The sequence below is a fragment of the Tympanuchus pallidicinctus genome, unplaced genomic scaffold (assembly GCF_026119805.1).
Source record: "Tympanuchus pallidicinctus isolate F22 unplaced genomic scaffold, pur_lepc_1.0 scaffold25, whole genome shotgun sequence".
NCBI classification, from domain to species: domain Eukaryota; kingdom Metazoa; phylum Chordata; class Aves; order Galliformes; family Phasianidae; genus Tympanuchus; species Tympanuchus pallidicinctus.
The window spans coordinates 6037185-6167639 of NW_026294742.1; the positions used below are offsets into that span (position 1 = coordinate 6037185).

The 130455-nt window shown below is 45.4% G+C and overlaps 5 protein-coding genes and 3 long non-coding RNA genes across 25 annotated transcripts; 5 read left to right on the forward strand and 3 right to left on the reverse strand.

Moving 5' to 3' along the window:
* Nucleotides 1–54629: 54629 nt before the first annotated feature.
* On the reverse strand, nt 54630–78967 carry HNRNPAB (heterogeneous nuclear ribonucleoprotein A/B). Of its 8 annotated transcripts, none has more exons than XM_052689973.1 (9): nt 78844–78967; nt 78419–78725; nt 75194–75362; nt 74945–75103; nt 74406–74537; nt 72740–72848; nt 72494–72646; nt 72333–72417; nt 54630–55062 (listed from the first exon to the last, which is right to left on the reverse strand). In XM_052689973.1, the coding sequence occupies exons 2-8, from the start codon at nt 78685–78687 to the stop codon at nt 72347–72349; spliced, it is 1062 nt and encodes a 353-aa protein (XP_052545933.1). In that variant the 5' UTR covers nt 78688–78725; nt 78844–78967; the 3' UTR covers nt 54630–55062; nt 72333–72346. The 8 variants fall into 8 exon arrangements, with proteins under 8 accessions (XP_052545933.1, XP_052545931.1, XP_052545937.1 ...); XM_052689971.1 differs by having other exon boundaries at nt 54630–55329; XM_052689974.1 differs by lacking the exon at nt 54630–55062 and adding an exon at nt 69216–70267.
* On the forward strand, nt 61369–77674 carry PHYKPL (5-phosphohydroxy-L-lysine phospho-lyase). 8 transcript variants are annotated; one of them, XR_008208345.1, is made up of 13 exons: nt 61369–61481; nt 62938–63056; nt 63898–64057; nt 64637–64711; nt 65481–65568; nt 65657–65988; nt 66276–66501; nt 66761–66915; nt 67431–67520; nt 67728–67858; nt 68239–68295; nt 72978–73565; nt 77503–77674. XR_008208345.1 is itself a non-coding variant. In XM_052689969.1 (13 exons), the coding sequence occupies exons 1-12, from the start codon at nt 61423–61425 to the stop codon at nt 68289–68291; spliced, it is 1356 nt and encodes a 451-aa protein (XP_052545929.1). In that variant the 5' UTR covers nt 61369–61422; the 3' UTR covers nt 68292–68295; nt 69524–70971. The 8 variants fall into 8 exon arrangements, 6 of the variants coding, with proteins under 6 accessions (XP_052545929.1, XP_052545924.1, XP_052545925.1 ...); XR_008208344.1 differs by lacking the exon at nt 77503–77674 and adding an exon at nt 74346–74439; XM_052689969.1 differs by lacking the exons at nt 72978–73565; nt 77503–77674 and adding an exon at nt 69524–70971 and having other exon boundaries at nt 65657–65773; nt 65906–65988.
* On the forward strand, nt 78949–84901 carry LOC128084133 (uncharacterized). Its single transcript, XR_008208353.1, has 2 exons — nt 78949–79392; nt 81157–84901. It is a non-coding gene; the product is annotated as an uncharacterized LOC128084133 (long non-coding RNA).
* Nucleotides 84902–84957: 56 nt separating this feature from the next.
* On the forward strand, nt 84958–93817 carry NME5 (NME/NM23 family member 5). Of its 2 annotated transcripts, XM_052689980.1 has the most exons (6): nt 85671–85811; nt 86238–86403; nt 88317–88522; nt 88880–88980; nt 89962–90080; nt 92439–93817. In XM_052689980.1, exons 2-6 carry the CDS (start codon nt 86275–86277, stop codon nt 92523–92525), a joined length of 642 nt encoding a protein of 213 aa, XP_052545940.1. In that variant the 5' UTR covers nt 85671–85811; nt 86238–86274; the 3' UTR covers nt 92526–93817. The 2 variants fall into 2 exon arrangements, with proteins under 2 accessions (XP_052545939.1, XP_052545940.1); XM_052689979.1 differs by lacking the exons at nt 86238–86403; nt 89962–90080; nt 92439–93817 and adding an exon at nt 89620–89955 and having other exon boundaries at nt 84958–85811.
* Nucleotides 93818–99372: 5555 nt separating this feature from the next.
* On the forward strand, nt 99373–110780 carry LOC128083948 (uncharacterized). Of its 2 annotated transcripts, none has more exons than XR_008208272.1 (3): nt 99373–99495; nt 109097–109231; nt 110643–110780. It is a non-coding gene; the product is annotated as an uncharacterized LOC128083948 (long non-coding RNA). The 2 variants fall into 2 exon arrangements; XR_008208273.1 differs by lacking the exon at nt 99373–99495 and adding an exon at nt 102764–102974.
* Nucleotides 107551–110819, reverse strand: WNT8A (Wnt family member 8A). The gene is made up of 6 exons (XM_052689603.1): nt 110749–110819; nt 110638–110671; nt 110299–110437; nt 109356–109481; nt 109070–109212; nt 107551–108111 (listed from the first exon to the last, which is right to left on the reverse strand). Exons 1-6 carry the CDS (start codon nt 110817–110819, stop codon nt 107551–107553), a joined length of 1074 nt encoding a protein of 357 aa, XP_052545563.1.
* An 8079-nt stretch (nt 110820–118898) lies between these two features.
* LOC128084071 (uncharacterized) lies at nt 118899–123879 on the forward strand. Of its 2 annotated transcripts, XR_008208325.1 has the most exons (5): nt 118899–119213; nt 120083–120240; nt 120557–120804; nt 121916–121983; nt 123708–123879. It is a non-coding gene; the product is annotated as an uncharacterized LOC128084071 (long non-coding RNA). The 2 variants fall into 2 exon arrangements; XR_008208324.1 differs by having other exon boundaries at nt 121916–123879.
* Nucleotides 120772–123303, reverse strand: LOC128084070 (thymosin beta-12-like). The gene is made up of 3 exons (XM_052689857.1): nt 123224–123303; nt 122223–122330; nt 120772–121366 (listed from the first exon to the last, which is right to left on the reverse strand). Exons 2-3 carry the CDS (start codon nt 122320–122322, stop codon nt 121329–121331), a joined length of 138 nt encoding a protein of 45 aa, XP_052545817.1. The 5' UTR covers nt 122323–122330; nt 123224–123303; the 3' UTR covers nt 120772–121328.
* Nucleotides 123880–130455: the final 6576 nt, after the last annotated feature.

The following is a 130455-nucleotide window of genomic DNA, read 5'->3' on the forward strand; positions in this document are numbered from 1 at the left end:
CAGAACACCTCTCGTCTTGGAAAGCTGGGAGCTTGGAAGCAGCTTGATGCAGTGTGCTGGCCCAGGAGAAGACTTCAGTCTACAATGAAGTTGTTACCAAAACGTTCCCCAGATGTGTGAGCAATAGATCATCCCCTCCTCGCCCCGAAATAAAAACAACCACTGTCACTGAATCTGGGCCAGACCAGACCCCAGGCACGGTAAAAATGGGTTCTAACAGAGTTGGCCTTGGCACAAGCCAACAACAACAGAAGTTGCTGTGTCTTTCATTGTGCCTGCTCCCACCTGGTGCCAACCACCAAGGCATGGCACGTGCCAAAGAAATGTCAGCACGCTTTCTGGTATCTCAGCTATGTTTCTGTGCATGCCGATGCACCTATTTGTCTTCAGGCCTTCCTACAGCTGTTTTGTGCTCAGTCTCATTGCTGGCTGCTCAGTGCCCGTATTTAGCCTTCAGCAAGCTGTCAGCCCCACTGCCATCTCAGCAGTGAGCATCGTGGCTCTACAGCTGCTCACCTTTGTTACCTTTCCTGCTGATGGCAATTGCAGTTAATTGTAAATCAATTCTTCAGGTGCAAGTAGCAGCTGGCACGAGTGCTGCTCTTCAGTTAGTCAGAAATTGCTTTGATAGACCAGAATTCCAGCATGTGGCTGCTGAGACCCCAGCGTGTTCCTGCTGGAAGCTGTGCAGCACAGGTCGGATACAGCAGTAAAAGGGCTCACACTGTTTGATGGTTCGCACTTGCTACCATTCTTCCTAAGAAGTGAATATGGCTGTAGCACGTGTTGGTTGTGTCTGTATAATGGAAACTGTATTATCCATAAAAGTTCATCTGTTCTTTGGTTGGAAGGATCTCGGGTGGGTGGGAAAGCTGTTTGCTGTCAGTGAAGCCAGCGCCTGCCCAGGGCCGTCAGAGAAGGCGGTTGTACCTTTAATTACATCCTCCAAAGAGGAGAAGCTTGGTGATAAAAATGGAGCGTGGTGAAAACTCGTGGTCTAAGTATTGCATTTCAACAGAACAAATGCAGCGTCTCTACAAAGAAATACCTTTTCTCCCCCTTTACATCTCTCTAAAAATTTTTCGTCACTGATTTCATTGCATTATCAGGACTAAAATGAGAAACATTGCTTACGAGCAAATATAGCATTTGAATATGGGCCAGAAATTCCTTTTACAGTATAAGCTTTTGTGTGAAATAAAAGCCAAACAGCTGCTCACAGCTGAAGTCTGAGTAAGTGATCTAATGCTATTGCTCTGGTCTCAAATTTGAGAGTAAATTGTTTCTTTGCCAAAGACATTGTGCCAACCTACCTGGTCCCAATTTGTGAGAACAAAGTACGTTGTTTCTGCTGCTCTGGGGGTGAAATCATTTTTATTTGACATTTTTTCCATCGTAATTTCAACCCTGATGTAGGAAGGCTCCATAAGGCTGAGACTCTTCTCCCCTCTAGTTCTCCAAGTTATGCTTGAGTAGGATAATGCCTCTATGACAGGCCAGTCTAGCATGATGTATGGGTGTATTTAATATATCTGGAGAATCTTCTTTGGCCATTCATGCAATTGGCTTTTGATATTTTGCTGTTGTTTTCTTAAATCTTCTTTTCTCAAGTCTTCTGTCCTTACTTCGTCTCCTGCTTCTTTTGCAGTGCTCTTCCTTAGCTGTTCTCCATGCTTTCCCATGTAAATCTCTTCCCAAGAGCTGACCATGAGACCACCACGGCCTGAACCTTGAGGTTGTTGACATCAAGGTTCTTCCCCTTAGGGAAGAGCTTAACTGGGGACAAGGTAGATATTAAGATACCCAAGTGGCTTCACTAAAAGTATCTGTGAACTTTGAAAGCTCCTTAGTAGGGAAGATAACCAGGAGCTAATTGATGCAGGACAGTTGTTTTCCAGTTGTCTAATTCTCCTCCATGCAACCACCACACCTGTATGTTACTGGGAGGCTGGAGGGAATGTTTAAAATAAAGGTACTGTGCCTCAGAGGTGCTTTAACTTTAACCAGTGCCTTACAGGCTTTAGGAAAAAGGTGGAATTTACTAAGAAGGGAACTTTCCTATCAGTAGAAGGGACAGAATATTTTGCTACATGCCTGTTAGACATGGGTTCTATCTGTCAAATCTACCGCTGTGTGCCTGCCTGCTCACAAAAGGTTTTAATTTCCAAAGAATCTAAAGAAATTGCTTCATGCTCACTGAACTGTGCTGTGAGTGTATTGTTAGGGCTTAAGTTCCTGTAAGGTTTATTGCAAATGTATGGACAAGAAGGGAAGGAAAAGCCCCGTGGTGAAGACGTGGTGACATCCTCTCCTGTGATGGCAGCTGCCTTAGCTGGTAGCCAGTGGTACAGGTGGATCTCAGAGCAACTCCAGACTTGTCATAGGGCAGAACAGAGGATTTACTAAAAACAAAAGCTTGAGGCATGTACTGTATTTAGAAGTTTGTGTTATTTATTGAGCGTTTTTCTATTTAAAGAAAAAAAAATGCATCTTTTAAGAGTTTAGATGTGTTGTTGTGATATGCACAGTTATAAAAATAAAAGAAATATGATGGTCAGAGAAAACAGGTTAAAAACCCCTGAGGCCACCTAGTCTGTTTCCTGCATGCGTTAAGTGGTCTGCCCAATTTGCATGGTGCTTTTATACCTGCATTTCAGCTGGCTCCCCTTCCATCCCACCAGCTGCTGGGTACATGCTTTCCTGATAGCGAGCAGCATCATTTTGCATCTGTTGCCACCATCATCAGACAAATCTCCAGCTCTCCAAGGTCGCAATAGTGTTAATAATAGCCCTTTCCTGCGTGCTGAGTGGCATTTTAATAGCGTTACTCTGAGTACCTCTCCGGGCGTTGTTCCAGGAGAGCAGAGTTCCTGACAGCTGAATCATGTTTCCTTTAAATTACATTGTCAAAAAGATTGTTGTTCTTGTGTGTTGTGACTGGCACCAGCAGTAAATTGGGTAACGTGCCGTTGGATACCACCTCCTGCCCTATTCTGTGCTGCAGCATCATTTATCTGGCAAAATCCTCTCCCAGAACAGTGTTGTGGTTTTCTGGCTTCAGAGGTTTGCTGGTGGCAAACTTGAATGTAAGGTTTTTCCAAGGAAATGTTAGCAGGTGGATGTATCCCAATGTGCTTTTGTTTGTAACTGCATTTATTTGTGCCTTGGGATCAGATACTCTACACTGGACAAAATTATTCTGAAGCAGCTAACATAATGTCCACAGTTTAGGGGTTTATTTATGTAATGCTGCTATCGTTGTGATAAAATCTGATTAATTTCTTTCCTGCTTAGTGCAGCTTTGGGGTTTTACTTAAATTTCACAAAGGCTTCATCAACATCAGCATGTTGCTCATCACCTCATTGCGTCATTGGAGACGACAGGATTTTGGGAAGCTAAACTGATGTAATACAATTAGGTTTTCAAAATCAGTCATTGAAATCAGTCAACAGTGTTTGCTTCTGGCCAAGTTCAGCTTAAAAATAGAAACTCCAAATGGCGCCGGTAGTCACTTCAGAGCAAAACTTGAATACTCAGTTGTTCTTTCTTTAGTTTCCCTTGGTCTGCAGTGTTTGCTGGAATATGTGTGTGTTGGTGATTGCTTACTTGCACAACCACGCAAGAGAAGGTACTTTTTCTTGTATTTATTCCACATGGAAGGACATGGTTACGTGGGTTTTGTTTGGCTTTTTCTTCCATTAAGGTGAACTTTTGCTCTGTCACTTGAAGGTGCAACAGCGTGGAATCTTGGTCTGAAGATGATGCAAGCAATGAAAATAGGAAGAGTTCCGAGATGGCTTACATTTCTTTGATGTGTTACTCTTGTCGTTGTGACTTGTCATAGTGCAGTGCTGGATCAGTTTTGAGCAGGAAAGCTTCACTTTTTATGTTAACGTTGATTGGTCACATGGAAGCTAAATCTGTTGGCATTGTTAGAGTGATTGCTGTAGGGTTGATCTTGTGATCAGCTGGGCCCAATCACTCACTTGCTTTGTGGTTTGCATGTGGCAAATTGCATGCTTGCTTTTAGGAAGCTGAGAAAGAAGGTGTGGAAAATCCTGCTGAAATGAGGCACTGACCACAGACTACATCTTCAGAGGTGCTCACATTCATCTTTTCCAGCCTTGGTGATTCTACGGGAAGTGGTTTATTGGGAAATATTGGTGATAGGTGGATGGTTGGACTGGATGATCTTTGAAGGTCTTTTCCAACCTCGGTGATTCTATTCTACAACTTTTAAATACAAAGAATATGATTGTTTGCTTAAAATCTACATGGTATGTATTTCTTTGTGTAGTTACAAGGATCTTTTCCACGGATGAAAAATTGTTACTCAGCTGTTCTCAAATTCTTGCCTTGCCATTTTCACTTTTCCTGTAGTTACTGCATGTTGAGTAATATGGGAAATGACAAAGAACACTTTAGTTTTTGCTATGGGATCCTGGATCTGGAACAGCTAATTCCAACTGCAGATAATACTCATTAGCTTTGAGTACTTCCGTGCTCTAAAAATGCAATTCGTCAAAACCCAAGTACTTTGTGTCAGATCTGAATGTTGCACTAGAGATTTTGTAATCCAACATGTCAAACTTGTTTAAATGTGAGATTGTAACTGAAAACCAAAGGAAGCAATAAGTGCTTCATTATCTTGCTTACCTTAAGGAAGTGTCTTGCAGTTCTTGGGGGAAAAAAGAGAATAGGTGCCTTATTGCAAGAAATGCACAGCCATTCCCTATGCTGTAGGGGTATTCCCAACATCTGTATGCATTTCTTATTATCGCAGGCAGGCTGGTACTTTGGACAGATTTATTGATGCAAGCAAAGCAGTACTGTACATCGTAGATAATTGAGCATCCTGGTCACCAGGGACTGCTTCAGTACTGGTGACTTGCTTCTTCGAGGAGGTGGCTTTGTGTTTGCAAATGTTTTAGCAGAAAAAAGCCAAGGTGCAAATGCGTCCTGAAAAAGCAGTCTTTGAGGGTATGTTTGCTCATCTGTTGTGGGTAACAGATGGGTGAGTGATGCTTTAATTTGCCTGAAGATGCTATAGTAAGGCTGATGAATTTCTACCAAATGCTATTGGAGGGCTCCAGTGTGGGTTTCACTTTGCTCCTCTCCCTCAGCTCTACCACCGAATGGTTTTCTAGTTTGCATCCATTGCAGATAAAGGAGTCTGTTTATTTGCTAGATTCATGTTGATAAAACTGCCTGACTTGACTGAACACATACCTCGAGAAGCCTGATTTGTTCAACTTTTCTCAGAGGTTGGAGTGTGTAGGAGCACATGGGTGCAGTGAACAGAGACAGCCACCGTTCTCATAAAGCAACGCAAAGCCCTGCATGTGTGCACAAACATTCGTGCTTACACTCTGAAAGCTTTTCAAAGCTACCATCTCTGTCCAGGATTTGCACCAGTGCAGATGTGGGTAGCTGAAATCTGCCGTGTAAACCTTCCTACCTTGCATATGGCAGCCTACACAGCTGCCAAAACATGCATCTTCTTGTTTTAAAAATAAAGTGGGGTGTTCTCCATACATCTGCTCCTGCCCTGTGTTTTGCTGCAGCTTTGCCAGGGTATTATCAGAAAATGGCCTGAGTAAGCCCAGCCATAACAAAGGGAAAAAAATTCCATGTTTGATGTAAGTGCAGTTGTGGCTGTATTCCAGTCACTTCTTAATTTATATCTCAAATTCAGTTTATCTTCATGCCCTGGTGACTAAACAAAAGAGCTGTATGCACTTGACTGTTTGAAGAAGCTGTCTCTGGGTGTGAGGAAAAAGGGAAAAATGATTTAGGAGTGGGGGTGGATTCAGAATGCTCAGCATATGGCACAGTCTCGGTTGCTGTAAATGAAGCACAGTCGGCATTTCAATTTGTTTCTATGTTTATTTTATATATATATATGTATATATATATATATATAATTTTACTCTTTGAATGGTCTTGAATATTATTTTTCCTTCTGCAACAAGGATCCAACCATGGGAAGGGAAACCTTTGTTGGCTACAATTAACAAAAACACTTAAGACCAAAGGCAAATTTGGGATATTTAAAGAGCTGTGCCAAACCAAATTGAATGTGCCTCATGTGCTGGCATCACTGGTGTCATTGGTGTTGGTGGTCATTAAATTTGGGATGTAGACTCTCTGCCATATCTTCTTGGAGTGGTTTATCTGTTTTTCCCCCCCCAGCTCCATGCCCCATCTCATCCTCCTCACTGGTATCCCCTCATTTTAGCTCAGCTGTTGTTAAAGAGAAGTTTGTGCCTGTAAATTTCTGGTGTAAAGGTTCTGGACTGCTCCAGGCAAAGCATAGTCGCAGATGTGCTGCCCAGCTGCTCCAGTTTGGTTCGTGGAGCTCTTTTCTTCTCTGAGATTGAGCACAGCTCCCCAGCATGCAGCATCCTCCTCCTTGCATCCTCGTTCAGGAAGGTCTGCATGAAGGTATGAGGAAAAAAAATAATCCTTTGCTTTTTTCTGTATCTTGAAAGCAACTGGCTTGCATATTGAACTGTGAGGAGATTTTTCCACTGTAATAACCAGACGTTGCTTTCTGGGTGGCTTTTCTACTAACATAGAGCATAGCCAAAGATTTCAGAGTTCTTGGGGTCCCTGGACCAAATTTGAAATGAATCTGATTGGATTTTTTTGTTTTGTTTTGTTTTTATTTGGAAAACTGTGGGTGTTTCTAATCTTTGTCTGGTATTTGCTTGAGTCTTTGGGTCCATTGGAATCCAAAGCCAAGAGGGTTCATGCAATATGTTGTGACCCAAAACTGTTTAATCTCAGTTTCGCGGTCTCAGAGTCTGCAGCCCAACCTGAGTACCTGATGAGTATCAGCTGAGCAAGCATTGCAGGGGCTGACTTCTGTCCATGAACCATAAAGCCTTTCCCCAGGGAATAAGAAAGTAAATTGGCCTTTGTGCAGGAACAGCTCGAGTAGGGCTGCAGTCTCAGTGCTCTACACCAGTCCCTGCGGTACGCTGCAAAGGTCTCCTGCCTTCTAAGTAAAGCCATATGGGAAAAAAATACCAAAAAAAAAAAAAAAAAAAAGAAAATTGCTTTTCTGAGAGTGGCCGAACCAACCAATTTGTTCAAGCTATTCTTCTGGTTGACTCATTTTCAATGGGAGCTTAGGGGGGAAGTAATTTCATTGAAGACAACTTGAAAACTGCCACAAGGAGAAGGGGAAACAACCTAAATGACTTCGAGCTCATGAAAATTAAACATTTTAAGAGTGCCAAGCATGTGAGTGGGTGAGCCCTCCAAAACTGTATAAAGCTTAATCCCGTGTTAGAACACAGTGGGTCAGAGGCAATGGCATCTGGAGAAAGAATCTCTGAATGTACCTTGGTGCTTCTGGCTGAGATCACAGTGTGGTGTGGCTTTGCTGGGCTGTGATGTTGGGTACTTTTTCATGCTGGCATTTAAAGCTCACCTTCATTTTGGTGAATACCAACTTACTAATGTCTGACTGTGACATAGGCAGCAATTTGCTTATAAAGTTGAGGTGATAGCTGGTTATCCCCCTAAGTCTGACTACGTCCAAATTGTTTTAATTTTGACGACAGGCAACACACGTGATGCATTTTACATATTAGACCTGTTTTTCTGGTATTGATAGATTACAGAGTTAGTAGAGCAGCCCAATTGACGTTGGGTAAATTAGTTCAAACAGGATTAATTTACAGCTGAGTCAGTGCAGTCTGTTTACCAGGAACCTTTAACCTTTTTGAGCATCTATTCCTTAGGTGCACCTATCAGCTCTTCCTCATGATGCTTCCTAATAGCAATGCATTTCATGCTTTTCCTTTGTGTTACTACATCTGTCATCTCAGTGGAAAGCTCACGGTGTTGTCAGAAGTGGCATGCTGTGCTCTGGATTAGGGCTGTTTAGCTTGAACGTGACAAGTTGTTTAAAAGCAGACTGCTTTATGCTTCGGATCCATTCTCCTCTCCAAAACTGTCTCTCGTAAAAATGTAAATAAAGAACTCCCAGTGCTGATACAGAGGAGCTTGGTATGGTCAGAAGAAAGGCTCAGCGATTACCCAATTGACGCTAATGCAACATAAATCTTAATTATATTGAACAAGCATCAAACTGCGAGATCTTAGGAGATGGAGTCATTAGGTAACGGCTTACAGCTACCATTTATCTTCAAACAAATTCCCTGGCCTCCTTAATGCCCTTTGTAGTCTCCTGAAGGGGTCTGAAAGGAGATGTTCTGTGTGCTCTGCCCAGTGCTCTGAAGTTGGCCCTGCAGGACGTGCTCTTCTGTCTCCTGTGCTGAGAGGAGGTCAGGATGATGCTCAGGCAGGCTGCACACCTGATGGCACCCGCACACAACGGAGCTGTGAGCTGCTGCCAGCAGTGCTCTGGATACGGCATTCTCTCATTCAGCCTCCACTGAAGTTCTCTCTCTTATCAGAGACTGTTTTGTAGTCAGATGTCCGTTGGCAGCTGGATCCTAGCCCTGGTTTTCAAAATACGTTTTTCCTGCCTTTCCAAATCCACTTTTTTTTAACTTTTAAGATAAAGTCTGCAAATGGAATGGAAGGCAAATCTGTCTTTGTTCTCAGCTTTCATTTCTCTCAGTGGGTGCTGTACTCATAGTTCCAAGCTTTACTTATTATTACAGATCTCCTTCTGGAAAGGAAAGGTCACAGAGAATATATTGCACTATGTAGAGGTGTGAAGGAGTAAGAAATCCCTTTACATTTAAAACAGGTTTATTTTTTTAAAAGGCAGTCTTTGCTTTCTCACAGGTTTCTCACATTTGCCATCCTGAGAGCCTGAGCTCCACACGTTCACTCTTCAGTACTACACTTGCTTTTAGTTAGCTGCAAGCACCACTACCAATATACCAGGTGCTTGCTTCAAAACTCAGCCTCTTCCTCCCAGGGCTCTGTGAGGACATCCCCTGCCCCCTGGGTGCTCATAGGGGAGGCTGCTGCTGTGGAGTTTTTTTCACCTTTTCATAATGATAGGAGAAAACAGAGAGAAAGGGTAATTTCCATCAGCAGGCTGTTACGTGGGAATTCCTGACTCAGATTAGCAAGAAAAGGTTCCCATTCCTCACTTGGATCATTGCTGTCGTGTGTGAAACTGCAGCAGCCACTTGTGTGGTGCACGGATTGCCCAGAACTGCAGCTGCACCGCAGAGCACAAATCTGTATGTAGTTTCTACAACTTTCTTCTGAGTTTTTGGAGCCCAGATCTCTCTACCACATTTCACGATGACTTCAAAAATTCCTTCCTACCTTGCCTAGGTGCATCTCTCTCCCCTTTTTCACTGTACCGATGTACTTTGTGCAGGAGGCTGGCAGCCTGTGTCTGTGGGAGGCGAAAAGAAGGGGGCAGGCGGTGCTTTGGGTGCATGGGGCAGAGCTCAGTTTGCCCATCTCTAACCCTCAGCTCTCTTTCTACAGGCCCTCCAGGGAGGCGAGGGAAGCCCGGACGGCGTGGAGAGCCTGGTAAGCACTGCAGTCACCCCCTGGTACCGATGCTGTTATGTGTCTTGTGGGCTGGCTCCTGCTCAAACCCAAGCCTGCCCAGTGGGAACCTGTATCTTTCCTAAGTGTTTTGGTTCTGCATCCCTGTCGTTTTGCTTTCTGGTGGATTTTCTTTTGTGTTGTGAATTGGGAAAGCACTGATCTTGTGTCAGCAGTAGAGCAGGGCTCTTCATGTTTTGCTCTTAGGTTTGAATGTGGTTGGAAAGGGGAGAGATGTGGATTGTGTTGCTCTTTTAAGGGGAACGTTTGCACCTTGTTGAAGGAAAGTACCCAGAAAGGCATGTCGGAGACCAGCAGATGAAGTTTTATACTCCTCATCTTTTAATAGCCGTTGAATCTGAGTGAATGAATGGGGACCAGGCAGGTTTTTTCTTATCCAGGAGGTTGCTCTCTGCTGCTGTTGACTACAGTAGATAAACTACTGTGTTTTCTAAAAGCATAACTTTATGGCCAGCCATTTCTAATGTTTGTTTTTTTTTTCTTTGTTTTAACTATGGGGAGAGGGAATCAGGCTGCTAGTGCTGCGGGCCAGGAGCTGGTCTCTGCGGAGGGCAGGCAGGCATTTCCATTCCTTTCATTGGTGCCATCTCACTGTGTGTTTCTGAGGCATCTTTGCTCACAAAGCATCAGGGATTCCTTGCAGCCAGGGCAGGGATACTGCTCTCATTGGTGACAATGGCAGATCGCAGTCCATTTCACCAAAACCCATTTTCCCAGCAGTTGGGCTGTAGGAACAGCCACCAGCTGACTTTGATTTTCATGTTTGTTTTTAAGCATCAGAGCACTCTTGAAAGCCCTTAAAGGATACAGCATTCAACCAAGGGCAGCTGGCAAGGACTGCCGTGAATTTGGTACATTTATACACATACTCATGCAAGCATTTCCAAGGTGCCTCTAGCCCTTATCAAAATTTAACAGCACCGAATGTGAGTATGCCTTCATGTTTCATTTGTCGTCTTGCTTCAGATGAGAGCTTCTGAAGGCTGCTCTGGTTATGCCACAGCACATCCACAAGTGCTCTGTGAGCAGATTGGCACAAGGGTGGAGTCCCTGAGTCCTGCTTGTCCCAGTGCCCTCAGGACAGTTGTGAGGATAACTCCTTGATGAACTCCAAGCAAATGTGGAAAGCAGATTGATTTGTGTCATCAACACTGCTGTTGGGTTGTGGTTTCTGAAGGTTTTAACATCATGTTGCAGCTGTCCATGCATCCCATTGGAGAAGCAGAAAGCTGCTGGTGAATCAACACAGGACAAACAGGAAAGTTATAAGAAGTTATAACATATTAAAAAAACCAATAGTTACTAATAACATGCATCTTTTCTCAAGTTCTATGCAACTGAGAAGAAAATCAAGAGGAGTGAGGTGTTGGAGAAGGAAGAGCCACAGAGCACATGCTGGCAACAGGCCTTGGAGCTGATTTCCTCTGCAGCACTAGGCTGGCAGCAGCAAACGCCTGTGTGCACCAACACACACACACACACACACACACACACACACACACACACACACACACTTGATGGGGCAAAGCAGTTAAATCTGTGTAATGCAGGGCAGCCCCGAGGCCTGCTCTGCTCTGCTGCAGATAGAAACATGGAGAGCAGACTTCCCTCCATATGTTGCTTTTGGCTGAGCTGCCAGATGTTTGTTTTCATAGATAGCTTGAATATATATTTCTATATTTGAGAACCTGACCACACATAAACCAGGTTCTTGTTCCTTCACTGAAGCTGATAAATGTGAATAAAAAACTGTTTGCCTAGCATGATAGCATCCATCCCCAGGGGCCAGATGTGGTTATGGTCTTACAGCCTGCAGACACTGTTGTCAAGCCAGGAGGTGCAGTGCTGGTTCCAGCCCTGCCAAAGGGAGAGCTTTTCCTGGCAGTTCTTAAAATGGTAACATTGAAAAAACCTTTCTGATTCATGTTGAAACTTTCAATCTGTATCTCTTATAAACAAGCAGAGAAACCTTGAAGAGATCGTCCTGTCCCTTTTCAATCGCACTCTTCTGTTGATTTAAACCAAGACTCAATTTTACTTTTTTCTTTGGCTCTGATGGATTCGGATCATAAAGAAAATTAACCTAACAGCTCTCCGTTTCTCAAAGAATTCATCATCTTGAAAGCACGCTGAGGCAACTGCTGTGCCACAGGAAGGCGCTGTAAGAGATGAGCTTTAAACCAACTCTGAAAAAAAGTGAACCGTTTGGATTTCAAAACGGGGCAGACGTGTCACACGCTCTTCAAGAAGGGTGTGAAAACACTGGGGTAAACCACTGGCGGTGGCTTGAGCATCGTGATCCCTTCACCTCCTCGCCGACCATAAATGTGAAGCTCAGATATTTGGGGAGCGATCCTGCGGCTGTCAGCCCTGCTAAACAAACTCAGAGTTATGGAGGCGAGCGGTGCTGTCTGACCCGCGGCATTTACGCGAGCGGCCATCTGGCCCTGGGAATCTCCACTGCAGCTCCCGCAGGGACCGGCTGATGCCACGGGGCGCGTGTGCATCTTGGAGCAGCACAACATGGTCCTGGCTGTCCTTGTTCTGCTACAGCACAGCCCCAGATCCACGCAATGGGGCTGATTGCTGCACGCCAGCTGCTGCTTGTCCATTGGAAATAAAGCGTGGCATGGAAGGCCTTTGTGCATCTGTCCTCAGGAAGTGTTGGTGCATGAAAAGAAAGATGCATTTTAATTAATGCAACCTTATGTGCAGTTTGCAGCCTTTTACAAGAAAAATGTGGAAGACTTTGAACCTTTTGCTGCTGTGGTTATTCCAGACAGCAAGCCTGCACATCTGAGATACAGTTTTCTTCCCATGCTAAACTCACCTTCAGTGATGTCTTCATTTGAAGTAAGAGCTGGATCTGGACGTTTTCTGGATGCAAGCCTCTGATTCTGACAGCAGTAGCGTGGCTGCTTTGGGCACAGGAATTGCCCATGTGGGTGTGCCTGGAGAGGGGCTGTTATTTGACAAAGTGCTATTTCATTGAGAAGCGTGGATAAAAGCTGCTGTCTCTGGCTGCAAGTTTTGTTTACAGGAATTTTGTGCTTCAAAAACACTTCTAGGGAAAAGGTTTTGAAATTTTGAAATGAGATAAAACAGCCTTCACCCCACCCTCCCTTGTTTCCAAATTTACATTTCACTGCAGTTGTTTCTTTAGCTTGAACTTCTACCAAAGTTTTGGTTCAAAGTTTTGTTGTTTTTTTTTAATATTTTGTTACATCCCTTCTGCTTACAGAAATATCCCAGTTTGGAATAGGGAAGAATCTAAGGCTCTTTTTAATGAAGAGTAAAGCAATTTCTGCACAGAGAAGCATTCTTCCTCTCTCAGCCCTACACATACTTACAGCCCATGTTTTACCCATTAAGGCACTTCCAAGCCCCTTGGCCTTACATGTGCACACATACAGCCCTACGTGTGCAGTTATTCAAGCAGTGTATGCATGAATCATGCAGAGCTTGGGTTTTATTTGGGAATCTTCAGTGCTCCCTGTGTTTTACCATCATCAGTTTGTGCACAGCCCATTGTAGGTGAGGACTGTGTTGGTATCTACTGAGCTTTAGGAGAAGCAACATCAGTCCTACTTATTTATGCTCCAGGACATCTTCCCACTGTAGCTTTTATCCCTGGTTTGGTTTCCCTGCTGTCATGGCAGGAAGGACTCCATGATAAATGATTAAACAGAAATAGTTGCTTATCCCCAAATTCCCAAGCTGCAAAAATATGCGGAAGCAATTGTCTGTGACCTGTCACTTCCCTTATGTCTGTGTGCTGCCATGAATGAGACCGTGCTGGGTCTTAGACTGACATGAACGTTATTTTGTATCCCAATCAGGAAATTTGGGTCACTTACCTGTAATGGGCTTCTCCACCTCCCTCGAGTGCAACTGTTGAGCTTCCTAAGGAATCTCATGGTGTATCTGAGTATCTCCATGCCCTCGCAGACTCAGATACCAGCTGGTCCCTCACCCATCGCAGTGATGTTTGCTGCCGATCGCAGAAACCGATGGTAGACAAATTCTGTGCACACGCGGGTTATTCTGTCTTCCTCCTTCTGAAGTGAGCTCCCAAGTTAATTTGTTATCCTGTTTGAAAGTCACAAAGTCTGTTTCCAGCTCTTTGTTCGTTACAAGAATTTCCAGTTTGTTCTTCAATGTGCCCAAATCTCGAGGGTGGCTGGGGAGGAGGCAGCCCCTCGGCACAGGCTGAGCTCCTGCTTATTGCTGCCTTGCAGGATACTTGACTTGCTTCTATAGGAGACAAGGATCTTGTGGCCAGACTCTTAAAGAACATGTTCCGTAAGCCAGAGCATCATGCTGTTCTGAGGGAGGAAAGATTGGTTCTATAGGTTTAAATGTATGCCTTAATGAGTATTTATTGGCCGAAAGTGCCAATAAACTCCATGGGTGTCAGTTGTGAGCATTCTATGTGGCACATAGAGGAGGCCCCTAGCTTTAATTCTGGTAGCTGAGAAGAACCTTTAAAGAGCACTTCCCTTTACGTGTGGGGAGAAAACAGTAGCTGGAAAAGGCAATGGATCCCAAGGAGATTATAATTGGTAGGTGATTGAAATCCCATATTAAAATAATTTCCTGGCTGATTCTGATTCAAGACTTAGATTCTACTTTTCTACATGAGCCTTTTGTGGGTAAGTTGGTATATGAGTTAATAAATCAGGTTTACGATTCTCAGTTCATACATTGGCTTAGATCCACTGACTTCTGTGTACAGAGGAAACTAAACCAACACTAATAGCCTGAGTGAATTTTAGCACGAAGAAAAATTGAATTCTAGGTGGGGGGAAGATTTGGAGCTGGCACTTGGCAGTGGCTGTGTGTGGGGCTGGCCACGTTCAGCTGACCAGCACAGGTTAATGGGCTGAGTTTTGGCAGCAGGCACTTTGGTCTCAGCTCTTATTCTTCAGCTTTTGGGGGTTTTGTTATTAAACTTTTCAACATAAGATTTTTTAAACAAACTTTAAAAACCTCGAAGATACGTTAGCTTGAAATATGCTTCTCATTGTATTTCATAGAATAATACACAATGAGGAAAGCTAATTATTTTTTTTTCTCTGTTTTAATTTTTCCCACATTATTATTTTTTCTTTTTTTCTTTTTTAATTGTGATTTGTTTCTGGTTTGGATCAGCCAGGAAATGGAGCATGAAGGAGCCCAAACCAGCAAGCTTTGGGACGCCTCGCAAGTGGAAGTGAACATGGATTGCATTAGAGCAGGGGCTCAGGGTTCACCTCCGGGTAGCACCAACCAGGGCAAATGCTGGGAAATCAGCAGAAATCAGCAGGGCACGTGGCAGAGACCCTGCCCTGCAGGGGAGCACCGTTCTCTGTGATTATTTATTACTGTTTATTAACTACCGTTAAACACAGCTTCAGCCAGTGATACTGCTATCCAAAACCTATTGTAGATTTGTGGGATCGCTGCATCCCTCTGGCCTTGAGGGCAGCCATATCGCTGTGCTGCTACTGTGGCAAAGATGACTTTTGAAATTTCTTCTCCAGTTTCTCTTCCATTGTAACATGGAGCTCCATGGTGAAGATACCCTTCCTATTCTGGAGCTCCAGCTGTGCTGAGGGGCTCTGCTGGCCATGCTCCATGGTTGCATGGGATGCCCAGGCAGTGAATGTGGGTGATGCCTTGTGCTGTACTTGGGGTCTTGTGCAGAGAGAGAGGATGGAGTCACACTGGGAACAAAGGTGTAAAAAATGTGATTTTACGCCCGCCATGAATGCTGGCAGGGCAACAACATGCGTGACGTGGGAGAACAAGGGTAGCATCAAGTTTATCTGGGAAGTCATCGTGCTGGAATTGAACTGAGAAGTAATGTAACTCTGATTTTATTTTTTTTTGGGTTATGCTTCATCTTCGTGATTAAGTGACTTTTTTCTTTGTTTTTCTTTTGTTTTCCAGGACCTGCAGTAAGTATCGTGGATTTTACTGTTGGATCGACAAAGTTAAGGCTTTCTCCTTCCCCCTCCCCTTCTTTCTGTGTCATTGCAAAAGCACAGCATTTTTTGGTAGAGGTGTGTCTGGAAGGAAAATTGGTACCAGATGCTGCTGTATTTTTTTCACAATTGTAGACAAATGGTGTGGGGGGAGTTCTAAAACGTTTAACTTGCTGCCCTCGGGGACTTCCAGTAATTTTAAACCCAGCAAATATTCAGAAGGAAGAAAAAAAGAAAGATTTCCCTTTAGAGTTTCTTTACTCAGCTTCTACTGAGCCCAAAGAGCGCTATACTAATATTTTAATGTTTTGGTGGGATTTTTAGTTCCAAAGCTCTGCCTTGCTTTTCTTATCTGTTGTGTTTCCATCACTTAACATGGGTTTGGTAGCCTTGCAACGGGGACTGGAGGGAAAGATGCAGCTTGCTTGCTTCTCTTTGAAGTCCTGGGGAGAATAATGAGCATTCCTCCCAGTGTAACCAGAAAATTTATGGGGAATTTGTTGTTTGAAGGGGTAATAGTTGAAAATGTGTCAACTCCTCTTTCCAAATGTTAGATGTGCCTTTCGCTGTGCCACCGCCACTTTCAAATCTGAGGTTACCCTGCTGCTTTTGGAGCAAGAAAAGAACATTCCATTGGGCCCTCCTCGCTGCCGAGAGGTTTTTAAAAAGGATTTATGGGTGTTAGGTGCTTCTGTTTTCTTTCTTTCTTCCCCCAGTGCAGGAGGAGAGGCACAAGCTGTTGGCAGCCATGTGTTTCCCTGTCCATGGTTGCATTAACAGAGACGTTTCTTCACATTGCTCTCATCTCACAGGGCCTCACAGGGTTGGAAAGGGGTCATTTCAGGGAAAATAGCTTGGCTAGCAATTCTTGGGCTAATTAATTTCCAGTTCTGTCCATCTACCTGAAGACCAAAAGGTGACGAGGAGTTGCACGTGGAGCGTGGGAGCTGTCGCAGCGCTGTGGCTTTGGTTCTTCTGGGATGGACCACGCTGCTGATGGCTTTGGTTAATGGCATTCAGCCGTTGGAAATTTCACTTCTATTTCAAGTTTGTTTTTTAGCCCGAAGAGGGATTGGGTAAAGTTATTATTGGGCCACGTTTCGAAGGAGCACATTAGGAAAATTTAAGGCTTAATGGCTTTGACTTGACTGTTCTCAGAGGAGATCTGAACACATTGACTCTAAGTGTCGTGCCAAACATTAGCCGTAAATCCCAGATACTGGCTGGCTCGAGAAAGGCAAACAGATGAATTTTCCTTGTCAGTTTGTGTTCAGAAATTTAGTCTGACCATGAAATCATTTTCCTGTAAATATTCTGTAATTGAAAACCGCAACACGGCCTCTCTGCCCACACCACAAAAACGATGGGTTTTGGAGATGTTTATGATGGTGTGAAAGGGGCAAGTGCCATCTGAAGGGATCGGCAGAGCCCAGCGTGGATGCACAGTGCTCAAGGTGCTGGAGCTGAACTCCACTGATATGTCTTTAAGGGACTTTTCTCTTAATCCAAGTACTTTGGCTTTTAAAGGGGTTGATTTAACCGTTTCTGCACCTGCCGTCAGCCCACACGCAGCCAGCCGCGTTGCGCTGCCTCACGTGTGCTGCATGGCGCGCCGTTCGGCAGAGGCAACATATGGAGCACTCTGAGTTTTGCTTTGTTTCTCCTTGCTTTCATTTCCTGGTTCCCACGGCACTACTGAAGTGCAGGCGGAGCGCAGGGGAGATGGAACACAAACAAGGCGTTTTTCTCTCCCTTTGCTCTTCCAGAGACGACTCCTGGTTTAGTTCGTTTCAAAAGTAATAATCTTGCAATTTTTAGCTCAAGTAGCATTTTTTCAGAGATTTCTTTAAACATTGTAATAAAAATCCTAGAACCCACAGAACCACAATATTATTTTATTTCAGCAGCACTGCATTTAGTTCTATTGGTTTCTTCTGTTTCTTGATTTTGGCCATAAGGAATCGATTACATCTTACATGTACAGCATCGCACTGCTGAGGCTGTATCCTCAGTTCTGTTGTTCCCTAGTAGCAGTTGTTCTGGCATTTCATTTTTTGGCTGTCATAAGCTAGTTGTGTGTACAAAATTATTAGAATTTGTGGTGCAGGATTTGTGGCTGTTGGATGATTGATTGTCCTGTCTTGTGAGTGAGGGGGATTCTGCTCTGCTGTGCTGTAAAACCTCCGTTTCAGAGGGTATTAAAATCACATGCTGGGTAGGATATTTCTGCCATTGAAGGATAGACTTGCCACATGCATAATTAAACATTTACAGTCTCAGATATTAGCAGACGCTTTATGTATTAGCATGCTGACTGGGGAGCTCACCAGCAAGCGAGTTTACAAGTGTTTCCTATTTGTGCGTGTGCTCCAGTGCCATACATCTCTATAAAGACCTCACTGTATGCTTTATCCCAAGGCTGCAATTTGTTAAATAGGTGGTTGTGGAAGCCAGTGTTGTTTCTGGATGAACCAAGAGTGCTGCAGGAGGCATTTGGAGCTGCAGGAGCACTTAGCAAGAAGTGAAAACCATTGTAATAGATAGGAATGGGCTGCCAGAGCTGCTCGTGCTGTAGGAAACGTGTGGAGCTCGCTGCATATCTGAGGCATGCTGACATAATCTATGTTTATAGTAGCATATGACACTGCTGTAGCAGACACATGCCTTACTGCCTGCCTGTGTACCAGCTAATGCTTAACAGCTCCTTCCTGGGAATCTTCCTGGTGTCTGGCTTACAGCAGTCCCTCACTGTGCCACTGGCTCAGCTGGAGCTGTAAATGCCTTTAGGAAAGCAGAAAGGGTGAAGTCCTCTGGTTGAGTTGGGGTTTTCTCTGCTGATCCTACAGGTATTGTTAATGACTTAAGGTCTTTCCCCATAGCATCCACTGCTTTCCATTTCACTGCAAACAGAAGCGAGGTGTAGAGGTGAGCTGGGGGAATCTCAACCTCAAGGAGAGTAATGGATTTGGAAGGGGAAACCTGCACAGGATCAGGTGCCAGGGTAGTTCAGTGCTCAGCAGTCACCAACAAAACCTCTCTCTGGTTTTGGGATGGGGCTATGGGTATGTGGCTGGGACTCTATTGTGTGCTTCATGGGCAGCAGGGATGGGAGCAAGCTGGCCAAGCCTTCGGTAAGTAGCTCAAGTGAGGCACGAGGTCAAACTCTGGGGAAAATTGGCTCTAGGCATGACGTTCTTGGGGAAGAAAATTACCCCAAGAGGTTTCTATGGAGGAGTTTGGTCCTAGGGCCAGTGGGGGAGCTGACAGCCCCTGCCCTGCCTGCTGCTATGAGCATTGACTGACCTGATATCTCGCTTGTTCCCCACCACAGGGGCAGTCAGGACGCGATGGTTACCCGGTAACTCCGCTATTCCTTTTGTTTTAATTCTCTTTTAATCTGCACCCTGTCATTCTTTCTGTCTTTGCCATGACACTTGATTTTCTTTGCGTGTCTTGATTTTTATTTTTTTTTTTTTTTTTTTTTTTTTTCCCTCCTTTTTTCTGCACTCTTTGTCAGTGATGGCCTTTAGAGAGATTTGGCTCGAAATCTCAGGAGCCTTTGCAGTGTTCTCTGTTGTTTACAGAGCAAAAGGCTTGAAGTCTTTCATGGTATTACAGAACACTCTTGTGGTATTTGTTATTGCACTCCTGCCTGTTTGCTTTTTTCTCAAGAAGACTGCTAGGAAAACTTGTTCCTTGTTACTGCCACCTCATGCCCTGTCCTGATACTCCTGAGCAGCTGTTAAACGAAACCAACATCTGTTGGATTTTGTGCGTGTGATGGATGGAGAGCTTGAGGAAGGAGGGCTGGATGGAAAACAAAGCTGATTTCAGTTTCCATTTTCCCCTCCTCGAGGAAGACAGGAACCTTTCTCCAGCAGGCCCAGAGGAGGAGAGGTACACACAGGTGTGTTAATTTTGCAGAATGAGCAGGAGGACTTTGCAGTAGGCTGGGGCACTGTTGCTTCGGATGGCTCCATCTTCCCCTGGCAGCCATGTTGGAGGCTTGTCATGTCTGTGGGGCCTCAGCAGAGCAAGGAGGGCACAGAAACACACGAGTGGTGGTTCAGAGCTGAGCTCGAGATGGGAGACTTTGCTTTAGTTGACCTATGCAATTGTAGTTTTACGGTGGCTTCCTGCTCTTGCAGGATGTGGCTAACCACTGATGAACAAGCAGTACCCTTGGCTGTGGGCAGGTTTGTCCTCATCTTTATGTTGTTGATATTCCGGCAAAGCGTGTGCCTGCAGTTAGTCGTGGAGTCGTGAACATCAGAAATGCTGAGATGAAATAGCAGATTTTCCCTAGCACAGAGCATGCCCCCCAGCCTGCCTGGCAGCCAGCCAGTGTTGACTCCAGGTCCCAGTGAGGGATTCTGCTGCTGCCCCAGGGCTGGCAGCCACTTCCAGCTCTGCTATTACATTTGCACTGGGAGAGCAGCATTATATCCCTGGAAGGTATTTGCTCCTGTCTCCTTGCTCCCTGGGACCTGCTGTTGCTGCACTACTGGTTTTATTATGGGCCTTGCAAAATATGGGCCGAACGCAGTGAACAGTGAACTGCTGGCCTGTGGCTATGCTAAGTAGCTTTATCTAATAAGGAGGTGATAATAATTGTATTTTCAAGGTGTATATGTGGAGGACAAAACAGCATAAATCAGAATTGAGAGTAATTCAGTAGAAGCATGTGGAGAGACTTTATTACATCCAGGTGCTTGGGCAAACTGATGTAATTATTTAGTTTCCTTCTGGCTGATGAAATGAACTCTGAGCAGGTAAAATTTGAAGGTATACGTAGGCCTCGTCTGGCTGTGGTTGCACCTGTACAACAGTGCAGGGCTGGTGGTGGAGGTGAACTGTGTCACAGTGGAGGGTGCACAGGGCTCAATGGATGTCCTTGTTGGGAGAGCACCATGCTGGGGGCACTGCTGGGGATGGGGCTGGTGAGGAGGGCTGGGCTCTGGCATGGCCAGAGATGGCTCTAACGTAGGAAACCTCAGTTAAGCCTTGAGCCCAGTGAGTAGATGCTTCCATAGAATCATGTGGGAATATTGTGCCATCATCTTGGCACCTTCTGATCATTTCTGAAAGTTTTTTCCCCTCTCCCATGCTTTATGCAGTTCCTTAACAAAATTGCATGAAACTTTGGCTACGGGCAAGTGCAGAAGTAGTGGTGAGTGGAAATTAAATAGTGTTTGGCACCAGAGATGGATGTGGTAATGCTTCTGCCTCTTGGATAACAGTTCTTTGATTTTATTTGCAAGTTGCTAGCATTTGAGCAAGGTGCTGAGTGCAAAAGGGAGAGCAGATAGACTCTCAGGAGGGCTTGAGCCAGTCTGTCAGCCCAGCTGGGCTTTGAGACTCTTAACAGTTAAGCATGAGCCAACAACAACGTGTGTTACCCTAAGTCCCTTCTGGTTTTGAATGTTGGAATTAAATGAAGTGGAAATAAAGCACGAGCTCTCTGCGGTCGCAGGCTCAAAGTTCAGTAGCTCAAGTTGTTTCTTCTAGTGAGCTGGGACACATTAGCCAGGCACAATCCTGGACAGGAAAAGCCTTCAATGTGCATTAGTGCAGCTACGTGGTGTGGGCTGCATGGAGGGCATGGGAGAGGAGCAACTTCCAGGGCCTTTTCATGTCTCTGGCTGTGATGCTCAGCTCCTATTTCACTGTGCCAGCAGTTGCCCTGCTCAGGAATATGTCCAGAATGATGGGGACAGCACTGGGGCTTCAGCTGCACCCACTTTGAGTGCGCACAATTGGGTGCTGAGCTCTCCCTGCTGCTCTGGAGGGTGTTGCAGAGCAGGGCTGCGGGCAGGACAGCCACTCCTGCTGGTTTGCCTGCATTGTTTCGCTCCGGCACTCCCCTCACCAGCTGTTCTGAAGAGATGCCAGCAGCTTTGTATCAGATTGATGAGGATAATTTGGATGACGCTTTTGGTGTTTGCCAAGAGTGCCCACCCCAAACGTACATACAGACCCAGAGTCGATTTGGGGTTTTTCCACAGCTGTACTGGAGCAGAGGAAAAGCAGATGTGCACTGCCCCCACGCTCTGCTCTGTGCCTGAGCAGGGACCTGTGCTTATCTCACCATAGGGTCGGTGTGTTGGCACTGGGGGTCATTCATCCTTGTAAAGCCAAGAAGGGAACAGAGGGGTGGGCTTTGCAAAGGGGTGCATCTGGCTGCCTATGCTAGTGATGTAGACTGCTGTGTTTGGAAAACAGAGACATGAAGACCTGATGGATAGTCTGCTTCCAGGACAGCTCTTCCAAGTGACCTTCTGATGCAGGCAGATCTTCCCATCATGAGATTGTTTAATAGAATCAGATCATCTATGGACGAGAGAAGTGATGGCTGGGAGGTGCCTTCAGCAGCTTGTGCTCATCCCATCCTCCTGCCCCATGTGGGGATGGTTTTCTCCTTGCCTTGAAACCACTCAGCTCTCCTCCTACACAATATTTCTCCTCTTTCCCAGTGAGATGTCATATTTACTGTTCACCAGAAACCATTTCCTTCCCTCTTCCCATCCATCAGAGAGCCTTCTGGAGCCCAACTCTGCTGAAGAGTTTCATCTGCCTCTGCTAACTCATTCCTCCCCAAAGTTGGTCTCCACAACACCACCTAAACGTGACATCCCCAATGGAGAGTTGTCACTTCAAGTGGGAAGAAACCAAAGGAATTAAGTTGATTAATGAGGTGAATTACTTTATGTGCGTGTCTTCATTAATAAAAAGCAGAGCAGGGAATAGGCTTTGCAGAAGAAGTGTGATAGGAAACAGAGTTGTCTCTTACTTTATACATTTTCCTTGGAATACTAGCATCTATTTTTAGTTGATCAGAGTGTTACTCATTTGTTTCTTCCAGCGTATAATGTTTGCCTTTGAATTTTGTAAATCATTAATGCGTGTTGCCTGAAAGAGCTTTGCCATTGCTCTGCCCATCTCTTGCAGTGATGGCAGCTCATCAGGGTTGTGGGGGAGGAGAGGGATTCCAGTTCTGCCTGCTGAGAAATCACGCACCTTCTTACTCAAAGTAATTCACTATCCAGTGATAGCATCCTTGTCTGCTGACTGATAACTACGCCAACAAGATGAGTAAGCAGAGTTCTGGTAAAGGACAGTGAGTTGTTGGTTGTTTTTAATTACATGCTTTGCAACAGGGGGCTTTTGAACCCTCACTGCATCCTGGCACTTTGTGCTGGGTGAACTTTGAGATTAACACAGACTTTGCTCTACGTTGATGCACCTTGCAGGGAGTAACTGCTAAGTCAAAACTGAGATATTCTTGCACAGGATATTCTCATCTTGGGTTAAGTTGCAGTTGGAGCTAAGTGGCTCAGCATCTTCTGAAAAGCTTTTTGGGGAGCTCTGCATAGTGAGCTAAACACTCAACTGTAGTGCTTAGAGCCAGAAATGAACTTGTAAGGATGACAACCTCTGGTCTTAATTAATTTTCAAGGCAAAAAGCGAAGCCAAATGTTATTTCTGAGCTGATGTCTGGGAGCAGGGCTGGGGGAGCGCTTGCAGAAGGGAAGCTGGCTCCGTATCTCCCAGGACTGCAGCATGGCAGTGCTTTGGTGGCAGCCCTAGACCTTGGCTTCGACTAGTTGAGTTTGGGGTTTCCTCCAGCAAGCAATTAGGAGTTTCAATTAATGTAAATAACTCAGCAGGGGAAAGTCCATGTAAGCTGTTTGTGTGCAACCCATAAACGTGCTTTGAACACAGGCGAGAAATGAGGAACACGTGCCAAAGCCAACTGCTTGTGGCAGTTCCTCTGTTCTGTCGTGGTCCCTTCGAGTTTACCAAAAAGCTCCAGAGTGTGGATTTAGCCAAGTGTGTTTGGGAACAGCAGTTTAACACTTCAGGAAGACTGCCAGGGGTGGGAGACCATGCTACGTGGTCACATCCCATGGGTGTAGGAACGAGTGTGTGGATCTCATACTTTTCTTGTGTTGGTTTGTTTGTTTAATTTTGTTTTGTTTTTACAATAGGCAGATGGTTTCCAGACCCAGAGTGGTAGCTTGTGTACAGACGTGGAGCTCCTGTATGTTCCATGGGTATTTGGGGTAGTTGTGAATGCCCATATAAAATAACATCATATTTAATGTCTGGCATTGCTAGATATCTCCTAGAACAGTGTTGTGTAATTGGTGTCCATCTCCAAAATGAAGGTTGCCATCAACAAGTTGACTTTTTTGCTTCCTTGGCTAGGTTCGTCAAGTTCATAACTGTTGAACTGTAGTCATTATTCTTAATTGCAGGCTTCAGTCCTATGTTTGTTCTCACGGGCCTCTTTATTCATAAATATTCAAACTTCAGGGGTATCTCCTGTGAATTAAGTCATTTGCACACATAATTCTCCCAGTAAGACTCCAAAAGACAGAAGTAGCAAAAAATTCATTTTACAAGGCAAATTTTGTAGTTTGAGTTTCTTCATTCTAATATCAGTTTTGCGGCCAATACACGTACTGCCTAGAGGGGGTAACTTTAAGCCAGGAAAGCAGATCCAGTCCATTCTCCTGTTGTGTCCATTTACTGTCTCTGTCTGTGGAGACAATTTGTAAAGAACATCTCTTCAGGGCAGCAGTTTGTTTTTCTTTGGATTTAGAGGTAGTTCCTGCACAGGGAAAAATAAAAAGTTGCCTCATCACATCCAGCAGGGGAATGGCAGATGTATTTGGTTGTCTTCTGGGCTTCCCATTCCTCTTCCAGCACTTCTGGCCAAGCAAAGGCGCCAACAACAACTGTGAGGAGAATTTTTCTGCTTGTATGCAGAAGAAAAGTGAGGAAAACCAAGGAATATGCTCTTTGGCCTAACAGGGGAGGCAGTTCCAATGGAGCCATAGAGCTGGAATTGCAGTAGCAGGTCAAGGATATAAAGATACTGTGAGGTTGAAGTGTTTGCTTGGAATTCTCCAACACAATTGCTTACCAACATCAAAATTTTATTCCCACCACAGAGGCTGTCTCCTTTCTTAGCTGGATGCTAAACACAAAATGTCCAGAACCCAACTGGGCACCAAATGCTTACAAGGAGGAGTTGCACAGCACACATGGAACCCATTTCAACCTCAGAAATTTGAGGAAAGTCAGGGGACTTTCTTCCATAAAAAGCACTTTGTTGTTCTGGAAGCAAACTGGTGCCATGTGATGCACAGATGAGCTCTCACTCCTGACCTGGTGCTCAGCAGCAGATGACACAATCTCGTGCAATTGTGCAAGAGTGTGGAGGAGCAGGAACTGGCCCATGCATCAGGGCAGGCAACTTTAGGGCTTCTCTGCTTCCCTGTGTGCTGGAAGGAGTGGGTGAACCCATGTCTCTCTTGGGACAATTCTTTGTGATTCGTCTAAGCAGGTTCGGGAGTTGAGGCCATGTCTGGTGCTGCGCCTGTGCAGTGATTTGTTTCCATCCCTTTGCGCTGCTTAACATCAAATTTACTTCCAGGCATCTTTAGAAAGATGCCTAGCGAAGCAATGAGGGAGTCCTGTGAGGAGATGGAAGGAGACTTGTGCTGGAGTTCTATCTTAAAGGCAGATACTGAAGGGGAAAAGGTCTCTTACCTCCATAATGAACCCCTAATGAACATTGTTGGTGCATCTGGGAAGGGAGCTGGGAGCAAAGTGCTGCAGTGAGCCTGCGCTGGTGGTGCCCAGAAGGATCTGAACAATGAGTAGGGTCCAGTACTGCTCCAAAAGACCCTCGGAAGAGTGCCAGGGCTGCTTTTTTTTTTTTTTTTTCTCCTTTCCATTCTATTTTGTATTTTTGAAGGATTTCAGGAACTCTTGTAAGCACTGATATCCGCACTGGGATCCCCTTGCAGAGGACGTTGGGTGGCAGGCAGCTTGCATGGCACAGCCCAGCCTGCAGGGTGGCAGCTCTCCTGCAGAGCCCCACGCTCTGGTTTGCATTATGGGTGAAGCTCTTAGCACATTGCTGCTCATTTCTGCTTTGTTTCTGTCAAAGAATGGACGTAAGGCTGCCCAGCAATATGAGGACTTTTTTTAAAAAATTTTTAAATAGAACACAATTTTTTTTTGGTTGGTTAACACACGCCTGGCCCTTATCAGGCTGCTGCTCTGCATCCTCTGTCTGAGCCCTCTACTGGGGATTTGCTGCCTTCAGCTGTGGCTGCAGGATGTAGTTCCATCTGAAGCACGTTATTAGCAAAGGTTGTTAATTAGCATACCAACAGATCTCATAGAAGGAACGGCCACAAGGGATCTGTCTGGACTCAGCCATCGCCTGCAGAGGTGTTGTAGGTAACCCTTCCCATGGGCTCCTCACGTGTGTGTAAGTGCTGCTGCTTGGAAGGGCCAGTGATTCCTGGAGTGGTGGCGGTGGTGGATGGAGCAGAAAGAGGCTCAGCAGCACTCTGTGATCCCAGGCCCTTGGTGATAGTGCTAAAATACTGCTGTGCCCTTTTGTTCTGACAATTTTCTCCTTCTCGAATGTAAGATTTTACTATTCTTCTAAACCACAGAGACAGAGATTGAAGGCAGTCCTTTGAATCCATGAAAATTTGACTGCAGGGTTCCTTCCGACCTCCATGCTAATTTTTAGCAGAGCAGGAAACATTAAAAATAACCATGAGAGAAGATTTCCCAACTCGGAAGGGTTGGCCTTTTAGTAATCTCTGGCTTTGTTTTCACTCGATATTTTGCCCCTAACATTCCTGCAGTATTGCTGAAGCAAACCCATCCCCAACAGCATCAGTGATGGAGGAGGAGGTCAGCCTGGCTGGCACCCAGCCTCACCCTGAGCAGAGTAGGGGATGTGCAGGGGAAATGTTCATTATTTAATCCACGAGTGTTTGCTTTTGGGATCAGAGCTTGTAAGCTTGACGTGTTTTCTAATTGTTCCTAAGCCTTTGGTGGCTCTCAGCACTGAGTGAATCAGCTGTTACTGCAAAAGTGAGGTATTTTGGTGCTGTGTCTTGACCCTCCTGAGTTTCTACTGTGAAACAAACATCAAAAATATGTTCTTTAAAACTGCGACAGGGCACTAAAGCTGAAATGTGTGACCAAATCAAGGCAGACAGTGAGAGTTGCATGAAGCAGTAGCAAACAGCACTCGTGCTCCGGCATCTCACCTGGCACAGGTCTGGGCTCTCAGCAAGCACATAAATCATGTCTTTGTGTGATGGGTGTTACTGTCTGGGAGTGCAACTGCAGTACCTTTCACCTCTGCTCCTGCTGACCCATCTCCTCGCCTCCCATGCTCCACCGTGGCTCTGGCCAGATGTTGCCGATGTGTTTTCTTTATCAATCTGACAGGAACGTTTCCTCCTTTCCCTTCAAATGTTGATGATGTCCTGCAGAGCTATGCTGACCTAGTGCTGAATGCAGGTGGTCCTTACTGGTCTGTGATCAGAAAATGAGATCTGAGTTACTTACCAGCAATCAGTGGCTCCAGTGTTCGCTCAGTGGCTGTGCCGGTGCCCAGCTGGGACCACACCAGTGCTGGCTTGCTCAAATTGCTTGGAATTGATGGGTTTTGTCCCACTTTGTCACTGCACTGATGGTTTTGGTCAGATCCACGTTTGAAGAAAAGCTGATGACATTTTTTCTCTACTCAGTCTCAAAGCATCAGGCTTGTTGTAGACAGAATGGTTCATCGTCTCTCAACTTTGTGAGTGTTGAATTATGTAAAGTGTTTTCACTGTGTGATTAGGAGCAGAAGGCTTATAGTAGAGCATGGGCAAGGACAGGAGTGAAGCTTATCCCTGGCAAAAATCGCAGCACAACTCTGCAAGCTTCCTATTGCTTTGGCCCTGTTGTGGGGTGTACGGAACACTCGCCCTTCTTTTAAGCTCTTTGTTGGTTGTTTAAGTGTGGTTTTTGTCCCCTCCAAAATGAAAGCTTCTCTAGAGTTGGTTTTTGATTGGAGAACAGGGAGTTGTTTTTCTGTTCCTTAGTTATCAACTAAACTAAACATTGCTTCATCTTTAATTAAAATGACATGGACCAGAATTCAAGGAAGGGAGAATCATGATCTCAACACTTGGGCGCTTCTGAATGTTGCAGGCTCTCCATGGAGCACACCCACACCTCCAGTGTGGTCTCTTCCTTTACCCCAGCAGCTCCATGACTGCTCGGGGCCTTCTGCCATGGGCTGCTGGCCGGGCAGGTTGGGCTCAGCCCATCAGACCTCAGCCTGAACTGATGAGCATTTACAAGCCTGACTTACGACGTTGTCCGCTCAGCGGAGCGGCTGGCCCAGAGCCCCTTTGAAAGCCCAATGGATATTGTTTCTCTTGAGCATTAAATGCTTTCCCTCAAACAAACATTCTTTGAATAGGCTATTGTTTTTCCTTCTGGATGTCCCTTTGTGGACTGATACAAGAATAGCTAGAAGCTGATGAATTGCTGTTATAAATTTCTTTTATTTTTTAAATCCGTAGGACTTCTGTTTCGTTGAGAACTTGGATGTGCTGTGAGTTCCCTGCTCAGGTCCCATGTTTTTCCTCTGGAGGTCCCCAGTAGCTGCATTGGGAGATTCGGGTCAAACAACTCCAGCAATTGTAGCTTCAGGAGGGAAATTTGGCAGACCTGACACGTTTCCCAATCACTCTGATGTAAAGAAGTGTGGGGAACTAAAGTGCAGAGTGATATCTGTCAGGGAAGGAGTAGTTTGGCTGTGGTACACAAGCCTGTATCAGTGGATGCTGCTAAGTTCGCTCGTATCTTTCATCAACACTTTTGTGTATTGACATTTATATGCTGGTAGTTCCTCATAAATAACATACAGTACGTAGATAATCAGGGCTTGGTAGCTTCCAAAAACTCAGGTGTGCAGGGATGCCTGTTGTTTTCAGGTGAATATCCTTGGCACTGCTCCCCCACCCCTCTGGGTTTGCCTCTCATTCAACAGAGCCATGCAGACCTGGGGTTTAACACTCCAAGCCTGGCAGTACTGCTGCTGCAGGCTGATTTATTCCTTACTGACAGCTGGAGCTGGGAGACGGGCACATTATTTTTAATGCAGACTTTAGTTCTCTTACAAATATCTCTCTTTTTTTTTTTTTTTTTTCTTCTGTTTTTTTTTCTTTTTAATCTCCATTTCAGCATCATAGATTTAAACTAAACTCAGAAAAAGTTCACCCTGAACAGTTCCCTAATACAGAAAACTTTGACTCTTTATTGTTGTGTTATGCAACCATCTAGAGGGTGTGTGCTTCAGTAGGTCCTCCAGGCTGCAAAGCCAAAGATGCTGTGGGGACATCTAGCACAGCCCTGGGTTCTGCCTGGAGCCCTTGTCAGCCTGGGCTGGGGGGTCTGTGGTGCAAGAAGGAGCCTGAGCACTTTGTGGACTTGCAGCCATCGTGTCTTATTTCTTTGGGAAACATTTCCAGGCTCAGTTGTCTATGTGAGGAGAGGCTTTATGAGCCTAGGCTGCAGGTAGAGGAGAGGGAAAATGCAGTTCTCCTTGGATTTACTGTTAAATGTAAATAGCTGCACACATTGATCAACCACATGCTCCTGCAGCAGTGCTAGGAAAGGGAGAGCTGGGGTAGCCCAGCACTTGGTCCTGCGAATACAGCTGTATTTCTGGTGGAGTGCTGCTGCTGATGGGACAAGCACATAAGATCTGTGGGATGGATGTACCCTTCCTTCCTCACCAGTGAGACACCTGGCCCCATCCATGAGGCTTCCCACTGTGATCTGGGGGGGATGGGTGCTCCCCACGGAGTACAGCAGAGCTTTAGCATGTCCTTTGGAGAAAGCAGAACACCGCATCCTGCTCCAAGCCTGTGGTGAATCGCTCCTGGGACCCCATCAGTTTAACCAAAGCAGTTCTTAGTCCTTAAAAACCTGACGTAGTCCTGAGTGCTGTGCCAGAGCCGTGTGCCCCTGTCACTAACCCTGTCGCTTCCTTCCTCACCTCTTTGTGCTCTGCAAGTTGTCACCTCTCGCTCAGCTGCTGTGAAACCTTCTTGCTGGTCGCATGCATGAAGGATAAGGTGTATAAGTAACATAGCCAAGGATTGTACAGTATGCGAGTAGAGTCTCTCTCAGAGCATGACTGATACTGCTGTGTTTGTAAATTGTTGGAGTATTTTATTCTTTAATCATATTGTTTCTTCCATCCCTTTTCAGGGTCCCCTTGGTTTGGATGGCAAGCCAGTAAGTAGCAGCACCTGCTGAACGTGTCATCTCTTCCTTCACTCTGCTGTGCCATGTCTAGGCAGAATCTCAAATACAACCTGAATCGAGATATTTTCTGTGTGTACAACTGTTTATGGGGCAGATTGCATTTAGAATAATTACACTGTGATCAGTAACATGTGCAAGTGCAAGTTTAAGCCCTGGGCCTGAGTTTTCTTTCTTTTTTTCTCAGAAGCCCTGTGGACACTCAGTGCTCTATGCTTCTCTTGCTAATTTTTACAGTCGCACACGCACTGATGGTGTTGGCTGAGCATTGATCAGTACTGAGTCTTTTCGCTGGAAAACTGCTGCAGGCGTGGCTGCTTCTGGTTTTTGTTTCCCAGTCTCAGTTTGTTCCACGTTCACTAGAGGGCACCATCTGAAATCTTTTCAAGCTTTGGTCCTCGACCAAGTGATTTTTTTTTTTTTTTTTCTAAAGTCGCTCAGTCTTTGTCTGGAATAACTTCTTGACTACCCTAATTTCTAGCCAGCTAGGGAATATTTTGTTATAGCTTTATGTTGTATGTTTTTTCATAGCTGTGGTTGGGGTTTTTTTGCTTTTTTTTTTTTTTATATTGTCTTTGAATTAGCAAAACACCATAATTAAAAGAGTGATGCAAACCTCAGCGCTGCACTCCTTCACCAACAGGGATGCGAGTGGCTGAAGGGGAGGAGGGAGACCTCTGGATGAGCAGCAGGGAGAGCCTGAATGAAAAAGCAAACTTAAGAGTGGCCAAACTCAAACCAGACTGCTCACGATCTCTTCCATAAGAGTGAGCGGCCAGCAGGTTTGCTCAGAGCCAAGCTACCAGCAGGAGGGATGCAGCGCGAGGCTGCAGATGCTCCAGCATCACTGCTGACCTCCTGCCTCCTTCCGTGCCGCACTGCTTCCACGCCGTGTGCTGGACTGAGCAAATGATGCTTGATGGTCTTGTGCTTGAAGGATGTAGAGCAGCACATCAAAGCTCTGCGGCTTCTCTTTGGGGCTGCAGTGTGTCTCTGGCTGTATGTCTTACAGAAAGCTGTTTAGAAGGAATATGACTTATGTCTTCAGCAAATAGGCCAAAGAAAGCAGCCCATCCTCCTTGTTTATTTCAAACAGATGTATAATTGTTGTAATGATATGCTGAGCATGTGTTTTTCTAGAAGTGATTTAATACTTCGAGAAATGTCTTGTATCTATTCAGCATCATCTGCCCCTGAGTGGCTGTCACGCTGCCTGCTCTGCCCAGCCCTTCTCCACTCCTGTGCGCCTGCATAGCAGGCAGACCCCCTTGCTGCTTCCCAGCAGTGTGCTGTTTGTGTCCAGCAACAAACTGCTTAAAGCAATAGTTACATGCCTCAGGTTTGTGAACTGGTGAAAGCAATCGGCTTGGTTTTGATGTTGGGGTAAGAGTGTATGCATTGATTCCACTGTTTCTGATTTGGTGTCCTTATGTTTTTTCAGGGGCCTCCAGGACCAAAAGGGGAAAAGGTAAAGACTATATTAGCATGCAGTTAATCAGAAACCGCTGCATGTCCTTGTTTTGCTGTGATTCATTCTGTTCATTTTGCCCATGCACATCCCATACAGCATGGCATCGCCACTTGGTTTGGTTCAGCCATAGAGCTGTGTCAGCACAGGAGCTGAAAGGCTGCGGGCTCCATCTCTCTGTTTGCATGACATCCTCCTGTGAAATTCGAGCAGCCAGGGGATGTCATTACTATACAGAAAGTGATGTTAGTCCATGCATATGTAGGACATAAGCATTTGCTAGCGGAGCCTTAAAGTTGGAAACAGTCCGTTGTTTCAGATTTATTATGTTTCATCGCCTGCCAGGGCAGAACCATTCCCTATTGTGTTGTCTCCAAGACTTCTCCTCCCTGGTTTTGAATACGTTAAGCAATAGGACCGTTCCCACTTCCCCTGTGTGCTGTTCCCTCGTCCAGCTGACCCTGCGCTCGGTTCCTCGCGTTTGAAATCTGACCTCTAACAGCTGACCTTTGCTGTTCCTCCTGACGCACAGGGTGAAGCAGGGGACATCGGCCCGAGGGTGAGTAGTGACACAATGTGTTGTTTCACTCCCAATTCTGGTTGGGTTTGGTCACTGTGCAAAGCGTGCAACTCTGTCCACGCGGCAGTTCTGGAAGCGCTTTGTTTTGCTGTTGGAGCTCTTCACGTTGTTTCAGTCTAACCATGAGAATGGGGAAAGGAGCTGAAGATCTTCATGGGCCTCATTAAGAGTTTCACGTGCCTTCCTATCCCTCATTCCTTCTTTCCATGTCAGAGATGTTCTCCTTGTCTGTTGGCATCAAAGTACCAGTACATGATGGAAGTCATAGCTCCCAAGGCAAGGTGCTGTGTTGGGTGGGGTGGAGATCTGTCCTCTCTTGCTGGGAAGAGGGTGATGTGCAGGCAATGCCTAGGCTGCCTGTGATTGAGAATGAAGGCTGTTAAAAGGTGAGGGGGAAATTGTTCTGTCTATAACGTAGATGGAGTTTTCTGCAGAGGGCAGTGGTTAATGTTGGCCAGAGATGCCTCAGGGCCATCTTTCCTTTTTCTGCTTGAGGCTTTTAAGTGCTTTTTGGTGTCATTTTTTTTCCCAAAGCAGCTCCACGGGTGTGTCTGGAAACGTCACCCCTGGGCTTCAAGAGCCCCAAAAATTCCCCAGCCAGATTTATTCCTGTACAGCTGTGGAGGGGTTCAGCGTAAGATCTCAGCCTTGTTCTGAGTACCCACCCTCAAAACAGGCTTTCGAAGACAATTCAGCTGCACATGGCTGTGAGTCTTTGCTCCCTGGCTGGGGCTGTAGGTTATTTCTGTTGGGGAGGGTAGGCATGAGGTCGGTAATTTGCTTGGTGCTGGAGGTGCTCACCAGGCTTGGGAGCTGTCAGGTAAGCAGGGGGCCTGACTGCTGCCTGCAGCCCCCATCCTGCTGCAGAGCAGTGGGCAGAGGCCTGGGCTGGACTTTGCACCAGCTTTCACAGCAGTGTTTGTCTAATATTTTAATCTACCAATAATTAAGTGCTTATTTTCCCATGGTTGATCTTTGTCCAGATTTTATTTTATTCTTGTGTCATCTTGTTCTTATTTATGCATATTTTATATGTATATATATTCACATATATATTACACAAGAATAAGAAAAAGGCTGGACCAAGTAGGTCTACCAACCAGTGCCTGGCTGTGAAAATCATGCAGTTCTATCTCCAGCTTTCAGGGCTGGGTTGGATATGAAACTTATTGATACCATCTGGCCCAGATTATTTTTTATTTCGTAGTTTAATCTATCTTCTTCCTCGAGTTTCGGTGGTAGCTTTGTTGAGCTGATTTTGAAAGATGTCACAGCAAGTCATCACATCAACAGGAAGATAAATAACTCTGGCTGTATCCAGCACTGTGTGCTCACAAATGTGTCTATGGGAGGTGGGCTGGGACAGTGCGTGTCACTGAACACAAGCATGTTATCCCCAGGAATGGCAGATTAAAAGAAAATAGCACTTGGGTTGGTTTTGGAGGGACTGCACGCAGTGGAGGTGAGATGAGGATATTGGGAAACAGCTACTGGACGTGTTGGTGTCTGCTGTTGTATCTGTCCCTAATTAATACCTGCCAGCAGCATGGATACGTGGTTATTACACACAGGAGCATGGCTCGTGTCAATACTGGGGGTAAGTTTTGGAGGCAGCAGTTTCTGTTGAGCTGTCCCAGGCAAAACCCAATGGCAAAACTGAGCATTTGGGGGCCTGCAAAGGGTGCTGTGGGACTGTGCCTAACCAGGCAGGGAACAAACATACCCAGCACTGGTGCAATGCCCCTGGGTGCACTGATGGGGAGAAAGTAAGAGCACATGTCCTCTCTGTTCTGGGGAGGAAAGAAGGAGCCAAAGCAGGATGCTGTCAGAGCTGGGACCTCTGTGCCCTGCAATTCATGCTGGTTTCTCTCTTAAACACTTCCTTACACCTCTAAACAGCTTCATAATCCAGGACGGCCGCTCTGGATTTATTACCCTGGCTTAGTTGATCCTGTTCTTACTGGCAATGCAGACGTTTGGACAAATGATGGGATTTGATGAACTTTGCACATCTGGGTTGTGCATGTGGCAGTGGTGCCAGATTGGCTCTGAAGGAGAGAAGAGGGGCTTCAACACAAGCTTGTCCTCACGTGTCTTAAGAATCCCAATATAACTTCTGACAGGCACCACGGGTGGGAGTCATTGGAGGAGGTCAGGTGAAGGAAGAGCAAGGATTGTGAGCTTTGCCAAAATGTCTCAGGCATTTTACTGCTGAGATGAGGCAGCTCGGGGACAACGGCAGCGCGGCACCACCAGCGTGTCCAGGTATCCGGTGTCCAGGTGCCTGGCAAAGGTGACCTGAGGCTGTTGGCTCTCTAGCTTTGCTTCCCAGTGCCTCTGCCTCTGCCTCGTGTTGCAGAGAAAAGGGCCCATGCTCCATAGCCCATGAGGTGCTCTCCTGCTTAATGGCCAGGGACTGTCCCAGCAGCATCAGCTTCTGAGCTGTTGTGGAGTTAAACCTGGTACAGCTAAACAGCTGTGGGCTCAGCAAGTGAAAAGGGGCTTTTTCTCTATGCAAAAAGAAAGATGCTTGCTGAGCTCAAATTGCCGGTTAAGAGCTCAGCATGTGGAGTGTCCTGCAGGGCTCACCATGACAGCCATTGTGGAAATGTACAGATCTTTATAGTATTTACTTATTTTGAATCATGATGTTGAAATAGCTAAATCGCATACTCTGAAGCTGACAAATGTCAGCGTTCATGGTTTCTTTTCTCTGAGGCCGCGTTGCTGCACAAGGTCAGATCCAACAGCCCAAATGCCTCAGGGCCAGTGCAGTTTGGGGCAGCTCTGGCTTACTGTGTGCTCCCCTGGCACCCCTCTCTGTAGTCCAGATGTTTGCAGAGCCAGAGATGACATCTCTGCATTTCATGGCCCTAGGGGCAATCACCATCCTTAGCAGGGATCATTTAAAATAAAATGTGCAAGGGCTCTGTGACACCATTAATGTGGATGTGTTTCACCTCATTTTTACCCTTTAGGATTTGGACGTTATTCCTTTCCAGAATGGCTGTATTTGAGTGAGGGCTGAGCTAAAGCCTCTCTGCAGAGTGAAAATCCTCTTTCCTGGAGGACGTGCTGCTTGCTTGGTCTCTCCTCTTGCAGTCTTCTGATGGATGAACCCTGGGCTGGGTGGTGGAAAAGGGAGCAAGCAAAAACAGCCTGAGAAAGGAAACCTACTGCTTCTCTCTAGATAATTGGGAAGGCTGAAAGACAATAGCAATGACTACTGACATAGTCTGAATACATTGTTTTTGCATCATATAAATCTGAGAGATTTATCAGCGTTTTGCAGGCTGGTGAATACATCAGTATTCATTTTAGCCTGAAAAAAAAAGATAATATTTGGTCTCGGGAGAAATGCTGGGGTATATCCCATGTGGTTTTTACTGGAAAATGCTCTGCATTCTGAAGAAGAGTCCTGCAGTAGAGAATCGTCCATACCCAGCAGCCCTGAATGCCCTATTGTGCAGTAAGCTCATGAAAGGAGATTTGTTTTGCTGTGTCTACTTACTGATAGTGCATCCAGAATGTTAAAGCTCCCGGTTGTCTATCTAGACCTACTCCTCTTATATCAATTAATTATTGAAGAGAAGTTGTTGTGCATTTTATGGCCTTTCAAACTTGCTCTGTGCTGTGCTTGCATCCTAAATTCTTGCTCTTTCCTCTTCCTCCTCCCCCTGCACTGTGCTAGATGGTTTTCCCTCGCCTCAATCACGGATTTCTGGCTAACGATCAGCTGGTCTATAGCCGCCGGGTGCTCAAGGTAGATGTATCAAATCTGCTGCCTCTGGTTTGCTGTGTTTGTTTGAGCTCCCTTTGTTCCCTCGTTCTGGCTGATGGCACACTGGTGTTGTTTGGAATTGTCAATGGCATGGAGCACACAGAGGTGCCTGCAAGGAGCAGCTGGGGTGAGCCCTGTCAGAATTCAGGGGGAGTTTTGGCAAAGCAAGGAGACATAAAAGTGATGGTGTTACAGCATTTGGTCCTTTATGGGAAGCAGGGATCATGCAGCAAACCCTATAAATGTTCATAGGGCGTATGGGCAATGCTGGTATCAAAGTAAAGTGCACTAAAATGCAATTGTCTAAATCCCCGTGCTCTAAATGTGACTTTTTAATTAGGCAAAATTCAGTGGGAGACTCTTGTCAGCATTGGATGCAGCGTTCAGGATTAGCAGATAGGATCTTTAAAAATCACGAGTGATTTAGGAGCGCAGATCTCGTTGAAAGGCAGCAGGGTTTGTGCTGCTGAGTCACTTAAGGACTTCTGAAAATCCCACACTTGTCTGTGATTTGAGGGTGGACCACATATTAAATACAGTCCTGTTGGTGCCTCGCTGGTAACCCATCCAGATGTTGCTAAAAGATTTATGGCACAGCCTTTCCATGAGGATTTCCATTGTGTAGCCACATGTCGGAACCGCGGTGGCCGGCGGCGGGTTGCAGCGCTCCCCTTGCACAGCGTGCACCAAACCTTTGCAATCACAAGGAGAGGCAGTGGCTGCTTTTGTCCCTTGCATCCCAGTAGGATGTCAGCTGAGCTGGATGTTAATATAGGACTTTGGCTGTATTTAAAGTTTACTACTAAGAACTGTTGTGTTTTTTTTTTTTTTTTGAGGGGGGGAGTTTTTTCTTGTGTGTGTTCTGCTAAGGTCTGGACTTGTGTGCATGCTCCATGCCAGCATGTTGTTGGGTTTCATTTATTTCTGGGTATGTTGAATTGGTGGATTCTGTGCAGATGGTCACTGGGGAAAGGCTTAATGAGATGAAACCACATTGGAAGGCATTGAGCAAAATTCCATTTGAGGAACTAGACTCAAAGGTCTTGGAGCAGCTCTGAGCTTGCTCTTAGCCTTCCCAATTGGCTGCTGCAATTAACCCCTCTGGGATCATAGAATCATAGAATTGCTCAGGTTGGAAAAGACCTCACAGATCATCGAGTCCAACCACAACCCAACCATACTACCCTCATTCTAACATGGCAGAGATCAAGTTGCCCATGGCCTGGGGATGCAATGCATGTGTTGTGGGCACCCTCTGGTCAATACCAAGCTGCTGTGCTTGCCCGTGCTGCTTCATCTCACCATGTCTGTGTGAACTTCTTCCAGGGCGATCAAGGTCGAGATGGAGCCACTGGCCCCCCTGGTCCACCAGGACCCCCAGGTGCCCGGGGGCCTCCTGGTGACACAGGAAAGGATGGCCCAAGAGGACCTCAAGGCCCCCCTGTAAGGACCAGAGATGTGCAGTGGGCACATGCTGTGTGGTCCCCAGTCTAGTGAGGGAGCGGAGAATTAAGAGCATCCCCTTCCCCATCCCAAATGCTGTGTCCCCAGTGCTGGTGGCTGCTTGCATTGCAGAGCCTTGGGTCTCGGCGTGAGGAAGCAGAGGGAGGTTTCCATCTTCAGCTCTGGAGAAAAGAGCTGGACCCGGAGCGTGTGTTTGTGGCCACCAGCTGTAATGCAGAGAGCCCAAGGGGGATCCTCTCAGTGATCTGTAGGCATCAGAAGACCTGTTGCAAATCTCCAGATCACTGGCAATACATTTAATAAAGAAATAAGCTGAAACACAATGCTGTTGGATGGCCTGATCACTGAGTATTGAGAATGAGGAATGAATGACAGGTACTTCCAGGTCTTGTTTCTTTTGTTTCTTTTTTTTTTGTAGGGCCTTAAAGGCGAGCCAGGGGACGACGGCCTTGTGGTTAGTATTGCACAAAGGTGTTCCTATTGCACTGCCCAGGACATCCCTCGCTTTGTGTGCTGCTTGCTCTGCATTGGGTGCTTTCATGTCTTTGCGTATTGATGCCAAAAATTGTAATGCATAGAACGCACGAGTAAAAATATATATGTGTATCTATTTACTAGTTGTTGTTGGGAGCATGGTTCTATTTATAAGGGAGGATGAAAAGCTGGCATCTGCATCATTTTTTTCATGGGGATGAAAATATTCCTGGACGTGTCTGTATTCTGTTTTGCTCTATAAGTATAACAAACTGATTTTTCATTCCATAGGGTGCCAGGGGACCCCCGGGGCCAAAGGTGGGTGATCAGCATTTTAACAAGAATTCTTGACATATTTCTGTAGAAGAGGAGTAGAAATGTACACACACATTTCACGGTGCAGTTGTTCTCATCCGTATTGATCACATACTGAATTTCTGCACTACTGAATTAACCATTGACTTGAAGTTGTCTGAGTGTGCAACCTACACAGAAAGCACAGCCCCTGCCCTTGGTAAAACCTTGAAATGGGGTGGGGTAGGAGCTGTGGGAGTTAGAGGTCAGCGTGCTGTAGGAACGTGCTTTCTTCCATTTTGGGGACATAGAGTTGACCAACGCAAGCAACAAATTATTTGAACTTGACAATGAATTTCGAATATTGGTGTAATTGGCCTTATTTTCTTGTTTCCTAATCTTTCTCCTCTGTGTTTATTGCTTTTGAAGGGCGAGACCGGCATGCAAGGAAAGAAGGTAAAACAGTGACTTTGCTTTACTTTGCTGAGTTCTAGACTAGGGAAACCGCTTCCGGAGGGTGATGGAGAAGCTGCAGTCCTGGCTGCATGTAGCACCGCAGTGCTGTTCCCCAGGGTCCCTCCAGTGTGCTCCACGAAGAGCTGCGACCGCACAACCCCAAAGCGCAGATGCTGCCATGTCAAAGCATGGCTTTCATTACAGCAAACAGGCCAGAAGCTGCAATCACATCTGCCCTGTAGACAAAAAGAATGAAATGCTGGATGCCAAAACAAAGCAGTAGGTCTGAGTCCTTTTGCTCAAATAATTCGAGCTTGACTGAGAAGCTTTTGGAGGATGTTATCTCCCAAAAGGCCCTGTGGTGGGCTCAGTTTCCTGGGAGAGCCCAGGGAGAGGCATGGCCACACACAGTCTCAGTGTGGTCAATTCTCAGGGGCAGGAGAGGAATTTCCCACACTCAGAAGGACAGATGCTCTGTTTGGGTTGGGTGTCAAAGACTTGGAGATGCACGTGTCCAAGTTTTCTGCTGTTGGCCCTATCGAGGAGTGAATAAATCACTGCCTTCATCCAAAACCAAAGTGCTGACAGGGCCCAGGCATTTCCTCTGGTTGTTTTGCCCCAAAACAGACGTGGCCATGTGCATTTTTCAGATGACAATTTGTGTGAAGTTTTGGTAACTGCCCAGCAAAATTAACCTCTTAAGCACCTACAAGGCAGTATTGCTTCAGGAGAAGAACAAAGCATGACACATGAACCCCAGAAGATCTCCTGGTGTGCTGGTGGTCACAGTGAAGTCAGTGAGGATGAGGGGTAGTTTGCAGGAGGCCTGTAGGAAATTAACAAGGCTCCCCAATACCCTTTGTGGGTCAAATATATAACTCTGTGGCCATGCCCCATACCTGTGAGCAGAGGAGGCCGACACAGAGCTGGATGGGAGCAGAAGACCATGCTGCAGGTTTTTCCTGGCTTCCTGCAAACCCGAGTAGGGCTCGGATCTGTGCTCAGGTCAATGAAGGTGAATGAAGAGTTGAACCCAGACGGCACATGTGTACAGGCCCTCTGTGTTTCACTTGCTATGTTTTGTTTCATCAGGGTGATGATGGCATCCCAGGGGAACCAGGACTTTCGGGCTCTAAGGTGAGTGTCTGCTCTGTGCCTATCTAATGTGTGTGCTTGGCAGCACCTGTTGTTCTCTGGCTTGCTTGTTGGCACTGCAGTGTGGTTGGGACATGCTGAGAAATACAATTCTGCCTGAATATGGGAAAAGAACAAAAAAGAGAAAGATGTGTAACTCATCCCTCTGCCTTGGTCAGAAAGCCTGGAGTTTACAACTTGTTGGCTGTTGCAGAGAATTGCCATGGAGAGCCTCCACTTGCAGAAGCAATTCAAACAGCATTGCTGGCGATGGCCTGGGCTTTGGGATGGGGCATTGTACCCAGTGGGCTCTCGGTTGGGAGCCTTTGGACTGTGGTTGTGGAGCCAACATTGTAGATGAACACACAACCCACAGCCAAACTGCTGAGCCTGTAAAGCTCCCCTTAATCTTGAATGTTCCCCATTTTGCACATAGGCAATGTGATACGTTTTAGGCTGAAAATGGAGCTTTCTTCTCTTGTGTTCATAAAAGTAACAATAAAGCAAGAAAACTACAACCTGGAAAAATCTGTTCTGCATCCAAACTATATAGCATTCATCTAAATCATCTTGCTTTCAGGGAGAAAAGGGAAGCATGGGTCTGAAGGGAGAGAATGGCACGGATGGTGTGCCAGGACCCAAGGTGAGTGCCAGCCTGCTGGGGAGGCACTGCATTTTGGCTGGGTTGGTGTCATAAGTCTTTACTGTCTAGAAGTCTCATAAAGTGCCAAAAATGAAACAAATAGGAGATTTTTGAGGAGTATTTTACCCTTTTCTGGCAGCTTAATGAAAGCTGGAGATCCAAAAATCATCTCCTGTAATGTTTTTCGTTGAATTGCCTCTTTTTTCCCCAGATAGCTAAATCTCTGATCACGTTTTGACCTTCATGCATTGATTGTTGTGGTATCGCTTCAAAGTGGAGAGCGCTTATGTGCCTTACTGTTCTACTTATCTTCAGAACTGCAAAGGGATGTAGTAAGACAGTCTTGATATGTTAAGTGGTGATGATATAACATGGACAGCATTCATGAGCCTTTATTCCCTCCTCAGCTGCTTCTTATTTAGTCTGATCTATCCCTGGTCTTTCTGTATTGAGCAGCCATGGCTCCTTACTAGGCTATACAGGATGCAGAAACGTGGGCTTGGATGACCCTCTCATGTTTTTTGTTTTAAAAACAGAGTAGCAGTGCTTGTTTGTTCCGCCCAGGGTCTGCTGAATTGAAATTTTCCTATGAAGACTTCTTGTGTTTGTATATTTATTGTGTGTTACTATGTCAAGGGCTTTAATATGATTCATGAATAGATTTCCATGGGATGGCAGAAGGGGCAGTTCTGAATCCTGAGCTGAACTGCAGGTCACTGCGGTGGGAATCTTAAAGCCATTCAAAACTCACAACTTAAAAAATAATAATAAAAAATAACTGGCACAGACTCCTTCCTTAAAGTCGCCCTCAGAAATGGTTTAAACGTGTTGGCTGAGAATTTCCACATGCAATATTCAGCCTGAAGCAAGAAGCTGCAGCACAAGGAGCCAGAGCTTGGCATGGCGGGAGAAGCAGGCAGCACTTTGCAAATGGGATGGATGCTTTCCTGCTGCCAGCTAGCTCCTCTAACATCTCTCTGTGCAAAATGCATTTGCTCTGAAGTCAGATCTGTTGGGCTTTTTGTTTGTTTTGTTGTTTTTGTTTTGCTGGGTGCAGCGGTTCCTTGTTGGCACCATACTTTTTGCCTTGAATCTGAAATGCATGCTGGCATCTCGTGCCGTTTAGCTTAGTTGTAGGATAAATATTCCACATTTCCCTTGGTGTTTCTGAAACAAAAAATATGATCTGCATTTTCAGGGTGAGCCTGGTGAGAAGGGAGGAGTCGGCTCCATTGGACCCCGGGTATGGATGTTCAGGATTTTCCTTTCAGTGTTCACCATGCCCCAAGCTGCCCCACGCCACCTCCTCCTGTTTAGCGTGTTGTCAAATAGTGTAAGGATCAGTTCCGTGTCAGGAAATACAGATGGTGCGTATTAAAACAATACCAAATACTGCCCGTGGAGACAGCGCTGGGAAATGCAGTAGAGTCTGATTTTTCTTATCAGCGTGACCATCCTGTCGTCATTTTTCCTTTGTTGTAAGAAGCTGTCAATAGGGTTACTCAGTGATTTTGATGCACCCCTCCATTACGTACGTTTGTAGGCTTCTGAGGTTTGGATGGATGACAGCTGTCTATCTAGGAGCTCATTACATTGGTGCCTGGTAATTCCCCCCCCAGACACTGGGCTGCTGGGTCCCTGCTGTCACACAGCCTGGTTCTCAGGTGCTGCAAAAACTAAACAGGTTTGTCCTTGGTTGCAGGGTCCCCCTGGCCTGAAAGGGGAACAGGGTGACACGGTGGTGATTGACTACGACGGCCGCATCCTGGATGCACTCAAGGTGAGCTGGTTCCTGGGGGTGGCAGGGAGGGGCTGAAGTCCTATGCTATTTCTCCTTCCTGAGGTCTTAGCGTAGAGCCAGCCCAGAGGGCAGGGTTTATTCCACCCTGTGTGTGGCTTTCACTGCAAATTGTCTCTTGTTTGGGTGTCCTTGAAGGCAGTGGGAGGACGAGGTGCAGTGCCTGGGTGCTAACCTGCCCCAGCGCCTGCCAGGCCTCTCCCTGCTGCTTGTGTTAGGATAAAAGAAGGCGAACAGAATAAATACTTAATTACAGACACATTTGAGAACCATCCTAATTGTTTTATAACAGGCTGCAGGGATACACAAAGTGGTGGTAATTACCGTTTGCCAGATGTCTGCACGGGTTGCTCTGACAGGAGCACGGCATGCAGCTCCGTGAGTGGAGGCTGTGGATGGAGCTCCTTCGGGGCGGCCCCAGCAGATGCAGCAGGGTCCATCTGCAGGACGTCCCTGTGTGTGCATGGGGACATGGCTGAGAGCACACCACACTGCTCGGCCATAGGCGTTCTGCTTGTTGTCTGTTTGCACGCTTACCAGATGTGGGAAGAGAGCTTGGAGAAGCGATTGCTTTACGCAGCTTCCAGTGTGATTAACATGGTAGTGTTTGAAGGACAAAAGGTGTGATACGGGGTTGTTTTTCAGCTGGGAGACTGTGAGTTTGCTGTTTGAGATGACTTGCACCTCGCAACATAAGGTGTTCTGTGCTCTCTGTACCCAGCAGAATGCAAACAATGCAATCAAATGTGGGACTGTGCTGACACCCCACAGCACCCTGCCTGCTGCATGGCTCGGGGCATGTGTTCTATTTCACCAGCACCCTCAGTGCCAGGGGCTGAGCTCACGGGTGTGTTTGTGCTGGCACTGAGCACACCGTGTGCTCTGTGGAAGGCGAAGCAGTTGCGCTCACACTTCTTCTGTTGGCTGTTTTTTAGGGCTCGCCGGGTCCCCCAGGGCCACCGGGCCCACAGGGAGCTCCAGGCCCCAAGGTAAGGCTGACCGCCAGTGCAGGCTGTGCTGTTGACAGAGCTGGATGTTTATTAGTGGCTCTCATGTCATAAGACTGGGCAAATGTCTGCTAAAACAAGGCAGGACTTGGGGCTTGTATAGTGAAGGAAATTATGCTTCCTTAATGCTTCTTCTAGCTGAAAAAGCAAGTTTTCATACAGCAGCCAAGAAGGGCTCTCCTTTCCTTGGTTCTTGGTCCCCTACAGACACACATGTCCCAGGAAGGAATCCATCTCTGCCCTACACCTGAGGGCTGAAATCCTGGTTGGTCTGGTACTTTACATGGGGCAGGAGAGAGAAGAAAATGGGGGAAAATGCCTGAGTTGGGTTTGGGAGTGTCACAGGTTGCAGTATGAGCTCACCTCCTGCCCCACACCGACATGCTGGGGCAGTGCCTGCACCCTGCCACTGTGCCCCTGCTGCACTGCCACTGCCCTTGTTCGTAACTGATCACCAGTAACTTACTGTCAGCTATAGTTTTCTTTAAAAGAAGGCTTAATTTGTTTACCAGTGTGTGTCAGCACATGGGAAAGGGCAGGATTTTGGTGCTGCCCAACCTCAGCCCAGGTTGTGCTGGGCCGATGAAGCCCATCAGATCTGGGTGTCATCCTCACCGCTGCTCCTCACACTCCGATGCTCAACCTATAGCCACCATAAATGAGTAACTTCTTTCCTTGCAAAATGTCTTCCTAGGATTATTTACTGATTTAATTTACTGTTGGCTCTGCTTTCTTTGTGTTGCTTCAGGGGGAGCTGGGCCTGCCAGGTCCACCTGGACTGGATGGAGAAAAGGTACACAGCATGGTTGGACTGGGTGGAATGGTGCAGGAGAGCGCTCAGGAGCTGAGTTAGAGAGAAGTGACCTGTGTGTCTGTGGTGGCTGCCCCTGTGAAAGCCAACATCAGCCTGCCCCTACAGCCCTACAACGCTGCACCTCCCTGAGTTAAACACTCAGCTCTGAGCACGCAGATGATGCTCTTGTCCACATCTGCTGAGTTAAACGGGCTGCTTTTACAAGTTGTGAGACAGTCTCAAATTCTGACGTAAACCTTCCAAAACCTAATTGCTGCATTCTTTGCTGTGGCCAAGCAAAATTCTGCTGTGTCTGCAAAATCAGTATGTGTGAGTTTTAACATTAAAATATGTTTTTACGAGTTGGCGCTGCAATGAGGGGGGGGGGGGGGGGGGGGGGGGGGGGGAAGAGCAACACAGCAGAAAGGCAGAAACAGGTTGGTTGGGTGTTGATTTGGTTGGTTCTCTTCAACACTCGTATCTGTGTTCTGTAAAATTCTAGGGTCCCAAAGGAGCGAAGGGTGACCAAGGCAGTGCAGGGGTCACAGGACCGAAAGGAGAGACTGGAGAAATGGGCTTATCAGGTCCACCGGTATGTCTGTGTGCTGCAGTGCATTGATTCCTGCAAGTCTTGGAATGTGGTTGGGTTTTGTTGAGCTGGGCAGTGGGCTGTCCACACCACACTGCTTCAGGTGGAGGAAGTGGGGACTTGGAGTGTTCCTAACTAATAATGCTGATAGTGGCTTCAGAATAAATGAAATGTGTGCTCTAGCCTGGGGAAAACCTCCTTTTCTCAAATAGCTCCGCAGCTATTGCTGGAGCAAGGGAGGGATGGCGTTTAGGGGAAGACAAATGCATTTTTCTCTTGTTCTTTCTGGGAGATGAGACACTTCAGTGCAAAATCCGTATCTTTCAGGGAGCAGATGGGCCAAAAGGAGACAAAGGAGACACTGGATCACCGTGTTTGCAGAACAACCACGTAAGGCACTGACACCACGCAGCCTCTTCCATGAGGCAAGGGCAGGGGAAGTTGGTGTGTGCATCCGTGCAGAGCACAGGGCGGACCTTCTGCATGAGAACTTTGGGATGCCTCTAAATGGGGTTTGTGTATTAGGGAGGGTGAGGGAAATGATCAGGCACTGTGTAGGCACTTCGGACTTTGCTTTGGTAATTGAGATGTTGAATGCTATTTTGTTTTGCTCTAAAAACATACTGTGCTTTGTGCTGTTTTATAGGGCTCCTGTTTTTTTTCTTTTTTCACGCTTTGTGCTTAGTATCAAAATTCATAAACTTTTTTTTAGGTGTTTATTAATGACATATGAGCTCTAATTCTGATTTTTTTTTTCTAAACAAAAAGGCTGGTTTCTTTGTGTCCATATGGAAAATGACCTCATTTTCCATTGAATCTATTTTGCAACTAGCAAATGTAGTGAGTAGCATGGCCCACGCCTCTCATTTCTGAGGCCAGCCTGATCTGTGTGCTTACTGAGATCCATTTACCTACTAATTCTACGGGCACCTCTTTTGTTAGCAGATACCTGGATTACCTCTATTAAATTAGAGGGTAGGCTACAGCAATCCTGGGCTGTGTGAAGTTTTCCTGAGCTGCCTGCTTTCTCTGTGTCCCCGTTCCCAGCCCCATTAACGTGCCATTTAATTTCTTTCATGCAGATCATCCCAGAGCCAGGACCGCCCGGATTGCCCGGCCCCATGGTAGGATGATGGGACACTGGCATGCGCAATAGAACAGAGCTGCAGAGTTATACCATGCAATTAGTGAAAGGAAAGAGGGTGTTTTTGTTCTGTTTAATCTGGGCTGCTGTCAATTTGGGTTCCCCACCACTGTGGTGTTGATATTCCCACAAATTTGCCCGGGTCAGTTTTTTTTGCCATTGATTGCAGCAGGAGAGGATGTGGGCAGTGATGTGAATACACATAGTCATTTTCAGTGCAGGTTTCTGAGGTGTTTGGTATCTACAGTGTTCCAAAAGGCCGAGGAGCTGCCAAGGGAGTCAGGAAAGCTGGGAGACCTTCACTGGTCCACGGGCACCTCGGGGAGACCACGCAGGGTAATGCTTCACAACCACACAGCGTTTCTGCACTGCTGCACAGCTCTCCCTCCAGAGCTGACTCTTCAGCATTTTATTGTTGCGTGTTACGCAACGCAGCCTTTTACAGTTCCTTCCCACTGATTTGACGTAGGAGAACCAAATAAACTACCACCTGTCTTGAAAAAGAAATATTTAGCTATTGTCAGCCCGTAACTTTAGCAAGAAGCGGTTTGGGAAGCAGACGTAGGGGTTTGTTTTTAAATTCTGCTTTTATAATGCACCATTGTCTTTCCTGTAGGGTCCTCCAGGAATCCAGGGGCCTAAAGTAAGTCCATAAATCAAATGTCACTCACTGTTTCCAGGCTTCCACTGCATTATTTGCAGGACCACAAAGGACTGTCAGCTCTGGGGACTGATTTTTTTTGTCACAGTTTGTGACAACACATCCCTTGATTGTGTTGTTCAGCAGTTGGTGTTTTTGAAAATAAGCCATTCTTCCTTCCAAATACGTTTTATGATCTTAAATTCACTATGGAGTGCTGTCAGCCTGCAGCACATGCAAGTCTGGGTTTCCAAACCCACATACTGAAACCTTTATTTTCAACTCTTTCTTGTATGGTCTGGTCAAGAGGAGAACATTAACAGCAGCAAGGGTTTGAGCTGCTGGGAGGTGTCCTTGCCACAGCTGTGTTTGGGGTTGGTGCAGCGGGTTTTATGCTTCCACTGCTCTCCTAAGAGCACAATCCTCTTTTTTGCACCAGCTTCCCAGCTGAGGCTGTTCCCAAGGCCCACGTGCTGCTTGGCTGATGCCAGTGTTTCATTTCTGCAGGGCTTGGATGGTGCAAAGGGAGAAAAAGGTGACAGCGGTGAGAAGGGGGAGCAAGGCGATGCGGGCCCAGCTGTGAGTTGTTTCCCCACGTCTCACTTCTGACTGTTGGCAGAACCCAGCCTTACAGCAACTTTCCTAATGCTTTTTTTTTCTTTCTTTTAACTGCCTTCAAGGGTCTCCCTGGTGCTCCAGGGCTCATTGGCTTACCTGGTACCAAAGGAGAAAAGGTAATCATTGATGTAGGCCTGCGTTAGATCTCCTCCCACTGGAGCTCCATAGAAGCTAGGTTATTGATGGCCAAAGCTTTTTCCTGGTCAAAGTTGCTCATTTTACCAACGTTCATCTCCAGAACCTCAGCTCCAATGAGTTGCTGTTTTTTAGCATCTGTCAGCATTTGATGACAGCAGTTGGGTGTAGTGGTTGCTCCCTGAACAATTGGGAGCACATCGAGCCCAGACAAGCAATGCTGAGCGCACAGACAGGTGTGTGACACCTGTCTGTGTGCAACCCTCACCATCTCCACCAAACTTAGTATGTCACCAAATGGAAATCTTTGCCTGCTGCACTGAAATCAGTCCAATGTGTCTTGTTTTTGTTTTTACAACTGCAGGGAAAGCCAGGAGAGCCGGGATTAGACGTGAGTATGGAGAAAGTTAATAGTGATGTGTCAAAATGTGAATCACACACATGTGAAGGCCATCAAGATTGCTCGCTGTTCTCACAAATACACATAACTAACACTGCACGGACTGTTCTCCCTTCTCAGGGCACCCACAGAACGATGTCAGTAGGAAGAGGCGTAACTCACGGCAGCAGTTGTTTGGCTGCTCCCACTGCACAGCAGTACTGTGCCACACAGCAGCATACTACTGCTCAGCTGAAGGTGCTGGGGGGGTTTTCTCTCCCAGTTGAGAATACTTGCATTAGATTCAGGAAAACCAAAATCTCTTATAGATGAAATATTAGCAGGAGCTTTCCCAATAAATTTATGAGATACAAAGACAAAAAGGAAGAAAATGCCATATTCTTTGCTGGTTGCTTTTGTTGATTTGAGATACTGGGATGTGCACAAAGTAAGCTTACACCGCTTTTCTTTTCCCACCAAAAAAAAAATCCATAACAGGGTTTCCCAGGCCTCAGAGGAGAAAAGGGAGAGAAGAGTGAAAGAGGGGAGAAGGTGAGTGGGGTCTTGGCTATAAGGGTGCTGGTGGGGATGAGCAAGCTGGGGCAGGACTGGCTGCTCCTCTCATGTCCCGCAGCGTGGGTTCCCCTCCAGCTCCAATGTTTTGTGGTTCACAGCTGTAAGCTTCTCCCTCCTTGGCAGCCTGCAAATGTTGGGGGAGCTGGAGCAGCCTAGCAGCTCCAGGCTGGGAAGAATTGCTAGTTTTGGTTTATAGACCTTGAAACTGGGTCCCAGTCAGGTTTTGTTGCAGGAGTCCTTAAATAGACGAGTGCCTGGCTGGTGCCATGCTGGAAGCTGGTGCTCCAGCAGTGCTGGCAGGGGCTGCCCAACACTCCTTGCTGCCAGATACCAACCTGGTCTCTAGCAGTGACTGGTGACTTAGCCACCCTATTGCTATTATTTTTTTTTATTATTATTGCTATAAATTATTGCTATCCTGCTTTAACTGAAGACTTTCAGTCATTTAAATGCCCGATTAAGGTTGCACCAGTGCAAACATCCCTACTCTGGCTGCCATGTGGGACGCTGCAGTAACTGTGCAAAGTAAAAACAAGGTGTGTTTCCCCTGCCAGCCACCCCTCTGTTCCTGATACTATTTTCCTTTTGCAACAACAGGGCGAGCGAGGGATACCAGGAAGAAAAGGAGCCAAAGGGCAGAAGGGGGAACCTGGCCCTCCCGGACTGGACCAACCCTGCCCTGTGGTACGTCTTCTGCTTTGCTCATCTGAAGCGTGTGTTGCAAGGACTGAAAGGGGATGCAGCTTTGCAGCCCGGGGAAGGGAGGGAGGATTTGGTAGATCTTTAGTTTGCAGTAAATCAGAGCAGATGGTTATTGTTTTCTCACTTTTCTTAATGGTTTGTTTTATCTGCACTGCTGGAAGTTCAGTGCTCGCTTTAAGGGCTCCTCACTGGCCAGATGGGAACAAGCCACAGCAGTAAAAATAAAGAATCTTTGTGTAGTGATCTTCTTATTGCAGTCAGGAACAATGGGCTTCAGTAACGCTCTTCAGGAGATAGCGTGCCCTGGTGAAGCTGCCTGCCTAGATTTTGAGTACATTTGCAATTGGGGAGTAACTGTGCAGCGGATGAGAGGCAATTTGAAAGCCAGGTCAGCTCTTTATCCCATCATCTCCCCAAACTGAGCAGGGACCATGCTGACTCTAGCTCTCCCGCGTGGGGAAGTAGGTTGGTGTTGATAGCATGTTAATACAGCCAAGGCTGTGTGATGTATGAGCCACAAGGCTGCCAAAAAGTGCCTCTGGGATCAGAGACCTCCCGTGTTTCTCAGGCTGAGATAGCAGCTAGCAGCTCAGATCTGTCCTTTCTCAGACACATCCTGGGCCGCCGTTGTGCTGCATGTACACAAACAGCCTTTCCAGAAAACCTGCCTTGATGTTCAGGTCTGAGGAAGCTGGGATTCTCCAGGATTTTTCAAACCTTTTATACGGCTCAGAAAAAAATTCACCCTGGTTGTTTGGCCTGGTAAATTGTACCTCCTTTTACTTTACTGCTGTTCGTTTAATGACTGAAACCAGAGATAGCCATTCCTTAAAATGCTGTGCGGTTTTAGGATGAAAGAATAATTTGTGTCTACTATTGAGGCTGCCCAAATGTGACTATTACATCATAGTTCAGCTGCACTTAACTAGTAGTGCCAGCTCTGCTTTAACTCTCCAAAAACACATTGCTTGTCCAAATGTGTGGCTTTCTCACCTCGCCAGCACAGCTACAGCCATCAAAGCTGTCGCGGAACTCCACCGTACCAGCAAAAATATCCTTCATTCATTGTGCTTTATTTTGCTTGGAGATTGAACGTGAGCTACAAACACTTTGTTTTTGATGGATCACCTTTCCTTTCTCAACATGCTGGATGATTTAACCCTCATCTTTTTCAAATGAGAATCTCTGCTTTGAGTACAGAAGATATTTCCCAGATGACAGTCTGTGTGTCTGTGAGCTCCCCACCATAAAACAACTCTGTTGATTTGCTGTGTCATCAGAAATGGATGCGCAAAGTTCTGAGCCCATTCGTTCTCCTTTCTGCTCAGGCACTGATGTCTGTTCAAGTAACTCCCATGTCCTTTATCATTCTCAACAAGCAGTTATTTTTTCTTAAACAGGGAGATCGTAGTATTACAGGCAGCAATGGGGACCCAGGTCTGCCAGGCCTGGATGGGGTGAGCGTGCCCTGCCCGCTGGTACAGTACCTGCTCTTCCCTTTCTTGCATGGTCTGTGTGTGTCCTGCTGTGGCCAAGCCCCTTCCTAAGGCATGAATCCCATCAAGGAGAGAAGGAATGCAAAACAGCAGGAACAAGACGCTTCACTTTGACACTCAGAGAAGGACACCACTGGGTTGTGCCTTTTTCCTACTGCCTTTAAACAAGGAGGGCAGGCCATGGGAGATCGCACAGGGGGCTGTTTGACTCTTTTCAGCAGTGGATCCTAAAACTCAGTTGTTGTTTCTCTGGGTACGTGTGGCCCGGTTCGGTTCACCTTGTGGTACCAGCTGGCTGCTGAGTACCACAAGAGCCCTGAAGAGCCCTAGATGCTGTGAGCGGAGGTCGTGGGCCCTTTGGGCATTAAAAGGGCATTTGCTGCATCAGCTCTGCACTGTGGAGCTCAGGTTGAAATCCTCTGACTAGGCAGAGAGGTTCAAGCTCTGCTCGCTGATCCAGAGGGTTCTGCTTGACTAGCTAAAAGAGGTCATTGTTTTATTTTCATTTTTTTAACCATAGAAAATGCTGCATGTTAGATGATTTGCAGTTGTCTTCAGAGAAACAAAAGGGCAGTAAGCTCTTTTTCAAAAAGTTAAATTGCTTTCATATGTGTCAAAGAAACCAATTATTAGCAGCAGGCCTGCTTCAGCTCTTCAGATTTACTCCCCAGAGATGTTATATTTGCTAAGCATGTCCCATCCTAACTGTACAGAATACACAAAGTCAAGCTATAGAGCAGGCACCGTAGGGGCAGAAGGGGATTTCTCCTACAATTGATTACAGTGACCAGTTAATGCAGCAGATGCGCTTTTTCCTGCCTGTGTGTGACGGGTTAATTGTCATTAGTTGTCATTAGCTGCTGCACGCTGCCTTGGGAGGTTGTCCTCCTCCTCCCCCCATTGTAGTCATGGGGGCTACTGGGTTCTCGGTGATTCTGTTCAGTTCTGGGGTGTGAGCCTCAGCTGAGGCTTGTGAAGCACTTTGTGAGCTGACCAGTTGTTCTGGAATCATTCAAGTGAAGCGTGGTAGAAACGTGGAGCTTGATAATGGCCAAAATGAATATTTTGAGTGTGCATAAGGGAAAAAAGCCTGGGGAAATCAGCCTTGTGACCATCGGTGTGTTGGGATGTGCTCTGACAGACCAGGTCAGGACGTCTCCAGGTGCCAGAACCACTCTGCATGTTGTCCCTGTCACCCTTCACCCCCTGACCACACCAATAAATGTCAAGGATCAAAATGCTGGCTTGCTGTCAGCAGAAAACTGTATGTGCTTCCAACTACCGTAATGTTATAGGAAAGTCTGAAAATAACTGGACCTGTCACACTAGGAGTAGCTGGAAAGGGTAACCTTACGTCACTGCATCTCTTTTATTGGGCATAGGCTATTTTACATATAAAATCAATACAGAATACAAAAAATGTGATGACTGACATTTACAGTAAAAAATGTAAAAATGCATTTTGACCTCTATTTGCACTAGCAGTTTCTCCACTGCAAACACGTCTTCGTGGCTTCCAACCCCTAGTTAACTTGGAGATGGTTCTGAGGGAAGGGTCGGTGCATGTGTGCTCCCTGTAGCTCTACATGCAGCAATTCATGCAGTCAGAGATCCAAGAGCCTTAAAAAATCCAGCATCAGAAAAGGCTGAAATAGCTGAAGTCAGCTATGTCTGCTAACGTAGCTTGAAAAGTTGGTCATAAAAAGTCCATTCCTCTGCTGAGGGCTCCTTCCTTGTCAGTGTTTTCCTCCTGGTAAGTAAGCTCTTCCAGCTTTCTCATTTCTGTATACTTCATGCATCTCCATCAGAAAAAGACAAGTCTTTTCACTCCCTTTACACAGCCCACAACCTATCCGATTTCAGTCAGTTCAGCAATTCGAGATTTCTTAAAGAAACTAAGCACTGCAGGATCAAACTGAACACAGAATATCATGAAAAGATATATTAACCCCAACTCAAGAAGCACATATGAACAAAAGATACATTTCCACATCATGCTTTCCACAAATAGATCTGATCACAAAAACGCTACTTTTTAAAGCAGATTCTGAATTAATCGAGGTTCCAGATTTTTATGTGTTCACTTTTGTTGCAAGGAAGTGTCAACTTTTTTTTTATCCTGGAGCGTATTTGATTTTGTGCTGTGCACAGACCACACTGCCTGTGTATGTACTGTTGTGTATGTACTGTTGTGCATATACAGTAAGTTGGTTCTGCATGCTCACTGTCTCTTACCGCACTGCTGATGTTTTTATTGTTTCAGGACTGAGCTTTGGGTTTTTGGTTCTGACACTTAAACTGCCATCAACAGAAATGAAATCCGTATATTCTGTTTTGCAGGGACCAGACGGACTGCCAGTAGCAGGATGTTGGCACAAGGTACAGTGAGAGTAATGCCAATACCTCCTCGCGTGGGCCCTGGGGAGCTGTTAGGTGCTGTGCTCCAGCAGTGGGCTGTGTGCCTGCCCAGCAGCACTGTGCCTTGTGAGAGCAGTGCCCTGCCTGCCTCCATGCCCTGCTCCCCATAGCACACACTGCTTTCTGCACAGCTGCAGGGAACGCCACGCCAAAACCTTGCTGAGGCTGAAAAAGCCACCAATTAACAGCAAGCACGTTACTAACTGGCTGCAAACCCTCAGTTAGGACATAAGCATGCCCTTAGCGTGTAAGGTTTTAATTCGGTGCCAAATCATTTGGACGTGCTGTTAATATGATAAGGAATCTGACCATCAGTCTTGATATTAACAAGATTAGTAATGGAGCATTTCTCTTTGATTAAAATGTTTGTCTGTATGTTCTTTTGCAGTGATCTCTAAGCATGAAGCACAGTGTGTAAATAATGTGATATATTTTGATCTTTTTGATTTTTGTATAAAAAAAGGAAGAAAACAGCCCTTCAACAGTAATATATTGACCTTTTTTTATACTGGATTCTGTCATTTATGGACTCTGAATATACTGTAAAGCTCTCAAACCCATAAGATACGCATGATAACATCAAGATGTGATAAAGGTACCAATGACACTTGCTGGGAATGACCAGAACTCACTGCTAATGCTGCTGTGTGAACTAACAGCACTGAGACAGCACGTTGCCCTGTGTGCCTTACCAGCTCCCTGTCCTAACCTGGCTCTCAACTCTATTTGCATTGCACGTGTGTACTCAAAGAGTGAAAAAAACGGGCAGAAAAAAAAGAAAAAGAGGATGCAGCCCTAAGGATGGAAGAAGCTGCTGTATGCCACCTGGTCAAACAAAAGGACTTCAAACCTGCAGAGGAAACAAGGCCAAGCTCCCTTTGTTGCTGCCTGCTGTGGTTGTGATGGAAATAGCAAATAGTTGGAAAAAGTAACCTGGACTGCCTGTGGATGTTTTGGCTACTATCAGATAACCTTTGATCTCAAGAGGAAGCACCTCTGGGTCCTGTTCTGTGGTCTGCAGCTGAAGATGTGCCAGCTCTTTGTGAAAGCAGAACTCAAATTCTTTAAGAAACCTCTACTGCAAAATTTCAAAACAAAAACACAGCAATGCTTTCAGAACAGACAGTTGTGGGGCAGGGAGGGACTCTGCTGAAGTCTTCCATTAAGCAAGAGTGTATACTGTTGCTATTGGGGTTCCAAAACTTGGAGTTCGGAGTATTTGTCTTGGTCTGTAGGATTCACTTGCATTTTATTTCCTTGTGTTTGTGTGGTTTGATTGTGATCTGTGTAGCTCTGCACGCTCCTCTTGTCCTCCTCTGTCAGTGCTTTTTTTTGGTCTCTTTCTTTAACTTATCTCAGGCACATCCATGCAGAGCAAGGTAATGAATCGAAGGATGATTAGGATTTCTATTACATATTGCATTAATGAGGGAAAGAATTGCAAACATCTTATGAGTAACATTTCTTAAGATCTTGGAAAAGCAGGGATTGTGCAGAAAAAAGCTATGAAAAATTATTTTGCAGGAAACACAATGGCTTACAGCCTGTTCAGCTCACAATGAAGATCAAGAGGCAGATTCCTTTACAAGGAGGAGATACTTTATAGCAGTAAGTTCTTGAACTGAACAAAGATGTTCGAAGATGCATCCAATGGCTGAAGTGGAAGCTATGCAAAATCACATAAAACAAGCCATGGCTTTTTATTGGTGAGCCTGGCTAATCCTAACCAGAGTGGTGATGGAATGAATCCCCGTGGCTTTAACGCCTTTCTGATTTCACAGATGGTTTCGGGAGGAAATACCTTCGCCCAATAGAAGTTGCTAGGCTCTGTGTAGGAGGCTCAAGTGAAATTAAGGGCCTGATTTTTGTGCTGACAAGCCAGTTGATACAAAGAGTCATTTTTGGTGCACTGAGTAGATTTGAACCTGTGAGGAGGTTCCTTTGCATCTCAGGGCAGCTGGTGCTGCAGGACCGGTGGGAGGACATGCGGCTGATGGCTCCAGGGGGAACGTGCCCTGCACAGCTCCATCCTAGTGTAAGTAAGTAAAGCTAGCCCTGCTGGTGTGAATAGCAGCAGCAATGTGCTCGGTGCTCTGCACAGACAGGGTGAGGTTTCTGATGTCTGGTGACTGTGTCCTAGCTGTTCTTGGGCTTATCCTTTCAGTCAGGTGGGAGCATTTGTCATCTGTTAAACGCTGAGTTGGACGTTGGCTTGGTCAGTGTGACACACAAGATTTACAGACATAGGCAGTAATCTGTTGTCTAGCTTTGTTCACTGCCTAGGGCCTACACCTACACGCTGCTTGCTTTGTGGCTATATTTCACATCTTTACCAATTAGTTACTGGCCACATTTTCGGTCACTGTACAAATCAAATCAATTCAGACCAACTAACAAATCAAGAAACAAGAATTATGTAACTCAAACAGCAATGAAAATGCATTTTATTTACTTCCATTTTATGACGTTAGCTATTACTTTTGGTGTGAGGGTTTTTAAAGGCGAAAGGAGCTGCTGAAAGAGCTCCCACTGGCTTTTAATGCTTTTGAAAAACCCCTTTGCTGTCCCAAATTAAAGCTAATTCTTCTGTGGAAGGTCGAAGGCAAATCTCTCATTGATGTCACTGGGAAGATCTGTCATTGTTCCCTTAATGTACAGTTGCTCTTCCCATCTCCCCCAGTCATCTCCAAACTAAAGCAGTTCACTACTCCAAACCACACTGTGGGCTTCTACGCTCGGTATCCTGCAGATGTCCTGTTCATGGAACCTCTATCGATATCAATGAGAGTTCAGTCCCCAGAATGACTGCAGAAAGCACAAGAATCTGGAAGTGTCCACAAACAATCTACAATGCAGATAGAAAAGTCTTGTTTTACATATGCTGGCAAAAACTAAACAGCTTTCTATCTAGCTCCTACTCAAAGAAGTTTGATATCACTGAAGCTACAAGACAAGCTAACCTCCAAAGCTTATGAAATTATATTAAAATTTATATTTTCTCTGAGGAAATACCCCCGAAGTCCTATTATCTTCAGGTAAACAAGTCAGTATTCCGTCTTCAACTTGTGGAATATCCAGTGCTTGTAGGCATCAACTGTGACCACTGCCAGGCCTGCAAAACATTGATACAGAATACCAGAACAGTGCTTTACCTATTGCTCTAACCGCTGTGCATGGCCGCCTTCCCCCTCCCAACACAGAGCCTGGTGCCATAGAACCCACGCCATTTGCTCTCAGCAGAGCAGGAGAGCTATTTTTAAAGCCACTGAACTTCTTCACAGGGGTTTTTCCTCCCCATCCCCTCGTAATGTTCCCGTGCCAGCCCAGGAGGAAGGCTGGAAGCAGCATCCTAGCACGGGGCTGTGGCTGATCCATACCCATCAGTGCTGCCACCTCGGCTGACAGACACCGCAGAGGTAACGTTTGAAAATCCCCAGGTTAAGGCCCTCTGCTGGGTTTGTGCTGCACGCTGAATATGGTGCATCCTGCACATAAAAGCAGGTCTTCCTATGCACAAGTAGCAAGTCTGGTGTGCTCAGGATGCATCAGATATACTGCGTGTGTCTAGACCAGCAGCCTGTGCAAAGCAGCTTCTCTGGTCTGCTATTGCTTGCATTTCCATGGGAAGTGCTGGCAGGGGCAAGTCCTGCAATGTGTGGCACCTATCCTCACCAGCTTTGAGGAACTAACCAGCAGGGGGTTAGTTACAGGTCTGCTGGTCCCAGGCAGTCCCAACCATCACCAAAGCAGCTGAAACCTGCAGCAAGCAGAGCTTCAGGGCACAGGGCATGGCACAGATCTCCAGGCACAAATACTGCTGGGGCTGCAGTTGTAACCTGTATTCCTCATCTTTCATGGTCCTGCACAGGGACCGCTGTGCTTAGCCTGTGCATTCTGAGCTCAGTGTTTCTCGTCCATCGTGCAGCACAAACTCAAAAACCATATTAGAGTAACTGTTCTTTTGCACTGACTGCACAGTCTAAGAGGAAATGTATTTAGATCCATGTGCTTCCCATGCACACACGTTTAGGGGAGGTTGTTAAACGAAGAGTTGTTTCAGGGCGGTCATGATCTTATTGGGAAGAGTTAAAAAAGGATGTGCTTTGCTCAGCAGATTCATGCCAGATCAGTTGATTATTTTCTCTTTCCATATGAAAATGTTTACGTAGGTCTTTTCAGAACACGGAATATGCAAACAGCTCACAAAGATGAATTTTACTTTTGGGCAGTGTTAGTGGTCTCAGTCCAAACCCAGGAATGATCTCAGCCACTCACAGAGCACAGTGCATTTCTCCCCCAGGAATTCTCCCTTTTTTCTGGCTTGAGAGAAGGTAAGAAATTTTTACAGGAAATCCAAAATGCAGCTAAGTGCTGCCACTAGATGTCAGTAGCAATAAAGATGATTGACGCGATGAAATGTAGGTCAGCGTGACTGAGCAATTGATTTATCTCAATCAGTGCAGTGGCTGGTGTGTGAGCTTTGTGGATTCGTCGGTGAACAAATATTTGGGTTAAAACGCTTAAAGTTCTTTGTCTTGGGGAAAATTAAGCCAAGCCACACTCGCGTTTATCCCAGTTTTCTAGTTTACAGAACATTTAGTGTCCGATGTAACTGACTTTAGAAGTGTGGTGATTCCCATTAGGCCCAGATAATGCTGTCTGCCTGCTCCCAGGAACAGGACAAGCAGCTGTGAGGTCTGTCTGTGCTCCAGGAATGGTGTTGCTGTGAGTGTGGCCAAGTGCCCAGAGCTCAGCTGTGTCTGCGTTTTGGCGGTCAAAAATGCCCCTGTTTGTAGGTCTGGTCTGGTGCCAGGAGTGTGCTGGCAGCTCCAGAAGTGCCCTTGTCATGGTGTGAGCCTGAGCGGAGGGGCAGGGGGGGTTAATTAGAGTTCTGCAGCTGATCTAATTGCAGGCTGGGCCAGTTAGTTCACCAGAATTATTTCTCTGGGCTGTGAAACAGGTGGTAGATAAAATCCAGTCTGACTCCAAACTGAAACTGTTTCCAAGACCCAATGCACTGGGATTTTAGCTTAAGAAGAAAAAAGAAAAAAAAAAAAAACCAAAAAGGCCATATACTTGGTTTTATTGTCACGGGGAAGGCTTGGTTGTATACTCTGCTTCTAATTCTTGCTGTATATATAATGGCAATGAGTTTCTTTTCATACAGATTTTTCTCCTGCATATTTTAAAATAGGAATGTTTCTTATGATAACAGACTTCCTAATGTGTTTTCTTTTTTAGAAAACCTGAAGTACTTAACTGAGTTGTTTTTTTTTAATCTTCTGTCATTTCCTACATTCTGCGTTTGAAATTAACAAGCCAGCAAAATGTACGTGAGGTTTCAGTGGCTCAAAGCAGCTTATGCAATGATAAAATGTATTCCATGGACAACGACCCAGGATGCTAGGCTGGCGTTTCTGATGGTTGTAGTTACCCAGTGCCCAGGAAGCATGTTTCTTTATGAGCTTTCACGTAGGACAGCCTGTCTGCTGGTCTGGGGGCCAGAATGAAAGAATTCAGCCAGCTGTAACACCTAACTTAATTACAATGCTAAAATGCCAGAAAAATCTCAGATTTACTGTAGTGGTAAGCAGCCATCCTTGCTCTCAATATATGCGTCCTGTGAATTCACCATAAAGCCATGTAGGAGCATGGTTTTCCTGGGCATTGAATGCTGATTTCATGCTGCCCTCTAGAGGCCATCTTTTTTGAACAGAAACAAATTCGGTGCTATGATGGGAAACCATCCCTACCCCAGAAATGACAGCCCTGCTCCATAACTGGCTGCATACATAGGCACAGGCACACCTTTGCCAGCTGAGGTTCGAATCAATCACTGCAAAGCAGGAGTGCTTAGACAGAAACTTTCATATGTTTCCCAATTCTTGTATTTCCTCTTGGGAAACACAGTCGTTTTCTTTTTAATCCAATTGTTGCCCAGATAATTAATTTGAAGCGTTATGCAAATAAAAGGACGTTGCCAGCCAAGTTTCCATTCTAAACTTTTAGACTGAAAGCTCTGAATTACTTTCCTTACAGACAATAGATTTGTATGAATATATGCAAAAATATTAGTAACAATTCCATGATTAAAAATAAAGTGTCCCCAGGCTGCTTTTCTTGAATTAATACTGTATGTAAGTGGCTGAACCAGGATAGGTTTGGGTCCAACCTACGCCAGCACAGCCAGGCACAGATTTGGTCCCACCATCCTCAGGGTGCAGGAAAGGCCCTGTACTGTACGTGGCCTCACTGCAGGCCCTCAGGTTGACTCATCATGTACTTGTTGGTGTGTTTGGTTGTATAGCCAGGCTTAACCAGGTAGACTGTAAAGTGAGATGAAGTATTTTGATGAGATTTGAAGAGGCCTAAGATACTGCAGTGAGACAATCAATGTGGCATACACTGAGCTCAGCCATCTTACGGAACAACGTTTAGGCTTGTTCATAACAGCGGGGGGAGAAAAAAAATAACGTACTGAAGCAAACCAGTCAGTATATAGTTTGTACCTGTGAACTTAACATTGCTTCTCATGTTCTCGAGTGAACCACTGCAGCTTTCCCATGCTTTCATTCATCAGATGGCACACCAGAAAGGCCTGACTGTTGCGTAAGCTGCAGCTAAAGCAAGTGCTGAAAACCTGACACTTGGAAATGAATGGGAGAAGGCCTTGATAGACCTTAGGACTCTATACTGCTGCAGAGGGCTTGGGGGAAAACTGCAGGGGAGCTGGGAAACATGAGTTTTCAATGCATAAGAAGTGGCATTATTGACAGCAGAGCAGAATAAGAAATACGTTAACATTTGCGGTTTTCCTATGTCTTAGCACAATTAATCCCGGTTCGCTAAGCTGTGGTAGGAGTCCTCAGTTCTGTTTCATGGAACAGACACAGTGAACTTGTGTGTCTGTGTGTGGCTTCTTATGTAACGTGGCTGTTAATGAAGATTAAAATGGAAATGTCCCAAGTATCTGAAGTACAGTTCTGTGTACCCAGGAACGTGTGGGTTTTTATGTTCTTTTGAATTGTACGTTTAATTTGTAAAAGTGCATTTTACATGAGTTTATGAAGGGGGTGCTTTTCAAATCTGCTTCTCTGCTATGAAATAAAAGTAGGACCTGGTTTTGCAGGTACCCACTGAATTTCCAAAATAGGCAGAAGAGATGGTAAATTGCCATTAGTTAGAAAAGGAGCTGGAGTCCTGTTGTGTTTGCTGGGCAGTTTCATACATGGAATGCCACGGTATAGGCAATTCCATAACAGAGCAACTCCTGCATTGCTATTTAGCGTTCTTCTTTGGTATCTTACTGAAAACAAAATGCTCAATATGACAAATATTCAACCAGTCAGAACTGGAAGCCACCAGCTCTGCCACGTTATGTTGCTTTGGACATACAGATCTTTTAACACTGGTCTGTCCTCTAGCATTTAGGTGCCATTTCTGAAATGATAGAAGTAGAGAAACTGTAGCTGCTGGTATGAAAACCTAACTGAAAATCTGATTTATTTATAACGCAATTGAGAGAAATGTATGCAATATGAGTTTTATCTGCACCCGTTTGAAATTATGCTGATAAGGCTTAATCCTCCCCCAAGTTATGCAAGCCTTATTTACGGGAATGGCTGCATTGCTTCGGGGCAGCTGTTGGAGCTGCCAGCGCTGTGTGCAGCACACGTGTCCATGCTAAGCACCCTGAGCAGTAGTTTGTGTGGCTGTATTTACGTGGTATCGTATGCAAAGCTGAGGAAGCCTCTGTAAAATGTACCACTTTTAAAATATATATATATATATATACATATAAATATTAAAAAAAAAAAAAAAGTGAGTAACATTTCTATTTGCAACAGTTGTAATTTTTAATTGTGTATGCTACGAAGAGTGTTCTATTTACTCACTGCTTTGGGGAACAACTGTTTTAAAAATGAAGGCATTAATTGACAGTATTTCGTATCCATTGTTTTAACATGTTAAAATGGTTATTAATTAGTCCTGCAGTATGTATTTCTAGCTTAAAGCTGCAATGAACAGCACATCAGCTCGAGACCTCCAAAAACATTTCCTTGTGCTTTCTGTAATAAAAGCAAAGACTTGGTGTTTAGAAATGGTCTCTCTGTACAGGTTGCTTTTACAACTGTGTGAATATGTACAATGAACTCTGCATTTGTAACCAAGAATAAGCAAACTGTAAATGTTCCGGTTGTTATTATAAATAGCTGCAAAGTATCTTAACCAGACAAGAGTTCAAATAAAGATTAATGGCCATTATTCGTATTTCTTCTATTGTCTTTCAGTTCATTTCAGCAGTTCAAAATTGACTTACACAACATCTGAGTTTTACCACTGAAGCTCAGTTAGTTCTAAATCTATGGCAATTTGGTTTGGGATTCCCTATATTAACACAAAACTTAAACTGTTCCTGTCTTTACCAAGTAACTGCAACTGAAAATAATTCTGGTCTGCTGGGTATGTAGTCAGATGGTCTGAGTCCTCTCAGTTGTTATGAGTTTAAAACAAATGAATACAAACACATACTTGAAATGAAAAAATAGAAATCTGGTATCTTTTAGAGTGGAGCATGCCGACGGCTCTGCTGGGGATACAGCACCTACAGCAGCGGAGTGCCGGACGTGTCCGTCCCTTCTGGTTCTTATCTCTGTGCTTTTCTTTAGGGAATTCCATCCCAACATGACCAGGACCATCTCCTCTCACCTGAGGGCAGCGCTTGGCTTCTATCCCACCCGCTGCCTCTGGGGCAGCTGCAGGGGAGCAGGCACAGGAGCTCGACCATACAAGAGGTTTGTTTTACTTTTGCTTAAGGAGCGCGGCGTGTTAAACGCAGCAGCTCTAACCCCTAAGCTACCCTCACAAATCACTCTGAGCCCCGTGTGCTGTTGCCAGCACCGAGCGCTGGTAGAACCTCCCAGAGCGAACAGGACCCGCGGGGTGAAGTCACCACTCCCGCTCCTAGAGGAGCCCAGCCCAGCAGACGGAGGGCAGGCCGAGGCACGGGTGAGTTACGCCGCTCCCCTCGGTGCTGCCGAGGGCGGGCTCGGGAGTGGGCGGGGCCGGGGCCGCAGCATCGCCTTGCGGCACGGAGCGCAGTGCCGGCCGGCGGCCCGCAGGGGGAGCGGCGGCGGGGCGGGCGGGCGGGATGCCGCCCTAAGCGGGCTCCTCCCGCCTGGGCCGGGCCGCGGATACGGCGGCCATGAGGCGAGCGCAGCGCTCTCGCCAGGAGACGCTGTCCTTACGGCGGCGGATCATCGGGTAAGTGCCGGCAGCGTCCGTACCGAGAGCGGGGCGCAGAGCGGGGCTGCGAGCGCGGCGCTCCGGGGCTGCGAGCGCTCCCTGCTCTGAATTGTAACTTCGGGAGAGAGACGGTGCTGAGAGCGAGCGGAGCCTGGGCTTTACTCGTATAATTAGCGTTTAAGGAAGGTTATGAAACAAGGCATCGAGAGCCCTCAAAACACGGATGGCACGGCGCGGCTGCTGGAGCTCAGAACTGCTTACAAAGCGATCTTTGGCCGCTTGGCTCTGAGCGAGCAAACCACGCGGCTGCCGAGCGGCTCCTGGTGCTGCTGACACAGATCGAGAGCCCACCTGTCCGAGCTGAAAACGTCAGAATTAACACACTAGAACTAAGCACAAGACTCATCACCAGGCTTTCAATCACTCGCTTTGTTCCAAACGATTTTAAAAATTCTTGGTTCTGGAGAATGCTACCAGGAACGGCAGCAAGAGCATTTCTGTCTGACCGCAGGAATGTTACATATTTGGAAAGGAAGGCTACCTCCATCCATACAGCCTCGTGCCGACAGAAAGCAGGCTGGGGTCAGTGCTGCAACCAGATCTGTGCTGGCCGCGCTGAGCCGAAGATACCGCCCTGTGCACTGCATCCTGTTGTAACTCATTTGCTGTGTTCCTGGGGATCCAGCCCAGCCTCATTACTGCTTTCTTAGCACAGGCTGAACTGTCAGCGTGATTTTACTGACAAACCTGTTCTGACATCCTACTGCCAGTGCATACGGACGGTGTAGGATTCCTGTAGGGGACGGACAGTGAACTACTGTCTTATTTTAACCAACTCTTTTAATTAATTGATATTTCTCAGTATACAGTGTTATGTCCCTTCTATTTTTCTAAGCAATGCTTATTAAATGAGTTATTACAGGTTGGCACTGTCCTTCAGTATCAATGATATCCTGCAGCTCTCCTTTGGCAGATACGTTGCCCAGACTTTTAAATAAATTACTATTTATAAATTACTTTTAAATAAATTACTCAAGGCTTTTGTTAGCGTTAGTGAAGCTCTGTACAGATGTAAGAATCAGCTGCGCTGTGCCTTCAGCAAGAATACCAGGAGTATAATAAAAGTGATTAATGAGAGACAGGCACAAATAGTTTAAAAAACAGGGAGGGCAGCCAGCATAGACACCAAGGAACTGTAGTTTCAGATGAAACTTCAGAACCAAGTCCTGTCTGTGTGCTGTGGTTGGGGATTGCCAGTGAAGGATTTTTTGTTCAGGAATGGGGTTTTGTGCCTGCAAGCCTAACAAAACTTGGCTATCAAGTCAGAGCACAGACTGTTCTTTTCTCCATCCTAAGCTGTGCTTTTAGGGGCTAGGAGGATGATGTCTTTCTCTTTATTACCTACACTGAGAATATTACTAGATGACTGGGGGACTTCACTAAGGCTTGTTTTGCTTTCTGATGCTTTACACAGCTCTTCTTGCAGACTGTTTTATCCTAATGATCCGCTGAAGATTGTAAAGGCAAGAGGCCAGTACATGTATGATGAGAACGGAAGACAATACCTTGACTGCATAAACAACGTTGCTCATGGTAAGTTCAAGTTCTATTTGTTCAATACCATGTTTTACTAAGCAGAGCAAGGAACAATCAGTACTCTTTACCACTGTTCCATGGTGTGGGGGGAAGTGGTTGTTTAATTGGAGAAGCTGAAGGAACTTTTACTGAGCCTATAGTTTGAGAAACTTCTGCTCACGTTTGGATTGGTGCATCAACGCGGTGCTTTCCAGACTTGCTTCCTGTTCTACCTTCACAGAAAAGTTCCTATCTAAACTTCACAGAGCTCTGTGCGAGAAAATTCAGGTCAAGGATCTGACTGTAAAACTAACAAAGGACAGTTTGTTGTACTCACAGATGTCACTAAGGGTGCTACTGAAGGACCACAGCCTGGTGTGGTGCAGTATTGGTGTTTTATGAAGTAGCTGTTTCTTACAGTACTTGAAATTGCTGGTCAGGGCTGACAGTCATACCATATATTACTGTCAATATGTAATGATAATATATATTGACAATATATAATTATTTGATGGTAAAACTTATCTGTAAATATAGCTATTCAAATGTCTAAATTCAAAATATAAAATTAGATGCTGTTTGTTTCAGTATATCAACTTGCAGTATTTACCCACCAGCCTTGAAATACAACCAATTTAAACCTTTCTGAACAATGGAAGTTTTCCACGAGAGCTTTCAAAGCATACCAGTGTTGTCCTATGCTGATAACACCATTAATGCCTAACTGATCAAATACAAACAACACTGACAGTAGCTCTGTACTGCTAGGAGAAACATAAGCACAAACGCATTATGTGCCTGCTAAAAGACACTGTGCATAACAGAGAACTCTCAAACCTCTCTCTCCCCTCTCTCTCAGTTGGACACTGTCACCCCGATGTAGTAAAAGCAGCCCACGAGCAAAACCAATTGCTAAATACAAATTCTCGTTATCTTCATGACAACTTGACTGATTATGCAGAGAGACTTTCAGAAAAGCTGCCTGAGAAGTTGTGCACCTTTTATTTCTTGAATTCTGGGTAAGTCAGCTGTATATCAGAATCGCTACTGTTTTTGCCCTGGTTGTGTACAGACAAGTACAGCAGGCAGCTGCATGCTCTGGAGTGATGACTATATTAAAAAAAAAAAAATGAAAGGAATTGAAGATGTTTGATTATGAAGAAACTGTGATCATTTAGAATATCAGCAGATCTCAAGTTTGTACTCACCAAGCTCTCTGTCAGAAAACTGAGCTAGTGCTTTATTTGTACAGCTTTTTATTCTAAGGCCTTGGACTACGTTAACAGAAAGGTTTACTGTATTTGTTTCTGGTCTGACATGTTTTCAAAATTCAGTGTTACAATGCACATTTCTACTTATGGGAGGCTCCTGTATTCCCAAGCAACCTATGCATTAAAATAAAAAGGAAACTGCTTCCAATCTGTCTGCAATCCAGCTTTTTAAGGATGGATTCTAATCTGTTACGCAGTTCTACCTAATGAGTGCAGAGCATTGCTGATTACTCAGGGCTCTGACAGTACCTTGCATCTAGTTCTGTGTTCTCTGCAGGTTTCAAACCTCGGGTATCTGCAATTAAACACCAGTTTTTTCAATTACAGATCTGAGGCTAATGATCTTGCCCTAAGACTGGCACGACAGTTTACAAAGCATGAGGACGTTATAGTTCTAGACCAGTAAGTATGTTGGCAATTTTATCTACTGTAGGTTACAAGGCTCAGTTTATATCTGTGGTCCGAGCACTTGTTACTGCAGGAAGAATGTAGCTAAGAAGTTGAGAGAATTTTCCTCTGCTCAGTATTTGTGATACCACTCCTAAAGTACTGACTGCTGGGGCTCTCCAGCACAAGACAGGCTTTGCCATGCTGAAACAAAGCCAGCACTTTGCTGTCATTTACAGGAGGGGAAACTCTAGATTTGAGATTTCAAAAACTTGAGTTTGTTTATTCTTAGAAGGCACGCACACATACACACACACACACACACACACACACACACAAAAACCCCACAAAGCCAGGTCTGAAGCTGCACAGTGACAGGAAAAAGGGACAGCAGACAGACGGAGAAACCTGAAGAATTCTGATGAGACAGGAAAATCCTCTTCTGCCATAAAGGTGGGCAAATATTAGAGCAGGATGTCCAGAGAAACTGAAAATTCCATTGTTGGAGGATATTCAGAAGCAGGCCAGAAACATCGACTCCTGCAGTCTTTTAATGCTATCTGTGACTTACACTGTTGTAATTGTACTTGCTGGCTCTGGAAAACTAGTGCTAAGGATTGCTGTCTGCCTACATCCCTTAGAAATCCTACAGCTGTTCTCACTAGTAAGTGTATTCCTACCAGGTGATGTAACTCATCTACTCTTTAGATGTCAGTACTGTTAAGCCTAAAGAACTTGTGATAATGAGGAAATTACTATTTAGCTCTGCTGATTGTTTTTTAAGTGCTTACCATGGACATCTGACATCCCTGATTGACATAAGCCCATATAAATTCAGAAATCTAGAAGGACAGAAGGAATGGGTCCACGTGGTATGTACTTCAGCCTGTAACGACTGATTAAATTAAATGAAGACTTATTTATGATTTACCAAACACAGAATGCTGTTCCTTTGCATAGGCTCCTGTTCCAGACACATACAGGGGACTATACAGAGAGGACCATGAAGATCCAGCAACAGCCTATGCTAATGAAGTAGAAAATATTATTAAGCAAGCACATAAGAAAGGCAGAAAGGTAAGAAGTGATTTCTTTGACCTTTTGTCTTGCATAAGAGATCAGTGCAGGTGCTTGTCAACGCTGACTGTACACACAACTTCCACACACGTCTCTGTTGTGTTCAGTCATTACGCAGTCCGTATGTTTCAGATTGCTGCGTTTTTTGCTGAATCTCTGCCAAGCGTCGGTGGTCAAATCATCCCACCAGAAGGCTACTTCCACAAAGTTGCAGAGTAAGTAGTCAGGCATTCATTATCTTCACTTGCAAAACAAAATCTGTCCTACGTACAGATGACAGGAGAATTTCTGTCTCCTGTGGCATGTAGCTTTAGATGCATAGGAAAGATGAATGCTTTTACATTAGATAATCCTAGTGGGGCCATGGCCTCTTTTTAAACATTGGTATAGAAGTTTTCCTTCACAACATTTGTTTTCAACAAGTTTGCAAATTATTCTGTATGTTGCAAAACAGAAAATACGTTTACTCCCTTCCTAACAAATAATCACTGTTATGTTACAGGCACGTGCACAAGGCAGGAGGTGTATTTGTTGCTGATGAAATTCAGGTCGGCTTTGGCAGGGTTGGCAAGCACTTTTGGGCATTCCAACTTCAGGGAGAAGAGTTTATACCTGACATAGTCACTATGGGGAAACCCATAGGTAATGGGCACCCTATTGCCTGCGTAGCAACAACAAAAGAAATCGCAGAAGCATTTGCAGCCACAGGAGTCGAGTATTTCAACACAGTAAGTAAAAACTGACCACAGTTTGTGTTTTGTTTTTTGTTTTGCTTTTTAAAAACAGGAGTCAGTACTAACATGAGAACCATGGCGTTTGTTTTTAATTAATCTTCATCCCCCGCACACTTACTGCTTACATTAATTGCATCTTTCTGGTACCTGACTTTCTAATTGCTGACTATCAGACATAAATCTTAGTGTGCTCATGTTATCACTGAGGCTGTGCTTTCATTGACAAGACTGCACGTTTCTTTCCTGAACTCAGTTTGGAGGAAACCCTGTTTCATGTGCCATTGGATTAGCTGTTCTGGATGTGATAGAGAAGGAACAGCTTCAGGTTCATGCCACAGAAGTTGGCAACTTCTTGATGAAGCTACTCGTGGAGCAAAAAATCAAGCACCCCATCATTGGTGATGTCAGGTATCAATGCCTTATTTACATTTTTAGCTGCTTTTTGTTTGGTTTGTTTAGTTTAACATCACCAAGTTTAAGAAAACTGTATTTCTATGAAACTGTTCAGAGCTGTGGCATTAGCAAAAAGAAAAACAAAAACCAGCAGCTTACTGTCCATTGGATTAAACCATACTTGAGCTAATCAAAAGTCTGATAAACTTTGCCACTCTAGGCTAGTATAACACTTCTGATCTATCAGTTGTCAAGACAAAAGTTTAAACAAAAGTAGTTTAGTGCACAAAGAACACAACACAATTTGTTACAGAATACTCAGAATGACAGCACAGGACAAGCCCATACCATACTACCCTATTTCTGCAAGATTGCTATACTTTTTTTTTTTTTTTTTTTAACAGTAGCCAACAACCATCCCCAATTCTCAGACTTTTTTGAGACCAAACCTTAACTGTATCTCTCACTCCTTTAGTTCACTTGCACTTCCTTCTTGTGACACAGACTGACTATTCACATTTCTTTCCAAGAGGTTCTGGCCTATTCATTGGAGTGGACTTAATTAAAGATCAAGCAAAAAGGACCCCAGCCACAGAAGAAGCAGAGTATTTAATAACAAGGTTTGTGCGACAGTCACGTGGCTTTTCAGTGTGCTAGACAAACATACAGTTTCAAAGCAGCCTGCAGTTCATTAGCTGCTGAAGTACAGCAAATTAGCACCAGTCAGCACTGAAAAGCATTGTCTGGACAGTCACCATTAGGATGTTTTTGAAGTTTTCTGAACTATGTGCAGAAGGTGAAAATAATTCTGTCACCACTCTTCCCAGGCTTAAGGAAGAATATATTCTACTGAGTACAGATGGGCCAGGAAGAAATGTACTTAAATTCAAGCCCCCAATGTGTTTCGCTATGGAGGATGCAAAATTTGTAGTGGACACCATTGACAAGCTTTTAACAGGTAATACAGATGAAAAAAAATGCCTTATAGCAGTCACTGTTGGACTGAGCAGCTGAACCTGCTTAACAAAGCCAAAATGACAGACACTAAACACATAGGAAAGTCAATCACTGAAAGTTTAGCCTTCACTTCTGAACAATCCATGTTCTCTAGCAGAACTTTTTACTCCAAGGATGCACGTACACCTTTTTTTGCTCTGGCAGAGGGTAGTGTTCACTTACAGCAACTGTCAAAGCTAACCAAATTTCATTGGTGAGAGGCATCTTCTAGATGCATTTGATGCTTTTTGTACAACTGGTGCACATTCAGTGTTAAACAGATTAGTCTAAAACTTTGTGTCAACCCCAAGTTTGTTAAATTGTTGCTTGGTGTCCTTCTAGATATGGAAAAAGAACATCTGAACCAGGAGAAAACATCCATTGGCTCAATCTAAGCAGGTATTTATCTATATTCACTCTTTATATTACTGTTTAGAAGTTGATGTTTCTAAACATGCTTCACAGGCTCTGACCCTGGCAGTAGAGCAGGACTAAGTTTTCTCAGTTGCTTTTACTTGAAATTAGTTCAGAGCTCTTTGGCAGTCTCGAAGCACGCACTACGCTTGGCTGCATCTGGAATTCACTGCTATTCCTTCTATTGGTCTGATACTTCTAGTGTAACACTGTTATGAATTCATTTCTTTTCAAGCTAGGTTGAACATATCTCAGAAATGCCTCATGCTGTCACTGCTCTTGTGCCAGCTGCTCTTTAGCCTCCAGGCAGAAGCAGCTGTAGCTTCATACAGTGCCTGGTTACAGTCAGATGGATCAGACCTTTCAGCAAGTCTTTCTCTAACTGCCCCTAAGAACATGCTCCAAAACTATACCTCTTGCATGCCATTATTTGGGAACCTCCATTTAATCTCGTAGGGATAGTACTGTTTATAGCCCTTCATAAAACTACTACAGCCCCTGCTTTATTTGAATAACACAGAATCATTTCAAGCTCGTGGCTGTTGCTTCATGAATTAAGCATCAGCTTACCCCTCTGCCTACCAGGTTTGGGGCACCAGTAAGACAAATACCTGTTAAGTCTTCCTAACTCTAAGATCTGTTGAGGTCCTTCTGTAGCTTGCAGAACACATCAAGCTACTTTAACACCTTGATAACAACACTTTGGGACTCCTGGTACTTGGGACTCCTACCAGAAGACAACTGAATGTGTCTTTAACCAAGTACCAGTAAGGTTTTAGATACAGGGCTATGAATGTAATCACTTGGCCTCAAGCGCCATGCTGGAGTCACAGTGCTGTGGCCCTAAGCTAAGGAAATGCAAGTTTCTGGTTGAGAGCAATAGCAGTATAGCAGGCACAAGAAAAGTGTGTTAATATTTTATTTAGCAAGTTAATAAAAAAAGACATACAACTGTTAGTACTATGGATTCTTGAGAACAGAGGGATGACTCACAGAATCAGTTTAACTCAGACACCTAATAACTTAGTATGCTTATCTGCAAATCTAAAATAAGCAAAAATATGTTCCTCTACAGAAAAGCAAGAATGCAAAAAAGCCTCTCACTAAGTACAGTACAACACTTACATTGCATGTAAGTGAAAACGAGGCCATGAAATAGATTTTGCTTTATGATACTTTGTAAGAAAAACATAACATTATTTTCTTTCCATAGGTTTCAAACATGTTTCAAGACCAACTAAGAAAAATTACTCTACTGTGATAATGTACATTTAATCCTCATGTTAGTATGTCTTAGACCAGATAAGACCTTTGATTTTGTTATTTTCAGTTATCTTATTATTAAGTGAAAGCTTTAGGAGAAATAAATATTCAACTGTGGCAGATGTGGGATTGGCTTTTATTTAACAGAGTATCTAAAACTGGTTTTAAAGCAACATCTTTCTAGTAGCTACTATAGACTATGTTTTCCAAACTCCTGCTCTTTCAGGTCATGCCTGTTTAAAAATTAAGAGGAGCCAACTGGCTTTTTTTTTTTGTTATCTGCTGCTACCAGTGGTAACTCCATTCCTGGAAATGCTTTTCTCAGCCTCCTCTGATCAGTTTCAGGAAGCAGTTTCAAGCTGACGAGTTCCTAGTTAGCACTTTAATCAACAAGCTCCCAATGAGCAGATGAAGTAAAGAGCTTCATCTCATGAGGAACAGACAGCTCAAAGTCACAGCTCCCACAGCTGTTGTTAGGAAACACTGTCCTCAGGAAATATCCGAGTGCAGTTAGTAAATGAACAGTATGTCACAGCCATTTCAGATACAACTCTGTGTACAAGCCCTTGCTTTCACCTGACAGTTTCACCTGACAGTAAGATTTTCTTTGCATCACACACCTTTCATGCAAGAAAGGGAAAGCAAGCTCTTCATGTAAGTGCTAGTAACCCATTTCTGCCTGAGGCCACATCACCTGTAAAGAATCATAGAATCATTAAGGTTGGAAAAGACCTCTAAGATCATCTAGTCCAACCACTGAAATGAAGCATTACTTGAGGATCTACTTCCAAAGGGAACCAGTAACAGGTTGATAACAAACTAGACAGAAATATAGCAGCAGTATGGTTCTGGCATAACACTGTCCAAATCCCCCTTCAGTGGGCAAGCCACCTGCTAGAAAGGTATTCTAACCCTTAATTCAAAAGAAAAACAAGTAAAAAGATGCAACAGAATAGAGCACTTCACTTGCCAATCTTCAAGAGTAATCCTTCCAAATATTACTTGTTTCAACTGTTTATAGTTTTATATTTTTCAAGTTGGGCACTTTGTTACACACATCAACTATAAAGCTCACGTGCCCACTACCCAACTAAAAGATCTGCTTCACTCTTTCTTACATTCAAGAGTGCAGCTTAAAAGTCTGTAAGACTTGTCTGAGGTTAACTTTATGGTTTTTAATTTCAAGGACAGCCAGCAGGGAGCAGCACGTTGTCATTCCTGTAGGAACTGCTGCTTCCCTCATGGAAAAAAAGAAGTAAAAATCACTATTAACATGGTTTTCTCCTTTCATAGTTACTTGATTTGGTTCCACTGCTGGTTTGTTGGATCAAATTGTGCGTTAAAAGAAAAATATCAACTTTTGAAGTAAAAAAACAAACAAAAAAACAAAAAAAAAAACACAGATTAACAAAGATTAGAAATTTCCTTTGTGCAGCAGTACTTGCTACTTGGAATATTTAAGTTCAAGACAGGGACTACTCTGCAACCAGACAAGCAAATCATAGTAGTTATTTCTTAAAAACTGTGGTAAGCTAATAGAAAGGAAAGAGTATCTCTAGAAAAATAGTTGTATTATTAGATGCACCTTCCTTGTTTTTCCTCCCACTGTTTCAGGTGGAAGTTCTTTACTATGTTTTTGATACACAGTAAGACTGCAAAAAGTGAAGCTTTGCATTCCTAATTTGATGTCTGCCTAACCTGTCTTTCAAGACATATGTACATACTGTTAAGAACTTTAGAAACCTCTGACTCAAGAGGCTGGAACATGAAGGAAGAGCAGCTAGCTTCTTGCATACCTCTTAAGCCTCCTCCTGCAAGGCTGTCTTGCCTGCCAAACCCTACCTGAAACCTAAGCCTTTGGCTCCACCCACAAGAGCCATTACTGCACTCAGTACAACTACCTCTGTACCTGTCTAGAACTTGAGCCACCAGCGCAGCCCCAAAAGCTGGGATCTCCGCCCAGGCTCTCTTCCATAGCCTCTAGGCACAAGTGACTGCAGTTTTCAGCTCTCACTTAACTGCTGAAGTCAACACAACGACCTACCAACACAGCCCTCTAGTTTCCAGATTAAAAGCAGCAAGCCCAACTCTTCATCTAGCAAGGTACTGCCATGAGCTAAGTTCTGGGAAAAACATACTGCCGTTTTACTAAGATAGAGCTGAAGAATGGCACGAGACACTAGATTACGCCTTTTTTATTTCAAAAGCTAGGATAGCTTCAATATCCATGTCATGGTGAATCAGAACACATGTAAAATACCTTACAATACATTAGATTCCAAAAAGGTACCAAAAAGTACAGTAAAATTAACACTTCCATTACAGGAAATGTATGACACAAAAACAATACAAAATAAAAAGGTGGAAAGTGACACTGGTTCCCTAAAGATGCATCTCTTTCTGTACAACTGGAGTAATGCAGAGTCCATAGTTAACTCCAAGAGGCAGTCCCTAGATGCAGAGCTGCAGCTTTAAGCAGACCCTCAAAATCAGTTTCAGTTTAACCTATTAATAAAATCATTAATTAATATCTTCAGCAAGGCTGAAATTTACACACCACACTGTCTAAACAACTAGTTATCTGTAAGTATTAAACATGTAAAACATTTCCAAGGAGCTCTTCCAAGTAAGATGCACATTTAACAGGCCATAGAAATTTATTGTAAAGTTAAATTTGGTACAGAACTGAAATACCATCTACAGCATTGTATACAAAACCTATGCAGTCATTTTCCAAAAGAGACCATGCCACTGCATACCTGAATAAGTTTGATCAATATGGCTTGTAGTTATTCTGATGGCCACCACGCCTTGGTGTCTTCCCGTAATTTGCACTGCCTTGACCTATGAACAAGAGAACAAATGCATTAAACTGCTAATTAGTTACGCTTGCTTATACCCAATACAGTTCTTTACTTACTGTAATCATAGCCTGGTCCATATCCATAATACCCATATCCTGAATAATCATAGCCTCCATAGCCACCATAACCTTGCTGATAGCCGTATCCTTGATTCCCATAACCCTGGTTCCAGTAATTGCCATAACCTTGATTCCAATTTTGACTTTGAGCTATAGAAGGGAAAACCATCCACAAAATCCCATTTTAGTACACACAGCTTAGTTTGAATGTGTCCATACTAAAGTAGTGTGTGCAATACTTACCACCACCTCTTCCACCTCTGCCTCTTCCTCCATAGCTACCTCTTCCTCCACCACTACTGAACTGTTGCTGCTGGTATACTTCTTTTGGCTGTGCTACCTTTATCTCGCACTGAAACGAAAGAATAAAGAGGAATGTGCTTACTTGTCTTAAAACAGCACTGCTCAAACCTAGCCACCTAGGAAAGCCAGAGGTTATTCTAGAGGCAAAGGTGTTCATGCTGTGCTCCCTGTCACGCAGCCAGTATTACTGCACATCCAGAAGCATCTGATTTATCATGCTGCTCAGGCCAAGGTAAGTCAGTCACTACCTGCCACTCAAGCCAGCTACTGCTATCAGAGTACTTTATGCCACCCCTTCCCCACCATCAGTTTCCTCACAGGAAAGTGGGGAGGTCACCTCAGCATAGCCACTACTGCCTGTAGAGTGGCTACAAGGCTGTCCCCCAATCTGCACAAACTCTAGGACTAAGCTGCTGAACTGCTTCACCTGAGCTGCACTGACTGAAGAGCTACCAACAAGGCTGAAAAATAAGCCAAATGAGTTTTCCTGGCAGCCTTCATGCAGCCTGTACTATGAGTATGTTGGACTGTGAAGTACATTTAACCAACAGTTGAAAACATAACTTCTCCAATACTACAAATAGTTAAAAATAACTGGAATTAGAAGTTCCAGGACTGGCCCCCAAGCTCTATTTCAAGTTATCAGCCAGCTTCTACTTCCTAGATCTGTGTATGGTTGGAGATGAAGCAGTGAGAGGAACACCACCCTGCGATGGTACCTCAGGAAACTTTGCTTAGAATTCTTCACACTGGATCCTGCTTTAAGGTAAGGTGCTGGTTTTATTATCTTATGATAAAAACAAGCCACAGATGCAAGACTTAATGATATGATTTCTCAGTTCTTCTCACACCCAATCCTTTGCCTCTTTATGAACTTTATGGCTAACTACAGAGTCTGGCAAACCATATGTACAGGTAATAGCCAAAGCTTTACTCTGTGTTGCATCCAGTAATCTTGTCTTAATCTACATGCAACGCAAGTTACTACGTGGGGCTGTATGAAAAGTTCTGATAGGACTCTGAAGTTAGTGTATGGATGGTTAGCACAGAGCACAAAGCAAAAGAGGAACACCTTCCAGACATCATCTGCCTCCAGTCCTCATATGCTTGACACCTTAACCTGTATTAGCTACTCCCACAGATAAGCAGCATCAGACAACCAGAGCATCTCACACCACTGTTACAGTGGTTCTCACAGACAGCTGATGAGGTTCAAGGGGCCCTTCAGCATAAGGCACCAATAAGCCTTGAATTTATGCAATTACTCTATGATGAAAAATAGAACATGAATCTATTCAGATGGCTTATATCACCACACTGATATATAAACAAGCCAGTTTTTCCATACATATGTAATTATATTAATTAAATCCTTTACTTATAAAAGCCCCGAGCACTTAATAAATATTAAAGCTGCAAATACTGGCAAAGAACCTTAGCAGCTTCTGTGGCTGAACACAGAGCAGAAAATAATACAGCAAACTGCACGCTATCCTTATTGAATTTTGAGTACTCTGGAATCATAGCTTTACAAAATCTTTTTCAGAGTAAAGACAGTGTTATTCTGCTTAACAGCCTGGTCAAAGATTCACAAATAAGTTTCTACCTTGCTTCCACTGACGTTATGGAATTTCTTCTCCAAAACTTTCTTCACTGGATCTTCTTCCTTGAAAGTGATGAACACAAACCCCCTCCTTTTGTTGGTCTTTGGATCCATTGGAAGTTCAATTGCTTCAATCTAAAGACATGAAATACTGTCTTAGGCTCAAATTTTAGCAGAACAATAAAGTGCATAGCATTTGGTACAGTAAAACTCTAAGTTTATCAATACATATTAAGCAACACTAAAGTTGCAGTGTTCTCCCCATAGGAAGCTTAGCTTTCAAACCAGACGTTTCAACTAACTTTACAAGTCTTAAAAAGAATTTTAACATGAAATAGAATGATTTGAGTTCAAATGAGCTATCTAACTAGCAACATAAGCATTTAGTGCAATGCCTGCCTTGCTTCAAGATAAGAAGCCTCTGGATCAGTTACAAAAGGCTTGACACATCTGAAATTACTAATAATTGCAAGCTATAGTAATCTAAACAGCAACTGTTAACTATACTGCATTTCAGTGTTCCGTTAGATAGCATTACACACCTCTCCAAACTCGCCAAAGTATTCCCTGATTTTCTCTTCTGTGGCTTCGGGGTTAAGTCCACCAACAAATATTTTCTTCACTGGATCCTTTTTCATTGCCATGGCCTTCTTGGGGTCAATTAGTCGTCCATCTAGCCTGTGTTCTTTCTGTTCCAGAACCTAAAAGGCAATTTAATTAGATTAACTTAAGCTAGAAAATTTCCCTCTAATTTAAGAATCTGAGAAATTGAGGACAAAGCTTAAACTCACCTTTTCAACACTCCCAGGTTCTTTGAAGAGTATAAATCCAAAGCCTCTGGATCTCCCTGTGTTGGGGTCCATCTTTATCGTACAGTCAGTTACCTCACCGAACTTGGTGAAGTAGTCTTTCAAGTCTTTTTTGCTTGTATCCCAACTGAGGCCACCAACAAACATTTTCCTGAAATTCCAAAGAGAACAGCTGTTTAGATTCAGGAAGTACTACCAAAAAGCACATGCAGGAAGATGTTCACAGCAGCACAAGCCTCAGCAGCATTGTCAGAACAGGTCCAACTGTTGAAGGTTAAACACTTTTGCATCTTGTCAAAAACTAACGCTACAGGGGCACACGAGGGTTTGTTTGATTTTTCTTTTTCCCCTCCCTCTTCTTCGAGGGAATTACAGTACACTGAAATTTATGAGGTCCTGTGAAAAAAGCAGGAAAAATTGCTTCAAATGCTTCTCACCAGTAACTTCTGTTCTTCCACTGTCATTTTGTTACTTACAATGAAGCAGTATTGATTATCAATTACTGCCTTTTCCTTTTTGAAAGGAACTGAGGTCACACATACTGCTGTGAAAGCGCTCGGGCTAGAAAAGGGCACCAAAATCAAAACACTTCAGATCTGTCTTAATTTGGAGAAATGAATGTAAAAATATTAGCCTTACCACTTAAGAGATATTTAAGAGACATCTGTGACAGCTAAGAACAGTCTCCTACAGACGGGACTTTGGACCTGCCTTAACAAATACACTGTGCACTTCTTCCTGCTCGCTTCCTGAACCTAGTTCCATCTTCATCAGTGTGACAATATTAAGCCAGTCTTTGCTTTCATGGGAGGCCACGATACAGTTCTTCCCTACCCACACTCCCACACAGATTACCTCTAAAGTATCACAAAGAACTATAAACTACTCAAGTGCAATACAGAATTGAAACTAAACAAAACTAAGATCAGTCAACAAGGCACTTTTCAAATGCCTCACTTAAATAATACCATTAATAGCACAACTGTTTTCTATTTTCAGAGTTTCCAAGGTAACAAACCGAGCTTTTAAAAGCATGTGAGCCTTTTTACCTAACTGCAGACTAAAGCAGTTTAAGTTGTCACTACTCTGTTCTGAAGTAACCATGATCTGGCAATAGAAGCTAGCAGCAATTTATAAACTAGCCTACATCTAAGTAAAATTGGCTGTTGGTGTTAATGTATAACTTTAACCTGCCAAAACCAGCAACCATTTAGGATCAAATAGCAACTTGAGAAAAAGATCTGTAAAAGTGATTGATCTGTTTGCTTGACTTTTTTCATTTTACTGGAGAAAACCATATCCTTCACAGGCTAAATCAGTAATTTTTCAGATCCAGCTGCACTCCCAACTAAGTAGTGCAGTTTAGTTTTTAAGGCCTAAGTCACATCCGTACAGCCCTTAAAATAGAGGCCTTAAAGAGAAGGCCTTCCAGAGTTTAATAAACGTTTCAATAAAGATAAAAGGTAACTTGATGGCTCCATTCTCATTGAAATCGCTTACTGATCAAGCAACCATGCCAAACCTAAACAGACTGACAGTTGTTTTCAGTAGCATGCCCTGGTTTTACCAGATGTTCCTACAGAACAGATCCAAGAGAAATTCAAAGGGGGGATGACAGGAATTCACCTGCAGGCAGCTCAGGCATGCCCTAAGGACGGGACTGCACACAGGTATTGCCAGTGCTAAAATAATCGCTTACCACGGGAGCAGATATTACACTGATTTACAGCCTTCTGGTTTTTAAAGTGGTATGCTCAACATCTACATAATATTTCTACACCACAGCACAGAGCTTCTGAAATTAAGATCAATTCTTAGTATTTCACTTCCCCTTCAGCAGCCACAAACTGGACATTGCACTGCTAATGCAATCTCTTTTTTCCCCCTCCCCAGAATACCAACACAAATCAAAGCAATTTTCAGCTACTAACTGTATTTACTGCCTATGTCCTGAACTCTAGCTTGGGCAAGTCTTGTGTACAGGCTGAAAATTTTCACTCAATACAATCCCTATGAATAATTATGCTTTTTTTTTTAATTATTATTCTTGGTTTCTTTCTCTTTAGAGACTTCAGTTTACAGGTTTGGGTTTGAAATCTGTCATATCCTGTGTGACAAACGGGACAACATCATCCACTTTTCAGGGAATGCTGCACACTAAGGATGTGAAAAGAAAATTCACACAGCTTACACAGGTGTAGGCCTCAATCCTTTAATGCTGTGAAAAAAGGCACATCCGGCCCTAGGCTACAGGAAGCTCGTATAACTCTTACTCCTTCCCTTATAAACAGAAATCTATGGCACTGCTGCAGCTTCAGTTCTGTTCAGCCTCAGGCAAACGACCCTCCGACTCGGGGCCCAGTGACAACAAAGGAAGTTCCAATTAAATATGTGAGCAGCCAGGCTCACAAAGAGTCTGCAGAAACAGGCAGGTAGTTCTCATGCCAAGTGTGCATATTCAAAAAGTAAGAAAAGAATCGACTGCGATCGTAAATAAATCAGTCTCTTCGTATATGAATGTTCCTAGTAAAACACAGCAGAACTCCCGAGTCCTCCAGAAAACACTCTTAATAACCACTTCACTCTTAATAACCAGTTTTCTGACAATGCTGCGAAGACGTAAACCGAAATCACTCTTACTTTTTCATCACACCGCACATCACTTTGCTCGTGCTGCATTTCCCTTCCTTCCTCCCAAAATACTTAAGACTGCCACCGTCAGGTTCCAACCCCCGATATGTCGCACGCCCTACACAAAGCACGCTCGCGTTCTGCCGACGGGCGGGATTTCTCCGCGAAGCCCCTTAAGTTCGCAACCAGCACCGCGGGCAGCGAGCTGCTCCTTCCCTCCTCCCCTCTGCTTTAAAGCGGCCGAGGCGGGAGGCGCGCCGAGGGAAATCCCTACCATTTTACAGCGCGAGCCGGCGAGGGCCCGCGGCCGCCCCTCCCCCAGCCACCACATGGCGCCAACAAAAGGCAGCTCCAGAACAAAGGGAGCGCTGCCGCTGCGGGCCGCCTTCCGCCGCCCGCCCGAGCGCCGCGCCGCGGGGCCGCCCGCCGTCCACCCCCGCGGGGCCCGGGCCCGACGGGACGCTCCGCCCGCCCGAAGGCCGCACCGGGCCCAAGGCCGCGCTCTGCCGCCGCACATGGCGCCCGAGGCGGGGATGGGGGGGCGCGGCCCGCTCCCGCCTTCCGCCCGCCGCTTACCCCGCGTCCTCCTCGTTCTTGCTGGCGTTGATCTGGTCGCCTTCGGCCCCGTTCTGGCTGGCGGCCACCCCCGCCGTCCCCGCCGCAGGACCGGCTCCCGCCGCCGCCGTTCCCGCCGTTCCCGCCGCCGCCGCCGTCGCCGCGCCCGCCGAAGCCGCCGAGGCCCCGCCGGTGTCGGCCTGCTGCTGCTCCCCGGAGCTCTCAGCCGCTTCGTGTCCGTTCTGGGTGGCGCCGGCGGCGGCCGCCAACTGCTGCTCCACTTCGGACATGCTGCCCCGTCCGCAGAGGCGAGAGGGACGTGAGGCGCCTACAAGAGACCAACGGGGCCGGCGGTCAGCGAGGCCGCTCCCCCCGCAGGGCTGGGCCGGTCTGATCCGGTCCGCTGCCGCCCCTCCCCCCGCGTGCCGCCGCCCGCCCCTACTCACTTTAAAAGCCGCTCGCGATAAAATCCGGGCCGGCCGGAATAGGATTAAAATCCCCCACGGTGCTCGGCTGCTCCGCACCGGCCCCGCCGCCACCTCCTCCTCCCCCCGAGACACGTACTCTCCGGCCCGAAGCTTTAACGCGTGGCCGCCTTTATACCGCCGGAGCCTGGGCCACACAGCAACAAGACGTCTCCTGGCTGGCCGTCGCTCTTTGTCACTCGTAAGATTCGGGAGCTCCTATTGGTTCCGCGGCGCTGGGCGGGCGGGGCGCGCGGGGTGAGGCGAATGGCGGCCCGCGGGACCGGGTTGTGGGGGAAAGCGCGTGCGGGGGCTTCGCGCCTCTCACCTCAGCGTCCACGGCTCCGTGCGCCCGTGGAGAAGTGGGCGTGCGGGTGGCTGCCGCGCTCACTTACAACTGCGTTATTCTCTCCAGGCGCTTCCCGATAACAGACCGGGAAGCCCAGCCCCAGAGGCGCAACGCCCGCGTGAGGCGATGGCTGTTGCCCGCAGCAGCCTCCTAACGGTCCGCCGCAAAGCGCTCCCGTCCCGGTGAGTCGCGGTTATGGCAGCGCTGCTGCGTTTCCTGGCGCCGCTCCGTGAAGGTGCGGTGCGCGCTGACTCAGTCACTCCAGGGAGAGAGGTTTACTACATGTTTCCAGCTCTGCTGGTTTTGCAACAGAGAAGGCCGGAGTTTGTTTTCTTGGTGGAAATCTGGAGTCGGTATTACATAACCCGGAGCTGGAGCCCTGAGCGGGCCCGGGCCGGCGCTCTTTTTGCCCAAGGATGTACCGGCTTTGCTGGCAATGCCCGCGTGAGGAGGGCAGGAGACAACGCTCCTTGTGTTTGTGCTTTAAATTCTTGTGCAATGTACCATCCCTAATATCTCATTTGTCTGCAGCAAAGGCAAGGAGCTCAGCTTTCAGATGGAGAGCCAAAGATTGCTACCGCCTCTTTAAAACAATTCAGACGCATGAAACCCTTTGCTGGTGGTGCTAAAAGTAACAGTTTAACTTTTTGCAGTGATAAATGTAAATGTAATGGAGCGTCCCACCCTCTGTCAAATATATCCTCTGGCCCAGCTTACCTGCACCACTGCTACAATTCAGGAAGTGCGCATGGTGTAATGAAGACAAGCAGCACTATTTACCTTTATTCTGCGAGCTATGAAGTCCAGGATCCAGGCTGTTCTTCAGCAAACCACTTTTAGGCCAACTTCTATCCTGTGTGAGATCGAAGTAGCACCTTGCTAAAATCACAACACACTGTGGGATATTTGGTTTTATATGCAGCACAATGTGGGTAGAGCATTAAAGATGTTTACTAAAGTCAATGCAGCACATTCAGATTAAGAAGCTATTTTTTTTTTTTTTTTCAGCTTAAAAACAGTTTTAATCTGTAAGTCAGACATCTTAAGAGGAACAAAAAGTATGTATATCATACTTAGTATTGTAAAGATCATAACATATAAAGATCCACAAGCAGGAATTTGAAGCCACTGTGTTGCTTTGCTGTTTGTGGTACTTGACACGAGAGCCATGTTAACTGGTTCAGGCTGAGCATTCTGCTTTGATTCCCATGCAAGCAAAACTGCTTCCTGTTTCTTACTGGAATTGTAACAGGTTTTCTTACAAATTCTCAAGTTTAAATCCTTGGACATAACTATTTGATTCCATCTTTTTTTTTTTTTCCTTATGTTTTGCTGCTCACAATTTGAAAAGTATTAAGACAATCTGAAAATAGGTGATCTAAATGAGCAACTGTGGACAAGCTCCACAACCATCTCTTCATTGTAAAGTTTATGAAACTGTTATATGAGGTCACATCCAGTAAGAATGATAGAAAGAGCATCTAACTAGCAGGCTTGAAAATTGTGATTCTGTAGAACAGGTTGTGTACCTCTTTTCTGGTAAAGATACTTATCTTTACAAGACTGTGCCTTTAAAGTTTTTTTTCTAATACTAAATTTTAAGTATAATTAGAAACAAAGATTGTTGTTGTTGTTGTAAGGTGTTCCTTTCCCTAATTTGTATCATCTTGAAGAAACTTACCCCACATCCAGCAAGAGATCTTCTGTTGGCTTCTTTCAGGCTTCCTTGGCTTAGATTGTAATCAGATCTGTACCTAAAGCTGCTATCACCTGTATGTGTTAATTTATACAGAACCATCAGCTTGCTTCAATTGGAAATTATCCTGCATTTGCTTAAGTCACAGAGGGGGAAGCTAAGACTGAACTGATGTCTGCAGCTGGACTTAAATGGGGTGGATGAAAAGATAAGAACTGCTAAGCTTCACTAACTACTTTCTTTCTTGTAGGTTTTTATATTTGTGGCAGCTGAATGCAGCAGTGTGCTCTGAAGTTAAAAGTGTATAGACCAGCAGCAAGAGTAGACCAAAATGGGTGGCAGTTTATGAAAGTCTGTTGTCTAAGCTTAGGTTCAGATGATGGATGTAATCTGGGTGTTTTAATGATATAGTGTATTAATTTCTCTGCAAAAGTCATTACTCTGAATATCTCTTTTGTATTTTATCAAGCCTTGCTAAGGACTTGCATGATTTATTGTTTGATTTGCAGTTCTCCATAGGTTTCCATTTCCTTTCTTTCTCTCTTTTTTTTTTGCTTTGCTTTGCTGAACTATCTGCTTTCCTTTTGTAGCTCTTGCATGGATGTGCTTAACAATGCTTTCTTCAGATCTGTAATCTCTTCCAACTGTTGATTTCTTCTGGTCAATCCCATTTCAGTCTCTCAGCTTGGCAATTCCGAAAAGCAATTTCCACTACTATCTCTATTTTATGCTAGAAATAAGGTAGAGATATATATTTAAGAAGTAAAGGGTAAGTGTCTAGTATCTATATACAGTATCCACATGCTATGCCCATGTACAGATGAGTAGGAGCTTTATAGAGAACAGGAAGCCTATGCTAGCCTCGACAGGTATTCAACATGAATGCATCCTAAGCAAAATCATGGAATTGAGCAGGAGAGTCTTTACTTTAAAATGGCTTAGTAGAAATCAATTGCTTTAGATGACTTACATTGTAGGAGCTATTGTTTGTGGAACAAAAGGTAAATAGAACTTGATCAATATGTGTATGGGCTTACAGCTGAAAACCAAATGTTTTGTGTGGAGCAGAAAATACTTGATGTGGAAAGACATAGAGAATTGACATAAAAAGATGGTCTACAAAATAAAATATACTCGCAAAAAAAAAAAAATCTGAGTGGAAGAGAATGATTTATATGTTGTGATCAGAGAAAAAGATATCAGCAGTAACTGAGATGAGGAGGGCTTGTGCAAGATACCCAGCCACATCAGTGACTCACAGAAGTCACAGCAGTTTGGACTAATCTGAATCTAAAACTCACATTCCTGGCTGTGAAGTTCCACCTACTCCTTTGCACAGTTAGTTGTAAAATAACTCAGCTGAAAAGTGGTTGGTTTTCAGCCAGATCATTTATCTAGCACACGCTCATTACACGACAGTAAATTGCAATGGGAACACCTTAAGTTTGAAAGGAGACAGTAATATGAGGCAATCATATCTGTATTTGTCAATTAGCACAATGAGCTATGAGCTAGAAGGGAAGGGAGGAGAGAAATTATAGCAGAGTTCACTGGTGTTCTTGCAGACACGGGAAAGAAACACAAGGGAAGCTATTGCTGTGCCAGGCTGGGGAAAAAGCAATATGTGAGAATAATTGCAAAAGCTAAGGTAAGAGGGAAGCTAGCTATGCTAAAAGTGACTGGAGACAAAAGAGCTTGGTTTAAGATGTGTTGAGAAGCTTTTAGATGAGTAGAGGAAGCAAAACTGTGTTTGAAGTGAATTCCAACCACATCTCCTGTCTGCAAGCAGATAGGAGGTGTGGTTGGAAGACAAAAACATGAGATGAGAAGAGGTGCTTCTACGGAAGGATTATATTGAATTAATTGATTGATGTACAAGAGGTTGAAGTGCATCTGTGTGGATGCTGGGGGTCAGAGCAGAGTGTATGATAAAAGCTGTGAACGTATGAAAGAGGGAGCATGAGGGTGATCAGGAAATAAAATGGAAGAGGGACAGTAGAGCAATTGATGGAGTTACAGAGGATGTGTACATGAGAAGTTTGTTATTACTTAGAGTCTTGTAGAAATAATAGCATATGTAAAGAAAATTGTGACATAGCAAATACATGACAGCAGAAATGAAGGCTTGAATTGGGTTAGTCAAAAGCAATAAAAAGTTAGCTAGGATTACAGGCATGTAGGCAAGCTGCAGCAGAATTGTTTAGCTGTAAGAAATGGAGGAGGGAGCGGGCTTGCAGGAGCGGAAGTCAGCTTGGTCACAGGATTTCTGTCAAAGACTCTTTGCACTGCAAGAGCAAGCACAGATGAAGCAGGTTATGGAGGTAAGCTGGTACTGCATGTAGGTATCCCAGCCTTTATCGTGGGAGACAGAAACGAAAAAAATGGTGTCAGTGGTGGACAGAAGTTGTTTGTGTGGCAAATGAATAACCAGGAAATTATTACTACTTTTTTTTTCATGCTTGACATTAAAATGCATGTAAAGCTAAAATGTGTAAGTTTCATTTTTAATCAGTGAAACTAGCCAGTATTATTCTTTAACTTTTCTTTATTATTTTGCATTATCCCGTGCAATTTTACATCATTCTGTTTTTCCTCCTCCTTTCTTTTTTTAATGAACAATCCCCCAGTAAATATTTTGTCCATCTTCTTGCAATATTGGAGTTCAAAGTTCTAAAACAGTATTTTTTCTTTAAGAAGTTATTTGTTACTAGAATGCAAATGCATCTGCAACCATCATCTTAATGTTATTATATTCCATGCCAGCTAAAAATAAGACAAGCAAGGCTTGTTAAACCGCTTAACAGATCAGATACAGCAGCCAAGCTATGCCCAGAGAAGTATTCAGAACTGTAATGGTTTGTTGCATTGTAATTAAAATTTCAGGTTTTGTTTGTTTGTTTTCTTAGCCCATAGTAACATCCCTGGGCTACAGAAGTTAGAGACAATGCTTCAAACCAGCCTTTTAGTTATTAGAAATAGCTTCTCAAGCACTACAAAGATAAGGTGCATACAATAACAATATCAACACAGTATTAAAAGGTCGGGTTTATGGAATCCAAGGATTTAGAAGAAGAAACCTCTGAGATGGTCTTACTGTATAAAGCTACTTCTTTGTTAGGGGACACACTGTTATTTTCTCTTAGTGTGGGGGGGCCCCTTTAAATGTGTAACTCTGCATTATTAAACGGTCGTGGGAAGTGCAGCAGGAGGAAACCCCGGGTAATTGGCTGCAGCTTCAGATGCAGCAGCTCGCTCATTGGAGAGCAGAGGATTCTCCGAGCTGCTAAAATTAGATGATCTCCGCCCTCCAGAAATGCTTCTGGAAACAGCAAGGAGGAGAAATTCTGACACAGAAGGATGGGGGAAGGAGCGAAGTGCACAGGATGCTGCTCGTGGGGAAGCTTCAGCAGATAAGGATGCACAGACGGATATTGAGATACTTTTTTCCTATCTTGGTTAACTGGGAGCAAAATGCACACACTGAAGAAATTGCAAGTGATCAAAGTCAGCAGTACTTTGTGAGGATATTAAATTCAATATTTCTTAAGTAATAATCTGAAATATTCACTGGTGCTGAGGAGGTTTTTGAGCTGCTAAACCCAGGGTCAGCCTGTCAGCCTTGTAAGCATTTACTTTGCCAAGGAGCAGCTCTTGCCAAATTAATCCTGAACTAAAAGAAAAAGTAGATGAACTCGCAAATCTTTCTAGGAATTTATTTCTCATAAAACACTTATTTTCCTTATCTGTGAGTAGTTGCTGCATTTACAATATCTTCAACTCAACTGTTGTTAACTGTTGTTAAAGAAGCCAACATCGTATGCCTGTATTAGCAAAATCAGTCTATATCTGAATTGTTCAAGCCTTAACTTTCATTTCTTCTGCTGACCATTACTACGCAATGTTGCACCTATGGCTCTCTAAGTGTTTTGCCTTCTGCCCTTTCACCTTTGTATCAACTTTCAACCTGTTTTCAATAAAAAGAAATGAAGCCCATATACATGAGCACTTGTCTCTTTGTCCATCTCACCCCAAGGGCTCGAATGTGCAGGCCATTCCAGCTGGATGTGACAAACAGACTGCCTGGGATCACATCGTTTTTGGTAAACGTCACAGGGCAGCAGGCGAGGCCCAAATGTGAGCAGTCCATGGGCTGGTGCGGGCGTTATCGCAGCTGCCGGGCTGTGCCTCCCTGATAGCTGCCGGCAGGCCTCAGCAGGGAGGCAGGCTGCTTGTTTCTGTGTCGCAACCGAGTCACACCGGGGAGAAAATGCCTTTCAATCCAAAGTGCTGAGAAACTGTATTCTAGAGCTGGGAATTCAGGTCAGCGCCTGCTCGGCTGTGAGCTGCGTCCCAGGGCAGATCGGACGGGAAATAAACAGGAAGTGCTGTGCGTGCTGCCACCGCACAGCGACCTGTAAACAACCTGCTTCTGCACTCAGACGTTTATTTCTGTTCCAAAATACCCGTCCAACGGTGTGACCTCTGCTTATGAGGGTCTGCCGTGAGACTGTGCTTCCAGCGTGGAGTAAAATCAACAGAAAGCTGCGTCACAGAATTAACAACACAACAGACCCCCCAAAACCTTCTGCCCAAACCGATTTACTCCCTTTGTTATTTTCTTATCACACCAGACGCTCAGAAAGGGGCAAACGAGGTCCGGAAAGCGCGGTTGCAGCGGGCTGTGAGGCGAGCCGAGGGCGCGCCGCACCCGGGCCGCCATTTCTCTTCCCCCCCCACACACGCACGCAGCAGCCCGCCGCGAGGGCCGCGGAGGCCATCTTGTGGCCGCTGAGCCCGCTGCCCGCCCGGCCCCGCCGTCGCTTAGCAACGGGGAGCTGCGCGGCATGGCGGCTTGGCGCGCGCGGCGGGACCTCTGGAGGCCGTGACTGGGAGCTGTGGTTCCAGGTCGGTAGCTGCAGGCTTTCCGCGTGGGTTCGTGTGTTTTCAGCCTTGTCTCCTCGGAGACCCACGGGCACGGGGGAGAAGGGCACAGTTCTGCAAGAAACCACACTGCTTCCACTGCTCGGGGAGAAATGTTGGAGCTCATATCTCGCTGATCCCTGTGCATAGTCGTGCTTCTGCTCGTGCATGGTCTGAGTTAGAGATGTTTAAGAAGAGCTTATAATTCACGATTGGCTAACAATGCTTAATTTTGGCTTGTTTTCTACAAAACATTCCTTTACTGAAGATGGGAGCGTGAATTACGGGATGCTAACTAGTCCAGGTCTGAAATGAGGACGTCCTGCTTCCTTCCTGGGTGTGCACTGAGTGTGGCTGCAGGTGACTGCGTGGTAGGCAAACCCCAAATGTCATTAACTGATGTCATTGCAGGACAAAGAAGCACCCGGCTTCTAATCTAGAAGCAAAGATGCAGATGCTAATGCCCGAACCTCAGATTTTTGTGGAAAAAACACTGGCTCTCATCAAACCTGATGTTGTAGCTAAGGAGGAAGAGATAGAGGATCTCATCCTCAGATCTGGATTCATGATTATCCAGGTAAAAGGCTGTGTTCCTGAGATAACAGCTGCAGTTTATGAGTCACATCAATAGTCTTAACTGTCACCAGTCAGTTCAATAATTAAAAGCTTTTGTTGTAAAAAAAAATCCGTTTATATTTTTCATGTCATCGGACACAACTCCCAGATTCTTTGAGGATACATTTTGTTGGTGCGTGACATGGAAGAGAGCACACAAATGATTTTGCTGGCCAGAAGAGATCCCGTACTTCCTTAATAAACCGAGTTTAGTAGTTCGTCTATGTAACATATGCAGCAGATGGGTGGGTGCTCCAAAGTAACTCTTTAGAGAGATCTCCTTCTAATATCAATGTGTCATATACCCATTTGCCAAGTAGATGCTTCCAGATTTAAATGGCAGGTTGTGGACTGAAGTGCTTTTTCTTGTTCCCAGTGTTTTTATCCTAAAAGGGCTTTAAAAGCATTACAAATGTTCTACTTAAATAGGTCTGAGTTTGTCCTTTATGGTTTCGGACCTAACAACGTGACTGTGGGGATGCTGCGCAGAGCACTGGTGCAACCCCCTCTGTCACTTGGAAAGCTTCCAGGCCGTGATTCTTGGTGGAGACTGGGTTAAGATAAAGATTTGCCTTTAGCTAGCAAGGACATGCGTACTCTAGGCCCTCATTCAGGGAGCTCTTTGTACATTCTCTAAGAACAGATGGAAAAAAAAAATAATCTGTTAAAATAATTCAGAATCCCCAGATTATTTTGAGGTAAGAGATATGAAGTAAAGGCTATCTTCAGCAGGAGCCAGTAATACTACCTTGGCAGGAAGTCTTTGCTCTTTTTAACTTCCTTTAGAAACGATCACAAGCGGGGGGGAAAAAATAAAAAAATTAAAAAAAAAAAAAAAACGAAAAAAAAAACGAAAAAACCCAACCCTCTTCCATGTTACCCAGCGGGGCTGGGGCGGTCGCTGGGTGCCGCTGTCGTCCTCGTCGTGTTCTGCCTTCTCTTCCTCCTGCTCCCCCTCCTCCTCCGCCGACAGCGCCTTGGCCACGGCACTGGACTTTGAGGGCACTGGGTGAGCAGCAGTCAGGCTTCTAGATACAAGTATTATATGTATATATTTTCCCCAAACGGTAATCTTTTACTTTTGTAAATGCCTCTTTTCAAACTTGTTCTTTTTTAATTTCTTCCCCTTCATTTCTGGTTGTTTTATTTACAGGCAATTCATCAGAAGATTAGAGGGTTGTTTTGTTTTGTTTTAATGAGAAGAACTTTACAGTCATTAACTTTTGACATTGAGGTTGATAGGAATCTGAACGTTTAGTACTTTGTATCACATTAGAGCAGGCTCAAAGAAAGCACTTTTTAATAAGTTTATTTCTCTTTATGCTGCCCCATGCCCTCTGGTGGATAACCTGTAACGGGTGGATAACCTGTTACACTTGTCCTAATTCTGGCTACCTGCTGGCTGGATAGCTATTGTGAAAGTCCTGAAGCACTGAATGAAAGAACGAACAATTGTATAATTAGTGCTGTGGGCTGACAGTTTTGTAAAAGTGGAATGCTCTTCTGCAACAGATGAATAATTAAACACTGCTCTTGTAATGCTTTTCGGGTTTTGTATGCTATGCCCTGACTGTACTTTGTGTCACCCAGTGGTTTTAAAACACTGCAATTTGTGTACACCAAGATTTCATTTTCCTCGAGTAATGCATTTGTCTGTGTAATTCACATAGCAACCTCTTGGTTTTTGTTACTTTGTATCTTGAGGAGGACCAAATCTGAATCAGATTAAGTTGGGAAGTTACTCTGTACCTCTTCAGCTTGCACTTGACAATGTGACTGCCCCAAAGAATAGCATGGTACCTGAGTAGCAAGCTAGCTCAATAGTAAGCTTTTTTCATGCTTTTTTCATTCTCTTCTGTTTTACACTTTTCCCAGAAACGGAAGCTCCAGTTAAGCCCAGAGCAATGCAGCATCTTTTATGCAGACCAGTATGGAAAAATGTTTTTTCCTAATTTAGCAGCCTATATGAGCTCTGGACCTTCAGTTGCTATGGTTCTTGCCAGACATCGTGCAGTCTCATACTGGAAGGAATTGCTTGGACCATCAAACAGCATAAAAGCTAGGATGACTCACCCTCACAGGTAACTCACTGGATTATTTGGTGGACTCAGTAGGATTTTGTCATTCTCTTAAATGAGATCAGAATTTCTTCTGCCTTCTACTGCTCTCCCTCTTTCAAATGAGGTAAGGATTTTTAGTGTTATCTCTTTAGTTTGTTTGTAACATAAGTTTTCACCTTTGCATATGTAAAATTCACCCTTTTTACAGAGAATGCTGAATGTGTGAACACAAATTTTAATCTGCTACTTAATTTGTTTGAAAACAAAACAAATCACACCACAGCCTTGTTATATAGCTTATGTGTATTGCTTTTATACTGTAGGGACTTTAAAGGTATTTGCAGTTGCCTGCTCAGCAGTTCTTTCTCTTGCTTTTAGTTTAAGGGCGATCTATGGGACTGATGATCTGAGGAATGGACTTCATGGCAGTCTCAGCATATTCTCAGCAGAAAGAGAAATTCGATTCATGTTTCCAGGAGGTAAAATGATGCAAAAAATATATGTGTTGCCAGCCTTTGGGAGCATAGCATCCTTCTCTCTTATTGCCTCTGTTCAGACTCTAGATATAATTTAATTTAGAAGGGTTCAGCTTGTTTGCTTTGTGCAAATGTGTGTTTATTTATGTTGGTATTTTCTCCTGCAAAAAGCATACCAATATCTATTTGAAGAGCCATTATAGTTACAATGAGTGCTTCTACTTTTCAAACTCCATGGTTTGGGAACTGGAGCAGATAAAACTGCAAATAAAACTGGAAGCTATTATACTCTAGCATGTTCTTCTGGCAGTGATCAGACCAGGAGCTCCTGTTGGCTTGAGAAGATCCCGCTTGGGCTCAGGCTGAGCAGTGTCTGTTCAACAGCAACTGTTGACTCACATGACAGGTGCTTTTCCTAAGGTAAATGCTAGAGAAATGGACCATAGTACCTGGAAAGACTGGGAAATGGTCTCTTGTTTATAAAGTAACATTTCAATTATTATTTTAGTCTTTGACAGAAAGATGCAAGGGGAACCGCCTAGAAAAGCTTGTTATATTTCCTACCTTACCTCGTCTAAACCATGAGTCTTCATATTTGCTAGCAAAGCTAGACTTAACATGAAATTTTTTTGGTGTTTTCAGAAACCAGAGCCACACTGCAAGAAGGAAGTAATCAATATGGAATATATTCTTGCTCTCCTACCTTCTAATGAATCTTCACAGATATAGATGTTACTCCAGATAGTCTGAGTTTCTTCCCTCTCCTAACTGGTTATAATTAGAAAGATTTCCTCAGTGACATTGTAAAGGGGTTTAAATGGTTTCTTTGCAGTTTGTTGTGTGAAAATCTTCATAAACTATTATATACTATTAACTTAGATGAGCTTCCATTTACCTTAATGTTACTATAAACAACCTATGAAAGAAGGCCTTCTTTGATCACTCTATAAGTTGCTTTCCAATGCCTGTGGTTGCTCTTCACAGTGATCTCGGAGCCAATTCCAGCTGGACAAAGAGCTAGAGATTACTTGAATCTTCACATAAACCCTACGTTACTAGCTGGGCTCACTGCACTTTGTAAAGAGAAGCCAGCAGATCCAATGGTATGGTATATCAGCACTGCGTTGTATGCTTTGTGATATGTTTGTTTTACACTGATATTCGTGCTCTCTGTATATATATAAGCTTCTCTTTTGCAAAAGAGCTGTGCTGTTTCAGTTAACTGCTAATGAGGTAGTCAGGTAGCATTTGCCTTTCAAGAAGTTGATTTGTTTGTTAACAGATGAGACGAGGGCCAAGGCTGTATGAAATCCTCTTTTATGAAATAGTCATTTTAGGTGACATCAATAAAACTATTGCCAACACAGTTGTTACACATGTCTGGAAAAGCAAATAGGTGCTATTATATAATGCCAAGAGAAAGTTTTTACTTTAATATTTCTGAGGTAAGTTTGAGATGAAATAGCTCTCATCATAGATTCTAGGCAAGCTTACTTCGATGCTGATCAATCTGGTAGTAGTTACATGCTTGAGTAAAACACTGTAGAGTTCTTAGCAAGGCTGCCTTTACTCCATCACTATGGTTAATTTAATAATACCAACCTAATCTTTCTTCAGGATGAGCAATTATCTTGACTATGGCACTGATAACAGTTACATGGGCTGCCCCCACAGCTCACCAGGAAAACTAATTATGATTCTTCTGAGTAAAACCCATCTTGAATAATCAAACTGGCCTCTAGAAAATTATGTCATCTTAACCCTTTCTATTTAGTAAGTTGATACGCCTTGCCCTCCTTTAAAGGAGATCTCAAGGAAAAAAAGATTTCGTATGAACTGTAGTTCTTACTGGGGGGGGGAGGGGGAAGGGTTAATTTATTGGGTTTTCCTCTTTGGTGCCTAAATAAAATTAGCTTTCTTTCATCTGGAAAATGCAGGTTTTTTGTTTTTTGGGTTTTTTTACTTGGGGTATTCTTAAAATTCAAGTAATTCACACTATGCATACTCAGGAATGTGGAAAATTAATCAGTGTGATGATTTACTGGGAGTTGTGGTGCATTCTGCATTATTAACACTCTTTTAATCCACACTGCATTTTCCCACAAGAGACACTGCAGAGAAAAAGACCTTAAGAGCATTCTGAGGTGTGTCTGTGAGCCGTGTCAGATTAAATGTACTGTAACTGCTCCAGCTTTACAGCCTGCTCACTTTGTATGTGTGGCACTGTGACCACTGAAATCTAAGACACTGAGATGCAGTGTCCCTGAAGCAGCCACTTCATCCATCCCTTTGCCCCAAGGCCAAACCAATTGTACACAACCATTCCTAGAAACGTTTGTCTGGCCTGTTCTTCAGCACTCAAATGATGGAGAATCTGCCTCCCCAGGCGATCTGTTTCAGTGCTGAATTATATACAGTTGAAAACCTTTCACTAGAAGTTAGCCTCAGTCTCCTGTGCTCCAGTTTTAAACCCAAGACATTTTTGTTTTGGTTTGTTTTGCTTTGGTGTCCCCAGAGGACATTGGAGACAATGTAACATCTCCTCTCTTTTGCAGCAATCTATTGCCTGTTTGAAGGCTGTCCTTGTCTCTCTTTTTTTTTTTTTCCCAGTCATTTCTTCATAAATAATAAATATATATAACAATATAAATAAATAATTATAATATAATAATATTAATATAAATATATAAAATAATATATAATATATAATTTAAAAAACCACCTATTTTTTCTTTCCTCTATCTTAACTTGTAGGCCACACTTCCTTAAATCATTTTGTTTCTTCGTTTTCAATTATCTGTGTGTTCTGAGCACATTTGTTTTGGCCAGTTAAGTAGATAGAACTAATAACTTCACCAGACCATTTTCCTCGTCCTTCCTGTGAGAAAGTTATATGCCAATAAAATGTATTAATTCTTTCTTCCACGTTCTTAATGTCTGTGACCTTGTCACAAAAGGAAAATAAGCTTGATTTGATATTGCTGTACTTGAGAAATATACGTTGGCTATTGCTCTTCAGCTTGATTCTACCAGGTGATCCACAAGGAAATTGATGGAGCATTTTTTTCTATATTTTGTTCACATATTTAGGTATTTTTCTCCCATTAACTGAATTTAGGCTGATTTTAATCTCTTGTTTGTTCCTCATGAAATCTTCAGGAATAAAAAACCACCGTCAGTCCACTCAGAAATAGTTTCTAGCAGCACTGAGGTTGTCTCAGCCAAAGGGTGTGAGTTATTTGAAAGCAATAGAAGTGGTGAAGATTCAAAAGAACATCTAGAAAAAATCAGGCTTTTTTTTTTTCTTTTTTTCCTGTAAGGACTTCATTTTACAGCACTGTAGGACTGTGTGTCAGAGGCTTTAAATAATGCTTTAAATTGCTTTTCTTACACTTCGTAGAGAAAACAAACAAACAAACAAACCCACAGAAGGTGTTGAATTTTCTGTTGTTGTTACACAGACGTGGCTTGCTGACTGGCTGATGGAACACAGCCCTAACAAACCTAGGTTACAACATTACATCGCTGAAGAAGAACACCAGGAGTGAGATCTCAGTGGAAATCATCTCAAGTATTCCAAGTTACACACAGATGTCATCATTTTCATTGTATCTCTGAGCAATTAATATTATTTGAAGTAAATGTTACTGTCATAACTACTCTCGTGTCTTTATGGAATCCTTACTCTTAACCAGAATTTAAAAGATGTAGTAACTTTTCTATTGACTTCAAGAATGTAGATTAACGTAATAAATCTCCTGTGTCAGGTGATTAGAGAAGGGTGAAATTATCTTCAGGTGTTACCTGAGCTGCTATTTTCTCTAATTATCTTGGTTTGGCTGTCTGGGGAAAATAAAATCATTAAGACAATCTCAGATTCCCAAATGACCTTCAGCTGTTCTATACTTTGTTAAGCAGCCTTGTTTCCAGTACTTTTTTAGGAGACACAAATTGCTTCTGAGAGGAGGTACCTGAATGTAAGTTAGAAAGCAGACATTGAGGCCATATTACCAACCTGAGAAATATGGTTGTTGATTGCATCACTGAACTATGGCAACTCCTAAAGCGGTGACTTGAGATAGATGTATTTTGACAAAATAATTTGGAATCTGAATTAAGGGTGCCTTGAATGTACATTTTCCATCTCCGTGACAAAAGGCACAGTGGCTATAAATCAGTCTCTAATTTCTATAGAAGTCACAAGAGGGTGTGCTTTAGGGACTAATGCTGATGTTATTTCCAATATTTTTTTAAAGAAAGGTGCTTAAACGCAACGGCTCATAATAGGAGGGTTTTCTGTGCTCATCTGCTCTTAAAAGCTATGCTGATTTCTGTTGTTTTCCTTGTATTGCAGTTTACATTTGAAATTTACTATGTTTTATTTGATAGTTTCAAGGGGATGGATTAGGAGCTATGCTGTTCAATCAGCAGTGGTTAATCCTGTGCTCTATTTCTAATTGGACTGGTTGGGAGAAGGCAGGAGGCTTTTTTGTTTTCTTCAAAGCTGTATTTGCACTGTTAACTTCAAACTTTGTATCTTATGGTTTTCCTGGGTTGTGTGGAGAAAGCATTGGCTCACAGTTCTGAAACTTGAGTAGATTTAACTCGTGCTAACACAAAGTCAGAGTTTGTTTTATGGCTTTGAAACATTGCTTCTCAAACTTGAGTAATTAGCAGCAATTTGAGCCATTTATCTGTAATATTAAACTTTTTCTAAGCTAATCATTTGTATCTTCTAAGAGAATTGATCCATACTTGCCATTTCAGATAAGCAACCTCTACAAAAACAAAACGAAAAACACAACAGCCTAACGCTCAGATATGAAGAAAAAACAACACGGTCATTAGAAATACAGCAAACAGATCTCTTTATAACTAATTTCTCTTGCCTGTAAATTATTGTTCCCTGCACGTGTCTGATTGCTGCAATTATAGGACAGTTGTGCTTTGTGGTTTCCTGTTAGCCAAACCAAAGCATTTCTATATTGAACATGCCAGAAGCTAAAATCCAATGTATTCACAGTGCATTCTCCTTCGCTTTTGTCAGTTACTGAGGTGTTTGCTTACTTTCTTAGATGTGTCACAGTTTGATAATAAATATCTCCTTTATGGCACTTTTGGAGCTCTGCTTGTCTTTTGCAATAGACCTCTGTTACGTCATACCTGTAGAAGGTTTGTAGATGCTGCAGTGAGTGTCTGGGTCCTATGGTACACTGGATGTGTAGGAAAAAAGGCAAAACTAGCTGGAGTTGCAAATGTTACTTTCATAACCATGCAGTATAATGTATCAGTCATTCAGGTGTGTATCTGTTTTGTTCTCTAGTATTCCGTTCATTGTCTCTGTACACCAGGGACAAATACTGACCTGGTAAACTAAACCTCACTGCTGAGATGTGGAGGAAGTTGTATCAGTGAGTGGGACGTGGGCAGGACAGTCCTGTCCAGAGGACAGGCAGGATGACGGCCTGGTCCCCTGGGGGAGCTGTCACACCGTAGGAGAGGCTGTTTGAGGAAGTGCTGCTCACGTTTCAGTTGAGCTTTAGGTTTCTGCCTGGCACAGCGTTACAGGCTTGGCCAGCATTGTGATTCCACGTCAGAGGAAGCGTAGTTTTGGGGGGAAAAAAACACATGAGTTGAAGATGCCTTATCATCTGATGTCTGCTAGGCAAGCTCTCTGGTAATTAGTGACCTCTGTTGAGTCCATATAGTTACCTTGCCTATTGGGTTCTATAGGGTATTTTAATTTTGAGGGAGTTCATTTTGGCTGTACTGCTAGAGTGCTGGAATAGAGCTATGTCCATAAAACCTGTAGCTCAGTCTCTTCCCATAATTCTGTTTTTTGGCGGTTTTTTTTTTGTTTGTTTGTTTTTGTTTTTTTTTTTTTTAATAAGACTTTCTCTTGGAGCTTTGCTTATTATGTGCTTATTGCTACCTGCCTTGGAAGTTATTCATGAACCTGTACAGCTACTAGGCTACTGTGAAGTGTGTGATTGTTCAGACTTCTTGTTTCAAAAGGGGTTTTTTAACTGTAAGAATAGACCAGTTATACTGCCAGGAAACCTGAATATAGTTTAAACATGGCATAAGCCTCAGTCAAGGACAGTTCCACTTTGTCTATGTAAGTCTGAGCATTCCAGCATGCTAAGCTTCAGACATGAGTTGCTGCTTGGCACTTAGAGCTTTCATTCAACAATTTGAGGCAGAGAAGTGTTACATGGAGACTTGCAAATCCTCATCTTTCTTACTTATGAACAAGTTTTCGTTTTTTTCACTGAAGTTTTTATGTTGACTATTCTTCAAACACCAGTGATCTAAGCAAAATTCATAGATTGGTGATAAAGTGACAGGTGTTTCTCCCATGGCACTGTATGAAGGGAAGGAATGACTCAAACTTGCAGTTCTTTTCAGTGCCATATTAGAACAGCAGATTCTACTTAAGGCCGTAATTTGTATTAATTTGTTAAGCCAGAGCACTCAGATCAAGACAGTTCATGCAATTGTGGGCAGTCAATGTTGGTCCTTTTTGTCCTTAACCAGCAACAGTCACCCTCTGCAAAAGATGTGGAGGAAATACCCTTCTGTAAAATGGAAAATCCTGGTATCTTTTGGATGGCTGCTGGTAGAGCAGCTGCCCATAGCCAGAAAATTTCTGTCATCCAGACAAATTCCTCTGGATAGCGAGGGTGTCAGCAGCATGACTGATACGCTGAGCCTCCTTGGGAGGATGCCTGTCAAATAAATTCTTGTTATGCTGCCTCCTGCCAGGTGACCACGGAGATCTGCCAGAAGCTCAGGGGAGAGCCAGTTGTTGGTCTTCCGAGCCAGAAAGGAGGCATTGTTGTAAGATGAAGCGGCCTGCGGGAGAGGACAGCAGCTTGCAGACAAGTGGGTGAATGATACTTCATTAATGATAGCACAGAGAGATTAAGAATGATCTTTGCTTTATTGCTTGTGAGTGCTTTATGGCTGAGGGAGGTGATGCACTCACATAAAGGACTTCATGTAGTGCCTGGTGTACTTACAGCTGTCTTGTATGGTAATGCACTTTTTCCCTGAGAAAATCAGGCTGACTCTTCAGGTAGTGATGGATTTCAGGTTAACTCATTCTTGTCTAGCTGCGGTACTGTTCTGAAATCAGGTTACTTTAAAAATAAAATTAAAATTAAATAAGACTGTGCTACCAACTTTTTTTAAAAGACTTTTAATCTGAGATCTCTGAGTCAGACAGGGTGGATCTCCTGTATTACTAGAGAGAGAAATTTTAAAGGCAATTGAGTGCAGTCTCCAAATGCCTGGGCAAGAAATCACAAATATACTCACCCTTAAGCCCAGGGAACTTTTATGTGCGAGATCCCAATTTGGCTCTAACATCTCTTGATTTTGATAAGCAACTCTGCAAACCACTCCTTTTTTCTTTGTAACTTATTTATAGTCAGTGCCTAAGCTCTCATTTCCTTGCAAAGAGGCGGTTGTTATTTGTTATGTTTCTAGAATCTGCACTGATTATCAGGGTAGGAAATTCTGCACTTCCAAAAGCAACGTCTCACTGCTGGCTATCGGCTCTTATCTCTCTTCGGTGTCGTAAATGTCCTTTCCTACTGGGTGGTATTCCTGCTGCAGTGTGAATGACTGCATGTTTTGTATGCATTTGGTTTTGTGTCATCCTCATTTCTCTATGTGAGAAAATTCCCAGCAGTATTTAGCGTACGCGTGTGGATAAATCTCCTGCATGGCCCATAAAGTACTTTATTGTGGGCCACTATAAAGCAGTCATTACGGGGTGATGTTTAAACTTCTGAGATTAACACAGCCTCTCAATTGCACTTACTTATTTTTATAGTGTAATTTAGCAACTGAACCAGGAGAAGTTATGGCATAGCAAGGACTCCTTAAAAACATTGGTCCCAATTATTTTGGTTTCTTCATGGTGTATTCAGAACAATTCCATTCTTTTGGCTTAAAAAAAGAAAAGAAAAGAAAACCTGAGAGCTGCTCAGCTGTTATGTGATGCACACGTCTGAAATGCAGTCAGATGCTGGCATGGCACATCCTGAACTCCAACTGGAAGGAGAGTGCTTGAGCCTGATTTCTCTGCAGCGAAACATGGGCAATACTGTTCACTGTGTGCAGAACACTTCATCGTAGACCATTTTGCAAAGGAAAATTTGCAATGGTGTTTTTGCCCGGATGAGGGAAGTTTGATCAGGCCTCTCTGAAAACCAGATGCTTTTAATGTGGCCTCCACAAACGTAGATAGCTGTGAGATCATCCTCTGCTAACTCACCACTTCCATCAAAACCATGCCATGAGGATATTTCAGAATACTTTGTTGTGTTTTTTTTTCTTCTGAGGTCTTCCATGTAAATAAACTGAATTGACCAACAAAGTTTTGACCATGACTGTCTTTGTTTTGCAAAGTTCTCTTGTAAACAGACACCATGCTGGGCTTCCCCGAATAGCACCATCAGTGCAATTGAAAGGGAGCAACAAAGGCATAGGAAATGAAAAGTCCATTCAATTTCCTATTCATGTAAATGATAGTCTATCATACTGATTACTAGGTTCATATGGTTAGGATCCGTGATAACTCTTAAGCTTTTTATTGCCTTTTTAATGAACTGCAATACAACCTAACGTTGCCTCACCTGAGCACTGACCTGGCATGGAGGCATTCTCCAAACTCAGTGTTACATTGGTCATTACCTACAGAGAATGTCTCCTACCACAAAGTGCAGCTGAGATGCAGCTTTACTACTTACTCACAATGTTCTTCCTTTAGACTACATGGCATTCCTGGAAAGAAATTTACTGAGTAATATGTAAATGTATTTTTAATGATGATACCTAATTTCTTGATAACAGTTTTTCTCACCAGATGGCAGAATGCTGTACAAAGGAACTAATGGAGCACAAATGGTACAAGTCTGAAGGTCATGTACAGAGAATTCAAATGAGCCCCTCAGGTCATCCTTTGAAGCAGCAGAATCAATAAAATCCATCATTTTCTTTTGTTCCAGTTTTCTGTCTTACAAACAAAGCTGTGTATTTCTTCAATGAGAAATGTCCATTGTAGCTAAGGAGATCTAGCACCATGTCCTTGATGTGTAGCCCAATCTAACGTCCTCTGAGTTCATGAGGAAAAGGTTCTTCGTTGCCTTTTTTTGGGAAAGGATTCCAGTTAGTTCTATGGACTTGTAATATGGGCTTGTCCATCTGACTCCTGTCTGCCTAGCAGCTCGATTATTCCATCTGACTGTAGGCGAGTATTCACATGATCATCTAATGCACCTAATGGTTTAGGGGCTGAGCACTCCATCTGTTAGAGCATGACTGCTTGTGCACCTACTGCTTGCACTAGCTTTGGAGCAGACACATGAGTAAACTGCACAAGCAGATGGTTACTGCAGTCGTGTTGCTGTGATGGGCACCTTTCAGTATCTACTGCTGTGTGGAAGTAGGGAGTTTAACAGCTGGGTTGTCAAAGTTTGCCTATTGTTTGGGGTTGGGATCATTTGGCGTATGATATTTTGAAATGTTTTCTCATAGGCAGTGGCTATTAGCTGCATATGCGTAGAGGATCTGTGTGTGTGGTTCTGTGTTTTAATGAAGAAAGCAGCTTTCTCTGTAGTAATGTCTGAAGATAAATCTATTCACGAATTCCCATCTTCCTAAGTTAGCTATCAGAAACCAGTGGCTGGTTTTCTTCAGTCCAGCCAAAGCTTAGTTTTAAAAAATAACATGTATTACAGAGTAACCTTAAAGGATGAATTCATCTAACACCTGATAAGAACATCTGGTGGTGAAGAAAAAGGTGGTATTCTAGCATGTCTTCTTGTAGGGCAGTGCAGTAACAAATACATGCAAATTCAGTCTAGTGGGAATAATCAGAAACCAAAACAGCACTTCAACTGCAAAGTCATTAAAAAAACTTTCATGTAAGACAGCTGTGGGAGAAGGAGGTTTGGAATCTGTAATGGAGACACTGAAGTTGTACTTCAGCTATGGAAGTGAAAATGAGCAGAGGCAGCAGAGCTCTCAGTGTCTCTGTTGTACTGGCAGATCTGGAGTGCAACTCCTGTGCTGCTAATTCACCTCCATCAAGGTGTGTGAGTCTGCCACCAGGCGCACTGTGTATTCTCTCTCACAGATTTACTGCAGCAGATGATGTTAGGCTACATCTGTATTATAATTTTGTGTGATTCTACTAAGGGTGATATCATATCAATTTGGATACGATTTGAGAATGTTAAGTTCTGATGGGACAACTGAGAATTCTGGGTTTTCACTCCCTTGTTGTGATGAGGAATTGGATCTTGCTGTACTTATCCAGCTGGATTGAAAAGCAACTATCTTATTGTCACCTGGCGTTAATTTGCTGTTCTGCTACAGGTTTTCTTCATTACTGTTGAGAAAGTTTGAACATTAAAAAAAAGAAGACGAAATGACCATTAATGTGCACAACCCTCCCTGCGCATGAGAGAGCAGTACCTGGTGCCAGGAGGATTTTCCACAATTAAGGTATGTCTCTTATGTGCACACATGCAACATTAGCTTGGCTGTGCTCACAGAGGTTGTGGGTTTTACACAGTGGTCCAGAGATAATAATTTGTAGATGGGAATTTGTTTAATCTGTAGAAGAAAAAGTGAACTTCTGAAAGCTTCTTCTTGTCTTGATGGAGAGGGTAAAGGGAACATGCTGAGGCATGTCTTTTTCTCCTTGCTTTAATCAAAAGTGAGAATCCATTGGTTAAATACAGAATAAGGAAATTCCCTTTTTCCCCTCACGAGAGTGTTTTGGTAACTGAAGCACTTTCACACTTGGAGAGATGGGCTTGTTTAGCAAGGGAAAACCAAAACATTCCAGTGCAGCTAATACTGCAGCTTCTCTGGTGCCTTAAGTTCAAGCCACAGCAGGAGGTGCAGACACCTAATGGAGATGCAGTGGCTTTCTGGATCTTTTCTTTAGAAGAAATAATGAGTCGCAGCGCATTCTTCTAAATTAGTAAGGCTCTTGGAGGTGAGAGAAAGCTGAAATCTTGCAAGTGGTGTTGCAGTAGAGAGAGGCAGAGCTATTTCTTCAGAGTATTCTGAAGTCTCTGTGCAATGGGACAGTCGGGCCCTAGCTGCCAGTGCTGCTGTACTGGAGTTTTCGTTGTGGAAATCAAGTTCTTTTGTCATCAGCCTCGGGTTTCACAGAGCTAACACTTACTTGAATAACTATAAATACAAAGACAACGTACTGAGAAGATATCTGAAGCCTTAATATGGAGGAAATTGTGGTGGTGCATGTGAGAACAGATGTGCCCATATGAATAATAGTGGAAGCTCATGGGATAGTTTATTTCAGGCTTGACTCTTCCTGATGCAGTGTGCCAGTTATGTAACTTGGTGCCATGCTGTTAGCTTACTAATTTGGCTCAGGCAATTTTCCTTGGTTGACACACCTGGAAAACTGATTCCATGCCTGTTTTTGTTTTGTTTTGTTGTTGTTGATTGTCTTCATTTTGCTAAATTAGTTAGACTTGGTTTATGAAATAAATGGAGCCATCATGTCCCCATGGTGTAATTCTTGCCATGTTGCTGAAGCATTCACTCCACCTGTGAGCCATTGCATTTTCAGTGCTAGAAAGTCTCGTCTGTGGGAAAACTCTTGTGGTTAGTTTCAGAAGATTGAATGGGAGAATTGTTGCCAGTGGTTAGCTTGGTTACGAGGCAGAGTGCTTAATGCAAGACTGAGCAAATCATGGTGATGTGGAAATTAATTACATCTTCATGGGACAGAGAAAGTACAAGTGTCCCAAAGATCACCACGGGTTTAAAACTCAGCTCAGCTTCCTGTCAGAGGGAACTGATGGCCTTTACCACAGGACTCTCCATGATCTTTCTCAATGCTTCTTTTGCCACAGTTCTTATTAAATTAGTGCTGGCATTGTACAGAGCACTCTGTACTTCATTTCACACAAGGTCTGAAACCTTTTACACTGAAGCAGAGCTGTGTTGAGTGCTTAGCCAGAATGGTGCCTTCAGAAGAGGAGATAACCAAAAATGTTCTAAATAAGACCCTAAATAAGCACTTGCTGGGTTAAACCACAGGAAACTGACTTTTGACCTCTATCGTGCATGACCATTTACACTATCTCCTTATCAGCGTACCTGGCCTGGCTCCAAGAGATTGGATGGTGTTTGGATACAAGAGGTACAATTTAGAGCTCTGGGCTGCTTGAAAGGGACCAGGTGGTGATCTGTGACTCTGGAGATCAGGGAGATAAAGCCCCGTGGTGGGCACATCCCCTGTCCTGCCACTGATGCTGGCCAGGTTGGGCACCTGGGCACACCTCAGAGATGGGGACGGAGCACTCCCAAATGGGGTCTGTCTCAAATCCAGATTCAAGTCCCACAGCCTGAATCTGTCTGTAGTACATGGAGGAATAAATGAATGTGCTGCTGTCAAAAAATGTTTCACAGGGAATGTAAATAGTAGGCTGTTGGATAAAACAGGCTCAGACTGCTGATCCACAGGATGATATCCCTGGCACCCCCGAGGGGAGGCTATGGGACAAGAAACAACCGCGAGGATGGCTGAAAGCTGGGAAACACAACTCTGCCCTGGGATAGGGCTTATTCACTTATGCACATCAAAGTTTAAATATAGTTGCTTTGCTTTTGGACTTGAGCTAGCTCAAACAAAACCATCCCATGTCCCAGTGCTGTGCTCCCAGGACTCCTGCCCAGTATTAGCTGCTGCTGGTGCAGCACGGGTGTTCCCCAGAACCATGTTTGCAGCCTACCACTTACCAGTATTACCTGCTTCATAGAGAGTGGCTGCAATGCTGGGAATACTCAGCACATCGGGAGGTACTTGGAGCTGTGTTAATGTAATTACTCTCTTTCTTATTGCCTTCAAAATCCACTTAGTGATAGGGAGGAGGTGCCTTGTCCCTGTAATGGGTGGTGGCAGCTGGCCAGCAGAACTTCTGCCTGGCAGGAGTAGAGATGCAAAACTGGCTCAGGAGATTTAATTTCAAGGCACTGGGCAAAAGGGAGAGAAATAGGTATTGGTGTCTCTAAAGTTGTCATCTACCCTTGCTGGACAGGCAACTGGAAACGTTGGGCCAGGAGCATTGTGAGTTAGGAAAGCTTGTGGAATTGGGAAGAGACAGAACAACTGCTCTCCTCACCCTTATTTGTGTCTGGCTGAGCTGTGGGATGAGATTGACATCTCACAGGAGCTCCATCACTTTCACAGCCAGATATGTCAGACCAGGACACCCATCACAGCATGGTTTGAGTGCTGGGCATGATGGCTGTGGAGCACAGCAGCTGCCCCAAGCGCACAGCTGGCTGAAGCACCCCAGCCCATGAGTCTGAGCCCAAGAGGGGTAATGGTTTGTGCCCCATTGTTTTACAGTCTTTCCTCTGACCTCATCATTATCTCTTTTATGGCATTCTGTGAGCTATTGAAAGCATTAGGGGAGGAAATTAAGGGCTGTATACTGTCCGGCTCTGTGGTTATATGTCCCCTGATGAGCTATTCTCTCCTGTACATGCCCACAAGTGGCTTCAGTTCACGTTGCATAGGGTAGTGAAAAAAGATGAGAAAAAGAAAAGTTAAAACACTATCTAATATTTCCTTCTCTCTTTCCCCTTATTTCTATTTCCCTGTAAACCTCTACATTCCCCTTCCACAACAGACTTGGATTTCTTGTCTTTTGTTTTCTGTCCCACTCTGGCCCACACAACTGCTGCTCTTCTCTTCTCTCACCTGCATCTGGTGAGCATCCCCAGCTGCTGCCACCACTGCTCTCCACTGTGCATGGGGCTCCCACCAATGCTCTCCACTCTGCCTTTCAGAGCCTCTGGAAGAGCTGAAGTGGGCCTGAACATGATACAGACTTCAGACTGGATCTTTTCTAAATCCTAAGAAGTCTTTAGTTGAGGTCCTCTTGGGCCAGGAGTGCTCCCGTGTCAAGCTGTCCCAGCAGAAACACTGCATCCAAGTAAGATTTTTTGCTCCGTCCTCTTTCTTGTTCATAAGCCAGAGGCCACCAGGAAAGCACTGTGAGTTTGGGGGAAAAGAGGAGGAAGGAATTAATTCTGAGACTACATAGCAAGTGGCATTTATTTGGTAGCATCTCTTCCATAATCTCCCATTACAGGGCTCTTCGCCTCCAGGCTTGTTTGAAAAGAGGGGATTTACTTCACTTTTTGCCAAAGTGGGGGACATGGGATGTATCCTGGGAGAAAACAGGGACCTAGAAAAGGGAAACAGCGGGGTGGGAGTGAGCTTGTGGCTCACTGCAGAGGTGCACACCTGGGGTAGGTCACCTGCTGCTTCCAGCCACCTGTGGGGACATCTGGAGAGAACAACCTGCCTCACACACAAGAAGTTCTCGTGCGCTGCTACGTGCCTGCAGCAGAAGTGAGGAAGGACCAGCAGGCAGGCAGCAAATTTCCACCCTGCCTTACTGTCGGTGTCTTCTCTCCCTGAGTTGTAACCCTGCCCTGCAGACTCGCTGTGCCTTTGTACAGGAGTGTGGCACAAATGCTCCCCAAACCTGGGCTCATCCCCTCCAACAGGGAGGGCAGCTGCAGCACCACCCTGCAGATGGGTACAGTAGGTGTTCTCCCCAGCTGAGAAGTGTTTGGGAAACACTTGTAATGCTTTTTCTCAGGTGTTACAGAGAGGATTTGTTTTGTAAATAGCAAAGCTCTTAATTACCTTGACTTTAATAAGACCGAGCTGAAAAGGTGTTAACAAGTTTCTGTTGGGTTGTGCTGGCTGCGAGCCACTGCACAGGGCTGTGCAATGAGAAGGTGGGTGAAGTTACTAAGAAAATACCTCTGCTCAATAGAGAGAAAATATTACTGGGCCCTGGTTTAGCCAAAGATCTGGAGTAATGTCAATTTGGTAGTTTGAACTGAATTAGGAGGCAGTTCTCCAGCAGATTCAGTTTTGTTCTGATGATATGGAGTGTCCAGTGCAGGGCATGGAGAGCCATTTCCTCCTTCTGCGCCCTGCAAGGCACTGGTGGAGTGAAGCTCCTGTGTTCCAGGTGGGAGTATGCGTGCATAGCAGCTCTGAAAACCAAGGGGTCTGGGGGTTTAACTTTAAGCACCTCACCTACGAAAGTGTTGCTTAGGGTTAGAATTGGTTTGAAGTCACAAAAACCTCTGTATGCTCCAGCAAGCTGGCAACCAAATTCCTCATCTTTCCTTGAAAGCCCATTCGTTAATAAATCTCACTGAAGGCATCGCCTGGATGCTTTTACATCCTCCTCTACAGAACAGGCATTAGCGGAGGTTGATTAAGGGCCTTTAACTTTGTCATGCTAAGGCTTGGTTTTGCAAGTTGAAAAGGACCTGTGAGTTGTTTTCTAAGGCTGTAGGGAATTGCTGGCGATCCCTGGTTTCGTCGCAACAGATGCAGCATGACGGGGAATCTACGCTGCATATGAAAAGGTCCCTTACCCTGCTGAAGAGAGGAGAATCTAACACTTGTCAGCTTGAGTGATGGAGACTGGCATTGAGAGCCATAATATTCATGTCAGAGAATTGCCAAGCCCATGCGGAAACGTTCAAGATGGATGGCCTGGGGATGCACTCCTGACACTTTAATACGAGGGGAGGATACAGAGCAAACATCTCGTACAGAATTATAATCCATGAAAGGGCATCGGCAGCATAATTTAAAGCTAATCCACCCAGCAAAGAGTTTAACAGCTGAAGTGAAGCGGGTTTGAATAGAGGAGGGCTGTAGTGGGGCAATGGGGCTTCTGAGCATCCCACAGCAGGGAGTGAGCACTCAGCCAAAATGCAGCCACCCTGGAAATGCTTCCCAAAGAGCCATGTGAGCAATCTGTCAGCACGCAGCCTTCCTGGCTCCATTTCCCTCTCTTGTCGTTACTATCAAGTTGTGAATTAAATAGGCTTGATGCGCATCTTGCTGGCAGTCACCTTGTTGGTGATGTGAGCAGGCAGGGCTCTGAGCAGCAGCTCTCTGGGGTACTGGGACTTTGGTTTGAGTTCATACAGCATCTGCTGTAAATTGGTTTATTTTTTCATTGGAATTGGGATTGTTATGTTTCTTATGGTAAAGCCATCAGGATCCTCCTCAAGCATTTCTAAAACCAGGTCCCCCTTCTTCACAAACATGAAGTGATTTCGGGTGGTTGGGATCAATGTCCTAAATTTTATTTGATTTCAGCTAATCAGGAGTAAATATGTTCAGGTTTAAAGACACCACCAGTCCCTTTGCAGTGTTATGGATAGAGACTGAGTCTTTGCAAGTCGCAGCTGACAAGACTTCACTTTACTGTGTGTCATCAGTTATCTTGAAAACTGGTACGTGAGATTTTGCTGTTTTGATAGAAACGTGTCTGAAATGGTGAGGTCAGCCTGGCCAGCAGCCTGCAGCTTCTTAGCCCTCGTGCTCACAGTGTGTGGTTACAGAAAACAAGTGTTTGGGGAGCTCCCTGACAGTACCTGATGGATCTGGACCTGGAATCTCTATTGTTCTGTAGGGAATGTAGTGAGAAATGATGGCTGTTGTATCCTGGAGAGGAGGGCTCTGCTCCACCTGTACTGCAGTATGTGTGTCAAGATGTGGCCCTAGGGCACCCTGTTGTCTTCTGTCCTTGGTCAGACTCAGTGTTCACTCTGCAAGGTGTGAAGAAGTGGAAATTGATCTCACGGACTGATACTTAACTTTCTCCCAGGCTCTCCTCACTTTGCATGTGGTCTTTGGCTTTTGCATAAGATCTGATCACGCTGCCTCAGATAGTCTGAATTTCAGAAATGTAAATGGAATTAAAAAAAAAAAAAAGCAAATTGATTTGAGGGAGAAAAAAAGCAATCTCCAGCATTCAGATGCAGTGCAGCAGGTCCAGGTGCCAGCTCGACAAACTGCAGGTTGGGGAGAACAGGGGGTGGCTTGTGAGGACGTGACCTGGGTGAGATGTTAACTGTGATCCTCCCCTGCAGCAGGACCGTCTCTGTATCTGCCTTGTAATTGTGCTGTTGGAATAACATCTCCTTACTTCTTGTTTGCTTGTTTGTATTGTTTCCAGTTCAGCTTAAATTCTGGTGGCTTGCAAACAGATGCTGTTGTGGCAACACTTGAAAAAGTGCTGGTGGATTTTTTTTGTCTCTGGTGGTGTGGCTTGTTTGCTAGCTATGTGAGCTTTGGAAAGAGCAAAGAAACCCCCAGAATTGATTGTTGGTTGCTGTAGCCCTTCCCCCTTTCAGGAAACTGTCTGTTGCAAACATAAACTCATGTCAGCCCTGCTCCCAGTTTGTGTTTTGCACCTTGAGCAGAGGCTGTATTTGCTCTGGGAGCATCATGGCACACAAAGCATCAAAGCGTGAGTGCAAGGTGTGCTCTGCTGCTCCCCCCAGTGCTGAGACCCCCGGGGCTGCCCAAGGGAGGATCCCACCAGGTCTCCCACTGAGCAGCAGGGGAGCAACAGGGGAGCTGAGCCGCAGGCGCATTCACAACTGGCCTCAGGTTTTCTCCCCCCTGCCCTGAGTTCAAAGTGCTCCTCTCTGCCTGGGAGAATATTGCAGCAGTGCTGGTGCTTTCCACATCAAAGCAGGGCTGCCTCTCGCTGTCTGGGGACGTGAGGCTACAGACAAATTAAAGGGGCATCGGAGCTTCAAAATGGGCTCTGGCCAGTGCTGCAGCACGGCTGTTACTGCAAACCCTGTAAGGAGTTATGGCTGTGGCCAGGTTTCATTGAGGTCTGGGAAAGAAAAGGCCTCTTGGTGGATTCTTGGATTTGTGATGAGGAATCTGGGAAGTGTTGAGCTTTGGAAATGGGTGGTTTTACACCTGAAGTTCTGCTGGGAAGTCTGAAAGGAGAAAGCCACTTGTTTTCATTATTGTGTTTATTGCAAAATACAGGCTGACATCTAACTCTTTAGGGATGCCTTCAAAATGTATGGAGAAAACAGATTGTGCTAAGCAACAATTCAGCTTCTTAATAAGCAGCATTAGGCATAAAGAGTTCTGAATTCTTATTTGCTATGTTGTTTTTTAAAAAAGTAAAGGAATTGTAAACAAATTAATTTCACCTGGTACAAACACATGAAGCTGTTATCCATTCAGGTAGAGGGTCTGGTACCGAACCACAGCATTTTAAAAGTAAAAAGCAACCCTGTAAACACAGTCCTTAAACCTACTGATACCCTCAAAAAGCTGCAGCTGTGCTAATACAAACAGCAGCACTCAGAAAACCCTCTCACATCACAAAGTGCATAAGTTTCCCCATCAGGAGTGCTTCCAAGCAACGCCTGTGCAGAAATAGGGGTGCTGGGGTTGTGGTGCCTGCACAGAAATGGAGAAGCCCAACAGGACCAACCCTGGCCGTGGTGCCCGTCCCACTCACGCTAACACTGCTTGACCTTGGCTGGCGGCAGTGCAACGCGTGGAACCCACCAAAAAAGTGAAATTCTTCCCTCTGTCTGATATAAGTGACTTCCCCGGGCAAGGCTCCTTCCCTCAGTTATGATGAGGGCCGCCACAGGTGGAGAAACCCACAGGTCCCGCCTGGCAAGCGGTTGGTTGCCGGCCTCCCCCTATCTCCTGTGGCCTCTGTTCCGCCGCTTGGTGTGGTTGGCAACAGCGGCATCGCGGCGGGAGCAGAAGTGCTTGGCCACCAGCTGCCGGCACTGCTCGCAGCGCACCGTGCAGCACCAGTGGAACTTGCAGTTGCAGCTGCTGACCACCTCTGTCCTCCTCTCCTCCACTTTGAGGCCGCACTCTGTGCAGAGCCGCCGGCAGCTCCTCCGCTCCCACTGCGAGAGGTTCCTGCCGGTCTGTAGGCACTCGCGGCCCTCGGTGCCGTGGTGGCCCAGGCTGGCGTTCTTCGTGCAGTAATCAGGAGAGTCCTCCAGGAAAACGAGCTCCGTGGAGTGGACGTGGTGGAAGGTCTCGGCAGTGGCCCCACGGCTGTCAGCGCTGTTGCCGGCTCTCATCCGCCTCTTGTCCATCTCCAGCTTATGGGCTTGGTCGTATTTCATCTTCAGGTAGTTGCCGATCTCCCGAAAGTCGGCGAGCTGAAGCCAGCATGTCTGGATGCTGCAACTGCCTGACACCCCGTGGCACTTGCAGGCTCGCTTCATCGTGGCTTTCACAGCCTGAGAGGAAAAGGGGCAGAAGCTGGAAGCAGCAGGTCATCGCCTTTCAAATCTCAATATATAGCACTTCTACTGTGGCGAGGAATGGGTCAAACGTGACTTGTGCCACAGGATTTCAGGTCCTTCCAAGACACAAACTGATGCTTTTATCTCAGCTCTAGGCAAACATCTGTCCTCATCACTAATTAAAAGATGGAGATAAGGAGCAGGCACAAACTGTTGCCCCCAGCCCTTCTCTGGCCAGGGTAGAGGCAGGGTCATACCCTCCTGGCACGTCCCAGTCTGCGACTCATCTTGCTCATTGGCACATCAACCCATCACCTCGCACAGACCTCCTTCAGAATGTGTGAAATGCACTGGAGTAACAACAGAGAGCCTGTGTGCATCTCCTCCAGGCCGAGCACTTCACAGCTATTATCTACTCATCTCCCTCAGGTATTTATAAGGTCCCAATCACTGGTATCTATGTGAGATTACGCCTCGACACACCCTATGAGATAGGTATGCTAAGTGCTGCTGTCCTTGTTTTTACAGACAAGGTCTGGCCTGAGCCACTGTGCCTCCATGGGCTGGGTACCGAGCTCATCCTCACAGCCAGCTTCCCTGCTGAGCAGCTTGCAAAAACCCACTGCAGGAATGTGGGCTGGTTCTTGTGTTATGGATGTGAGCAAGAAACTGGTGCATTTCTGAATAAATGGCATTAGTAGTTAACTGTGCTGCACACAGCTGCTGGAGGAGGAAATGGATCTTACTGCAGCTCCTGTTCAGGCTTAGGGTCAGATTCTGGCCATGTTTTTTTTTCCCCCAACAAATATTACCAGGCCTAGATTGTCACAGGCTACTGGAGAAGGGGACCAGAACAGTTTACTAGGCTGTCTGATGTTGTTTCTGACGTACATTATTATCATTATATTTGTATTACTACAATTACTATTATATTTTTGAATATTTGACTTACGAGTCTTCCAACTTCGTTGTTGTGCAGGTTGATCAGGGCACGGGTATCGTGTCCTGTTTCCAAAGCATCCACAAAGAGCTTGGAAATCCTCTCCCCAAACTCCACGTTGTCGCTGCAGCCTCCCCAGACCCAGCCTCGGCCACCTGCAAGGCAAACAAGACGGTAAGAACAGAACTGCCCCACTGGGCTGAGTTCTGCCACAGGACTTGCAGTGCAGTGGGGCTGGGGTGATGGCAGCCCATCTCACTGCTGGTCGGTCACAGCAGGATGCATGTCAGTATCTTACCTACACGCCCGTTCCTGGAGTCATCACAGCCACAGCTCTCAAAGTCCCCCATGCTGCAGTTCCTGGTCAGGGTGTACATAACACCAGCGGAGCTGATGGCATGCACAAAGGATGTCTCTCTGGTAGCTGAGGGAGAAGGGAGAAAAGCTGTCACACACCAGTTCTTGTTTATTGGGAAGGAAGCTCTCTTATGAAGCCATCGCCATTTTGAAGGAGCGAGAAGAGAAAAACAAAAGAGTCTGTGCAAAAGGTAAGATGCTACAGAATTTAAATGCTCCTGCCTGGAGTAGCTTCAGGCTTCAGCATCAAGAGCCTCAGCAGCTTGGCACAATGTTCTGCAAGCATCCCTGTATGGGACAGAGGTTCTTAGCAACAGTGGGATAGTACAGTCAGCAGTCAGATCTGTACTAACAGCAGTCTGGATCCATGCTCCTGTTTTAGTTTCTTTTTAGGCTTTCCTAACAGAGCCAGCGTGCCCCTGGCAGCCTGATTGAGTAGTTGACAGCCTGGTTTGTGGTAGGGGGTTGGAGCCCCATGATCTTTAAGGTCCCTACCAACCTCAGCCATTCCACGATTCTATTAAATAGAATTTCACTCTGGTGAAACAATGGCTGGCTGAAGTAGATAGCAGTCAAATATACCCACAACTTTCCCTTGAAGGCAGTTTCCTAGAGCACGTCCTCGGTTTCTCCCTTCCCTGCTCTTCCCCATTGCCAGCTCGGTGCCCAGAGCAGCGCTTTCTGTGATGCTGCACAGACCAGTGCTGCAGGCAGGGCTGAGCTCTGGCTTAGAGAAGATGCATACCCAGAACGAACCTGGGACCACAGGAGAAACACTAGCTATGTTTCTTAGGAAGATGAATGCAGACAGAAAAAAGCAAGCGTAAGTTTTAGGGGTCAGAAAACCGTCCTCATCACCAGGTTGTTCATTTCAAGGCACTCACCACTGCGCAGGCGGTTGTGGGTGGAGAGCTGCAGGGCGCTCTCAGGGCAGTTCCAACGCTCCCATCCAAACTGAAACTTGCACTCCTCCATCCCACTCTGTGCGCCCGCCGCCACGCTGCTGGAGTACGTCAGGTACGCCTGCATGGAGAGCAGTGTCAGGGCCTTGTCTCTTAGCATTTATTTGTGACAACAGACATACACGGGTTGCAGGTCCTTTGCCTCAACAGGACTCGGAGCTGGTATGCTCTGGGAAATCTGGTTCCCTAGAAAAGCAGTATTTCCCATTTGCAAAACAAAATCGCTCTGCTTAAATTATTGATGGTGCCTGTGTTAATTACCTTAGGTCCTGTCATCAGAAAGTTATTCACCGACCTGAAACAAAGAAAGGAAAATGAGCCGCGCCATTTAACACAGGCTCAAGAGCATCCCCCATGCACCCTGAAACCTACCACGCTGCTGCATTGAGAACAGCCCCAGAGATGCCCACGATGGAGAGGAGGAGGAAGGTGCTGCCCCTCATGGCTGTCAGTGTGGAACCCGGCTCCCTCCGCTGATCCCGCAGGTCCCTGGCAAGGCTGCCTCGCCGCGTCCCAGTGTATCTCCAGATATTCGGGTCCAGGAAAGCTGCAGGAACCTGCAACCCTGATATTTATAAGGTGAAGTTCTGAATAGTCAAAACCCCCCATTCATTTGCTACCCAATGACTTAATGTGGTAAAAAAGCTCCCTCACCAATGGGTGACAAGGAAACGCCTAATGTTGCACTTCAAAAGGCAGAGCGGTGTCACTGGGAGCTGTGATGATGTGAGGAAAGCAAACTTCCCTAACAATGGGCCACTTTTAACTCCACTCCACACCAGCTCCATCCCTTTCTCCCTCCCCAAGTGCACTTGCCTGCTCCCTTTCACACCCCACTCGCAAGCAGAGGCCGGGCCCCGAGCTCTGCGATAACAAACCCAAGAATTTCTACAGCTCCTTGCCAGCCTGCTCCCTGCCATGAGAGCTCTGTATCCTACACAGATCCACCAGCGACACACCTCCCAGGTCTTCTTGACACGAAGAGGTTCATTTAATGGTGGCTTTTTCCCCCTCCTCGCCTCCTTATGATGAAAATTTCCGTATTTCCATCCTGATAATAGTGTGCACGTCGCGGCAGCGTTTGGAAATCTCTCCAATTCACGCGGCTGCAGCTTGGGAACGCTGTGTGAATCACTTATGTGGTTTGCTCCATGCTTCAAGGCTGTAATTAGGGGAACAGTTTTCCGGGGGTTGCGATTTCCCTGCAGCGAGGTCTGCCCTGGCTTCTGGCTGCTCCGTGCACGTGAGCGCTGCCTCGGCCCCTCCGCTTCAACCCCGTGTGCTTGGAAGGGAAAATCCTTATCAGAGGAAAACCAAAAGGCCTCTTCATAGTCACGGTCATTAAGGGCTGCGGGAGCTGTAATGGAGCAGCAGCAAGACTTTGTTCATGGAAACTTCTCGGGTGGTTTTCCTGTGGCTGAGCAGCCCCAGGCAGGCTGGCTCACCCTGCGCAGGGCTGTCCTTGTCCCGCTGCTCTCATTTCCCCATCAGGGTGCTGACATTTGGGCTCCTGCTGTTGCTGCAAGGTGATGTGCTGAGGGGCTGCAAAGTGGAAGCTTGGGCTGTATCAGGGGCAGGAGCAGACTGTGCCTCAAATGTGCCCACTGATCTGCCCATGGTGTGTGTGTGAGCACGGTGAGAGCCCACATGGAGCTCCCGATCATGGGGAGTCCAGGAACACCCCCAGCTCACTCCCCTTGCTGGGCAATAAGTGAGAGGAACATCCCCATCCAGCCCCTGCTGGAGGGAAACGGGAGTCAGCACCGCAAAGCCACCAACAACCGTTGGATTAAAAATGCAGATTGGTTCAAAATGCAAAATGCCTTCCAAGTGAGCACCATGCTGCTGCGCTGCTGCCAGCACGGCAAAACCCTCTGTGAGTCAGCACTGTAATCATTACCATCCCGAGCAGATCCTACTTGTTAGAGCTGTCAAAGGACAATTACTGGGAATGAAGTGTTTCCCATGTATCAGCGAGGTTCATTGATTGAAGCCTGTGCATATGACTTGGAAATCTGCTGTGCATTTTCTAGATGCACACATGTCATTTCAGGCTTTGCGTCTGTCTGTCCCTGGGGGCATATTGGCGGTTTTTTGGTTGGTTGGTTTTTTTGGGGTATTTTGTCTGGGAGAGCCTGCACAGCTGAACAATTTTGGCGTGTCTGTTATGTCAGCTCACACATGATCCTCCTATCTAATGCCAGAAAAATAACAGCTTCTCTGGGCGTGAAGCGTGGCTGCAAGCACTCATTGCAGTTGGCAGCATCGCACAGTTATTTGCCTGGGCTGTTAAAATACATCTTTCCCTATTAAAGCCACGGGATCTTAAAAGTCACTTGTAATGTTGTCACTTTTGCTAGCTGTCAGCAAATGGAGAGCTGTGCACAGATGAGCCTTCCTGCTCTGGGGATTTGTCGGCCTGTTCAGACCCATGGGCTGGGATGCTGGTTTTGCTGGAGGACTTTCCCCACCACCCAGACATTATGGTTAAGCAGGCTTTGCTCCTACTGTGTTGATAAATTTTGCACTTATAAAGTGCTTTGCTCAGTGCTCTTGCAGGAAGAGAGATTAAATGTAGCAGTCTCTGCTTTTTGATTGGGTAAACTGAGGTACAGAGGCTGATGTGCATAAAATCTCAAAGTAAATGGCAGAGCTGCATTGGCTGTGGTTATTCCAAAGCTGATTTCAGTGTTCTGCTCCCCAGGTTGTGGGGTAGTGCTGGCTCATCCATCACCATGGGAAAAGCCTGTGCTCACCGAGCCATACAGCTCAGCTGCAGAATGCTGGAGGAGTTTTCCTTTGGCATTCCCATTCCTTAGAAACTCGTAGGGAAAGAAAAATCTGAAAGCAAAATTTCTCCTTTGTTTACCTGGTAGTGCAGAAAACGAATGGCCAGCGGTCCTCGAAGCCCCAAGCCGTGGGGTTGGTGGGACAAGCAGAGGCTCGGTGCTGCTGCAAACAGCTGAGCAGGGAATGCTGGTTGGGAATCGGTGCCCTGGATGTCGGCCAGAGCCCCTTGGCTTTACTGACCAACTAGTGATGCTTTGTTTCTTATTTTCTCGCTACATGACCCAACAGTCAGTGCTTTTTGTGAGATGATGGGAGTCCTGAAATATTTTGCCCCACGAGACTCTGTGTTTTTGCAACCCCGTGTACTCATGAAACCCTACTCACATCAGAATATGGCATTTAAAGGAAGGCAGACACGAGGCAAATCAGATCATACAAATGCTGCATGTAGAAGCCCATGCAAAGAGACACGGATGGGCCGTGTGGGGGTCACGAGTGCAGGGAGCAGCAAGGGGAGCGAGCACTGCTGGCATGGAGAACAACAGATAAAGCACAGACAGCTCACTAAATTGCCTTGGGCAGGTGATACATTCAGACCCCTCGCGTCAAATCCTGCATTGCTGGCTCCATTACAATAAAATCCACCTGGGTAATTAGAGAGACACCCCCTTGTCAGCAGCGCCGGAAGCTGCTGCATTTTATTGTGCTCTCCCCAGGAAGCCACCCAAGCCCCCAAGGTGATGCCATACCCTTGGATTGCACAGTCTCTCTGTCACGGGAGTGTTTTGTTTTGCTCCAGAATGATCCATCATGAGCACTAAATAAGTGCCCTGAATGCTCAGCTCTTGTTTTTCAGTCTTCCCGACACCAGGTTTCCCATAGTGGGCAAAATAGGTTCATGTCTGCTTTGTCTGCTGCAGTTCCCAGCTGCAGGAGCAGCCTGCAGGACCCAAGCCCTCGTCCTGCCGGTGCTGGGGGGAATTTTGCCTGAATAACGAACATGTTTTGGTTAAGGAATGTTAATTGAAGATTGGGTGAAACTGAAATTAGATTCTGTGCCACACCTACCCTGCAGGCTCAGTCCTCTTGATCCCTATGTTGGTACATAATTAGAAGTGGGCTCATGTTCACTGAACGAAGGCTTAAAAGCCCAGCAGTGCAGTTGGAGGGTACACTTTGTTGCGACCAAATGAGAAGCTCCTGTCTCCTGCCTCCATGCAGCGGCTCGTTTCTCTCAGTTGTAACAATGCAACCAGTTTTTTGTTTTTAATCCTGATTCCCAACATAGCCTCATGCACTGCGTGGTGGGGCAAGCAGTGAACTTCATCAGGGAAGCCCAGAATGAGCAACTCCAATGTAAGAGGCTCTGCTATTGAAGGAGATGCCTCCTGGAATATACTACAGGACCATCAGATCTTTAAAGAACCACAGGAGGTGTGAGGTTGCACAGTTTGGGCTTCGAAATGGAGACTTCAGCTCAGGAGCAAGCTGGGATGTTGCTTCTGGCAAGAGCAAGGCTATTTCACTTGCAAGCAGATAAAGGGCATTTCTTCCCTGTCCTTCTCACCAGTTTTGCATCACATGTTTTAAATCTGTCCTTCCCCGCTACCTTCTCTCCCCATTGATTTCTCCACTCTGTTTCCATGACCTCACCCATTTCTAGATCCCCAAGGCAGCTGTTCCCCATTCAGCATGGGGGCAGTAGGCAGACTGCAGTCTGGTAAGAGCCCTGCTGTGCCACCCCGTGTGTGTGCACAGAAATCCCATTCTCGTGGCCTCAGATCTCCCTATAGCAGACCAAAGCTGCTCCTCACTCAGCATCTCCCCCTGGGAAGGGCTGTTGAGGTCTGTCTGCCCATCCTCCCAAGAGCTGGATGGGTAAATCCCCATGGCTACTCTGCGCTTCTTTCTCTGCAGCATCCTAAGAGGAGATAAAGATACTTTTGGGCAACCAGCTTAGTCCTTCTGCTTGAGCTGCTATGAAGAGCAGAGCAGGATAAGACACACGTTTCCAGCCTTTAGTTTGCCATGCCTCAGCACTGTGACCTAATGGGCCTCACCTCATCTGCTCCTCCAGGTGTGTCCTTCAAAGCCCACGGGGCTGTTTATGCATCAGCACGATAAAGCAGTGCCAGAAGTTTTGTTTTCCTCTCCCTCGTTAGAGGAAGTGTCATGCAAAGCAGTGTTAGTGCAGCACATAGGTTACTCCATGGGTATGTGGGTATCTCCCATTCCGCAAATGCAGCACCTCAGCAGATAAACTCCTGTCCAGGAAGAGATCAGGCCCCTGATATGAAGGAAAATTATCGCCTCCTTCTTCATCATTCCCATTCAAACTTGAGCTAAATGAACTGATGAATAACACTGCTTGTGTGGTGCTCCACGGCTCTGCACGCCACCAGTCTCTACATGTCCCTCAGTGGCTGTGGCTCTGCCTCCCCTCCTGCCCTGACCCACTTTGTGTCCTGGGGAAACCCTGAGCCCACATAGCCGTGCTGTGGAGCTGGAGGTGCGCGGCTGTGCAGGGCAGCGGGTGGTGGCTCTGGCAGCAAATGGGGGCAGATTTCGGTATCATGGAAGTGATGATTTGAGCCGTGAATATTTTCACGGGCAGAGGAGCACACAAAACTGCAATGTCTTTCTGGGGAAGTTGGGGTGGAAAGAAACATTAAGAGTTCTGAGTCTTGCTGGGAAGAGCCCAGCGAGAAGAGAGCTTTGTTTCTGGTCCTGCATTCCCAGAAGCACGTTCATAAGAGGCTTCAATCAGCCTGCAGGTGAAGCTAGTGCCGTGCGTTTATTACTAGATGAGGTGGGAAGAGATGTTCCCAGTGTCACCTGAGGCAACGACTCGGGGCAGGCTCTCTGGCCTTACTAAAGCAGCCTTAAGCCTTTACAGGTTCCAAGCTGCACAAAGGCTCCTCATCATCCCCTCAGACACCGTTAGGGCCCTCTGCGGGCTGAGGTCTCCCAGGGCTGCCCTCCGAGCGCACGGAGCGCCGGGCCCGGATCCGTCCGGGCGGTGCCGGGGCTCCCCCTGGGGGCGGCCCGCTGTGTGCGGCCGGCAGGGCGGGCGGCACCGGGCGCCGAGCTCGGCGAGCGGCCTTTCCCACAGGTCGGCCCCAGGGCACGCTCTGCAGCAGAGACCGAAGTCGTAGACGGGTGTTGCCGCTCTGTGTGCTCACCCCGTGTTACAAACGGCCGCCCTGCTGTCCGAGCGTGGCTCTGGGGTTCAGATTTTTCGGCTCATTCTGCACACCGAGGGCTATTTTAGGTTAAGCTCTTCTGTTTCCTTCCTGCTTGTGCACCACTGACATAAAATGGCGACTGCGGCTTTCCCTGCACTGGACCATACCATCTCCCCCTGGACTGATGCTGCTGAAGCTTTCCTGGGCACATATGGAAGAATGGCAGCTGCTACCAAAGCTGCTCCACGCCTCCATCCCACAACGCCTGTCCTCGCCATGCGCCTCTGCCTGCTGAGGGCTGTGCAGGTGGGAGCTGAGGGCTCGGGTTGCCTGGCTGGTGCTGCGATAGGAGGCTGCACAGGGCACAGGGAAAGCAGGAGGAGCTGAGTGCAGGCTGTGCTGTGGCAGAGCTTTGGCAGCAGTCGGAGCTGTGGTGGATCCTTCTCCCTGCACAGGACTCCCCAGAGCAATGCTGCTGCTCCAGGGCACCCAGGGGGGTTCATGTGTACCTGTTTTCTTATTGCTAAACCAAATACGTGATACGGGGCCCAGCTTGTGTTTCTTTAACTCTTGGAGGTGACCTCTCCAGTGCTAGCAAGGCAGGAGGGTTGGCCACACAACCTTTGCTGGCTCCCAGTCAGGGACACAGCAACAGAAAAACCCAATTCTTTCCACTGAGGAGGAGAATTGTTTCCAGCACCATGAGAAAACAAAGCAGACCAAGAGGGATTATTTTCCCCAAACAAAATGCTGTTTGAAAACACCCACTTGGAGTCACACATCCCTCACTCCCGCCCTGCTTGCTGCAACTTTGCCAAATGCAAATATTTTCACAGCATCAGCCTCTGAATTGGTGCAGTTGGCTTCAGATGCCTGAGATGGTTGGTTTGCTCTGAGATCCTCTTTCATTCTGTTTGGTGCCTGCTGCTGGACCCCATCCACACACACTCCTCCATCAACTGAATGAATCGTGGAGGGCCTTGCAGAAAACATGCAGCATCAGAACATTTGCAGTTTATCATAGGAGCTTTCAAGAGTTGTTGTCAGCACGATATGCAAGATGTGCACAAACCATCCCCAGCAACTGCTCCTTCCTGAATGGTCTGTCCTGAAATGACAGAGGTGTGTGGAGATGCCTGGCCTGGCGCAGAGCTGCAGTGGGAGGCAAAGCTCAGCCCGCTGCCAGCTTGAGAGGCATGGCGTTGGATCAGGATAACACAGCTGCACAAGAACTCCTGCTCCTCCATACTCAGTGCTGGGTGCAGGACGTGCAGCACACTGTGGGACTGTGGCTGCCTGTGCCTGGCTGAGGGAAGGCAGCAGCTCTGCTCCCTCCCTGCTGCAGAGGAGGTCCAGGTTGGCACTGCCAGGTCAGTGCTTTTTAGGGGCCATTGTTTTCATCCCATGGTTTTGGGAAGACAATGAGTGAGCTGGACAGGGGCAGGAGAGCTGCCCGTGCTGCTTCTGACTTGGGTTTTGGCCACACTGGGCACCTCCTCAGCTGTGCTTTCAGCTCCCTTCCATCTTTCTTCCCATGCAGCTGCAGTTTAGACCCTGCTGACATTGTGTCCCTGTGCTCACTCCCTTACACATTCCCTGCTTTCCTCTCCCCTCTTCCTCAAGTAGCAGGAGAAGTCTCTGTCAGGTCAGGAGCCCATAGATTTAGCAGAAGCACAATGGAATATTTCCCCAAAGCTCCAGCTCCTCGAGCCTGGTGCGAGCATTATGCTGTCAGACACCTCAGCCACCACATTAAAAAATAATTTTGGGGGAAAAAAAGTGTATTTTGGAACTGGAGTCATCAGGATTCCCCTATGGTTTGTAGGTGAGCTTAAACTGGAACTCAGCAAGTTCAGGGTTTGTCCTCCCTGCCTTTCCCTGTTATCAAACACCTGCCTAACGAGCCTTGTTTGATCAAGTATCTTCTGTATAATAACAAGAGGAATGCAGATCTCCTCTGCTCAGCCAGGGCTCACTGTGGCTGTGCAAATCAACTAGCAGTGACTCACAAGGGGACAAGGCTGGCTCTATGGCAATGCCAAGAATGCTGGTGTTTGTCTACATATGATTCTTTTTTTTTCTGTGATGGGATTAGCACCGAAGGTGTTTTTTCCTTTGGAAGATCCCTAAGGTACTGTCTCATTATGTAAAGCATCTGAACAGCAAAGGCCTGTTGCTCTTCAGCTAATTAGCCCCAACCCTTAAGTTCCCCACCTGGAGGTGGGCAAGATTTGTGGAAGAGGTGGCTCAGGTCAGCCCTGCCTGCAGAAAGCTGGAGAAGGTCTGGGTACTAAGAGTGGATGCTATCAGTGAGCCTAGCTATAGATGGGGGTTCAGAGCAGTTTAAGATGTTTCCTAGGGGCACCTGAGGTGCTCAGTGTGGTTGGCAGGACACACTTCCCCAGCAGAGGGGCTGGAATGATCAGCATTCACTCTGCCTTGGTCTTGGCCGCAGGTAATCAGCAACTTCCTGGTCTGTGCCCTCAGCCTGCCCTGCAGATAAAGGCTGTAATACTGTTTGACTGTGATAACAGAGAGCCAGACCTGGCCCTCCTCTTTTTGAATCTTAGTCTCCTGGTGCAGTGACTTCACACTGCAACAGGGGAGGACACTTCTTAACTTGGGGTCCTGTGACTGCATGCCTTCAACTTCAAGTCTCTCTGAGCTGCTGATGGTGGAAGAAGCAGCCTCCAAATATGCCAGCCTGCAGTGTCTGTGCTGGGTGAGCTGTGGCCTCGATCCTTGCAGAGCCTTTTGTGGTGTGCAGCTGCTGTGAGCTCTGCTGTAACTTGGAAAGCTTTGCAGCCCAGGGCTGGGGAACTGGGCTGATGCTGTCCTTGGCTCCAAAGCCTTCCTAGATGGGTAAGTCACACAAATAAAAGTGCTAAGACTTTGAGTGTAGTGTACTGGGCGCTAAGGGCAAGTAGCTCAGCTGGGAAGAGGTCTCATGGGAGCAGTGTGAGCTTGGGGCAGCAACAGCTGGGACAAACCTGGTGCCTCTGGTGCTGTGGGCTGCTTTGGCCTTTTGCCTCTGTCCTCAGAGCAGCACTGCTAATCCTTGGCTTCTGGGCAAGCAAAGAGAAGAATATCTCTATTGTTTTCTTCCTTTGGCCAGACCTTGTTTCCCTTCCTGCTGCCTGAGAGCACAGCACAGACTTTGGGATCTGGGGGGTGTGGGTGCTTCCCATCGGCTCCACTGCACGCAGAGTTTTGGGTGATTTATCACGTATTCTGCTGAGCAAGTTGGCAGATGCTCTGAGCTGGCAGGGAACAAGGGAGATTGTCATGTGGAGCAGAATGCTGTCTTCTGGCACAAGAAAATGAAGCAAGTTTAGTCTTCAGGCTCACATGCTGAGTGTGGTTGTGGTGCGTGCTGGTTGCCAAAACTGTTGTGCAGAAAAGCAGTGGTTAATCTGTCTGAATGCTCTTAGCAGTGCGGGCTGCCAGCAGGGGCTGTTCTCTCCGTACCAGTTCTAAATGCTGTCTCCACCACCGGGCTGCCATCACTACAGATATTTAGCCAAGGCCAAGCTCCCAGCCCCTGGGTGGAAGCATACCACCCTCCCCCTTGGGTAACACAGAGGTGAATGAAGCTCTGAAGTTACCAGCCCTGCACATAATGTGTTCCCCTTGGTCTCTTGGTCACCATTTACCTTTGTTGCTAGGGAATGTTGCCCATTTTGTGGCTATGCTCTTTTAATTTATTTACAGATCTTGTGATTCACTTTCAGTGTCAGCTGTCAAACAACTCCTGTGTAGTGAGAGCCTTCCATGTCAACCATTCGTTCCCGTTCCCTGGAGCCTGTAGGCCAGCTGCACTTCCCTCAGCCATACATGCAGTGTCCCTGCTGAGTGGATACACACTCAGTTATCCCCTTTCCTTGTGCAGGTAGGACCAGGCTGCAGCCCTGGTGGCAGCAGTGTATCTACTCAAATTAATCATGTATCCCCCTGATATGACTGCAACTAATTCCAGAGCTAACACAATAGCACATAACTGAGAACAGAGTGAGACCGGAGCAGACTTCTGTTGAGCTCTACCCAGCCCAGAGGGGTGTTTCTGCAGCATTAGTATTGAAGACTTAAGGATACCTTGTCTGCTCTGAGGGTTTGTTGCATGCCTGTTTGCTGCCAAAGGTGTCTCACATCCCAGAAAATCAATGCAGTAATAATTTTACAATGAATTTCTTTTCTTTATTGCCCAGAGACCTTCCAGCATTCCCATGTTGCTTGGTATCAGGTGGGCAAAGGGCTGTACCAAGGCTGATTGGATCTTGATAGGCTAACAAGGGCAGAACACCAGTGAGAGAGCTGCAGCCATTCCCACCTGAGCTCCTGATAGGAGTCCTTCCTCAACCCAGGCATCAGCTTGTCTTGGAGACCTCCAACCTGCTGTTTGATAGGACTGAAACAAGCTAACGCGTTCCCATCTTATTCACACCCTTCTCCAAAGGTAAGACCTGTTAGAATGTAAGGTTTGCTCCCTGGAGCTCCCCTGAAATGCCCTCTTGCATTTGGTGTGGTCAGATGAAGGCAGATGCCATCAGCACGTCCCCTGTGCAGGCGGAGCAGAGCTGCTGCCCACAGTCACAGCTACCTTTGTTGTTGGATTTACACAGCAACTCCTATTTGTAAAGTCTCAAACACAGCTGGATGGAAGAAACTTCTTCATTGTGAGGTTTAGGAAAACATTTTTATGCAGTTGGTGGTTGTTTTTTTTTGTTTGTTTTTTTGTTTTTTTCCAAGTGATGGGTGTGGTACAGAACTTTGAATTCCCATTTTAAGAATACAGAGCAACAAATACAAAACAAACTTCTTCCCGGGAACATGAAAGGAGTGTTTGCTAAATGAAATAAATGAAATGGATAATGAGCACTGAGGGGAAGGTGGAAGGGAGGGGAAACAAAACAGAACAAAACCCAGCGCAGAAGCCCAAACCCCACCGGAGAAGCAGCAGTCACATCATCTCTCTGACGCTCAGGATGCGTTCTCACTTTGCTTTTCTTGTTCGATAGCTGCCAGAAAAATGCAGAGAACAAAACCATTGTCAATCAGCACTGCAAGGGTTGGGGGCAAAACAGGTCTCTGTGCTGAGTGGTGGCAAATCCCCACTGGATTTGACCGCCCCAAAATTCTGACATATTCTTTTGTCTGCCTTGCTACCGAGGTCCACTTTGTGATGTTGCATCTTCCTCTTGTAGGACAGACAGAACATCAGCAGGGACAACAAACTGGGGCAGAGTGGGTTTCCTGTTGGGGGAGCAGTGTGTCCCCGTGGCTGCCAGCACTGACAGACCCCAAGTAGAAACCATCTGATAGAATATTAGTTTAATGGCGCCCTTTGTGGCTAGCGGTGCTCTTCAGAGAGAGCCTGCTCCCAAAGCCTGGTCCAAGAGCAGGGAAGTGCCATTTTCACACCAAAACTGAATGGGAAATGCAGACAGCATCTGGTACAGCACAGGCATTGGGGAAGGCAAAAGCCTGGTACTGCAACCCTGTGCTCAGGGAGGTTTCCTGTTAGAGAAAGGTGGTGATGGGCTTCTGCTGCTGCTTTATTCCCACAGCTCTGATGTGCCAAACCAGGGCCAGGCCCCTCCTGGGACACTGCCTCCCCTTCTGAGCACCTGTGCAGGTATGTCCCATTATCCCATTATCTTTGCTTTTAGCAAGGTATGTTACCATCAGATTACTTCCACACAAAAAGCACAATTGGGTTTAGCTGCTCCTACCTTTGGAAACTCAACATTTAGCACAACTCTTAGTATTGTCCCCCTTTAAATCAGGGATGATCGCTATTCATTCTGCACGTTAGCTGCAATACGGGCTGATGTTTCTGCTGCTCTCGGTTCAAAGAGCCCCACAAGCACTTACTTTCTTTGGTGGGCAATGGATTTTTCTCTCTTGTTTCTGTCTTCTTCAGCTTGGTCTTATCAAAGGTTTCAATTTCTGCGAAATCTGGTTTGTCAGACATGGTGGGTCCTGACAAAGAAAGGGAAAGCACACCCGGCTCTGTTAGCTCGTGCTGTGCTATCAGCCATCTGCAAGGCAAAGCCTGCTGCAAAAGTGAAGAAATGCAGTAAAAATGTTCATTCAAAACCAAACACAGATCTCACGCCTCAATCTGGGACCGCTCCCCAAAGCTTGGTGCTCTCAGAGCAGAAGAGGAAAGACATGAGTAGAATTTAATATAGATTTCTCAGCATCAGTTTCTAGAAGTCACATTTGGAACACAGAAAGAAAACTAAATACAGACAATGCATTCAGAGAATAACCCACAGCACCTCCTGACCTGAACTGCTACTTTGAGGAATGCTGATACCCAGAAATTCTGCAGTAAGCCACGAATCCGACATGCACAAATAGTTTCAATAACGGTTTTGTTTTCATTAATAGGCTTTTTCTGTAATTCTGAGTACACTGCCCCAGGTCGGTCCCGCAGCGGGGGGGATTAGCTGCTGTGTGCATTTGTGCCCGACAGTAGGAGGGCTGCTTCGCAGGGTCCTTTGTTTGCTCTCGCACTCAATATTTGAGTCGGTGCGTTCGATTGGACCCCATATAGCAGATACTCATAAAGCACACCAGCATTAAATGCTGCACTGGCAAACCATCCCTCATCCAGTTCCCATTTTTAATAGGAATTCAAGCTAAAATCCATTCCATGCATTGTTCTGCTGAGCTCAGCACAGGTTCTAGCAAGGATGATCGGCCTGCGGGTGCTGGCAGGCGGATACCTTTTCCTTCCTTAAGACAACCTGATTCTATTCCTATCTGCTCTGAGACAACAGAAGCAAATATTCACAGGGAAAAAAACAAAAAAACAACAAACCATCAAAAAAAGCCAAAGCAAAGCTACTGAAAGCACATGGCATTACCGTCTGGCTGCTTTCTCCTCAGCTGCTCGGTGACCGTCTGAGGCAGCGCGTGTTTAAAAAGGTCACGTTAATCCCTCCTCTCCTCCCACCCCCGGTCCCATCGCCATTAATATTGATTAGTTCTGTGCTGGGATTGCTCAGCATTTAGGGAAAGGACAGATTGCCTCTGCAGAAAATGCACGAGAGGGGGAAATGGAGAAACCAACACAGAAAACAGCCAAAATATATCTTGATTTTTTTCTCTCTTCCTTTTCCAAGATGATGGTGTTTGAGTTTCCTGCCCTTCTTCTGTAATGCCGAGGTTTGGAGTTCACCTAAGGGCTGGTGCTAGGTTGTGGGTGATGAGTTCGGGGGATACCCTACCCCTGGAGTTGGCTCTGTGCACAGTGACGGTGGCACAGCTGCCACCGGAGGCTCATCCATCAGCTGGTGGCCAGGTGTGTGTCCTGGAAGGAGGAACAAAGAATCTCCCCTTTGTTCTCAGGTTTGGCAGCTACAAATCCTCGTGGAGGTGCCTCCCACTGCAAGGCAGTCCCTGGGAAGCAGCCACCTTCCTGCTGGGCTTTGTGAGAAGCTGTGTTTGCACGTCCTGCTGACAGAAGGAAATCATGCTCTGGGTGCTGAGTGATGTGATTTTAAAAACCCTTTGTCATGGCTAGGAGTCCTTGGCTGTGTTTTGCTGGGACACTTTGTGGGAAACTGAACAAGGTGGCCATCCTTAGCCACGTACTGGGGCTGCCTTTCCCAGGTGTCCAACCTGGGATAGCATGAATAGTTTGTTGGAGTTCCAGCAAACTAAGGGAGCTGAGATGAGCTCCAAGAGCCGCTGGGCAGCTGTGAGATCTTTGGGCAGACAAATGTAGTTGATGGAGAGATCCTGGAAGGTGATGTGGGACTTTCCGAAGGCTTAAGTAGAGCGCTTTGGGATCTGATCTGTGTGCACTGTGAACATGACTGAAGGACCTCTTCCTCCAACATGTACTTAAAATAAGGAACGAGGTGAAGGAGAGCAGAGCGCCTTCACGTGAGAACATCTGCACAGCACGGCTCAGCCTGAACTCCACAGGGATGGTCTGGGTCCCGCTGAGCTCAGCACCATGCAAACCTGTCTGTGCTGTGGCTGCACCTAAAGGGCTGCGGGCAGCAATGTGGCCGTGCTCATTATGATCAAAGTTCTGCTAAGTGGTGCAGCCTGGCTCAGTCGTCTCTGTGTCTGCACTGTCCACAGTTTGGGGATGCAGTGCTCATCTCTGGCTCAAGAGGTGTTGGCGAGATGCCGAGCTGCATGGTGATGAGGTGGGAAGCTGCAGGAAGAAGGGGCTTCTTTCTCTTAGGTGCAACACTGAGAATCAGGTTGCATCTATTTGTATGTGGGACCAAGAGGGACAAAGCATCCGAACGCGTCGGGGAACAGACGTTGTGCAGATCGGAGTCTGTAGCTGAGCCAATAAGCTGACACAACTGTCTGGAAATAACACACCCACTCAAATTGAACAGTGATTTCATTTGCAAAACGTTGTGGTATTTTTGGTGGTAAAGGTAGGAGATTGATTTTTTTGAGGTTGAAATTGCTGGGCTGGGTTCTGCGAGCACCCCAGTTCCTTTTGGAATCAAACACCTTCCAGCAAGGTGGCAGGACAGCGTGTGCTGTAAGCTACACTTAGAGGGTTCTGTCCTTAGGGGAACAGAAAGGAGACTACAGCTTCACTGGAAGGATTTTCTCAGTTCCCTTTGTGCTGTTTGCTCTATCTTGCTGCCAAAAAAAATAACCGTGTTTGGGAACGCAGACAGGTTCCCAGGCTAAGAGACAATGAATCCTGGGGGTGTAGGGAAGGCAGTGATGTCTCTTTGGCAGAATGTCTCTTCTAATCCTGCACTGCTGGTGTGTAAACAATTGGTTCTTGTCCTCCAGTGTGTTTGATTGTTACCTGAGGTGTTCAGTTTTCCTCCTGTAGAATGTTGGGTCTTAAGGGTGGTTGCAGATGGGAGGAGAAGACAGGCTAGATGTGGACAGTCCTTCTGCTCTGGCTATATTTTCCAACCCCATGTTTTCCAAATAGCTCTGGAGTTAGTCTATGCTGGGAGTCTTATTGCAGCAGAAAAAAAAAAACACGGAGAGAAAACATAAGGTAGCAGGAGTGGAAATTTCCTCTCTCCCTCTCTTTTTGACTTCCAAAATTTACTATGGGGGTGAATTTTTAAAGGTTTGGCCAGATGGAGATTTGTGCAACATAGCTTTCTGAAAAGCTGACCCAAAAATGTGTCTTCCAGCACTACATAATTGGCTTTGGTATTGCCTTCTCTAGCAAAATGTGGTGACATATGTGTGCATTATTAAAGGGAAAAGATTAATACAAAATGTCCATGCATGCGATTCTCTCCCAGAGAAAGGGTGGGGAAAGAAGCATGTGACACATTAGTCACAACAGTATGCTATAGGGCAAATGGTGATGAATACTGCTCTAGAAATGCTAGATCAGCATGATTTACACTATTTACTTCTTTTTTAAAAAATATATATCTATTTCTGTCTCTAGACATTAAGAACAGTAGCATCTCTCATATGCAGAGAGAAAGAGCAGGGCAGAGAAAGAAGTCATGGGTGAGCACTGGAAGTGTGCTCAGAGCACCTCTCTCAGTGCAGCTGACTGCTCTGGAATTCAGCAGCCTCTTGAATCCAGCAATCCATTGTTGACCTCTTCACTCTTTTTACCTTAAACAAAAGGAGCACTGTTCTGATTGAACTGTGGCACTTCATCTGCAGCTGGACTACCAGACTGATAAGCCAGGCAATCAAAGAGAAGGTAATAAAATCCAGAGATCTACAAGTTCAGCATTCAGATTTTCATTTTTGTCCAGAGGAAAAACAGACAGCAGGTGAGTCTGCCATTTCCATCAGTGTTACGCTGTGTGCTGGGGGAGATATGATGGCATAGTGCCCCGACTTCAGGGACACACGGCTGTGGCTGAGGCTGTGAGGGATGCCTACCACCAGTGCTGCAAAAGCCTTTCACTTCCAATAGACTGGGACCTCGGAGCTGAAGTATGCATTATGTTTTGTGGAAAAGAAGATCAACTCTCAGTTTTTAAGCTGCCTAAGGAAGGAAAGCTACCGAAGCAGAGCAGCAGACAGCCTGCTATCTCTTCTAGCTCATCTCTGCAAGGAATTACCAGAATAAAAAGTTGTATTTCTACGTGAAGGGATTCATACATCATCTTTTCCAAAAATCATTCTCCAATTTTATGAGCTGGTTTGTAAGCCATACACACAGAGAGTACAATTTGTGTTCAAGGCCAACAATTACCTAAGAAAGTGGTAATCAATAAGTTCCACATTTGCTATCAGTTGCATGCTCAAATGAGTGCTGCAGCATGCTACATAGACACTCTTTTTCTTCTCTAAGATGTAAAGGAGAAATATTAGGCTACTTTCCTTCTGCAGTGTCCAAAGCAAACAACCATTTTTTTCAGGATTTGACCACATTAAAGTGTTGCCAGTGGCTACTTTAAGGCTTGCTCCTTGCAAGTATATACCAAAAAAAATTAAAAAACCAACAGAAAACATCTGCAGTCTTCTTAAGGATAAGTCTTCATAGCAGGGTTAATTTGGGCTCTGTACACTCAGTTTGTCACCTCTGCAGTTATTATACTTTGAATGTGAGTGACCACACCATGAAAAAACACGGGAGCAGCAGAGACTGATTGTGTTGGCAGTGGGCAGATTGTGCTAACCTGAACTGCAGCTCTTCTGCAGCTCAAAGGAAGAGCAGCACAGCTCAAGTGCAGATCCTCGAAGGTTTAAAGTACAGGAATTTAAAGGGGATGGGGACATTCAAGCTTTAATTCAAGTTAACTTTTGAGTGGAAGCTCGCGTTAGGGCATGAGTGTGTCAGCCTGCTGCCCAAACCGGTGAATAAAGAGAAAAGCAAATTGGAACTGAGAAATGAAAATGTGCAATAGTGTAATTTTCTCTTCTCTGATGCTTACACTGAATGATATTTCCCTTCGGATGAATACAAGCTTGCATAAAATTCAAATAACTCAGCTGTCTACAGATGGGGGTGGGAAGTAGAACAGAAGGAAGGAAATGGAACTGAGAAGACTGAATTAACCTTTCAATGTCTTGAATTTCAAGAAGGAAAGAATTCTCTCCTGTTAAGTCTGCAACCATGCAATTAAAATGTGAACAAGCCTCAGTAGCTACATTTGCTCTATATTCCTAGATCTCTGCTTTAAAGACAGATTTTCCAAACACAAGGAAAAAAAAATCCTTATGCTGTAATCACAAAACTCTGGTAGAAAACCAAGTAGAAATGTCTGACATTGATGTAGAACATGATACTGAACTCAGTTTAAAGCAAAAATCCTTATACACATGTCTTGTAATGGCAGACAGCCTTCAAAAAGATGAATGCATTTCTCTGTGCCAGAGTTTCCGTTTCCAGAAAACAGATTCTTTCACTTATTTACCTGAGCTTTGTGAAATTTCATTTGTTAACACAAGGTAAAACTTTCAAAGATGGATCCTTCAGTGCTCTTTTGGGAGCCACGAGTCAAAAGAGCTGTGTATGTGCTGCTTGGAGAGAGAGCTTCAGTGGAGCCGTGGGGCTCCAGCTCACCAGAGCCTTGTGCTGTGCTGTAAAGGAAAACTTAGGAAAGCTTTCAATGCTGGAAAAGGGGAACAAAGTAAAGACTCCTTTTGGAGACATCACTGTCTCTGGAAGGAACATATAGGAAAGGAAAGGATTTTGCAGGGCAACCAGCTGGGAAGCGTTGCTGTTTGCTAATTCTTTGCTGTTCAAAGGACTCTCTTTTGTCAATATTTTGCAAGATGTCAATAGGGTCCATTTAAGACCAAACATGTCCAGGAGACTGTATCAAATTATTTGTTTGCAGATAGACAATTAAAACCAAAAGCAAATAGTTTGCTGACGTGGGGATAGTTTTTCTCCAAGTAAAAGCTGTTGGCACATGATATAAAGGTATTACAGCAGATGATGTCTTGCTTTGTTGTGCATCAGATTTCCATGCCCTTCTGCTGAGATAATGGCCCAGTATGAAGGTAAAGAATTGCATGGCAGTGCTATCAAGCTTCAGATGATGGGATAGCACTGCAAAATGTATTTGGGTATTATAGATCAGCTTACACTGAATCTGCACAACGAGGAACACTTCCTTGAGTTAAATGCAGGCCTTGGGATAAGGCTAGTTTTCTTTCACTTGCTTCTGATGAGGAGTGACTCCAGGCTATTGCTGGAACCAGGCTCCAGTGGATGCTGAAGTTTTCAGAGTGTTTGTTCTGAAGTCGTTGTAGGTCAGGACTGACATCATGAACATGTGAAGAAAAAAAGTTCTGTTTCTGCTGTGGTACATACTGAGAAAGTCTTCCTGAAAACAGGGGAATTATGCAAGTACAGCTTCAGATCCATTGAGTTACTTTGTGAGTGTCTACCACCAGAATCTCTGCACTCCAGCTCGTCGGCCTGAGGAGCTGTGCTTGGGGAATGGGTCCTTCTCCAAGCCCCATGCTGTGGTCTTGTCATTGGCTCTTTGCAAGGTGGTTCATTGTCACAGATCCTGGTGTGTGGGTGACATCCTATGTCATGCAGTGAGCCTGCAGCCTTGAACCTGTGCTACATCTGCCTCTGTGCCAGTGGGCTAGGAGGGGATAGGTGAGCCTGTATGAGCTCCATGCTCCTTGTTGAGACTGCTTGAACAGGGCTGGGTGTTGCAAGCTGTGCTGCAGTCCCTGTAAGAGGGAAAATTACAGAATGCTACCAGAAAGTACGAGATTTGCACTAAGATAGGACAGAATGCTAAGGGCAGCTGACACATTGCTCCACTGCAATTTTTAGCAGTGGTCTGCAAGGCTAGTGCTTTCATGGCTGTGTTGGGACTGCTACCATCTGGCTGCTCCCCATGTTGCTGCCTTCCTCCCTTCTATTTTTGCTATGAACATGGCTAAAGCACCATGACTTTAAAACATGTGAGGGAAATTCTTTACAGAGAGGGTGGTGAGGTTCTGGAACAGGCTGCCCATAGAGGTTATGGATGCCCCATCCCTGGAGGTGTTCAAGGCCAGATTGGATGGGGTCGTGGGCAGCCTGGTCTGGTATTAAATGTGGAGGTTGGTGGCCCTGCATGTGGCAGGGGGGTTAGAGATTCGTGATCCTTGAGATCCCTTCCAACCCTGTGATTCTGTGACTGCCAGTTTCTCCTCAAACTTTCTGAAAGTGGAAGCAAGAATATAAAATGAGCAGAAGAGACTAAAATGGCAGCCTGGGACTGCATATGTCTGCCCCCTGCAAGGAACACTGGATGTGCTTGATGGGAGATAGGATAAGCTGGCATGAAGTGGTGTACTGAGAGCCAGTCCAGAGCAGGTTATGCACTGTCTTGTACCCGAAAGCAGTGAGCAGGTGCTGTGCAATGCCTGCCTACCTGCCTGCCTCTGTTGTCTATCTCCTCACTCTGTGTGTTTTCTGTGTCAGATTTCTTGCAGTTTTACTCCTGTCAGCTGGCCAGCATATCTGCCCAAGAGCCAGCTGGAGTCTGCTCACTCCCAGCTTGCTCTGATTCAGTATCTTCATTGTAGTTGATGAGGCTAAATGGCTCAGAGAGAACACAGCTATGTATACAAAGCACACATTCAGAAACTTTGTCATGACAAGAGGAATTTTATTCACTGCTCAAGTGGGGAAGTGCTGTGGATGCAGACAGACAGCATAGAACCTCCTGGGGCAGAGCTTCCCTCTGCCCCGCATCCATCGTGTTTGTGTGGCATCTTCTAAAGTAACCAAATCTTCCAAAAGAAGAAGTTTAGACCTGATTAAAAATAAGCCAGTTCATTTACTGGGGAGCAGTTATGCCCCTTCTTCAGATTCTAAATGTAAAACCCAATGAATCCAATGAATCCGCCTCCAGATTACATTTAAAAATAAAAAGGGAAGCTTTCCTTTTTTTTCCTTTTTCCTTTTTCCTTTTTCCTTTTTCCTTTTTCCTCTCCTCTCCTCTCCTCTCCCTGACAGTTGCAGCTGTTGCTCCGAAGCCGTAATTCGGCAAGTTCACAGCAAACGCTTTGGTGCGGTTGCGGGAACGGAGCGACGGCACAACGGGCGCCCGGGGCGGAGGCGGCAGCGCTGACACTGTGGGCACCCCGAACATGCGAGGGCCGTGACAGGAGGAAGGCTGAGTCACCGCAGGGGCAAAAAGCGAGAAAGCAGCGAATCGCA

What these genes read in the sequence shown, in the direction of transcription:
- PHYKPL (XM_052689964.1), top strand. Translation starts at nt 61,423, where the DNA reads ATGAGGCGAGCGCAGCGCTCTCGCCAGGAGACGCTGTCCTTACGGCGG. An exon ending in TTACGGCGGCGGATCATCGG is followed by an intron (nt 61,482 to 62,937) that starts GTAAGTGCCGGC and finishes TGCTTTACACAG; the next exon opens with CTCTTCTTGCAGACTGTTTT. An exon ending in GACGTTATAGTTCTAGACCA is followed by an intron (nt 64,712 to 65,480) that starts GTAAGTATGTTG and finishes TTGTTTTTTAAG; the next exon opens with TGCTTACCATGGACATCTGA.
- HNRNPAB (XM_052689973.1), bottom strand. Translation starts at nt 78,687, where the DNA reads ATGTCCGAAGTGGAGCAGCAGTTGGCGGCCGCCGCCGGCGCCACCCAG. An exon ending in ACTTTGGCGAGTTTGGAGAG is followed by an intron (nt 74,538 to 74,944) that starts GTGTGTAATGCT and finishes TCATGTCTTTAG; the next exon opens with ATTGAAGCAATTGAACTTCC. An exon ending in CAGAGGTGGAAGAGGTGGTG is followed by an intron (nt 72,647 to 72,739) that starts GTAAGTATTGCA and finishes TCCCTTCTATAG; the next exon opens with CTCAAAGTCAAAATTGGAAT.
- NME5 (XM_052689979.1), top strand. Translation starts at nt 85,395, where the DNA reads ATGAGGGTCTGCCGTGAGACTGTGCTTCCAGCGTGGAGTAAAATCAAC. An exon ending in AGGATGACTCACCCTCACAG is followed by an intron (nt 88,523 to 88,879) that starts GTAACTCACTGG and finishes TCTTGCTTTTAG; the next exon opens with TTTAAGGGCGATCTATGGGA. An exon ending in TCGATTCATGTTTCCAGGAG is followed by an intron (nt 88,981 to 89,619) that starts GTAAAATGATGC and finishes TGGTGTTTTCAG; the next exon opens with AAACCAGAGCCACACTGCAA.
- WNT8A (XM_052689603.1), bottom strand. Translation starts at nt 110,819, where the DNA reads ATGAGGGGCAGCACCTTCCTCCTCCTCTCCATCGTGGGCATCTCTGGG. An exon ending in GTTCTCAATGCAGCAGCGTG is followed by an intron (nt 110,672 to 110,748) that starts GTAGGTTTCAGG and finishes TCTTTGTTTCAG; the next exon opens with GTCGGTGAATAACTTTCTGA. An exon ending in CTCCAGGAACGGGCGTGTAG is followed by an intron (nt 109,213 to 109,355) that starts GTAAGATACTGA and finishes TTTGCCTTGCAG; the next exon opens with GTGGCCGAGGCTGGGTCTGG.
- LOC128084070 (XM_052689857.1), bottom strand. Translation starts at nt 122,322, where the DNA reads ATGTCTGACAAACCAGATTTCGCAGAAATTGAAACCTTTGATAAGACC. An exon ending in TCCATTGCCCACCAAAGAAA is followed by an intron (nt 121,367 to 122,222) that starts GTAAGTGCTTGT and finishes TTTTTCTGGCAG; the next exon opens with CTATCGAACAAGAAAAGCAA.